This window comes from Dreissena polymorpha, chromosome 13, assembly GCF_020536995.1.
Source record: "Dreissena polymorpha isolate Duluth1 chromosome 13, UMN_Dpol_1.0, whole genome shotgun sequence".
Lineage (NCBI taxonomy): Eukaryota > Metazoa > Mollusca > Bivalvia > Myida > Dreissenidae > Dreissena > Dreissena polymorpha.
Window position 1 is genome coordinate 59,039,467 of NC_068367.1, and position 125,148 is coordinate 59,164,614.

The 125,148-nt window shown below is 35.4% G+C and overlaps 5 protein-coding genes across 6 annotated transcripts; 3 read left to right on the plus strand and 2 right to left on the minus strand.

Annotated features, from left to right (window-relative positions):
• Window positions 1-1,204: 1,204 nt before the first annotated feature.
• Window positions 1,205-48,644, minus strand: LOC127854822 (phosphatidylinositol 5-phosphate 4-kinase type-2 alpha-like). 2 transcript variants are annotated; one of them, XM_052389888.1, is made up of 10 exons: window positions 48,326-48,644; window positions 42,696-42,793; window positions 36,501-36,518; window positions 33,793-33,889; window positions 15,879-16,028; window positions 8,386-8,532; window positions 5,763-5,801; window positions 4,711-4,824; window positions 2,754-3,033; window positions 1,205-1,785 (listed from the first exon to the last, which is right to left on the minus strand). In XM_052389888.1, the coding sequence occupies exons 1-10, from the start codon at window positions 48,446-48,448 to the stop codon at window positions 1,601-1,603; spliced, it is 1,251 nt and encodes a 416-aa protein (XP_052245848.1). In that variant the 5' UTR covers window positions 48,449-48,644; the 3' UTR covers window positions 1,205-1,600. The 2 variants fall into 2 exon arrangements, with proteins under 2 accessions (XP_052245848.1, XP_052245849.1); XM_052389889.1 differs by lacking the exon at window positions 36,501-36,518 and having other exon boundaries at window positions 48,326-48,643.
• A 7-nt stretch (window positions 48,645-48,651) lies between these two features.
• LOC127854819 (polypeptide N-acetylgalactosaminyltransferase 11-like) lies at window positions 48,652-67,211 on the plus strand. Its single transcript, XM_052389884.1, has 10 exons — window positions 48,652-49,435; window positions 50,104-50,185; window positions 51,088-51,260; window positions 51,882-52,009; window positions 52,502-52,721; window positions 54,548-54,693; window positions 54,999-55,151; window positions 58,594-58,905; window positions 61,441-61,587; window positions 63,572-67,211. Exons 1-10 carry the CDS (start codon window positions 49,129-49,131, stop codon window positions 63,704-63,706), a joined length of 1,803 nt encoding a protein of 600 aa, XP_052245844.1. The 5' UTR covers window positions 48,652-49,128; the 3' UTR covers window positions 63,707-67,211.
• A 1,172-nt stretch (window positions 67,212-68,383) lies between these two features.
• Window positions 68,384-75,821, minus strand: LOC127854832 (EKC/KEOPS complex subunit Lage3-like). The gene is made up of 3 exons (XM_052389898.1): window positions 75,657-75,821; window positions 71,464-71,592; window positions 68,384-69,107 (listed from the first exon to the last, which is right to left on the minus strand). Exons 1-3 carry the CDS (start codon window positions 75,674-75,676, stop codon window positions 68,981-68,983), a joined length of 276 nt encoding a protein of 91 aa, XP_052245858.1. The 5' UTR covers window positions 75,677-75,821; the 3' UTR covers window positions 68,384-68,980.
• Window positions 75,822-75,855: 34 nt separating this feature from the next.
• Window positions 75,856-101,828, plus strand: LOC127854827 (ADP-ribosylation factor-like protein 5B). The gene is made up of 6 exons (XM_052389894.1): window positions 75,856-76,130; window positions 81,047-81,107; window positions 94,850-94,997; window positions 95,611-95,694; window positions 99,563-99,714; window positions 100,537-101,828. Exons 1-6 carry the CDS (start codon window positions 76,085-76,087, stop codon window positions 100,583-100,585), a joined length of 540 nt encoding a protein of 179 aa, XP_052245854.1. The 5' UTR covers window positions 75,856-76,084; the 3' UTR covers window positions 100,586-101,828.
• Window positions 101,829-105,684: 3,856 nt separating this feature from the next.
• Window positions 105,685-121,238, plus strand: LOC127854696 (uncharacterized). Its single transcript, XM_052389754.1, has 7 exons — window positions 105,685-109,121; window positions 113,517-113,553; window positions 116,708-116,857; window positions 117,489-117,576; window positions 118,902-119,130; window positions 120,327-120,474; window positions 121,009-121,238. Exons 2-7 carry the CDS (start codon window positions 113,550-113,552, stop codon window positions 121,236-121,238), a joined length of 849 nt encoding a protein of 282 aa, XP_052245714.1. The 5' UTR covers window positions 105,685-109,121; window positions 113,517-113,549.
• The last annotated feature ends 3,910 nt before the right edge of the window (window positions 121,239-125,148 follow it).

Below are 125,148 nucleotides of genomic sequence, written 5' to 3' on the forward strand. Positions count from 1 at the left end.
CAGGAAACAAATCTTCTGACCAAATTTCATGAAGATTGGGCAAACAATGTGTCTTCTAGACTGTTCACATGTTTTCACTATATACATATAGAGAAAACTTCCCCTACCCCTGGCAGTCATGTTTTTCCACCGATCATGACCATTTTCGAACTCGTCCAAGATATCTATAAAATCAATGTTTAGACAAAATTTCAAGATGATTAGGCAAAAAATATGGCTTCTAGAGTGTTCACAAACTTTTTTTACTATATAAATATAACGAATATGACCCCCCCCCATGGCAGCCATGTTTTTTTACCGATCTGAACCATTTTCGATCTCAACCGTCGTATCCAGGAAACAAATGTTTTGAACAAATTTCATGAAGATTGGACAAAAAATGTGTCTTCTAGAGTGTTCACATGTTTTTCACTATATACTTATAGAGAAAACTGCCCCGCCCCCTGGCTGCCATGTTTTTTCACCAATCTGGACCATTTTCGAATTTGTCCCAGATATCAATGAAACCAATGTTTTGACTTAAATTTCATGAAGATTCACATAAGGAATACTGCCCCGCCCCCTGGCGGCCATGTTTTTCAATTGACCGAAACCATTTTTGAACTCAATCAACATATCATTAAGACAAACATTTTGACAAATTACATGAAGATTGGGCATCAAATGTGACTTCTACATTGTTCACAAGGTTTTTTTTTTAACTAGTGACCTAGTTTTTGACCTAGCATGACCCAGTTTCAAACTCGGTCGAGTTATCATTGGGACAAATGTTCTGACCAAGTTTCATGAAGATCAGACAAAAAAATGTGGCCTCTATAGTGTTCACAAGGCAAAATATTGACGACGCACGACGGACGACAGGCGATCCCAAAAGCTCACCATGAGCACGTTGTGCTCAGGTGAGCTAAAAAAACTTGAACTTGAGGCCTAGGCAAGTTCATTTCAAAAGTTGTTTGTGCGACAGGGCAACCAGCTTTCCCTTAAAGCTTGAACCATTTCCTCCACTGCTGATAACTTTATGTGTTTTAAAGAATGAACATCTAGGCTCATGAAAGAGCATTATAAATTGAGTCGTGGCAGAAATATTATATTGTTGTTTGATTTTATTTTCTTCAATTTAAGCATAAGATAATTACGACATGTACTTGGTCCTTGGCTCCTTTTTCTTTGCCCGGTCAACCAATGTACTAAGGATAGTTACTCGTCTGGGCTCCTTTTTCTCTGCCCGGTCAACCAATGTAAGGATAGTTACCGGTCTGGGCTCCTTTTTTTTTGCCCAGTCAACCAATGTACTAAGGATAGTTACCCGTCTCGGCAACCTACCGTACACAACTTAGTTTCTGTCCCTCTGGTAAACAAACTTCTAACATCAGTGTTGTGATTTAAGAACCACCTCAACGGAGAAAAATTCCCTACCACTCTTACAGGTTTTAACTAAACTCTTCATTTGTATTTAGATCCAGCATTGTTAATACCTATTTGTAAAATCATTTTTACATTGTTATGGAGCTGACAGCTTAAAGGAGGACAAATCTCACCCCTGTAACATGTAAAAACGTTAACACTTAACAAACAAATATCACTTTGACTGCTTCGACTGTCACGCTATACACTTGTCGATAAATTCAAGGAACCGTTTTGCATATTGATCGGGATGAACGGTGGATATCTCCGCCCCAACGCCATGTTTCATCGTCTTTGCGGCAAGAGCGGTGCGCTTTTTCATTCCATACCGTGTAAGAATGTCTATAAGTGCAAGGAAGTAAATCTCCTTCTTTGGTCCTCCTTTAAAAGTAAAAATAGTTGCCGTTCAAAATAGTATTTCAATGGAAAAGGCATGCATTCCTTATTTTAAGAGAAAAGAAGATAAAATAATAGTTACCGTTCCAAATATTATTTAAATGGATTTTTTTCAAGAGAAGTGAAGGCAAGAGAATGGTAACAATTACAAATATTATTTCATTTGAAAATGGGTTAAAACTTGTATGTTCATGAGTTAATACAAATATCAAACAAGAGATGTGTTCGTCAGAAACACAATGCCCCCGTCTGAGCCGCTTTGAAATAAAATTTATATTTATCATTTGGCAGGTATAGAAATCATCTCCCTTTAAAGCTTATTACTTCCCTTGGATTTTGTCCAATACAACCGGAGGGGGAGAGGGGGGGGGGGGGTCTGTGGACAATCAAAAATGACCAAGTCAGACATCACTGACAACCAAGGCCTGTGGTTTATCAAAGAGATCAATGCCAGAGTTCATCATGTATCTATGGACACAGGTATGTTATAAACATAGCATTAACGTTGGCATTGAGCTAAGCGTTTCGTTCATTCTAAATTAAGTTGTTGTTTTTTTACTCTTGTTAAAGCTGAAATAGTGTCAATGCTGTTTAATAAAACGCTTCAACACAGTGCACATTCAGTGGTGTGTAGCCCAAAATGGTCCATATACATATAAATAGTGACCGGTCCATATACTCTTAGGTTCCTCTATCGCATTTTACAGACTGAAACCGGTCATATAGATATAGAAGGACCAATATCTCTGAGGTGAAATTTAAGAGTTTATACTGTTTAACTTATACAGCTGAACGGGAGATGAACTCAATGCTAAAATTAATTGATTATTGTTGTTGTTGAAACCTTCAATAAGAAATGTTTAGGTCCAATTGCAAAAAATACATACTTATTTTCCTTCGGAACAAGTTCTATAATGGCCCAAAATTCTAACGAAAAACAATCGCTGACCTACCTTCCAAACTCTTCACTCCGAACTTCTCAATGTTCGGATCTATGTCCCCGTTGAATGCTGGCACAGGCCCGTACGGTTGCGGGCTGTCGGGCGGTGTGGGTGCGAACCCGCCGATGTCTGGCACCTGTTCCTCGAGCCCGTTCTCGTCTTCCCCACTCACAGGCTCCCCGTCAGACTCGCTATTCTGGGCATTGATGTCCGAGCCCTCGGGCTCGATCCTGTCGCAGTCGTGGATGCCCACGATCAGACTGTAGTCCATTAGGTGCAGACTGGCCAAGAACTGTAACAGAAAATATAGTGCATTCAGTAGAAAAGATGCTATCCATTAATTTATGGCTGACCATCAACTTAAATAGAAAAGATAAAATCCATTAAAGTGCAGGCTGGCCAAGAACAACAAAAGAAAAGAGTACACTCATTCCAGTTCCCATAGAGTCCCAATATAAAATTGCCAACTTTCCAAGCATTTTTTTAAAACATTAAGTAAAATGTTATCAAAGCAAAAATTAAGTGCAGGCTGGTCAAAAACTTGAACACAAAATATGTGGCCTGTTAAGTGCAGGATGTAGTCAGTTAATTACAGGATTGCCAAGAAAACAGAACAAGAGATGTGTTCGTCAGAAACACAATGCCCCCAACTGCACCGCTTTGAAATAAAAATTTCTATTTATCATTGGGCAGGTATAGAAATAAGCGTCTACGGAGTTGGATTAGAATGTGTAGTTTGCAGTTCCTGTTAATTTTTGCAGTCATGCGGAACATTTCGCACTTTATCGCTCTCAATGTTGGTAGAATAATTCTCAAACTAAACGTGCTTACATCTGAGTCGTTAAGGGCATGCTATATAACGTAATGCATAAAGGGAAGTCACTCTAAATGTCATTTGTGTTTGTTAACGTTTTTTAATGATTTTGACAGAAAACTTCTTTATTGTAATTTTGAAAAATTTCATCAAAATTTGATTGGGAATGGTGGCCGTTTTTTTGCTTTGGGAATGCCTCCATTTTCCGGAGACGCAGACAGTGGTGAAAAACCCCTGAAATCAGAGTAGATGATTTATAGACATTGATTAAAACAGTTTTTATTTTTTCCCCAAATATGTCTCTTTCGCCCTCTATTTTCCCCTTTAACCCAGTGTCTTCCCCTTTGTCTAAAAAAAAACACCTTCAAATCAATCATTTGAGTTATAAATAATCAAAATAAAAAATCTGTACAGTAACTGTGAAAAGAACTTACGTTCTTGGTAAGGAAATATATAATCTGAGATTTATAATTATATAAATTACTCCCCTTGAAAATAATTGTCTCTAACAAATCTCTATTTTTAGTAGCAAATAATTAAAAGCCACTACCGTGACTGTAGATTCACCACTCGAAATATGCAGCTCCATGAGATACACATGCATGCCAAATATCAAGTTGCTATATTCAATACTGAATAATTATCTCCCTTTAAAGCTTATTACTTCCCTTGGATTTGTATTTTTGACCTTAGACCTAAAAGGATGACCTTGTAATAAAGAAAGATCATTTCTTTTGAAGCTCCCATCATCAAAAGATTAAATACTTTATTGTCAAGAAAGATTCTTCACTATATCACATACACTATTTATTCGCTTATTAAAATTTTAAAAAGACATTGTTTTGCTTTTTTATCCCCTGCCAAAGGCAAAGGGATAAAGAATTGACTTTGTTTTTGGTGGAGGATATCAATTCAACGAATTTGCTTGTTTTTCTCTATTTTTTCATACCATTTTATTACATTTACATTTGGGTTGACAGCTGAATCACTTTCTGAAAGCAGTATCCCATTCAAAGGGAGGTAATACTTCTGCAAGTGCACAAATCAAGCCCCCATAGTAAGCTCCATTAGAAAGTATCTAACATTAAAAGGGAGCAAATATTTTTCAAAATTTAAAAATTCCGGCCTCCACAGTTAGGTCCCCTAGAAATTTACGTTCACATCGCGGGTCAGTTTGTTCATCAGTTCTGCCTTCTCCTCTGCCCCGATGTTAACTTTAGCCTCATCTTCCAAGAAGTCATTGTCCTTGAAGGTGGGCAACTCCTTTGCCTATAGAAGAAAGAGGTTTATGAGCCAGGCTCTGGGAAAACTGGGCTCAATGCAGTGCACATAGGCTAATCATGGACCAGTGCTATGGCTAGGCCTAAATTGAAGGACGCCCCGCCCTGCCCTTTGGAACCTCTGCCCTTCCCTTCCCAGGGCCCCCTACCCTTTTTTTTTGTGCATATGATAATTAATAAATCTCTTATTAGATTGGGATTAATTTATTCCTCATTATAGACATTATATTTAAATGGTTTAAAAATAATGGGAATAATATATTCTAAAAATTATTAAAAACATGTAAATTAACATGCAACAGGAAGCATTTCAGAAACACCCACGCGCTCAAAAAATGCTAGTCGAAGGTGCCCTTTTGACAAAAAAAGTCCCCCATGCCCTTTCCAAATCCTAGCTGGAGCAATGATGGACTATAATTTCCACCTAAAACAGATTTTTAATAACAATAGTCTTCTTGCAGACAAAAAATACCCCCAAAAAAAGCGGAAATTGTCGTCCTTGCTTAGCCTGTCGCAACTGCTATCAACTATTGGCAAAACTATCTTCACCCAAATTCTTGACTTTTACATGGATCTTGAAATGTAAAAACAATTTGCAAACCTACCTTGGTGTTAACAAGAAGAAAATCAACTACAAAATCACATCACTGATAAGAGTAACACTTGTGACTTATATGGTTGAGTATTTTTCCCAATACTTTTGCCAAGCATTTTATACAAAAAAGTCATATCCCTTGCGCTTAAAAAATATATTATTTTTCTAAGGAGAATAAATCAGACCATTCTTATTGCTCATTTAATGAATGTTTTCCTGAATAAGTATTTGTAAAAGTGGTATAGAAAAATGTTTGGGTATAAGAGATCAAAGGTTTCACATTATGGCAAACATCAGGAAAACAAATATTGCGATTTTTTCTCTAATAATACCTTTTCCTTGTCACTGGCACATCGGTCAACAGTCGAGCCCTGTAACAAAAACATAAAGAATTCAATGTTTGTGTCAATAATATGTTGTAGATACATGTACACAGAAGACACTCAGATAGCAGGGTCTTCCCCAGGCCATATAAGCGCCCCTTGCCGGGGCTCTTGAATTTCGAAACCAGAGTCCCCGGGGCGCTTGAAATTTTCCGATCAGTGTATTCTTCAGTAAAAGAAAGTGGAGATTGTCCAAAAAATCAAGGTTTCCTTATCAGTGTATCAATATTCCCTGTTTTAAAAGAGCACTCGGTACCTACTTTCACAAGTAATCGCGATAAACACCACATGGGGTAATGGATAATCCACTGATAAAAGAATAGCATGACGCGCGTATCGATTATTCTAGCCACATTACACGGTCATTTAAATGCTGACAAGGATGTATCTGGTAACTTTCCAGTCGTCAAACTGTGAAGTTCATCGTCCAATCGGTTACGCGAATGCTTATGAGGGCGGGGTTAACTATCGACCATTATTTTTTATTGACGTCGGGCATGAAGTAAGAGTTTATCGCAGCTTGATTAGCAAGAAGTTGTACCATTTGAGTAATATAAAACCGGTAATTAGTACAGTACAGAACATTAAAGACGGTTTTGGGCATCATCATCACACCTTTTTACTGTAAACAAGTGTTACCTATGACTCATAATTAATACGAGAAATTAATTGCAAGTGGTAAACAATTAATTATTATAGCGAGTAAGTTGTGCAAATGACTCCCGGTTACAATTATGTGATAACAATTTATTTAATTCCAGTAAATGTATATTTAAACATGTCCATTTATGGAACTGATTCACCATGTTTTTCTGACATTTATTCAACACGTAATGCGCTTTAACAAATTTTCGTTGAATTAATTACGCACACTTGTAAATGTTTCGTCCGATAATCGATAGTTAGAAGACTGATGATGGCAACCGGCCATGATCCTCGTGGACAACGTGAATTTCATGCAGAATTCCGTCAAAACATTTATTCGACATGTAAAGTGTGTAAACAAATTATCGTTGAATTTATAACGCAACGGCTAATATTTGTTGAAATCTCAAATGGGAATAATTAAATTTGTAATCCGAAACCCATTACCGTAAGTCGATGTTAACGCGTTTTTAATCCGAAACACACTTCCGAATGTAAATGTTACCGCAACGTTAAATATTTTTTCTTCAAATTAGCAGTGCAAATTTATTCTGTGTCGAATCTTTTTCTCAATTAAAAAGAGCGCGAAAATTATGCAGCATGTACAACGTATTCAGAGGCAATATTTCATCAAATCTATAAATAGTCATTAAAAAATGGCAAGGTTTGTGTTAAAGAAATAACTGAAAGCTCTTATCGTAAATATTTACCAGAAAGAGATTGATAAAAACGGAATAAACGGGATTATCGGGTAATAAAAAGAAACTTGAAAAATAGTAAGTATACAGTAATAGTGTCGGGTTGAAACGGATGTATTGGGGAATTGTTCGAGTCGGGATTTTACTATCTGTGCGGAAAAGTTTTAAAACAATTAAACAATATAAAAAAATATATATTTTTTGCGGAAAAGTTTTAAAACAATTAAACAATATAAAAAAATATATATTTTTTAATGACTGGGGGATTTTTTGGAAGAGTCATAGCGCACCAAATGACTTCTTTTGACGCTGTTTTTCTTTGAGTTATAACGCACCACAGAACGTGAATTGACACGTTAAATAAAAAAAAATCAACGTCGGGAGGGGTGAACCCACCCCCGGTCGGCCCCGGAGCGCCTGAACAAATTCCTGGGGAAGGCACTGGATAGATATATATTGCAAGCACATTTTCACATAATGTACAAAAGATGTACAAACTATGAACAAGCCCCTTTAAATATACATTTGTAAAACTAAAGAGGTAATTGGTGTGTAAAATTCAATTCATAATTTCACCCCTGGACATTGTCTTTAAGGATTTTCTGCAAATTGAAAAGTTTAAACAGACACATAAGTTCACATCTCTGAGAGTCCGCCAGATTTCATTATTTTCTGTTAATTTTTCATTTTGACGTTTATCTTGTAGAAAGAGTTGAACTTTCTTTAAATGTCTGCTAGTCAAAGGGTCAAGCTGAGAGTAAAAGGAAAGCCCTGGGCCAGTACTCACCAAACAATTCTTAGACTTAGACTTTTTTTCAAGAATAAAAAATATTATTTAAATTGAAATATTCAAAAGTTGCTTAAATATTGATTCAATTAACATTAACTGCCTGTATATACATCATTTTTCATGTAGAACATTCTGGTAAAGACATAATGACCAGTAGAAGCCCATATATATTCAAACGCTGGATGTATTTTTCTTGGTGTTAAATCTATTCTTCATCCTTCTTAAGTATGAAAATAAGTTGGTAAATACAGGCTTGTCTCCTAAACATATAATTCTTAACAAAGAATTATTCAATTTAAGGTTCTAACTAAGACCTTATTTCAAAGGAGTTTAAATTTATAACAGTTTTAAGAATATTCTGTATTTTTTGAAATTGAGAAGTCGTAAGAATCAGTTGGTGAATAGGAGCCCTGGAAAAACATCGTGACACGCCACACACCTTCAGATCATATTTCTTGTGTATGGGCAGTCGTGGGCTGAACACGTTTCTCATCACGCATAGGTATGTCTCCACGTCATTCACCGTGATCCGGTACATCCCCAGGTAGTGGGGCAACATCGTGTTAGCGTGACACTCCACGATGTGCTGCGAGAATCAAACACAATAGTATTTAGCTGCATTTCATGTTATTCAAAGAAATTCCCTAAAATATCATTTGTTATGATTTAATGCTTTGAGCTTTTATGAGTACATAACAAGAGGGCCAAGATGGCCCTAGTTCGCTCACCTGAGAGGAGTCGGTTCATTCAATCTTTACCAAACGTCAAACTTGACATAGAGATATTTTCCAGACAAACATCCTGGTCAAGTTTCATCATTATTGAACCAAAACTCTGGCATATGGAGTGTTTTTGTTTTTGTAAGATTTGACCTGGTGACCTATATTTTGAGTTGACCCCCCTTACCAAACATCAAACTTTGCTTACAAAAATAAATATTATGACCAAGATTCATAAAATCTGAAACAAAATTGTGACCGCTAGAGTGTTTACAAGGATTTTGTATAATATAATGAAAATTTGGACAATCTAAGGGTAAAAATTATGGCATTAATTACCGAGTATGTGATATATATAAATCCAATCTTTTCACCAAGTTTCATGATGATTGGGCAAAAAATGTGACTTCTAGAGTGTTCACAAGCTTTTTTTACTTTGTATTAATTTAAGACAACAACCCCCCCTCCCCGGCAGCCATGTTATTCAACTGACCGGAACCATTTTTGAACTCAACTTTCATTATAATAAAGGAAACAAATGTTCTGACCAAATTTCATCAAAATTGGGCCAAAAATGTAACTTCTAGAGTGTTCACATGTTTTCACTATATAGATATAGAGAAAAATGCCCCACCACTGGCGGCCATGTTTTTCACCGATATGGACCATTTTCGAACTGGTCCGAGATATCAATCAAACCAATATTTTGACCAACTTTCATGATGATTGGGCAAAACTTGTGACTTCTAGAGTGTTAACAAGGTTTCTCTATAGCCAAATAAGGAAAACTGCCCCGCCCACTGGCGGCCATGCTTTTCAACGGACCGGAACCACTTTTGAACGCAACCAACATATCATTAAGACAAACATTTTGACAAAGTTACATGAATATTGGGCAAGAAATGTGACTTCTACAGTGTTTACAAATTTTTTCATTTTTTTGACCAAGTGACCTAGTTTTTGACCCGGCACGACCCATTTTCAAACTCGACCGAGATTTCATTGGGACAAAGCTTCTGACCAAGTTTCATGAAGATCGGAAAATAAATGTGGCCTCTAGAATGTTTACGAACAAATGTGGACGGACGGACAGACAGACGACGGACATAGACCAGTCACAAAAGCTCACCTGAGCAATCAGGTGAGCTAAAAATGCCGCCTGGAGTACAGGTGGCGAGTTTTCATGGGAAAAAACAATGTTATCTGTTGCATTTCCCAGCCATCCGGAGGGTCAATAAATGGGAATATTGCATATATAGTGAACTTACAAAAGAATTTTCATAACTCTGTGCCAAGGCCTAAATGTAACAGACAACATCATGCTGATGTTGCAAGAGTGAAACCAGTTGCAAATAGTTAAAAAAAATGTACACAAGTAGATATGGAAAAGCCATTCCTGGTATTGCAATTCAATTGCTTTAACAGAAAGGTTACATACAACCATCTTGTATAAAACTGAAGTGTAACCACTTCAACTAGTCTTCTTACTCTTGAACACTTCTAATGTCCTCATATATTTTGCTCCAATCAAGAAACATCTTTTGAAAATGAAATAATTCAGCATTTATTTTCTTCAAAATTAAATGTTTATCATAAAATGCCAAAATCACCTATGATGATGATTGTACAGACGTGAATTGTAAAACAGTTAAAAATGGTAGAACTAGTTGGGTTAAAAGTTGCATAATTGATTCATCTTCAATAAACAATACTGGTATATTGACCAGTGTTTTTTCACCATTTTGGGAATGGGCCAGGGTCTCTTAGGATTGTGAAAATAGTTATGTTGTTGTTTTGCTAACAAATGCTTCAAAATTGAGAATCAAATATATTTAATAATATATAACTTGTAGAGCTGGATGAGAGATGAACTAAATGTTGAGATCTAAAAAAAAAATTGATTTGTTCTGTTTTAAACCTTCACCCTTTGCATGCTGGGAAATTTGTCATCTGCTAATATGTTGTCTGCTTAATTTCTAAAATTAGCATATTTTTTATTTTTTTTCAAAATACTATCAGAATAGCAAACAGTTTGGATCCTGAAGAGACGCCACGTTCTGTGGCATCTCATCTGGATCCAAACTGTTTGCACAGGCCTTCAAAATTCGGTTCCAGCACTCAAAGGGTTAAATGTTGAGATCTAAAAAAAATAATTTTTTTGTTCTGTTTTAAACCTTCAATCAGTAATTTTGAGGTCCCATTTGGGAAAAATATATACATTTTTCCTTTGGGAATGGGGCCAAATTCCGGACCAGATTTTGTTCAAACAAAAAAACACTGTTGACTTCACCATAAAGGATCAATAACACATAACATATTTATATCAAGACAGACTTTAGAAATTGTTTATCAACAATGAATACCGTTACATGTGTACTCAGAAAGGCACAATACAGGTAATACTAGCTAACGTCTTCCCAGCATACTGACAAAATGAAGAAACTAATGGTACAACTGGTGTTAACAGCTTCCCATTTGTTATCCAAATTGATTCAGCATTCATCAATAATTGATCACAAGACTTGCCTGAGGTTTTTTGCAACAGAGCAGCAAACACGATTACACGTAATAACCCGCAATTACCAGCAATAACACGCTTTGCTGGCTGTTGTAGTCTCAGAATGTGCCAAGTAATGAGCATCATTGTGAACGAGGCACGATTAACCCATTTATGCCTGGTAGACTCTCCCATCCTTCTAAATTGGATCAATTTATTACCAAAATTAGGGATGTCTGGTATATTTTTTTCCATATTTAGAATATTTCTTACAGAAATTCCTTTAAGCAAACAGCGCAGACCCTGATGAGACACCGCATTATGCGGCATCTCATCTGGGTCTACGCTGTTTGCCAAGGCCTTTTTTCTAGACCCTAGGAATAAATGGATAACATCTAAAATATGTGCAAACTGATACATTTTTGTTGTGTTATCCCTTAACCACTTAGATACATATTTTGACGCTTGTATGGTCCCTTATAAAGTTAAATATAATTAAAGACCTTTTTTTTAATATAACGTCTTAATGCCGGGCTTAGCCTTTATTTGCTGAAACATGACTGGCATGTATGTGCCCCGGCCCGGGATCGAACCCGGGACCTCTGGATTTTAACGCAAGCGCCTTATCCACTGAGCTACGGAGGCACATTAAAGACCTTTTTTTACTAGATTCAAGCTTTAAAGGATTTATTTCCAACCCTAAGATACTGATGAGCAGCAAACAGCATAAAACCTGAACAAACTGCGAGTAATCTGCGAGTTTGCACATATCCATTTTCACTCTGCTTATGAGAGGGAACGCGTTTATGTTTGAGACTATTTCAAGTCAATGTCTTTTAATTTGCTTGGTGCATTATACTCTTCAATCACAACACATTTATGGTTCTCATCATTAACTGAATCCTGATCTAATTCAGGGTTTAAATTTTGTGAGAGAATTTGTTGTTAATGTTTATGGAACTTCATATTGCGACTTTAAAAATTGTTTGTAAAAAGATACCAATAGTAGTTTCAAAAGATAAGAGAAATACAATTATAAAGTACTTTTAGCAGATCATTGTTGAATCATAATATTGACACAATGGATCACTGCAAAATCTTGCAGACTACAAGTTTATTGTTGTCCTATATTTGTCCAAAGATTAAATATTGTTTAAACAAATTTTTTTTTTTATTAATTGCAATTTTTAGTTCATTTCCAAATTTTAGTCAAATCAATGTGATTTTTTCCAGTTCAAAGTGCTCTGGCCCCATTCCTAGTGGTGAAAAAAACACTGAATACCTAAAACTGATGTATGAAGTGAGGAAGTCAGACAGAACTGGGTCAATATTTAAGGTATTCTCTTCCAATTCCTCAAATAGGCATCTTTATATCTGATTATATCCGTTGTGCAGACTGCATTTTAAGAGAACAACGACAAGTTGCGAGCCAATTAGCCAGCTTTGGTTAACGTTTATGACATATGATTGACACCACACTGGGTGATGTATCACATAAAGGGATTTACATCACAACTCAAATGGTTAAGTTCTTGGTACATGCATACATATCAATTCTGTGGATGGATAAACAATTTCTGGGTTCTAGCAAGACTTTTTTTAAGAGTCAGATTTTGAAATTAAACACAAGCCAAGAAAATACTTCTTTAAATCAGTGAAACATAGAGCAACTCAGATGTTAACTCAATATTGGATGAGATTTTTACATTTTACACTGCAAAGAACACTGAAGACGGGAAAGTGGAGCCTGGCACAACAACAACAACTAGAGCTTTGTCACAGACGTGACGAATACCCCCACATGTCGCATTGACACAGAAAAGTTTGCATGTTGTCTTCACCAAAAACAGCGCACACCATGCTCAATGTTTAAAACGCACTAAGTGACCCAGTGACCTGGTTTTTGACCTGCCATGACCCATGTTCGAACTTGGCCTAGACATCATCTAGATACAACTTCTGATCAAGTTTGGTGAAGCTGTGATGTAAACTACTTGAATTAAAGAGCGGACACCATGCTCAATGTTTAAAAAGCACTCAGTGACCATGTGACTTAGTTTTTGACCCAGCATGACCCGTATTCGAACTTGACCTAGACATCATCTAGATACATCATCTGACCAAGTTTGGTGAAGATCGAATGAAAACAACTTGAATTAGAGAGCAGACACTAAATACGGACCGACAGACAGACTGACTGACCGAAAAGCTCACTCCTATATACCCCCCTAAACTTTGTTTGTGGGGGTATACAAACACAGTGGGGATGAATAAACACCAACTCCGCACAGCAGTAATAACAATTGTACCAATGAAAAATTGTATCATGGTGCATGGCCATTGCTTTACCCCTGGGACATGTTTTGAATAAGTTTGTTGAGAACAGCAATAGAATGCTACATACCAAATTGTAATATAAACCTTTAGGTCTTGTGGTTTTAGCCGAATGATTTCTTTGAGGTTATGTTACCATGTAAGTCTATATAAATAATTTGATCACAACGGCTTTTTGGCCAGTTATAACCCAGGGGTAATGATTGGATGAAACTAAGTACAGGGGCAATATAAAAATTTTAATACCAAAAGTTACACATCTGGATGCTGTAGTTTGAGATATGTATATTTCTGCTTACAGTCTACTGTCATTAGAAAAAATAACCTAGTCAAAAAAAATCTTAAGTTGAAAAGAGGGTCTAACTTGTGTAACTTTTAATGTAGGACGTTAAAATCGCACATGCACAGCTTCATATCATAGGGCACATTGCCTGCACATAAATGTTAACCCTTTACCACTAAGATATGTATTTTGATGCATTTGTAGTCCCTTAGAAAGTTACATTTAATTAAATACCTTTCTTATTAAATTCAAGTTTCAAGTTCATTTCCAACCCTTAGATACTGATGAGCAGCAAACAGCATTAAACCTGAACAGGCTGCAAGGCTGTTCTGACTTTATGCTGTTTGCACTTAGCCAATTTCACTTTGCTTCTGAGTGGGAAAGGGTTAAATGATATACATTGAAAATTGTATGAGAATGCCTGACACCAACTTTATGCCTAGTATGAACGGACGGACTGAACTCCAGACAAACTGACATATGATTATAAAGATGATATTACATAGATTCCTATATACCACTTTATGTTTAAGGGTGTGTATAACAATAACTAAATTCTATAACAAAAGCACCGCATAACGGGTGCCACGCTCGGCTGCAAGTGCGGTTTTTAATAAATGAAAGCTTGTCAGAATTTTTTTTATTTTTTTTAGAGGTCACAGTGACCTTGACCTTTGACCTATTGACCCAAAAATGGGTGTGGCATGTAGAACTCATCAAGGTGCAGCTACATGGGAAGTTTCAAAGTTGTAGGTTGAAGCACTTTGATTTAAGAGCCAATGTTCCAAACCTTAACAAAATGTAAAGGTTTAAGCAAGACGCGGACGTCGGACGACGAGCTGGCTATGACAATACCTCGGGTTTTCTCCGAAAACAGACGAGCTAATAAAATTACAGCCTTTATATCATACCTACTGATATTTCTTAATTAATAAAAAACTTCGCACATTTCACACAAGGACCGGTAACTGACCACAACAGCTTACCATCTATTTCTTTGTGCACAGGAAAGCTTACCTGTTTATTCAAATACGTTCAGAAACTTGATAAATTTATAAGATATTAAATACGCTACACAAAAAACTTGCCCATAATAAGAGCTCTGCGGTCAGAGATAGATGACCCCCCCCCCCCCACTAGGGCCTTGACAGCCATTACTCAATCCTTTGATGACCAATTAAACACTTTATGTCACAGTAACCTTAACGTTTAAACTAGTGACCCCAATTTCAACAGGGGTCATCTACTGTCCAAGGCCAATGCACATTTGAAGTATCTAGCCAAACTGTCAATTTGTTGACAAATTATTGATCGGAAACGATTGTCACGCTTATTGTGACAGTGACCTTTGACCTAATGACCCTATTTTCAATATGGTTATCTACTGTCCAAGGCCAATGCACATGCAAAGTATCAAGCCAATCGTTTAAATCGTTGACGAGTTATTGATCGGAAACTATTTTCACACTTATTATGACAGTGACCTTGACCTTTGACCTAGTGAGCCTAATTTCAATAGGGGTCATCTACTGTCTTAGGCCAATGCACATGTGAAGTATCAAACCAATCGGTCAATTCATTGACAAGATATTGATCGGAAAAAATGTTTACACTTATTGTGACAGTGACCTTGACCTTGGACCTAGTGACAACAATTTCATTTTTTTTTACAAAACTTCATGAAATTTCGTTATTGCAGTCAGAAATTATTTGTTTTCCATTACAACCTTTCGCATATAAAAGAATCAATACGAATGTTAAGCATATTCTTCAACTAGAAAAGAATCCTTTTTCTACCAGCTACTACAAATTATTTGATGCAAAAGCTGGGAACATGCTTAACACTTCGTCACTCAGAAGCAAAGTGAAAGTTGCTTTATAAAACCAGCATAAAACCAGAACAGCCTGCGAGAACATGTATCTCCCAGGTTGTTCATGTTTTATGCTGTTTGCTGCTTATCAGTTTCTTGTGGCTGCAAATGAAGCTTTTAAAACTAAAATTTATTAAGAAAAGTCTTTCATAAATTTGATTTTCTAATGCACTTAAAATAGGTTTAAATGAGCATCTGAGGAGTTAATGCCAAGTAACTGTTTCTCACCTGATGATATTGCTTGAGAAGGTGGTGCATCTGTTCCACTTCCTCACTGACTAGAGTTTTGATGAAGTACCGTTTGTCATGAGACAGTAGCATGCGGGCCCCACTGCGCCCTGGTGAGTCCATACCCTGTGGCTGCTTGGTTAATGAGTTCTAAAAATAGAACACAGAGGCTTTTTGGGTAATGAGTTCTTAAAATAGAACATGGAGGCTGCTTGGATGAGTTCTTAAAATACATGTAGAACATTCTTGGAAAATAAGTTCTAAAAATAAGAACATGGTGACTGCTTGTGTAAAGAGTTCTTAAAATATTACACATAGGCTTCTTGGATAACGAGTTCTTAAAATAAAACATGGTGGCTGCTTGGGTAAAGAGTTCTAAAAATAGTACACTAAAGCTTGTTAGGTAATCAGTTCTTAAAATAAACAATGGTCTCTGCTTGGGTAATGAGTTCTAAAAATAGAACATGTAATGAGTTCTTAAAATAGAACATAGAGGCTGCTTGGGTAATGAGTTCTAAAAATAGAACATGGAGGCTACTTGGGCAAGTAAGGTTCATAAGGTTTCACATAGACATATGACAAAAACTAGCCTAACAGTAAAGCTGGCAGCATATACAAAAGTGACAGCTAGAGTTTTTAAATAGTTATACTTATAATTTACAAATAAAAGCTGCGCCATGAGCGCATGATACGCCCGTCGTTCGCCAATGAAGTAGTAAGGTAATAAATAACCCTTTGAATCATTTTTTTACTTCAGTTTATTTGTATTTGAATACATGGTTTATTTTATAAGTACATGAGCATGGAAATAACGAAATTTTGACGAACAAAGTCCCATAACTCTGGAACGACAATTCAGAATTCCGTCAAAAACGAAAGGGGATCAGGGTTTATCAATATTAAGATTGTGTTGAAATTTGAAAAAAATCCATCGAAGGATATTTGAGCTACAGTAGGACATTCAATGAAATCACGAAATTTTGACGAACAAAGTCCCATAACTCTGGAACGACAATTCAGAATTCCGTCAAAAACGAAAGGGGATCAGGGTTTATCAATATTAAGATTGTGTTAAAATTTGAAGAAAATCTGTCAAAGGATATTTGACGTAGCGTACGACATTAACAGACGGACGGACGGACGGACGGACGGACAGACGGACGCGGGGTATACCATAATACGTCCCGTCATAGACGGGCGTATAAAAAATCCATCGGGGGATATTTGAGCTACGGTAGGATACATGAACAACAATAACATTTAAGGTCACAGTGACCTTGACCTTAGAATGAATGACCTTGAAATGACCAGTGGTCATCTAAGTGTGCTTGCAAACCTTCATGTCAAGTTTGAAGACTCTATGTCCAAGCATACCAAAGTTATAACAATTTTAACATTTTAACATTTAAGGTCACAGTGACCTTGTGTGACCTTGACCTTAGAATGAATGACCTTGAAATGACCAGTGGTCATCTAAGTGTGCTTGCAAACCTTCATGTCAAGTTTGAAGACTCTATGTCCAAGCATACCAAAGTTATAACAATTTTAACATTTTAACATTTAAGGTCACAGTGACCTTGACCTTCAAATGAATGACATTGAAATGACCAGTGGTCATCTTCTAGTACTGGCCAATCTTTATTTCAAGTTTGAAGACTCTAGGTACAAGCATACCAAAGTTATAACATGAAATAAGAACTTTAACATTTTTACATTCAAGGTCACAGTGACCTTGACCTTCAAATGAATGACCTTGAAATGTCCAGGGGTTACTTACTAGTTCTGGCCAACCTTCATGTAAAGTTTCAAGACTCTAGGTCCAAGCATACCAAAGTTATAACAACTTTAACATTTTTACATTCAAGGTCACAGTGACCTTGACCTTCAAATGAATGACCTTGAAATGTCCAGTGGTTACTTACTAGTTCTGGCCAACCTTCATGTCAAGTTTCAAGACTCTAGGTCCAAGCATACCAAAGTTATAACAACTTTAACATTTTTATATAGCTACAGTAGGACATTCAATGAAATAACGAAATTTTGACGAACAAAGTCCCATAACTCTGGAACGACAATTCAGAATTCCGTCAAAAACGAAAGGGGATCAGGGTTTATCAATATTAAGATTGTGTTGAAATTTGAAAAAAATCCATCGAAGGATATTTGACGTAGCGTACGACATTAACAGACATACGGACGGACAGACGGACGGACGGACAGACGGACGCGGGGTATACCATAATACGTCCCGTCATAGACGGGCGTATAAAAAAGGAACACTGACATTATGATGGCCATGTTTCAATTGAGAGAAACCATATCTGACTTGTCACAGAAATCATTAAAATGTTCGGAGCCAGTTCATGAAGCTTGCTCAAACAGAATTGAACTCTAAAGAGTTGATAAGCTTGACCAAGTGACCTATCTCAAGTAGATTTTTTTTCTTTAAAAACTCTTTAAATAATAATCTCCACTTACTAGGCCATTAAATTCATACATATCACAGTTCTTAAGGTCTAAATCACAACTATTCATAATAATTGCCGGGACAATATTACAGGGTTCATACAGATTTTCTCCAATGAAATTCAAGCACTTTTTAAGCACTTTTCAAGAGAAAAAATCCAAATTCAAGCACTTTTTTAGTCCGACCTACTGAAAACTGTATATTATTCTGTGGCCAATACTGACAATATTTTCGCTAAATTGGGCTCTTCTTGCCTAACATTATATGTGAATTTCAACAGTCTGCACTACCCTGCTACAGTAACAACTGTTTAATCAAAAGTAAGATATTTCATTATGATATAGTTATTGACCAAGGCATTACACATACCAAAAAAAAACTGTTATTTGTATTGAATATTATTGTGTAATCTAAATGTTCATAACAGATATTCCAGTGGTATATTATAGCTGCTACAAAATGTTAAAGACAATTATGCATCTGATACAAATTAATTCTGAAGTAAAAATAGAAAACTACAAATGTACAGAATCTCGCAACGGCAATATAAAATGCCATGTATTAATTGAGGCTTGTAAAAATTAAACTTATTAAGTAATTTTCTACAGCAGGTAAACATGTACATGTAAAATCTGTTATAGATGCAATAGTGTACTGTATATGTTCAGACTGAGAGTCTGCACTCATGTAAACAGATTGCAGTTTCCTCACATTATCATCTAATTTATTTGACAATCAGTCAAGTGCAACGTTTTTGTCTTTAGTCTTTTGCAGTACGTCTGAATTAATTGGGTTAACCGAATGAATTTGCTTCACAGACAAACTGCATTTTAGGTGGCTTTTCTACGCTGATTCCCCCATACTGTCGATCTCTATACCTGTTCTGAGTTCTTTGCAAGATAAAAAGACTTTAGAATCTGCATTGTCAACAACCCAAGGGTACTTCAAAAGCCACCCTTTCTGAAAAATGCTTTTATTCGCTGGCATATTTCAACTTGTCAGCACCGTAATGGCATAACGCGTACAACAAAAACCGAAGTAGACCAATTTGCGGAAGATTAGTAGTAGTTGCCTCCCTTACGTTCTAAAACCCGTACCAACCCGTATGGATCCAGTACCTGCCCGTATGAACAGATCGGAACCGTCATAAATCTTGAAAAAAACTACGACTTTGACTCACGGAAATTAAATATTTGTATCCGTTTTTCAAGCACTTTTCCAGCCAAATTCAAGCACTTTTTAAGCACTTTTCAAGGCTATGGTTGAAAATAAGTTTCATGAAGATCGGACAATAAATGTGGCCTCTAGAGTGTTAACAAGATTTTGCTATAGCCATATATAGCCATATAAGGAAAAATGCCACGCCCCTAGGCAGCCATGTTTTTCAAGCAAACGTCACCATTTTCGAACTCATCCATGATATCATTGAAACCAATCTTCTGACCAAATTTCATGAAGATTGGAAAATAAATGTTGCCTCTAGAGAGTGAACAAGGCAAATGTTGACGGCGCACTACGGACGATGGACACCGGACAAAAGACGATCACAAAAGCTCACCATGAGCACGTTGTGCTCAGGTGAGCTAAAAATATATCATAGAATTATAATATATACTTTCCAACACTTTTCATTGAATAAGGATAAAACCTTAATTACCATGATCTGAGACTGTTCTTATCTAATTTATAATTTTGATGTCGATTTTTTACTTTTTAGATCAATGGTGTGCAAATTAAACACAGAAATGGATGCCAATATCAAATTATTCTATAAACCTATTAGCTTTTATAAACCAGACATATACAGCCATTAAAATGGATCTCAATCTCAGTTGGCCCACTGTTTTATGGCACCTAATTACAACAGTATTGATTTCCAAGAGCAACAAATTGCCAAGAAATAAGGCCTAAAGCAATAATTGTGTTACTGGTCTGCTTCAAACAATTGTTTTTCACTTTGATTTTGCTTCTAACACTTTATACACCATGGGTGAATCTACAGATTTTTTTTTCACTTTGAATTTGTTTTTATTATCAAACACTTTGCAAACCATGGGTAAATCTACAGAATAATTTTTTCACTTTGAATTTGTTTCTATTTAGTATTATCAAACACTTTATACACCATGGGTGAATCTACAGCATTAATTTTGTTTTATTTTTCACTTTGAATTTGTTTTTATTATTTAACACTTCATAAACTATGGGTGACTTTACAGAATTATTATTTTTTTGGCCCATAACTTGAGCAACTCACAGTCTGTTCAGGTTTTATGCTGCTTGCTGCTAATCAGTATCCAAGGGTTGGAAATGAAGCCTTAAAAACTTGAATCTAGTAAGAAAGGTCTTAAATTACATATTACTTTCTAAGGGTCTACAAATGCATGAAAATACGCATCTAAGTGGCAAAGGCTTAACTCTTTCAGTGCTGAAACCGAATTTTAAACTTTGAAAACAGTTTTAATCCAGATGAGACACCACAGAACATGGTGTCTCATCAGGATCCAAACTGTTTGCTATTCTGATAGTATTCTTTGAAAAAAATCGAAGAAAATGCTAATTTTAGAAATTCAGCAGACGACATTTTAGCAGACGACAAATTTCCCAGCATGCAAAGGGTTAATTCAAGACCTTTCTTACTAGATTCAATTTTTAAAGGCTGTATTCCAACCCTTAGATATTGATGAGCAGCAAACAGCATAAAACCTGAACAGGCTGCGAGTAACTCACAGGCTGTTCTGGTTTTATGCTGTTTGCACATAGCCATTTTTACTTTGCTTCTGAGTGAGAAAGGGTTAATTAAGAAACTACTGAATATCTGCAAACAGGATTCAGTTGTCTTTCAGGAAACAGATGGCTTTAAAACCATCAGAAACACAACTTTTCTTTGGCCTAAAGACTTAAACCTGCTTCATTATCCAGTCTCTAAAGCCACTGATTCTGCTTTCAATAAATTGTGGAGTATTGCCTATATGAATGTACACTGCCTTGCAAACAAAATTAATGCTTTATGGGCCAAACATTGAGAGGCAAATCATGTTACCATCATTACAAAATTGTATCAGAAAATCAAACAAACCAGGAGTATAATTTTTAAGTGCCCAATAATTCACCAAAATAATGTTTTCAAAGAGAAATGTTGGTTTGTTTGGGCTTTTCGCTGTTTACAATAGTATTTCAATACTTAAACGGCGACCTGTTGACTGATGTACCCTTTTTTTAAGTAGGGGGAGAATGGCCATATAAAGGATTTTGTGACCAATGCCCATGTAAGTTACATGTACTTGGTTGAAACCAGGATCTCTAATTATCTCTGCTAGTTATTTATCTTTAAACATTTTTTTTTACACAAAACGATGAATACGTATTCCTCATATAAATTATGACAACACATGGTATGAAACATCAAAATATTATTTATTATTATATTAATTATAATTGTTATTATATCACTATGTCTATTAACAACCTAATAAGCTATAGGGCTGGAGCTGGCATGAAAACGTTTGCGTGTACATTTGCTTTCCAAATCACTCGTTTAACATGTACAAGCACATTTGTATCATACCAATGTTGATTTAAAATAGTGCAGATCCCAACAAAAGCTAACCCTGGTCAAGGACAAGGGTTGTATAAGCATTTATTTTTTCTGTGAAAATGCACACAGAAATGAACTTAGCATTAGTGTACATCAAAACGCAATGTATCTGAATAGATAGCCAGGATAGTGAGTTGCTTAATTTTTAAAGATAAGGATGTCTGACTTCCTGTTAAATGTAACAGAATTTCAGACACAATTACTAGTAACAGCAGCACTTCTGTGCAAATTAGCCAATATCCAATAACCCTGTAGGCTAAGTTAACTTTTGTCTGCTCAGCAGTCACATATGATATATCACAACATATTGACATGTATATAAATAAATATAAATGACCAATTAAAATGAATACATTTCAATGAATGCATACATCATTTTCATTAATACTAATAAACAATTCATTATTATTATCATTTAATTACAAAATTATTTTCAAATTTAATGATGCTGCAACAGTGTCATAGTCTAGGTGTCTGTTCTGTAATGTAAAGACCTCGGGTTTAATTTCTAGGCCAACTAGAGCTTTGTCACAGACGTGACGTATACCCCCACGTGCCGCATTGACACAGACTATTTTGCATGCTGTCTTCACAAAACAAGAGAATCTAATTTATGGCAATTTTTAAGAATTATTAAGCCATTATCATTTAAAGCCATTTTGACATTTGAACTCTTGAATTCTTCCACATGACACGCCATTCTAAGACTGTGAACAAAATAAATGTACAGAATCATTTAAAAATCTCGCAATGAATGACATATTTATGGTCCAGACAAGATCATTTATTGCCATTTTTGACCTTTGAACTCAAAGCGTGACCTTGACCTAGGAGATATCGACATAATTCTTTCGCGCGACACACCGTCCAATGATGGTGAACACATGTGCCAAATCATTTTCAAATCTCACAATGAACGACATAGTTATGGCCCGGACAAGTTCATTTATGGCCATTTTTGACCTTTGAACTTGTGACCTTGACCTTGGAGATATCGACGTAATTCTTTCACGTGACACACCGTCCAATAATGGTGAACAAAAGTGCCAAATGATTTTTAATTCTCACAATGAACAGCATAGTTATGGCCCGGTCAAGCTCATTTATGGCCATTTTTGACCTTTGAACTTTAGGTGTGACCTTGACCTTGAAGATATGGACGTAATTCTTTCGCGCAACACACCGTCCAATGATGGTGAACAAATGTGCCAATTGATTTTAAAATCTTACAATGAATGACATAGTTATGGGACGGACGAGCTAATTTATGATCTTTGAACTCAAAATGTGACCTTGACCTTGGAGATATCGACGTAATTCTTGCGCGGGACACACCGTCTAATGACGGTGAACAAATTTTACAAATGATTTTAAAATCTCACCATAAAAGACAAAGTTATGGCCCGGACAAGCATTTGACCTTTAAACTCCAAGTGTGACCTTGACAGTGGAGATATCAAAAAACTTTTTTCACACGACACACCGTCCCATGTTGGTGAACAAATGTACGAAGTCATTTTAAAATCTAACTATAAATGACATAGTTATAGTCCAGACAAACTTTCGGTTTAAAACGCACTAAGTGACCTAGTTTTTGACCTGGCATGACCCATATTCAAACTTGACCTAGACATCATCTAGATACAACTTGTGACCAAGTTTGGTGAAAATCGGATGAAATTTCGGGACAGACCGACCGACCGACAGACCGACAAAGTGACTTCTATATAGCCCCCATTAATGTCAAAACTGGCTTTTCTTTTCAGAGACACCAAGTACTGGTTCTACCCAGGAGAAAGACTCTTAAAATATCTCAGTATATCTCAGTATAGGTTATTAAAAAAGTTCAAGCCCAAAATCCTCCATTTTCATTTTGTGTAAGGTTGAAACAATTGTTCCTTTCTTGAAAAACTGCATAAGAATTCCACAGATTTGCTAAGCACAACTGATGACTTAAATAACTTAATAAGTCCATGGCTTTTTTGGCTATACTTGAAAAGAGAGAACATAAACAGGTTTAAACTAAAAGTTATAAGATAATTAATCCCAGTAACAGAGCGTGAATTATTCTAGATTTAATACAATTCCTACTGTTTAATAGATGAAATGAGCACAATTTAATGCTTCATGAAAATCAGACAGGAACCTGCAGAAATATTACAAGAAAGATCTGTGATCTGCAAAAGTTCAGGAAATGTTTTCAAGAATAAAATAATTGAATTAAAATCCCATTACACGCCCGATGAACAGTTTAAACATAAAAGATCCAGTGAAAAATACCAGAATAAAAAAGATACATTTTTCACTTATTGTTTTAACCCTTTACCAGTGCTCCAGATAACATGCGTAAAGGCTTAAAAACGAATTAAATGTCTTAAATAACGTTTTAGATTTAAAATCTTTGCGTAAAGTTATGCATTGAAAAAATAAAAACACGAATTCGAAATTTTAGAACGTGTGTTAAACTTCCGGTAGCAAATTATATACGGTAAACATTTCATCCCGGTTCTGACTCGTCTAGGCGCTCAATTAAAACTACCACTTCAAGTCAACGTCACTCAAGCATTTGCTCAATCTCCACGCAGAGTTGTCGTTCCTTGCTCTCACATACACCTCTGCGTAAGGCTCAGCCTGCCATTTTGCCTATCAAATAGGTAAAATTGAACAAACGCGTTCAATGTATATTTGAGTGGATATTTAAGATCGCGTGCATTTTATTAAGAAATATGACATTACATTAACGATAAATCGTGCAAAAACTTGAGAGTTTTAATGCAACTCTTTGGAACTATTTTATTGCCCATTTACGCAGATCGAATCATTCCACACACTTCACAAATGTAAACAATTGAACATAATTTTTATTGAGTGACGTTAGGAATTGCTTCGACGTGTGTATGTATGTTGGTTTCTTAACATCAAAAAACCATATCAATTTTATAATAATGAATTAAGACTGATATAAGATATCATGGTATGAGATGGTTTTCTTTAATGCAGTAAATGCAATGTAACCGTCGTGCAAGACATTGTTTAGTATACTGTAACCTCAATGATGAACGCTTGGAATGATCATGACATGAATGAGACGCTTTCATAACAATAGTCCGTTCTGAGCCCAACACATAGGTGAATGTAATGTAACCGTCGTGCAAGAGATTGACATTTGCTGTGAGGAAAAGCCACACCTAAGAACGGTCGAAAGGCCAAACAGTCTCGATTTTGTTCTCCTAGTATTGCAGGCGAGTCATTATTGTTTATTGTACCTTTTTAATTACACTTATCGTAATTTTTATACACAATACCTATTCAAAATGTCATTAAAATTAAATGTTAAATATAGTTTTTGATATGACTTTAACGGCGACCAAAAGGCCATTATCACCTAAGCCGAAGTGTCAGTGACCGTTTTACATAAGAAATCAAAATGGTCAACCGAAGCGGTGTATCGAAGCGTGGAAGGCAAAAAAAGCCATTTCAGTGTCAAAAGTCCACGCTGCATGCATTCTTTCAATTAGATTCAAATACCCAAAGCATGGTTTCGTCAATAATTGATGAACTTATAAGCTGTCTGATTATGGGAAAGCAAGAAACGGAGAAGGAAAGCCAGGCTTTTCCAAGACTATAAACCAAAATGTTGAATTATTGATGTGTCAAAAACAATGAATAAAACATTATTTGGTAATATATTGTTAAGAATTGATTTTATAAATAGGGGGTTAAATAAGAATTAATTTTTAAAATAGGGAGTAAATAAGAATTTGACCAAATTTTTATCTGGAGCTCTGCCCTTTACCACTTAGAAACGTATTTTTTCACAATTTAAGACCCTAAGTTAAATTTAATTACAGGCTTCAATTCCAATCCTTAGATACTGATGAGCATCAAACAGCATAAAACCTGAACAGACTAAGACTTAGAGTTACTCGCAGGCTGTTCTGGTTTTATGCTGTATGGTTTTAGTGCTAAAACATGTGAGCACATCATGAATTGAATACAGTATACACCCATCAAACCAAGACCCCTCCCTGACCACTTAGCCTTAATCGTTAAACAGGAAAATATTATAAGTACAGCTTGCTTGTTGATCATACGCTACTTATCAACAATCTTATAACCATGTCACGGACGTAATTTCTTAATGTACATGTACATGATTGTAAACATTGAATTCATTATAACTTCCCTTTTAGATTTATCTGGAAAGTTAATGATCAGCATTAATAAGGAAACTGATAGTCATATACTAGTATACGTGTATTTACAAACAATTATGTCCTTCTATAGAATCCTGTAATATTACAACACTGGTACAATGCTGGGCTAAACATTAACAGAAATACGTATGCGCACAAGTTTGGTAGTAGCTCTTTTATCAACTCATAAAAATGGAAAAGAATTATCCAATAAAATAATGTTCTTTTCAAATACAAACAAATTTATAACCAATCTTGATTATCCCTTTACCACTTACATACATATTTTTACGCGTTTCTAGTCCCTTAGAAAGTTACATTTAATTAAAGACCTTTCTTACTATATTCAAGTTTTAAAGGCTTCATTTTCAACACTAAGATTCTCAGTTGAGACAGAACAAGAGATTGCCAAGCAATATGGTCCCTTACCAGTAAAACTCCACCATTGTCAGTATTTTATATATATATATATTTTATGCCATAGCAACCAGAATTCTTGACATAGGAACACAATGAATTGACGTGCATAATCTCCATATTGCCATCTGTCCATGTTTCAAGTTTCATGAAAAAAATATGAAGAACTTTTAAAGTTATCGCAGGATCCAGAAAAGTGTGACGGACTGACAGACTGACAAACAGACTGAACGACGCACAGAGCGCAAACCATAAGGTAAGGGAAATCAAACCTGAACAGACTTTTTTTTTTTTTTTTTTTTTTTTTTTTTTTTTTTTTTTTTTTTTACCTGCAAAATTTTATTCACTCCGTAGAATATTACATACATTATGAATTTCATATAACAAAGTAGTTCATGTATAGCAATTTGGTAATTAAATTCAAACATACATTCATATACAATTATAATTGAGTTATAGTACAAGTATGTAACAACAACAACATACACTAGTTTGTTCAATACAAACTAAATTAGTGTTGAATATAAGTATGTACATATCATTTAACATAAAAAATTGCACATTAGAAAAAAAAAAAAAAAAAAATTAGTATGGGTGCTGAATTGCATTATATACGCAAGCTGATAATGCAGAGTTTACAAGAACAACAAAACAAATTCATATGTATTAGTTGAATTATGTGTTATGGTTAGTTATGTCATTATATGTGATGTCAGTAAATATTTTCACAAGGGACCATATTTTTAATTCTTCATTTGATTTAATTGTGCTTTTGTAAATTTCAAAAGTTTGTTTCATTCTGTTTACAAGTCCGTACTTTGAGGGGATTCTGTTTTTTCTTTGACAATGAAAGATATACCGTTTAAGCTCTAGGCAAACTATATTTAAATCATTCATTTTTGGATTAATAATTCCAAGTACTAGATCCTGACATGTAATGGGAATATGTATGCTTGGTCTACTTCTACGAACAATATCGACAACAAATTTAATAATTTCTTGGGTATATGGACAGTTCCAGAACAAGTGAATTATATTTTCAACTTCCAAATTACAGAATGTACATAGATTATTTGTAGCAATTTTCATTTTGAACATTAGGGATTTTGTTCCCAATATTCTGTGGACTATTCTGTACTGGAGCCATCTGATATATGTTTCCTTAGTTAGATTGAAAACAAGTCCATGCACTTTTTTCCAATCAATATTTAAAAATTCTGAGTTCCATTTAGTGTTACAAGCTGGAATGTCATTGTTTTGAATTAATGTTTTATAAATATGTTTCTCTTCTTTCGGACTGGTTAATATTTTTTTTATGTAAGTTGGTAATATGGGTCCTTTAGTGTTTTTGTCAAAATTTGGCAGGTCTTCAAATTTGTCAATGTATTTCTTTATTACGTTTATTAATCCTTGGTACAATAGGAAGTTTACATTTGTTCCAAGTTGTGTATCCAAAGATTCTTTGGAAATGAAGCAGTTTCTTTCTATCATTATGTCTCTCACAAACCGAATGCCTCTTTCATATAGACATTTAATATAGATAAAGCTATTGCTAATTTTAAAATTATGATTATAAAAAAGAGGCATATCTAAAATATCATCACAATTTAATATTGGCAGCTTTTCAATATACAATATATAGTTTTTCAAAACATCAAGCCAAAATTTATTTCTCAAGTGTAAACATATTTTTTCGGCATACATTTTACCAGTATTGAATAATATTTTAAAATCTATTAACGATTTAGCCAGTGCATAACAATTTCCTTCTCCTGACACTATTCTTTTAAGCCATGTTATTTTCATGTAATTTTCAAAAGAACATATATCTATCATATTTAATCCACCTTCATTATAATCTTTAACAATTACTGTTTTTTTAATTTTGCTCGGTCCTGCCCAAATGAAGTCATAAAAGTATTGATTTATTGTTTTCATAGTGTCTACGCTTGGAGTTGGTAGTGATACAAATAGATGAATAAGTAAAGGTAGAAATAATGATTTAACAATGGTTATCTTTCCTAGAGGAGTAATATTTCTGCGATTCCAATGACTTATTGATCTTTTAATACTTTCGATTTTGTTTTCAAAATTTGTCATTACCATTTTGTCTAAATTAATATCAAACATTATTCCAAGAACCTTAAAGGTAGTAGCTCCCCATGTCAGTTTGTATTTAGTTTTTATTGATCTAGTACTATATTTCATAGAGCCTATCCAAATTAAATTAGTTTTTTCATAGTTTATGTTAAGTCCAGAGTATAATGAAAATTCATGAAGCATATCTAATGTAGAATTAAGAGATGATTCTGATCCGTCCAGAAATAAAGATGTATCATCCGCAAATTGTGATATTTTATATTGTAGGTCATTTATAGTTATACCTTTAATTTCTTTGCTTTCCCTTATTTTAATAGCAAGAATTTCTGCACAAATAATAAAAATGTAAGCGCTGATTGGGTCTCCTTGACGACATCCCCTTTCTATACAAAAAGTATCTGACAAGAATCCATTTATTTGTATGGAGGCCATGGTATTATACAAGAACATAAATATCCATTTTTGAAACATTGGTCCGAAATTAAAAAATCTAATAGTTGTTTCTATAAACTGGAAGGACAAAGTATCGAACGCTTTTTCAAAGTCGATTGTCATAAGTAACCCAGGTAAATTATTATCTTCAGCATATTTCAATATATCGTAAAGTAATCTGGTGTTTTCACCAATAAATCGACCTTTAATGAAACCTGTCTGATCTTTGGAAATTAAAATATCAAGTACTGTCTTTAATCTATTTGAAATGGAACCCGATGCTAGTTTGTAAACTACATTTAATAATGTCAATGGTCGTAAGTTTTTCAGGTAACATCTCGGTTTGTTTTCTTTTGGAACACAAGTAATAATTCCATGTTTTTGTGTTATGGACAAGGAATTTGTAATAAAAGCATAATTTAGACTTCTCACTATGAAGTGGCCTAACTTACTCCAAAAAACCTTAAAGAATTCCGCAGTGAATCCATCAGAACCTGGACTTTTATCATGTTTCATATTTTTAAGTGTTATTGATACTTCTTCAATATTCAGCAGTCCTTCTAATGAGTCAGATTGCACTTTATTTAATTTAGGTATATTAATATTACATAGATCAGCATTAATATCGTATTTTATTTCGTTGTCATTTTTATTGTATAATGTTTTATAAAATGAAACAGCTTCTTTTAAAATATCGTTTTGCTCTGTTAACTTAGCCCCGTTTTCTAATTCAATAAAAGGTATAGACTTATTTGTATAATGATTAGATTCGAGCGAGCAAAAGTATTTTGTGGGTTTTTCTCCATCTTCCATCCATTTAGCTCTAGAACGAATAAGAGATCCTTTAAGTTTACTTTCCCTCACATTTTCTAATTCATTTTGTAGCTCACGGAGTTGGTCAGAATTAGTTTCAGTTAATGATTTTTGAAGTATATCAATTTTCTTAATTAGATTTGATTCATGGTTTTTGTTCTGTTTAGCTTTATATGATGAAAAAGAAATAGTTTTTCCTCTTATTTCCATAAGTAATGTTTCAAGAAATAATTGGTCATTGATGACAAACTGTATGGTGCTATTGTGAATATTTTCTATGTTTTCTATGTTGTAGATAGGTATACAGTACTGTAGTTTAATATTTTCTATCAAAGTATTAATGCAGTTTAAATAGTCAATGTCCTTTAAGAGTGAATTGTTGAATTTCCATAGCCCTTTTCCATGTGCTACATCCTCAAAAATTATTTCTAGGTCAATGATGGAATGATCTGACTTATAACATGAATCAATAGTAGATTTTCTAATTTTGGATGACAGATTATTTGAAGTAAGGAAAAAATCAAGTCTAGCCTGTTGTAATGGTGTTAACCGTCTCCATGTATATTGTTGGATAGTGCCATTTAGATATCTGAAAGTATCAATTATATTGTTATCTCTTATAATAGATTGCAGTGTATTTCTTGCATTTTTATTATTGTTAATGGATGCATAATTTTGATAATCCAAGTTTACATCTAATACACAATTAAAGTCTCCACATATTATATATTTATCAGTATTAAAATCTGTTATTTTTTTAAAGAGGTCTGTAAAAAAAGTGGGCGTATCTTTATTGGGCCCGTATAATGTACATAAGGTAAAACTGTTTGTCATATATGTCAAATCTAAAAGTAAGTAGTTTCCAAGAGAGTCATTTTCAATTTTATTCACTGTGATTGGTAAGTTTTTTTTAAACAAAACGCAAATTCCTCTTGAATTTGATTGCCCAAAACTAAAAAAACAGTCTCCATCCCATTCTGAATATATTCTATTTTTCATATCAGGAGTAAAATGACAGTCTTGGAGACAATAAATGTGTGCTTGTTTTGTTTTTAAAAAATCAAAGACATCTCTACGTTTTTTAGTGTTATTTAGGCCCCTACAGTTGTATGAGATTAATTTTAGATTATCCATGGTTATACCAATGACAAAAGTGCTTTAACATATGAATCATAAAACAGGTATCTTTGCATAATGTATAAAATACAATAATCATAACTTTTAAATTCTGCATTTTGGAGCACAAACAATTCAGCAAATTCAACACAAACATATAATATATGAGCAAAAGAACAAAATGTACAAAAGGAGGCTTAATGTATAATGAATGATTGTGGTTACAATCAAACATATGGACTTATTTACATCAAAAATACATAATTTTACAACATATGTAGATTTGTTTACATGATATTATTTTGGTGGTGTATTCCTTATGGTGAACATTAAAAGGGAAGAGTAACAAAAAAATCTTCATGATTCACACAAACAAACCTGAATGCAATAGATTTTGATGGTCATTTAATTCTGCATGCTTTTCAGAATTTTTTTATTTTAATATTTAAAACATTATGCAATAAAATAAAAATAAGAGCTAAGTTTATCTAGACATATTTTTTTTTTATAGAATCTACATCTACACATGCTTACTACAACAAAAAAACATATGTGTTTAACATGTTAATAAACCTGAACAGACTTAGTTACTCGCAGACTGTTCTGGTTTTATGCTGTTTGCACATAGCCATTTTCACTTTGCCTCTGAGTGGAAAAGGGTTATACTTGTATATCAACGTATGAAAATATTGAAAGAAGAACGCAATTGAGCAAAAGATAGATCTCAAGTTGAAAGTTAAAATGCCTAACCATCCACTGACTTGGCAATTGCCACAGTAAGACAAGTAAACCCTAACCCTTTGCATGCTGGGAAATTTGTCGTCTGCTAAAATGTTGTCTGCTGAATTTCTAAAATTAGCATTTTCTTCATTTTTTTTCTTCAAAGAACACTATCAGAATAGCAAACAGTTTAGATCCTGATGAGACGCCCTGTTCTGTGGCGTCTCATCTGGATCCAAACTGTTTGCAAAGGCCTTCGAAATTCGGTTCCAGCACTGAAAGAGTTAACCCTGGTGTCAATATGACTAGACAGAGACCTGTATGAAATACAAATTAAGCAGGTCCCAAGAGACAGGCATCTGCTAAACAACATGCGAAATTTGCCCATAGACTATCATTTTGTTCAATCAATATGCTGGATATGTATGGAAGATGTGTGTATTTTTACAATTTAGCTGAGGTCATAAATAACTGTTTGTATAATACATTTTACGATCCTTCTAACATAATTAATTTCTGTTTTCGGACACTTTAATATTCAGACACCCTCTGTTTAAGCCAAAAATAATTATTCTGTATGACAACATTGAATCAGACACCCACATTTTTCGCAATAATAAATGAGTCTAAATTTTCGGACACTTAGATTTAAAAAAAAAGAGAAATCAACCTGCTTTTCTTTATTCCTTGACGCAACCTGATAACGGTCTTAAAACCTGGCAGATGCAAGTGAGAAGGCACTGGACTGTAACATCCAAGTTATTTGGGTAAATAGGTATTACTACCCCTGATTTTGTTCAATCCCCATTTTGAAAATGGGCCCTGGTCCCTTTAGACTGGGAAAAATTGCGTTTTCATTTGTTCACTTGCAGGTAAATAACTTTTGGAACTAAATTGACAAAATTGTTCCTCTTTCGGGGAATTTTTTAGATGGCAATTGGGAATTTTGTAGTTGTTCGTCAATTTGGAAAGTACCTTTTATGTACATGTAACCTTACTTACACAAACACATGTTTCCGCCAAATTTAGCTGAATGTTACATTTGTTTTTACTTTACCCAATTACCTGGAATTATTTTGCCAGAGAAAATCCTTTTTATCAGTCAGGCCTTCAGTTATTACATACTTACTTGAAAATATTAATTTGCACCTTAAGGACATTTGTCCCATTTTTAAAATCGTAAAAAAGAAAATAACAATATCCATTGTTTGTTTTTTTGAAACATGCCTTTTTCTTAAAAGCTTTTAACAATTTGAATGCATATATGTTTTTGTCAGGATGACTTCTGAAAATTTCAAGTCATTTTTAATTCAAGGATCTTTATACACTTGTTTCATGGGAACTTTGGATTCATATTGGATTCAACAATCAATTAATGTCTTGTGATAATTCTTAAACGCGGGAATGTGAAACTTGACTAAAGGCTCCCAAAAACACTTGATCAACGTACATACAATAATAACATACACAGAAATAAACACTTAACAGGATATATTGGCTCTAAGAAACACTTATTCAACTTATATACAAGATTTATATACACAGAAATATACAACATATATAGGCTCTTGAAAACATTTGTTAAACTTCAGCGAATTTTTCCTTCTTTATAAAGTACCTGAAAACGGCACATTCCCAAAATGGAGAAATTCCCAAGTGAAGGTTTCCAAAAAAGATTTTTTTTTTTTAATTTATAAATGAAATGCAAGATTTCGTTAGTTTCCCTATGCAGCCCTATGGCTTGAACCTAAGTAAGTAAATATAATATTGACAATTTGACAACATTGAGTTATTAATTTTAAAGTATTTGGGAGAAAAAAAAATGAATGAACCAATTTCCGAATGTGAAGAGTTAACGATATGATTTCCAATTTCTTGTTATTTTTTACCAATTGGGCTGGTACCATTTTTTTTCCCAATTGGGAAAAAAAAATCACTGAACCTACATACAATAATAACATACAGAGAAATATACAGAATATATTGGCTCTCAAAAACACTTGTTAAACTTATATTCAATAATAAAATACACAGTAATATTCAGCATATGCTCACCATATAGTCTTGATCATCGATTCCGAAGCGCTCCCGTAGATTTCTGAACACAATTGGGCAGTACTCCTTTATTTTGAAATGACTTGGCATGTTCTCCCTAAAATTAAGGATTAAAGCAATTACAATAAGTATTGTACATTAATTTACATTTCAGTGAGCCTCGCTTTGTGAAAAGGGGGGTGAATGCATATGCTTAAAGTGTTGTCCCACATTAGATTAAGCAATTAGCACAGGCTAATCAGTGAGGGCACTTTCCACTTAACCCTTTGCATTCTGGGAAATTTGTTGTCTGCTCAAATGTTGTCTGCTGAATTTCTAAAATTAGCATTTTCTTCGATTTTTTTCAAAGAATACTATAAGAATAGCAAACAGTTTGGATCCTGATGAGACAGCACGTTTTGTGGCGTCTAATCAGGATCCAAACTGTTTGCAAAAGCCTTTAAAATTCGGTTCCAGCACTGAAAGGGTTTATGAAAATTTTGGTTTAAAGGAAGACTTTAATTTTTGACGAGAATCCAGTTAAGGCGGAAAGTGTCTTCCCTGATTTGATTGTGCAGAACTGCACAGGCTGATCTGGGACGACAGTTTACAAATATGCATAAAACCTCCTTTCCACAGAGCTAGTCTCATAAAAACTAAAAACATGACAAAATTAAACTTAAAAAGGAAGACCAACCTAAACAAATGAAAACCTAGTTAATCTTACAAAATCATCTTGAAAACCTACTGACACTTACTTATATTAAATATTTTAAACTTTAAATGAAGGCATTTAAAACTGAAGTATGACATGACAATTGAACAGAGAACAAGTATAAGCAAGAGATGTGTTTGTCAGAAACACAACGCCCCCTAGAGCGCCGCTTTGATAAAAAAAAAATGTCATTATATCCCTTTAAAAAATATTACTTCCATTGTAAAATTGACCTGCCAAATGATAAATAGCAATTATCTCCCTTTAGTTTAAAGCTTGTTACTTCTCTTGGATTTGTTTGTTTTTACCTTGAAGGATGACCTTGACCTTTCACCACCCAAAATGTCGACTCTATGAGATACACATGCATGCCAAATATCAAGCTGCTAATATTCAATATTGCAAAAGTTATGGCCAATGTTAAAGTTTTCGGACAGACAGACTGACTGTCTGACTGACTGACAGACAGTTTAACTGCTATATGCCACCCTACCGGGGACATAAAAAACAAGTATGTTTTTGAATGATTCAAGGAAAATCAAACTTAATAAAACACAGTGAACACTTACTGGTAAGCAGGGATCATATTTTTTTCGGTTTTGTCGGTCCTAGACCGATTGAGGTCATGAAAGACCGATTGAAAATCCCAAACAGTCGGTCCGATTCTGTTTGCTATTAATATTCCCATGTCATGAAATCGATTACACAGTGTACATGCTAACACACCCCAATGATATTCTTATATCGATTAGGTGCGATAAACCATTCGCTGCAGTCACTAAACCGGTCAGGACCGGTTTATTGCACGTCAGACCAAGAATCCGAAAAGACGCGTCTGAATGCACGCTCTGTAACTAAACAAAACATGTCGATACATTTTCCACCAGCGTAATAATCCGTTAATATAATTATGAATGAAAGTCGCGGATCTGATCGACAGAACAGCCGAAAGTTATTTTTATGGGCGGAACTTCATATAAAACAGTACACAAGAAAAATAATATACATTGAATAAATCTTTAGTAAAACCGTGTTAGAATCGAAATAATTCGTGTACTTTGTACTTTGTTGTTGAATAACTCACGACCGGAAAATTAGATGGGTGGTTTCAAATGCTTCGCTCTCGTGAATAAATCCCTACGCATCTAAACTATCGGCCGTGGGTTATTTGACAACAAATTATTTCTTAATTATTTGGTTTGTTGTTGTCAGTAGCCAACCTACGCACAGACATTTGTTCGGTTCAATGCATGTTTTTAAGCTATTATCGAGTCGACAACAATTTAAAACATCGGTATAGACTTACACAGATTAATAATATTGACAACGATGAAAAAAGTCTGATAAAACAGCACACGAAACAACAATGAAATACCAAATGATAAAACCAGTTGAGAAATTTCGTTCCGTTTAAAAAAAATGCCTTAGGGAATTTTACTTGTACATGTATTATACCACCTTGAATGGCAAAACCAATGGTATATATTTTAACGTAATTTGTCATGTTTTCGGATATACATTTTCGGATACTTTTCCCCATTTATATCCGGACCGATTGATGTTGCGGGAAAATATGATCCCTGCTGGTAAGATAACAAACATTTATTATTATTTTCTTCAATTTTTCTGCTGTCATAACAGACATATAGCGCTTTAAGGGCATATTTGAAAAAAAGGGCTTTTTGTGCAGATTTTGCACTTCTTATTTGTTAACATTCCCAAAAGCAAAAAAATATCTTTTCCCCACATCAAGTCCCAAATTTCTAATGTTGTAATGGTTTGACTTTCAGATGTTTGGCAATATAGTTGTTAAGTACAGAAGTAAAGAGTCTGACAATGTAAAATCCATTTAATTGATACATATAATTATATACATGCATATATATAGGTATAGGTAATATTACCAGAGAAAAGCCCTGGAAGAAAAAAATAATCTAAAATCAAAAATAATCCAAAACAGCAAACAGACAAGAACAACTAAAATACAAATTCAAGAGTTGCAGTATAACTATACCCTGTTTCCAAGTCTACACTGAAAAGCATTATAACAAATTAAGAAAATGTAAGACACATACCGTAATTACTCTATGTTTTCGGACACTAAGTTTTCGGACACCCCTTTTTTTAGCAAAAATAATTATTTTTCGTGACTCTTAATTTTCGGACACACGATTAATTTTTCGTTCATAATTAATGTCTCTAAGTTTTTGGACAGTATATTTTACTGCGCTCATTTACCAAATTTCGGTCCTGTTTCCCATATTTTATGACACTTCGATCATGGGGTTTTACAACCAGATTAACATTAACAACGACCATTATATTTTCGTTATTGGGTAAATAACCTTTTAAACCGGTATTAAACAATGGTTTTGCCCAATAGCATACTCGTTATGCCAATAACCAGGGGTAGTGCCAATTAACAGTTCAATTATCTACCGCAATGGTACTAACCCTTCTCAGTAAAATAACTGTGCCAAATACTAAACTCTTCAAAGTGTGATGCACCCTATTGCAAGTTTTACGAACAATGGAAGGTGTTAGACAACAACAATCGGAAATGAACAAACAAATAATTCATAGTTTGCTTTTTTTATTGCGTTAATTACAGGTTCATACTAGCGAGTATCGGTACATCACATGCTCATCTTAGAACTCGTTGTTCAAAGTACAACCTTGTTTTAACTTTCTGTCAAATAAATTAAGCATTTAAAATTATTTAAAATGCAGTGCAAACATATATTACTGTTATTAATACTATACGGCATGGTATTTTACAAGCGCATGCTATTACCGGTAGTCATTGATACAATTGACGCTATTTTTGGACACTTCAATTTTCGACTCTAAGTTTTCAGACACCTGTATTTTGTGAATTTTTTTCATATCTAAGTTTTCGGACACAATTTTTTTAAATTTTTTTTTAAGTGTCCGAAAACATAAGAGTGATTACGGTAATCATATGATATTATATTATTAGCATATTTAAGATGTTTAACTTGTGCTTTAGGAAGGCTGATCTACATTTATTTTATTGATAAGTACACTGTCTTACATACATGTAGGCCTGTGTTTTCATTTCATTCAAATTTCGGTCCAGTAGGGGGACACATTCCCACTAGAAAAGTTTTTTAAAAACCCAAATTGGACCTAAAAATTCCCAAAAAATTATTTTTTAATAAGTCTCAACATGTAATTCATCTCAAATCCAGCTCTATAAGTTGAATCTTTGTAAAAATAATATTGACTTTTCTTTATTCTCAATTCTAAAGTATTTGTAAGCAAAATCACTAATCACTAATTTCTCAATTTAGACGAAACAACACGATTTTTCGAATTGCAAAGGGACCCAGCAAATTTGACTAAATTTATTCACACTGGTTTGTACAGATATTACGCCTTATACAAGTACAACCTTATTTTAGTCATATCTTTGCAGTCAGTTAAACTGCTCTCATTTTCTTAACTACATGCCGGCACTGCGGATACTTTGATAACGGATGGCACTTTGATAACAGTGAACAAAAAAGCCAAACGCGGGATGTGATTTCTTCAGCTTTTTTGCATTTACTCCCTGTTCATTGGGTTTCCAGACATAAACCTTTTTGGGAGATTAATGTTACACCACTTTTTATCTAGAAGAAAGAAAATCGCGGGAAACAGTTCATTTTATAAAAAAAGAACTTTAAATTCCATAAAAAATCTGCATGAACTCCACCATGTACAATGTCCCACAAACTAATATTAAGGATGTATTTTATTGTTTTTAACTAAGAACCTTATATTTCCCGCGTGGCTCATGTTTTTATCCCCACAGTTTTCGGAGAAAAAGTGGGGATATTGTATTGATGTGCGTCTGTCCATCCGTCCGTCCTGGCCACCTGCTCCTCCTACACTATTAGCACTAGAACCTTGAAACTTACATACATGGTAGCTATGAGCATATGTGCGACGGTGACAGTGACGGAAACTTGATCTGACCCCTGGGTCAAAAGTTATGGGGGTTGGGGCGGTGCTGGGTCAGAGATTTTCACTTATTTTTATGCCCCCCGGTATGGTGCATTAGCCATTACTTTGGCAATATTGATGATAGCAACTTGATATTTGGCATGCATGTGTATCTCATGGAGCTGCACATTTTGATTGGTTAAAGGTTAAGGTCAAGGTCATCCTTCAAGGTCAAAGGTCAAAACAACAAATCCAAGGGAAGTAATAATCTTTAAAGGGAGGTAAGTAAATAACCTGCCAAATGATATAAAACAATTAAATAAATCAAAGTGGCGCATAGAGTTACACAGTAGTGGCGCAGAGATGTATTTAGTATTCAATTGTTTGTGTTAACTCATCTGTGAAATGGTTTAGCTCAATCTAATGTTTATACAAGGGATGATAAAATATTGGCACAAAGGGACACCTGTATATGAGAGAAGAGATAGAATGCAGTCAAGCATAAAAAGCATGAGAAATTCATGGAATATAGCCTCAAGAATCTATAAAAGGGCTGAAACTTTCAATTTGTGCAATTACAATTTTAGACACATTACTGAAAATCTGTCAAAGTGTGTGGGAAAAATGTGAGAAACAATTTAAAGCAAGATGGACTTTGAACAGGCACATCAAAGACAGACATGAAATTCAACATATTCAAGATTGCGATAGAAAATTTCTGAGAAGCTACTATTAAGTCAACCATTTAACCTCAAAACATAACTTTTCCAAAACAGTAGCAAGAAGATTGGCTATAAGAGAGCATGTTCAGTCATCTCATAAGTCATTCCAATTAGGATGACATGTACATAATTGACTACAGTGAAGTTGATTCATTATTAGATTTGTTAGGAGAGCAGGATGAGAAGGAGAAATTAGGGTATAGATTTTCACTCATTTTTTAGGTTATTTTACATTAACTTCTTAATTTGTACATTGAATTACTTCAAATTTATACTGGACATCTCTTATGACAATACGGTCAATCTCAACTATGCATGACCCCATTACCAACCCTGGGGGGCCCCTGTGTCAAACATGCAGCGTGGGGATACATGTCGGCCTCTGCTGCGCCATTTCTAGATAACTCTGTTATCAAATTGCCAACTGTCTCCAAGTATCCGTATTACCAGCATGTGTGTAGTTGGCAACAAGAACTAAGTGCACTTACTTATAACCAGTAACTGACAACTGACCTACTTGAACCAGTTAACCAGTAACTGACAACTGACCTACTTGAACCAGTTAACCAGTATCTGACAACTGCCCTATTTGAAAAAGTTAACCAGTAACTGATAACTGACCTACTTGAACCAGTTAACCTGTAACTGACAACTGACCTACTTGAACCAGTTAACCAGTAACTGACAACTGCCCTACTTGAACCAGTTAACAAGTAACTGACAACTTCCCTACTTGAACCAGTTAACCAGTCACTGATAAATGCCCTACTTGAACCAGTTAACCAGTAACTGACAACTGCCCTATTTGAACAAGTTAACCAGTAACTGAAAACTGACCTACTTGAAACAGTTAACTAGTAGCTGACAACTGCCCTACTTCAACCACTTAACCAGTAACTGATAACTGCCCTTCTTAAATCAGTTAACCAGTAACTGACAACTGCCCTACTTGAACCACTTAACCAGTAACTGACGACTGCCCTACTTATACCACTTAACCAGTAACTGATAACTGCCCTACTTGAACTAGTTAACAAGTAACTGACAACTGCCCTACTTGAACAACCAGTAACTGACAACTGCCCTACTTGAACCAGTTAACAAGTAACTGCAGGGCTCAACATTAACCTAAAAACCAAATTGCCCTTCCGGGCAAGTACTTAGAAAATCTACTTGCCCAGAACATAAAGCCACTTGTCCAAACATCACATTAACTGTAAAGCTCTAATTTTTTCATAAAAATCAAAATGATACACCACAAAACCTTTTTTATATTTGCACATTTAACAAAATGATTACAGCAATTTAAGTCTGATTAAAGTCTAAATTAAATGCTCTTTGTTCTTTTTTGCACTTGCCCGGGCGGACAACTAGATTATGAAATAACTTGCCCGGACCCAACTTTAACTTGCCAGGGGCAATAGGACAACCATTAATGTTGAGCCCTGAACTGACAACTGACCTACTTGAACCAGTTAACCAGCAACTGACAACTGACCCACTTGAACCAGTTAACCTGTAACCTACAACTGTCCTACTTGAACCAGTTAACCAGTAACTGATAACTGTCCTACTTGAACCAGTTAACCAGTAACTGATAACTGCCCTACTTGAACCAGTAAACAAGTAACTGACAACTGCCCCACTTTAGCCAGTTAACAAGTAACTGACAACTGACCTACTTGAACCAGTTAACCAGTAACTGACAACTGCCCTACTTGAACCAGTTAACCAGTAACTGACAACTGCCCTACTTGAACAAGTTAACCAATAACTGACAACTGCCCTACTTAAACCAATTAACAAGCAACTGACAACTGCCCTACTTAAACAGGTTAACAAGTAACTGACAACTTCCTTACTTGAACCAGTAACTGACAACTGACCTACTTGAACCAGTTAACCAGTAACTGACAACTGCCCTACTTGAACCAATTAACAAGTAACTGACAACTGCCCTACTTGAACCAGTTAACCAGTAACTGACAACTGCCCTACTTGAACCAGTTAACCGGTAACTGACAACTGCCCTACTTGAACCAGTTAACCAGTAGCTGACAACTGCCCTACTTGAACCAATTAACCAGTAACTGACAACTGCCCTACTTGAACCAATTAACCAGTCACTGATAACTGCCCTACTTAAACCAGTTAAACAATAACTGACAACTGCCCTTCTTGAACCAGTCACTGACAACTGCCCTACTTAAACAGGTTAACAAGTAACTGACAACTTCCCTACTTGAACCAGTAACTGACAACTGACCTACTTGAACCAGTTAACCAGTAACTGACAACTGCCCTACTTGAACCAATTAACAAGTAACTGACAACTGCCCTACTTGAACCAGTTAACCAGTAACTGACAACTGCCCTACTTGAACCAGTTAGCCAGTAACTGACAACTGCCCTACTTGAACCAGTTAACCAGTAACTGACAACTGCCCTACTTGAACCAGTTAGCCAGTAACTGACAACTGCCCTACTTGAACCAATTAACCAGTCACTGATAACTGCCCTACTTAAACCAGTTAAACAATAACTGACAACTGCCCTTCTTGAACCAGTCACTGACAACTGCCCTACTCAAACCAGGTAACCAGTAACTGACACTGATAACTGCCCTACTTAAACCAGTTAAACAATAACTGACAACTGCCCTTCTTGAACCAGTCACTGACAACTGCCCTACTTAAACCAGGTAACCAGTAACTGACAACTGCCCTACTTGAACCAGTTAACCTGTAACTGACAACTGCCCTACTTGAACCATTTAACCAGTAACTGACAACTGCCCTACTTGAACCAGTTAACCAGTAGCTGACAACTGCCCTACTTGAACCTGTCATCGGGAAGAATAGGGGCAGAAGTAATTTCATGTCCATATGCCACACTACAGTAAACACTGTACCTATGTCGGTGGACTTAAATTTAAACCCATAATGCCCCAGCACTCTAACAACTGAGCTGGACTGAACACAGTGCTCCAACTAGGATCTCAAAAAGGAGGATGTTCATTTGAGAAAAGGGCACTTAAGCATGCGCATAATTATTATCCCTTTGGCATATTTTCCACACAGCATGTTTTACATCACTATGTATATATTTTCGTTTCCTATTACAAGTATTTCATTCAAAACTTTGTTTTTCTTATTAATAAGACTTGCTTCACTGTAAAATTTCAGTTTATTTATTTATAAAAAGGGCCTGGTGGAAGTCTATGGGTGACAGTGGGACCTTGCGGTGCCAGGCGCTGCACCCTTCCAGGAGGGCTGAGCTGGAGGACTGGAAATAAGATGTGGAAAGTGGAAACCAGTGCTTTTTTCCTGCTTTTGTGAAGCAGCATTGGCCCCCTCCCCCATTTTGTGAAAAAATGAGTCCCAAACGGTTAAAAAATTGTCAAAAATTGGTCGCAAACTTTCTAAAATTTTGAAAATGTGTTGCGAACTTCTTGAAATTGAGAAAATTTGAGTCGCGAATTTCCCAAATTTGTGAAAAACGACCATTCTCACAGAAGGAAAAAAGCCCTGAATACTTACTTATTGTACAGATGATTGTCCACCCGAACTTTTGTGTAGGCTTTGAAATCATCTGGCATCAACATGACAGGAATCGTTACATGATTCAGCTCCATAACCTGAAAATAGACATCATGTTGACTGGTTGTTAGACCGAATACTTCTATATGTCTTAAAGTCCATCCTTCAAAGTTCACTTTCGGTTCATGATTTTATGATTTATCCTGAATGAAGCCTGTTTGTCCATGAACATGGTATGTGTATATCATTATATATTATTAGAACTCAGCAGATATTATAATCATTAGAACAAGTCTTCTGACAAAGTTTCATGAAGATTGGACTATAAATCTGACTTTTAAAATGTTAAGAATGATTTACTATAGCCATAATTATAAGGAAAACTGTCCCGCCCGCTGGTGGCCATGATTTCAACAAATCAAAAACACTTTTGAACTCACCTGAGATAGCATTAGAACAAGTTTTCTGACACAGTTTCATGAACATTCAATAATAAATGTGACTTTAGAATGTTAACAAGCTTTTTCTTCACTTTGAACTAGCGACCTAGATTTTGAAATCACATGACCCAGTTTCAAACTCGTTCAAGATACTATGTATCATTTGAAAAAATGTTCTGACATGAAGATTGGATAGTAGATGTGATCTCAAAAGCTCACCATCAGGATGTCATGCAGTTGAGCCAAAAACAAATGTCCTTATGACCAAGTTTCATGAAGATTGGACATTAAATGGGTCTTCTAGAGTGTTTAAAAGATTTTTAATTAATTTTACCTAGTGCCATCTTTTTTAACTCATATGACCCAGTTTAGAAATCAGCAATGATATCATTGGGACAAATGTTTTGAACATGTTTCACGAGGATTTTACAATACATGTGGCCTCTAAGAGTTTTAACGAGGTAAATGTTGACAACATACAGTACAGCAAACGCGGAACAAACATAATCCACAGCTATGCCATGGCCAGAAATTTAGTATGCGGCGGCCATGTCGAGTGTTCACGCGGCGTATCGCCGAGGCACTCTGCATCGATCCGCGCAACGACGCCGAGTCTGTTTAAACCTCACATACTTTCGCGGAATAAATCCGCTGCATACGTACGCGGTGGATTGAGTGAAAAGATAAACACCTACATGTACATTTGTGTAGCATAGAAACCTAGATTTACGCTACTTTCATATTTATTATTTTCACGTTTTAATAAGCGATATGGCATGTAATGCGCTTTAACAAATTATCGTTGAATAAATTACATACAATGTTAAGGTTTCCTTCAATTCTGAAATCAGCTTTATTAAATTTGTAATCCGAAACACACTTCTGAATTTTAATGCTAATGCGACATTAACAAATTCTAGCGTCAAAAAATATCCTTTGTCTCAATAAAAAGCGCACGAAAATTATGCAGACATGTACAACATCACATGGAAAGTTTGAGTACATATTTTGTATTGTATAAAAACATGTACATCACGTCAGGCGATTTATGCATGTTCAGTGGGAAAAAAACCGCCCCTATTTGACGTTATTTCATCACATCTTTAAATAGTAACAAATGCCAAAATGTATTTGATACTTAAGAATAATTGCGAATGTGTGTGTGTCTTGAGCACTTTTATCGTAAATATTTACCGAAATTTGCTATAAAACTGGATTATATGGGATTATCGGGTAATTATAAGCGATATCAACTGAATAATATAAACAAAATGAAACTACTTTATATAAGCATAAGTCAAACAATAGTTATAACAAGACTATTGCCAAGCAATATAGTCCCCTACCGAATCCACCATTGTCAGAAATTCCACCATTGTCAGATTTTTTAAAATTATTTGTTGCCATATATAGCAACCAGAATTTTTTACGTAGGAACAAAATGAAATGATGTGCATAATGTCCATATTGCCATCTATCCATGTTTCAAGTTTCATGAAAAAATATTAAGAACTTTTATAGTTATCGCAGGATCCAGAAAACCACCATTTTCAGCTGTATTTCTTGTCCATTTATTGCCATAGCAACCATAATTGTTCACGTAGGAACAAAATGAAATGACGTGCATAATGTCCATATTGCCATCTATCCATGTTTCAAAATGAAATGACGTGCATAATGTCCATATTGCCATCTATCCATGTTTCAAGTTTTATGAAATAATATTAAGAACTTTGAAAGTTATCGCAGGATCCAGAAAAGTGTGACGGACGGACTGACGGACGGAAGACGGACAAAGACCGGTCACAAAAGCTCACCTGAGCAATCAGTTGAGCTAAAAAGTCTGGAAAACTGTTATTTTAGAGACATATGTCTTAGTCCAAGGCCCTTAATTTCCCCCAAAATTGATGGACCACAACAAAACTTAAATCTGTGACTCATGTAGAATAGACTCACACAACAAAAATCAAGTATATATCTGAAAGCATTTTGGAAAAAAATCCAGAAACGTATAGACAGACTTCTACTGAGGGCATAAACAAATGCATTTTGTTTTAACATTTTGGCTTTAAAAATCGGATGCTAGTCGTACAAGTTTGCCCATTATACATTATTAAGTACTGAAATTGGGCAGCTGTAAGTTACTATGCTGTTGTGGTCTGGGCTGTCATAACTTTGGACTGGCATACTTCTGCACACAACTGTTAATTATCCTCGAGTATCCTAACATCGTGGTAATAACGAAAATTGGCCTCGCGCGACAAAAAATGTCAAGAGATCTTGGCGGTTCAACACTTAAATATTACATTGATTATCGGTTAATGTTACTACGGTATAGATAAAACAAAAAACATGCAGCAAAATATTATATAATTTACCTTTTCATTGCATACCCATTGCTCAGCGTCTCGGTCCCTATGTATCCTAAGTTCGCGGTAAACCTTCCAGGTTAAAATTGATCAACTTCCGGTTTCAAAATGTTATTTTTTGCATAAGGCCAATCAAAACAATTGTTTACTGAAACTAATCAACTTTCATTTAGCTGAGAATTTTTTATGTGGGATTAACAAATTCTAACTCCTGGTGATGCACCCTTCATGAGATCTGGAATACATCGTTTACCAGCAAAGACAAAAAAGGGTTGAACAGCTACACCACTTGCAGAACCACATCTAATAATTGTAGTTACCTGTCCCTTTTAAAGTGACATTTCTACTCAAAATCAATGAAAATGTTGTACAATATTTCGTAAAATAAAGCTAAAGAATTAAAAATCATTGTTCATTATGGCCATTGTCGAAATTTCAACGCCAGATGTGGTCTGGTAGACTAGATGTTTGTGGATACAAAATGCTCGTTTTTATTATGGTTTTAACATGGTACCATTTTAGTGTTCCTGTGTCGTATCAATAGATATATAAATCGCAATAAATTAACATGGAATTTTTGTGGTCACAAATAAATAAAAACGATCATTTTGTATCTACAAAAATCTATGTAATCGTACCACATCTAGCGTTGAAATTGTGGCTATTGCTATAAGGAACACTGATTGTTTAGATGTTAACTTTATTTTAGGAAATACTTACGAAAGTTTCGTTGATTTTGAGCGTTATAGAGACTTTAACCCATTTAACTCAGTGCTATTTTATTGCACCATTGATAAAATGTAGAAAACAGCTAAAATATCAAGTCACTTTAATCGAAAAATAAAAATTGCTCGGCCTAAAATTTAAATACTCATTTGCATACGCGCCCCTGGAAAGGTCATGTCGTCTGCTCTGTAAACGAAAAAAAAATGGGGGCAACACTTTGGGGCGTTATATCGGTCATTTTTCACATGCTATGAACATGAAATAGTAAAATATCATTTTTCAGAAAGGTGGTAATACACTACGCGGCCCGCGATTTTTGCCTAAATCACCAATCACCGCGTTTGGGCCAACATGGCAAAGCGCGGTGATTCGCCGCAAATCGCGGTTATTCACCGTGATAACACGCTACGGGTGATTCGCGGTGATTCTGCCGTGATTTCACTGCGACCATCTCGCGATAAAGATCAGCTGTTGAATCATCGCAAAACACCGCGAATCGCAGTGATTGGCGTTGACTACTATATTTAAATTTCAACTTATTAACTAATGTCATTATTATTGACGATCACATTAATGATTATATCGCTAAAATGTATTCCAATTTGAAAGTAAACACCGTACTTGCGGAATGTCGAATCCTGATTTCCAAACAATATCTTTATTGGTTGAAATAACAATTGTACAGTATGGCTCACGCAAAACCAACAAAGTTCGCGGCTACAGTTTCTTTTGTTCTCGAAGTTTCTCCGCAGCCACAATGAGTATTCACTCCGAATCATGCCAAGGCACTCAGCGATAATTCGCGGATATAAGAAACAGGTACAGATTATAACCTGATATTTTTACTTCTACGCGCTTGTTTTAACATTTCATCAGCTTCTCTGCATACTTCATACAATTACCATCGGATGTCATCTGTCAATGATTTTGTAGGTCAGTAACCATATCAAAGAAATTTACATAGTTTAATCTCGGAAACGAGACTTGCTTTAAATGTTGAAATAAACTATATATAATTGCATAAAACTTGCTAAAATACACAGACGACACAAATATAAAAAATGTCGACCATTTGAATAAAATTCAAATGGTTTATTTGTAAAATGAATACTTTCACTTCGTCCCAATTTTCAGAAAATGACTTTTACATGTGCATCTAAATTTAAATGTGCACATTGCTTCAGATGATGTACGCGTCTCCAATCCGGATTGGGCAGCTAGATCTTTTTAATAAAATAGTAGCGTGTAAAATTCAATTGATGGAACAATAGTAAACGTTTGTCTTTACTATTTCTCGAGCAATGTTGAACTGTCAGGGACATGGGTGTGAAATACATGTTGATATTTTAAAAAGGATACTCAATTATATCTGCCAACAATGCTAATAATCCCATATTGCTATAATCTCTGTGAAGATTATATATGTACATGTAACGTAGGAAAATCGTTCTTCACCACGTTGACCGGGAACGCGGTGAATCGCAGTGAATCACCGCGGAGATTATATTTATCGCATTCACGGTGATCATGCTCGACCTAGCGTGATGAAACGTGCGAGATAGCGGTGATTTTTCACCCAAAATAAATAATGACCACCGTGTGTCTGTGATTTAGGCAAAAATCGCGGCCCGCATCGTGTACATTTATCCTTATTTACCTGTTTGAATCGCATTTTCGTTGATTTTGTTCTCGGACGCTGTGTAAACAAACTGCTGTCTCTTTTGACATAAGTCGCACGAGAAAAAATAACGCACGCGACGAGAGGTCACGAGAATAATGGATACCACGATGTTAGAACTCCCACAATGTTGGGATATTCGATGATAATAATGTTTACCCCGACAAGATAAATATTTCCTCGAAAAGCAAGTCTAAGCGCCATGTGTGATGGGTCTAAAGGAGAAATGTGTCACCCAGTAAAAAAAAATGCTTTGACATTTTGACAATAATGAAGACTGAGAGAGTGAACATGAATGGCATCTGACTTATCCCAAAAATCTGGTCATTGATGCTTAATAACAACAGACTTAATCTGTTTACAAATAACTTTCTAGTTAATTACTAAGTAATAATTATAAGTTAAGAACATATATACCGAGTGATTAATTCCCCACATGAATACACTCAACAATGGTTCATTGGCCCTAAACAGTTTTCTCTTTGCTTTTTTCACTTTCAGTGATTTTTGTTTCTCTTGCACAGTTTGATGGCTCGTCATTCTGCTCCTTATTGCACTTATAATCAATAAAATGCGTGTTGTTTAATTCAAGAAATGCACTAAAATGATTGCAAATCACTTATTGCGTTCAAGCTTCAGTCGTTCCATAATGATGACGAAAATCGATTTCTCGCGATTAACACCCTTTTCCTGATTGATGGCGAATTCCATCCCAGAATGCCAAATTTAAGGGAGACAAATCTTATTTAATGTGCTCTATTTCCCGTCCTACAAACTATTTCATCCATATCACGAAATTGTGTGATTTAAATAAATTAAGTGGAGATTTTTATATACACGAAGAACAACAAATTGTAAATGTTTAAATACATGCGATTCGTTGTATATTCTGTCTATTGAGCCATCAATAATACATGTAATTTCATGGCAAACGTGTTCGGGATTTAGGAAAACTTAGAATGTTGTGTACTTGCACCCGGAAAAGACTCTTTAGTTGCTGTGTTTGATTTCTTGTTGCTACAAATGCAATTAAATAAAACAGATACATTCAGAAACAAATTGATTAAACGGTGTTCATCAGACTCAGAGTCTAGATTGCCATGTGCTATTGATAAAAATATATATGTTTGCAATACATTTTCGTGACCATAAACATGCCATTGTCTTAAACAGATACAATTGGTACGATTAAGTTCAGGTCTGTTTTGAGAACATGACACATGTTTGATATACTGAAGATGCAGTTTTCTCGTTTGAAACGCTACCAAAAAGCTGGTGTGCTTGGTGTACCAGTTATTTTCTTCATAACAATCGTGGTTTTAAATTCAAAGCTCTTGTCATCGTCAACTGGTGGTGGAGACCAGAGAAAATTGCGACTTGTACATGCTCATTCTGAGCGATCAGCTGAAAGGTTTAAACCAGAACGTTTGAGAATGTCTCATCCTTCAGATCTGGTGTATGATGCTGAAAAACTTATGATGCTTGGCAGGATAAATGACGACAAAGATCAAAAGCAAAAGGAGGAAGGTACATATCAATAAGCATCATCACCATTTTATTTTCTATCAACCTCCATTCTATTAATCCTCTCACATGTGACATTGTATTTAAGTAAACTGTTGCATTGATATCAGAAATAATCTAAGGTTAAAAATTAATTCATTTTTCAGATTTAGCTATTATGTAGACCAGGGTTTTTTATCTGATTTTGGGGAAAGGGCCTGGCCTTTTTTGAGGGGAAAAAAAATTGCGCGAAATACAGATTTGGGGGGAAAAAATCACGTGAAGCGCCGTATCTTGGGGAAAATAAGGAAAGTCTTAAATAATCAATTCAACATATTTTGCTGTTAAAAACAAATACAAGGCAACAGATAATTTAATTTTGCAATATGTTATATTTTTTACACTGGATCAGGTTAACTTATGTATTTAAAGTTTAAAAAAAAAAAAAAAAAAAAAAAAAATTTTTAAGGGGAAAAAATTGAAGTCTGGGGAAAGTTTTCCTGCTGAGGGGAAAAAAATCTGAGGGGAAAGGGCCGATTTTCGGCAGGTCCCAAAGAAGGAAAAAAAGCCCTGTAGACTGAATAACTCTGTATAAACAATTCACTGAACATGCAAAAGTTAGGAATATCGGACACAAACTTATTTTTGTGCCTTATTCCTGAAGTGATTACTTTTATTTCTGTTGATAATAGGTTCAAGTCTGTATGCGTTCAATGAGCTACTAAGTAGCCGTTTGAGTCTGAACAGAGCCATTCCTGACACGAGACATCAACTGTAAGTAAACATTTTTATGCCCCCTTATTCGAAGAAGAGGGGGTATATTGTTTTAGTCCTGTCTGTCTGTCTGTCATTGTATGTGTGTGTCCCAAAACTTTAACCTTGGTTAAAGTGTTGCAATAACTTTTGCATTATTGAAGATAGCAACTTGATATTTGGCATGCATGTGTATCTCATGGAGCTGCACATTTTGAGTGGTGAAAGATCAAGGTCAAGGTCATCCTTCAAGGTAAAAGGTCAAATATATGGCTTCAAAGTGGCGCAATAGGGGGCATTGTGTTTCTGACAAACACATCTCTTGTTTTAACATGTTTGTTTTTTTAATTTAAGTTTGAACTCGGCATGTTATCAAATCAATTTGTTTTGATAAAAATATTGCATGTAGAATGGTATTTTATTCTTTGATGCTATAGTATATTACATGACCTAATTTTGACTCCATCACATTATATAACATTTATATCATAAATTGCTTAGTGTAACCCTAATAAAGTGTATCAGTTAGTTTAAACCTATTTATTTTAGCTTGATTGCATAGAAAGCCTAAGGCTTATTTGAAACACTCTAGTCCGTTTCTTGGGACTATAACTTGAACTTAGTGTCTCTTGGGGAGATCTTAAGAACGCTCCCACAGTGACCTCCCAGCTGCTAGGTGGACACGATATCCATTACGCCACTGTGAACTATACTTGAAGTAGCTGGTTTAAAGGTTTCTTTATGATGATAAGCATAATCATGTAATAAATGTTCCCCTCTTCTTAAAAAATATGCCAAATATTTTTGCATAAATAGCAAAATGGGAAAGGTTTTTTTTCTCAGCCAGATTAGAACAAATACAGGTTAAGAAACAGGTCCAAACAAACAAAGATAAAATACTAGCATTCTTGAATTGATTCCAGCTGTCACACCCAGACTTACAGATCTGACCTCCCAAAGACCAGCGTGATCATTTGTTTCTACAACGAAGCCTGGTCAATTCTTCTGCGGACCGTGCACTCTGTTATCAACAGGACACCTACCAGTCTCTTACATGAAATAGTGCTGGTTGATGATGCAAGTGATCTCAACCTGTGTATGTATCAACTGTTTTAAAGTGGGTGTATTCAATTTCTCCAGATATATCTACGGTTCGTGAAACAGATCCATTATCAATGCAAATTGGTAAAAAATCCCAATTTCGAAAAAAATATATCTTTTCAAATAAGTGTCTGATGATTATTAATTATAAATTTTATGTCAGTTGCAATTTACAAATTTTATAGCAATAAGTTATATAATTTTGTTGTTATAGGTTAAATTATTATTAGGATTTATATTAATTCAGTTTTCAAATTCAGCGGACTTTTTATGCGAAAAATCCTGAAATCTCATTTTTCAAAATGATCAGGAAAAGGCCTGGATTTAATGTCAACATTATTTAAGAGAACAAATATGAACAAAAGTATGATGATACTAACTTCAAATATTTAATGAACTTAAGAATTACAGATTAATCCCTTTCTCCAAACTGATACCAATGCATTTAATAATTGCGAATTAAAAACATATCTGCACAAAACATATTGAGATATTTCAAATATTCTACATTTCTTATGTACTGATACATGGAATTTCTGACAGAAATGCAAAACATATTTTAACGTTGTAACATTCTACTTAGAACAAATTTAACACAGAAAGCTTTTTTGCACAGCCCATCTGCAGGAAAAACTAGCCATATACATCTGGGAGCTTCACCCAAACGTGACTTTGGTTCGAACTCCAACACGACAAGGCTTGATACGCGCAAGAATGTATGGTGCCCACGTTGCCACTGGAGAGGTAGTGAGATATTCACAAACAAGGATCTTATTAAAGTCTTAAGTGGGTAGCATATTAATACATACTAAGATTATGACATTGGGGGGGGGGGGGTATCTCTTAATTCCAGTGATTTGATTCAATGTTTCTTGTGGATTTATAAGTCTAGACCTCGTGTTTTGTGGAATATGAAAAATCCTTAAATGTAATGGTTATGGGCTACTTAAAATTTATTGGTTAAGGCAGGTCATGCAAAAAATGCATGCTTTTAAAGGATTTATTAATTCAGAAAATTGGATATATCAGTTAAAATAGCAGTTTTCGATATCAAAGGGGAGTAACTCGTGTTACCTGGTATTGTTGATCAATTGAATTGTCTCCCTTTGTTATTTAAAAAAATACTTTTATTCAGAAAATTTAAATAAATGAATCAAGTAACACTGTACTTGGTAAAGTTAAGTATGATATCTTCCACATATTTGGTATTGTATTACTTCCTGTAGTTTTTTTCAGGTACTAGTGTTCTTAGATAGTCACTGTGAAGTAAATGCGCAATGGTTAGAGCCACTTCTAACGTCTCTAGCGAGCACCAAAAAGCCAACAATCGCTGTACCTGTGATTGATGCGATCAACTCGGGAACGTTCGAGTACAAAGAATCCCCTCTGGTCAAAGGTGGTTTTAACTGGGGCCTGCACTTCCAATGGGAGCAATTGCCAGCAGATTATTTTAAAAGTAAGCAAGTGTTTCAGAGGACATAGATTGCAGCATATATTTGTTTGACGACTGTAATCTCTACATCCAACAGTTTTCATCTCATTTTTACACAACTTTATGAGCTTTTGCGGTTATGATATTAGGCTAAGTTCTCTGATTGAAATGCTATATGAAGTGTAAGCTATGGCCCTTGTTTTTAATAAATGCCGTTTTAACAGTTTGTGCCATATGTTCTAATATAAGTCTCATTATCACTGATGAAAGTGCATGATATACACTTCAACACTTTTATTTCGAACACCGATAATCCGAAGTTACTGTTATTTCGAAGTATTCGGGTCCCAATTTTGGTTCTTCTTTGTTTAATGTAAAATTTCATTGGTAATCCGAACTTCGTTAAACCGAAGAAATCGTTAATTCGAAGTGATTCTGTCGGTCCCAACACTTTAATTCGCACCTAATTAACTATCTTTAATCCGAAGTCAAAACTGCAAAACAGTGAGCGTAATTTCACACCTTTGTCGTCTGAGCGTGGCCTGTCAAAAGCCGATAATTACATTTTTGTCGTATGCGCGTAGTGTGTGAATTTGCTGATTTGTGCTATTCATTATATTTTATATCTTTGGTAATAAGAGAAAAATAAAAAGCAGAAAAAGAATCGTTTTATTCCTCCGTTTGTAACAAGTAAAAATCTATTGCTATATGACTAGTTTACGTTTTTAAGTACAACAATTATTAATAGTATCTTGTAACCGAACCATACGGATTCCACAACGTTTTATTTTTACAGAATCAATCAAATCTAAGTCTGTCAAATGTTTATTTCAAATTATCGTTAATCCGAAGTTTTTTTAACGGTCCCGACGACTTCGAAATAACAGTGTTGAAGTGTATCTTAAAAAGAAGATCTTATTACCAGGTACATTAACTTTAAAATCCATGGAAAAGGCCCTGGTCAACAGCTTTTTTTAGTTGGCGTATAATACTTCTTTATCCTATAACTGCAGGCAGTCTTGAGTTGATGAACAATGGTATCTTTGAAACCTTTTGTATTTCATGCTGACGATGAAAATGTCATTTACTGATTAGTCTATGAAGAATTACTATGGCTTCAATAACATACGGATTGGTTTTACTCAATTAAAATCTATTACAAGTGTTTGTGTATTCCTCAACATGATGGAAATATTAATTCTATCAAGATCCATTATTATTCATATAGATTGCTGTTGCGTTCTTGGCAGGATTTAAAAACTTAATTCAGCATATCAAGATGGCTTAAATAGAAGTCGACTTGTTTCAAGTCAAGGACATAATTACCTACTGAGCCACACTCCAAAAACAATTGGGCATAACCCATACGCATAGAGCTTTGTCCCAGATTAGCCTGTGCAGTCCACATAGGCTAACCAGGGACATCATTTTTTGCGTGTACTGGATTTTATTTAAGAAGAGAATTCATTTCAATTTTTTATAAAAACGCAAATTGTTGTCCCTGATAAGCCTGTGAAGACTGCACAAACTAATCTGGGTGCCGTTTCATCAAAGATCGTACGACAATCTTAATTTACGACCTTATTTTGGAGACTGAAAATACAAAAGCTGTTCATCAATATGCATTCAAAATATAAACCATATGTGAGAAAACTATGAAATGAATAGATATACAGAAAAATAATAGTATTATTATTTGGTGTTTAGTTAAAAAGCGTCTTTGAAATATGTGTCGTATTCCAATTTTGTCGTACGATCGTTGATGAAACGGACCCCAGGGATGCCACTTTATGCACATCCATGAAGTCACGCTTTCCCAGAACGAGGCTGATATATAAGAGTTATTGCAGACAATGAAAGCTATATTCAGCCCATCGAGACGCCCACAATGGCTGGGGGGCTGTTTGCCGTGTACAGACAAGTCTTCAGGGATATGGGCGAGTACGATGCAGGCCTGGACACGTGGGGAGGGGAAAACCTGGAGATATCATTTCGAGTAATTACCTAGACTGTATTCATCAACCCATGTATTGAATTACAACATAATTATGATAATGTAAAATATGTCCTTCAATGTTTTCTAACATGAGCCCCTGGCAGGTATGTCATTAATAACCAATTGCCAATCAAATTCATAGCATCAAAGAATAAAAAAATTGGTTGAATTTTCAGGAATCTTGATTCGTTATGTTAAGTTGGAGTCTGCTACTGGTAGATCCCTTGTCAAAGCATTTAAATTTATGTGAAAATCACTGGTTTTAAATAATCATGACATCCCTGCTCTGTACTTTTCCATGTCAGTTTTGGCAGTGCGGGGGAAAGCTGGAGATTGTTCCATGTTCCCGCGTTGGTCACATTTTCCGCCAGCGTCGCCCATACGAATCGCCGAGTGGTGAAGATACCATGCTGAGGAACTCAGTTCGGGTGGCAAAAGTCTGGATGGATGAGTACATTGTACGTGCATCTGTATTCATAATATGAGACCAGTTCTGGGAATTCTTAATGCATGTGTGTAAAGTGTCGTCCCTGATTAACCTGTGCAGTCCGTACAGGCTAATTAGGGATGACACTTTCAGCTTTATGGACTTTTCTGCTTAAAGAAAGTCACTTCTAGGCGAAGAATTCTATTCAGGTTTGTGCTAATTGCACAGGCTAACCAGGGACGATACCTTCACAGGCTTTTTCCGCCCTATGCCACGGGTCCGAAATTCGGCCCCATTCCCGGTGCAAATCTGGTTGTTTTTTTTTCCAATTGAAAAAAAAAATTCCCAATTCCAAAAAAAAAAAAAAAAAAAAATCTTTTTTTTTTTTTTAACCTTAAAATATATAAGTTAACCTGATCCGGTGTAGAAAATAGAAAAAAGTCTTGCATAATTAAATTATTTGTTGCCTTGAATTTGTTTTAAAAACTGTAAAATATGTTAATGATTATTTAAGACTTCCCTTATTTTCCTCAAAATCCGATTTTTTACAACTCAAAAAAGGCCAGGCCTTTTGTTGTGAATGTACGTAACGTTATTTGCCGCGCCGCGCTTAAGTGTATTACGTCCCTGACGTCACGCCATATTTGTTGTTGTTTATATACGTCATGTTTATATTTGTTTTGAATCTGAAGTAAAAGGAAGAACCTGAACACACAACGCTTTGTAACTTTATTATCCACACGATCGCGATACCTTTTCCCCAAATTCAGATTAAAAAACCTGCACTTATCACACATGTTCATAATATTTTGTAAAATTTTAAAAGTCGTTTTTTACCAGTTAACGGCTTCTTTGAAATATAAGAAACACTATTTACATGCGATAATTTTTCCCAATTGAGCCAATTTTGCGATTATCTTTTTTCCCAAAATTGGGGTTTTCACGACGCGAAATTCCCAAAATTCCAGTGTGGCGTTTTCCCAAAATGGAGCGGAAAAAGCCTGCTTCAGCTTATACGGATTTTATATTTAAATTGAGTGTCTTAAAAACAAAATCAAAGTCTAAGAGGAAAGTGTCGTCCCTGATTTGCCTGCGCAGTCTGTAGAGGCTTGTCTGGGACGACACTTTACCCTTAACGCGGCTAATATGATTATTGAAATATAATCTCCATGACTTGAGGATGTTATTCACACCTCTGTGAAGGGGCGAATCATTCGCAACATATGAGATATACGGCCCAAGGAGCAATGTCCACAAATGTCATTAGATCAAAGATCATTTTTATGGTGAATTTTTTAAAAACTAGAGCTTTGTCACAGACGTGACGAATACTCCCACATGCCGCATGGACACAGAATATTTTGCATGTTGTCTTCACAAAAAACAGCAGACACAATGCTCAATGTTTAAAACACACTAAGTGACCTTGTGACCTAGTTTTTGACCCGGCATGGCCCATATTCAAACTTGACCTAGAAATCATCTAGATACAACTTCATACCAAGTTTGGTGAAGATCGGATGAAAACAACTTGAATTAGAGAGCGGACACTTAATACGGACCGACAGACCGACCGACCGACAGACAAGCTCACTCCTATATACCCCCCTAAACTTCGTTTGTGGAGGTATATAAAATCACTTTCAATATTTTATTATTTCATGATTGCTTTGAACAAGTTTGCATTAAATCCAGTCTGGTCGTCGTGGCATAGTGGACATGGTGTCTGCCTAGCGACACCAGATCACCGCTGTGGGAGCAGTCTTTAGATCTCCGCCCCCAGAGACACCAAGTTCTGGTTCTTGTTCCAGGAAACAGACTGAAGAGTGTTTATAATAAGCTTTGAGCTAAAATAAAAAGGTTTAACCCATTTATGCCTAGTGTCTAGAAAAAAAGCCTTGGCAAACAGCGTAGACCCAGATGACCTCATCAGGGTCTGCACTCTTTGCTTAAAGGAATCTCTGTAAGAATTATTCTAAATATAGAAATAAATATACTAGACATCCCTAATTTTGGAAATAAATTGATCAAAGTTAGAAAGATGGGAGAGTCCACTTGGCATAAATGGGTTAAACTCAATCCAGTCTGCCAGCAACTCACCTCATTCAGGGTTCGACACTAAGGCACGTCCGACAGACATTGTCTAGTAAGATCGGTGGTCGGGCTAGTAAAACTGTGGGCTAGCTTGTCCGACTGGTCGTACATACAAAATCTATATTGATTCATATAACTATAACTAACCGAAAACCTTTTTCTCTTAATGTGTAAAATAACTATTGTATCCATTATTTACATCAGAACAAAACTAGCGTATATAAATAAACGCGGAGCATTCACATGATTCTTCGCTATTTTTAGACGCGAAGGAGAGCTTCCAGCAGAAATAGCTTGTTTCCATTGGTAAAGTTGTCATGAATATTAACCCTTTGCATGCTGGGAAATTTGTAGTCTGCTAAAATGTTGTCTGCTGAATTTCTAAAATTAGCATTTTCTTCAATTTTTTTCAAAGAATACTATCAGAATAGCAAACAGTTTGGATCCAGATGAGACGCCACGTTCTGTGGCGTCTCATCTGGATCCAAACTGTTTGCAAAGACCTTCAAAATTCGGTTCCAGCACTGAAAGAGTTAATGATTTTCTGCAGTGTTGTAGAACTTTGTTCTATCGAAAATCGGTATCGTCAATGTAAACATTTTGGCATAGCAGACGAGAGAATGTAATTTAAAGAATGGCTTTGTTCAAGATTGGATTTTCGTACGACAAATAAGTTAATAAAGAAGAATCCGAAGGTAAAACTGACACAGATTATGATTGAAATGGGCCTTGGAGTTGTGGTAGCATGGAGCACAGCGGTCAAGGAGGCCAGAATTTGATAACGTTTAATAAATGTCACCTGCTGTACAGACATCATTTGTTTAACTGGTGATAAACAGTGAAATTACAACAAACAATTTATATTGTTAAATAGTTTTATTTTATTTTTTACTCTGTGCATCAAAATAACTTTCTTGTGTTCACAAATTATTTTCTGATAAAACCTGATTAAACAGTCACACGACACAATTCTGTTTATTTGCTATGTCATTTATGGTCTAGTAGACATCAGATTCGGGCTAGTACATTTTAAGAGGAGCTGGTCCGATGGTCTGGCTGTAAAAAAAGTTAATGTCGAACCCTGCTCATATTGGCCCAGTTTCAAGAACAAAAGCAATTTTTGAGCTCAACTTTAAAGATTAAATTTGAGCTTCCAATCAGCTGAGAATTAAGAATGTCTGTCAGCTCTAATCTTGGCTATAAGAATATGCACAAATTCCTCCTTAAACTTAGGGTTGAGTCAGGCTCAAAACTAAAAAAACAAAACAATCTTATGTGAACACAAAAGTGAGCTTGAGGATCTAACTCAGATAAAAAATAAAAGTTTAGTTAGAATATAGACTTATTTTCATTATACTAGGTCATTGTGTTTCTTTCAGCAACATTTCTTTTCTACGAAAAGCTACGCAACAAGCGTGCAGTATGGCGACATTTTTGACAGAGTGGCTCTCAGGCAAAAGTTGAATTGCAAACCCTTCAAGTGGTATTTGAAACACATATACCCCGAGTTACAGGTACCAGGGGAATCGAGCAATGTCAAACTTACGGTTCCCAAGACGGGTAATCAGCCGGTCTATGTTAAACACGGTCAGATTGAGCACAAATCCACTCAGCTTTGCCTGCAGCCAGAAGGAGGCAACATTACGAGGGATGTGAAAATATTACTTGGACAATGCGCCAGTAGCAGAATGGTAGGTACCCTGCTTGTGTTGTGATTCCCCTTACTACGGAGCCAACTGAAAGAAAGAACATTGACATTTCAGGCCCAATTAATATGAAAGAGTCCGAAATTATTTTTAAGAGTATTTGAACTGGTTATTACAGCCTTGAATTGCATTGGCTCATGTTTTGCATATTTTACTCAGTCACTCTCAACAGTTTGTCAGAGCTTTTTTTCCTGCTTTGAGAAGTGGCCTTGGCCCTCCCCCCTCCATTTGTGAAAAAATGAGTCATGAACAGTTCAAAATGAATCACGAACTTAATAAAATTGTGAAACTTTGAGTCGCGCACTTTCTTTAATTGTGAACATTTGAGTCCCGAACTTCCCAAAATTGTGAAAAACAGCCATTCTCACTGAAGGAAAAAAAGCCCTGTTTGTGGATTGGTATGTCTTCCGAAATGTTATAATTATGGAGCAAACTTCTTTCACATTTCACAAGTGAATTGCAAGTGAAAACGTCATCACCATGAAGTAAATATGTGCAAGACATTTAATAAACCCTTAGTGTCCTATACCAGTGCTCCAGCTAGGCCTAAATCGAAGGGCGCCGCGCCCTGCCCTCCCGAACCTCCGCCCTGCCCCCCGAACCTCCTTTTTTTTTTTTTACATATGATTATTCATAAATCTCTTATTACATTGTAATTAGTTTAATCCTCATTGTAGACATTATATTTGAATGGTTTAATAATAATGGGAATAATACAATTATTTATAACATATAAATTAACATGAAATAGAAAGCATTCCAGAAACACCAGCGCGCTCGAATGTGCCCTTTTCACAAAATACTGTGCGTCGAAAGTGCCCTTTTCACAAAATACTGCGCATCGAAAGTGCCCTTTTGACAAAATAGCCCCCCTGCCCTTTTCAAATCCTAGCTGGATCACTGTATACATTCCTGAGGTATTTGCCCTGGAACATGATACGCCCCATTGGTGCAAAAAAATACCATGTGCCATCTAATTTCAATGTCACATGGTACCTTTTTGAACCAAAGGGTGATATCTGTCAAATCCATGCTGGGGAATTAGTCCTGTTTGTGACAAAGCTCTGTTTCAAGTAGTTATTTTACAATTGTAAGTACATTTGTCATTTTAAATGAGTTGAATGTGTGGAAATATGGATACTCCTGATTGTATTTAGAGAATACTTGTTTCAGTAATTGTGATATGCCATCATCCATGTGTGAGAAAATGATAATTTGTAAATTGTCTCCTTGTAGTCATATGTAGTATAAGTGCGCCATCTATGCCTAATTGGTATTGCACAGCACCTTTCCGCCTCTACTTTCCCTTGAAGCTCCCGCTTTGCCTTTTCTATTCTCTTTTTTATGCCCCCGGATTGATAGATTGGGGGTATATTGTTTTTGTCCTGTCTGTCTGCCTGCCTGCCTGCCTGTCCCAAAATTTTAACCTTTGTTAAAGTTTGATAACTTTTGCAATATTGAACATAGCAACTTGATATTTACCATGCATGTGTATCTCATGGAGCTGCTCATTTTGAGTGGTGAAAAGTCAAGGTCAAGGTCATTTATCAAGGTCAAAGGTCAAATATCATTGTATTTTTCTTTACTAACACTTTAACCTTCGTTAAAGTTTGATCATAACTTTTTTAATATTGAACACATGAACTTCATATTTGGCATGCATGTGTATCTCGTGGAGCTGCTCATTTTGAGTGGTGAAAGGTCAAGGTCATCCTTCAAGGTCAAAGGTCAAAATAATATAATAATTTTCATTTCTGCATTTAATCTCTTACTTACTTCTCGTTGAGCTGCACCTCAAAGGTCAAAGGTCAAATGTATGGCTTCAAAGCGGCGCAGAAGGGGGCATTGTGTTTCTGACAAACACATCTCTTGTTTTCTTATCTGATCACATTTTTATAGCTAATTTTCTAAGTAGTTACAATAAAATTTATGATTTTACAAAGTGATATTCGTATTTTAGCTTTAAACGAAAGCACATGTTGTATGATTTATTTTACATGTTATATTGAAAATATGCCACAGGGTTAAGACCAATGTGTGCTAAATGGCACCTCTGACAAGAGTCCATTCTGCCCTTTTCAAATCCTAGTTGGAGCACTGAAGCATAATCACAATAAAACAAAAAAAGAACCAAAAAATGCAGTAAAATATCAATTATATCTCACTTTGTCTATATATTACACTATTTAGATAAAAATATGATTGAAAATTAACTTTCAGGACAAGGCTTCTTATATGGCCTTCGTTCTGGATAAACTGGGCTTATTAAACCTGTGCAGTTCGCACATGCTAATCAGGCACGACACTTTCCGCCTTAATTGTATTTTTTTTCTTTTAGAAGAGACTTCATTACAACATAAAATTCCATAAAAGCCGAATGTGTGGTACTTGATAAGCCTGTACAGACTCCACAGGCTAATCTGGGACGACACTTTACGCACATGCATAAAGCCAAGTTTTCCCGAAACATGGCTGATATCATGTTATTTTCAACATGGAATCGTCTTCTGGTCATTCAAGGAATGGTACGAGACCTCGGATCAGGAGCTCATGCTGTCACAGAAGTTCTGTCTGGAAGCGGCAGACAAAGTGGGGGAGTCAGGGTACGCTAGGCTCGGCAAATGCGACGGCATGAAAGTGAAGCAGGCTTGGATATGGTCTATAAGGGTAATAATGATGTGTTACTTTGATTACTTATTGAACAACCCATTAAGCTTGAATCTGTGTATTAGAGGCGAGGCAAATGTGACAGTTTCAAAGCAGTTCTGAATATTATCAATAGGGGTAACATTGTCATGTGATTTTGCAACAAAAAATTGGCTTGCCGGTTTGAAGCAGACCTGGATATTGTCAATAGGGGTAACATTGTCATGTGAATTATGCTACAAATCATAGGCTCGCGGTTTTGAAGCAGGACTGAATATTGTCAATGGGGCTAACATAGTCATGTACATTTTGCTACAAACCATAGGCTCTTGGTTTTGAAGCAGACCTGAATATAGTCAATAGGGGTAACATTGTCATGTGAATTTTGCTACAAATCATAGGATTCTGGGTTTGAAGCAGACCTGCATATTGTCAATTGGGGTAACATTGTTATATGAATTTTGCTACAAACCATAGGCTCTTGGTTTTGAAGCAGACCTGAATATAGTCAATTGGGGTAACATTGTCATATGAATTTTGCTACAAATCATAGGATCGCAGGTTTGAAGCAGACCTGAATATTGTCAATAGGGGTTACATGGTCATGTGAATTTTGCTACAAATCATAGGATCACAGGTTTTAAGCAGGTCTGAATATGGTTAATAGGGGTAACATTGTCATGTAAAGTTTGCTACAAATCATAGGCTTGCAGGTTTTAAGCAGGCCTGAATATTGTCAATAGGGTTAACATTGTCATTTTAATATTGCTACAAATCATAAGAGTCCTGGGTTTGATCCCGGCCCAGCCACATGACTTGTGTGAATGGTCATTAAATGCTTTCTATGGCCATTCTCTAACTCTGTTTCAAGTATGGTAGTTGAGGGTTACTGGTGTACATGTGTGCTGTTAGTGCTGGTGAACCAACTATTGCTGGGAAAGTGTGAGTTGGGAAAGTGATATGAATTAAATACTGTTGACAACGATGAAGATCTAACAAAACAAATTATTAATTTAATATCATTTTTTGACAATCTTGTGTTGAAACAAGGAAAGAAACTGCTTGTATTTTTCTGACTTAAGTGTATTGACTTTAAAATCTGACAAATGATAATTTCACAATTTAGTATTGTACTATTCCCTCAATCAAGAAGAGGGGCTATACTGATAAAACAATGGATGTCTGTTTGTCTAACGGACAGTCTATTGACATTGGCGTACTCTTACTATTTTCAACATAAGGAAAATCAAATTGAATGGATTGCTCTTTTAGATATCAAATTATGCATTAGCAATATTCAATATCCTTCTTCAAATATATTTTTTACATTTTTTTCAACTTGTCTTATAACAACAGGTTACAACATACACCGTTGTAGGATAGTGTGGATTGATTTTATTTTGTTGACATAAAATGGAATCGTAAAATCCAAAATTTCCTATGGAGCTTTAATTTGTGGCTTTGTTCATTATGTCTAGTATGAGACTTTGGACGGAAACATTTGTTGAACATTTGAATTTGTTGTTGAAAGGACTCCCTAAAAATCCACAAAATTAATATCTGAAGAGCATTACCGGTGTTGGTCTCACCATATTCATCACTACTGTGGAAAGCATTTGTTTTGTCTTGGTCTCACTTGACATTAGAGGACTAATGGATTGTTATGGGACAATAGAAAATAACTGTGTCTGCTTTTCAGAAAATGGTTGATGTGTTGTTGAAGTGAAGAAAAATGAGCCTCATTGTGGGAAAACTGGGCTTAATGCTCGCTCGTAAAGTGTCATCACAGATTAGCCTGTGCAGTCTGAACAGGCTGATCAGAGTTGACATTTTCCAACAATAATTGATTGTCATATAGAATGGACCTCCTTTAAACGAAAAATTCCATGAAAGCAGAAAGTTTTGTCCCTGATTAGGCTGTTTATACTAGTATGACAACATATGCACATGCATTAAGCCCTGTTTTCCTAGAACGGGGCTCAAATAAACTGCATCTTTATTTCAGAATATGGTGTATCAACTTTACAATCCGACCAGTGGAAAGTGCTTGGTGCCAGCAAATATTAATGAGAAGAAGTACCTTGTACTCGAGATATGTTCAGCAGAAAAACAGTCACAGTTCGAAATGAAAGTCACCTAGCAAACATGGCTTAGAAGGTCTCTTGAGTGTTCATGCCAGGACTAAATATATATATATATATATATATATATATATATATATATATATATATATATATATATATATATATATATATATATATATATATATATATGCTTGTATAGTACATGGCAGACATGAGATAGAAGTGATTGAATATCTCGGGAAATATGTACCGGGAAATCAGTATGAGGAAAAAATACTCGCATTTTCTAACATTCCTACAATTCCTCATTATCAGGCTATTTGTCTGTCCGCCAGTTTGTCCGTGACACGTTCATGTCTGCTCCATATCTCCAATATCCTCAGATAGATTTTCATCAAACTTTCCTCAAATGTAGAGGACATGTTGACCATGACCAGAAGGAATGAGTCAGTCATCCCAGCTGAAGATCATGGTCAAACGTCAAGGTCAAAGGTTTGAGCATCCATCGTCTATACCCTTTGAAAGAATTCCAATAAATGTTGCTCAAATGTTATGGTCATTCAGACAATGTGCATAAGGCATTTGTCAGTGATGCCGGCTCATGGTTAAGGTCGTACTTGAAGTAAATAAAAAATGAGCCTTTACCTTCTTGTACAATCCATATCTCCTACATAGATTGAATGATTTCATGAAAGTTTACTTCAATATAAGTAATTGTGATGATGTCAATGTGGCATGAGTCAGTTAAGGTGGGTCAAGGTCATACTTCACTTTCAATGGTTAGAGCCTTAATTTGTCATGTCTGCTCCATATTTCTTATACCCTTTAAAGGATTGTATAACATTATTAAATGCTTAGGTCATTGAGACAATGTACATAAGGCACGAGTCTGTCTTGCTGGCCTTAGGTCAAGGTCATTCGTCATGGTCAAAAGTTAGAGCCTCTACTTTTGTGTCTGATACATATCATCTATACCTTTTAAAGGAGTTTAATAAAACTTGGTGACAATGATTAGAATCTCATAATACTTATTGTGGATTTCTCTTAAATTTTTCCCTTAGGATATCTCTAAAGAATTTTCCGTAAGCTTACTATTACCATTTCTCTTTTGTTTTTATGCCCCCAGTAGGGTGGCATATAGCAGTTGAACTGTCAGTCAGTCAGTATGTCAGTCAGTCTGTCCGTCCGTCAAAAAAAAAAACTTTAACATTGGCCATAACTTTTTCAATATTCAAGATAGCAACTTGATATTTGGCATGCATGTGTATGTCATGAAGCTGCACATTTTGAGTGGTGGAAGTTCAAGGTCATCCTTCAAGGTCAAAGGTAAAAAAATAATTCAAAGCGGGGTTCTCATGAAGCTGCACATTTTGAGTGGTGGAAGTTCAGGGTCAAGGTCATCCTTCAAGGTCAAAGGTCAAAAAAAGTACTTTTTTTTTTCAAAGCGGCCCAATAGGGGGCATTGTGTTTCTGACGAACACATCTCTTGTTTCCTTAAGATTTCCCATCAAAGCTTTGTGAAGACGAGCTGATGTTTAAAAGCAGGTGAAATTAATTTGACAGGCTGAGTAAATAAGTTTATGCCTGTATTGTGTTTATGCAGCTGTTTGCAATAAATTTCATGATCGTGATAATGTGTCCCTAAATAATAACTATGAATGTCAACAGGTACCAGTAAGCCTAGCTGTATGGTGCTTTGTCAACAATGTGATATTTGGCAACAAAAGCTAAGGCAGTGATTATTATGGTCAATTGTATTAGAAACTTTGACGACATTCAACTTTGGATTGCGCAATTATATTATCTTAATGTGGGCCTTACTTGGAAGCAAGAAGATGCTGTAGTCCAATAGTGACATTGAATTGATTTTTATATTAATTAATTAATCTCTATAGTTAATTCCGAGATTGTGTGTGTTTTTGTTTGTGAAATATTTTGTACAAATGTGTACAATTCAAGGTTATGTTACATGCTCATTGTCAATTATATGTATTACATGCACTGTCACTCAATAAGAAGATAAATTTAAGAACTAAATACATTTTATTTAATGTGTGGGTAGTGTTATACATCTTGTTATTGAAACATATCAGATAACATTATTAAGTACTTATTTTAGTATGCAAGTACTGACATTAACCAGATTTACATTCTTTGTACAGTTGATTATATATACATGTGGGAAAGATGGGGGCTAGGCCAACAATCTTTAGTTTGTACGAATAAAGAAACCAATGGTCAATGTACACAAGGACAATTTATGAATATTTTAAATAGTCTTTTCTGTGATACATTGTTTAAATACCCCACTTTGAAGATGGCGGCATATAGCTGTCACACTATACATGTCCTTTTGATATGTCTTTGGAATATTGCATAGTAAAAATTGTTGAATATTTTAGTATATACAAATTAGGTTTTTATTATATGTAATTTTTATGTTCCCGGATCAAATGATCGGGGGCATATTGTCTTTAGCCTGTCTGTCTGTCATTCTGTCCCAAAACCTTGGTTAAAGTTTTGCCATAACTTTTGCAATATTGAAGATAGCAACTTCATTTGGCATGCATGTGTATCTCATGAAGCCGCTCATATTGAGTGGTGAAAGGTCAAGGTCATCCTTTAAGGTCAAAAGTAAAGAATACAATCCAAGGGAAGTAATAAGCTTTAAAGGGAGATAATTTCTAAACCTGCCAAATGATATAATGAAATTTTATTTCAAAGCGGCGCAATAGGGGGCATTGTGTTTCTGACCAACACATCTCTTGTTTATGACGTAAAAAACATGCTTAAATATCCTGTAACAACTGTTCATCATGTCAAAACAGCACTTTTCGTATACATTACAGATTGTTTCTGTATTATTGGTTTATTGTCTTTGAAAAAGTTGTTAAGGAAAAAAATTATATTTACATTACTATACCATTTTCCTAAATATCTGTCTTCAAATATGTATACAATAAACTAATTCTTTGACTTAAATATATAAAAATCAAGTTTTCCAATGAAATGTTAAACCTTTTTAGAAAATTATCGATTCTTGTCGAAATTCTTTCAGATACAAGTAATTATTCCATTTTCTTGAAGAGTTTGGTAAAAATCAGTTTATACCTCAACTTTTTCTGAATGCTTATTAAAACATTTGTTGAACATGTTTCTGCAATTTTCAGAGATTCTTTTGTGTACGGCTATGTCTACAAGGGTCAAGTGATATTTGATTATCATAAAATCTGTTGAAACAACATTTAGCAAATAGCATATGGCAGGGTGTTAAATAATCATCAATTTTGTTGGAACATTAAATATCACTGAATGCATCAAATATTGCTATTTGTTGCCCTAGACAGGTGCTGCATGCTAGTGCCATGCCAACAGGTTTTATATTCTTGTTCTGTATATAAGAATTCCAATAATCGTGCAATAAACAATTATCATCCAATAATGTTGAAACTACAGCAGTGATAAAAAGCAACCTTGGCTCAAGCCTTGTGTGAATTTGATCTGGCAACATGTAATATGTGAAAATCCAAAGTCAATGACACAATAAAAGCTATAAATCAGCGATTTTCCTTGTCCAATTGGGAAAAGTACCTGTACCGGTCCAATTGGGAAAAATTGAGTCGTGAAAACCTCAAAATTGGGAAAAATCGAGTCGTGAAATCCTTAAATTGGGAAAATCGCGTCGTGAAGTTTGGGTCTTATTGAATACATCATACAGTTCAAACTTAATTGAACATACCCATTAAAATAATCATTTGCAGGCATGCCTTAATGACCATTACTTAAAGTAATAAAGTTGATATAAATAACAAAATATTATAAAGAAGACACAAAATCAATTACCAGTTGTTTTAATCTCTTATAAAGCAATGTCTCTCTCTTTCATTTTTTTGAAAATTTCAACAATCTTTGATGTTTGATCATCTATCAGTTGCTGGCATCCCTCTCTGCACAGCATCATTAGAGCTGTCAATGTGTCCTGTGATAGACGGTTCCGATTGGTTGCAAATGTTGTTCATTAGACTGAACAACCTTTCCACAGAGGCAGTGCTGGAGGGCATTTCAAACTACGATAGGGTTTCAAACCGATGTAAAACAGTACGCTGGCTGCCTGACAAAAGAACCAGAAACAGTAACGACTCTATTGATTGAACGTGCTGAATAATAAAACCCGATATTAATTGAGCGCGTGGTTACACACAACTATACGATTTTCTTTGTTCGCTCGCCGAAAGTTGGGTTTTGTTATGAAACTTTCGATCGTTTTGAGAAAAAATTCGGACGCCGATTGGGATTTTTTCAGATGCCGATTGGGTATTTGGGAATTTTCGATAGATTGGGAAAGTACCGTTTACCGGTACTTTATAAAGAAGGAGGAAAATCGCTGTAAATGTTCACCTCTGTTGTGTAGTATATTTAGCCATGACTTTTCTTTGAGAACTTTGTTTCTCATTTCAATGATGAAACCATGCTATTCTAAATTGTTTCAACTTAAATTTATCAGTATTTTGATTAACTGACATTGCCTTCACAAGACGAGTTCCCGATTTAATTACAAAATTAAAATGAATAGCCTAAGTCACAATTTTTGCATTAATTGGAGCCAAAACAGATAAGAATATTTTAATGACATTAACGTGTATTTGCGTTATTTGGTGATTTCATGTTGTCAGATTGGCTAAAACATGTTTATTTTACAGTTGTATTATAAAATGAGAAAACAAAACATTAACTGGGATCAAATAGGTATTTATTTCAGATAAAAAAGCATCTCCATGTATACACTGACAGAAAAATTGTTTCTCAAAACAATTCATAATATTTCATGACACTGAAAGTGAACCATGTGGCCCATGTTGTTAAACTCTTAAAACTTTTCCTATGCATCCAAAAGCAGGAATTAAATTGCAATCTTAAAATAATGAGTCTAAAATGAAGTATGGGACTGAAGCTTATAACAGGAGGAAAAGTCAGGCCAAAACATTCACATGGACGAGGTTTCTAACTGGCAATCCTGATGATGATGGCGGTGATGATTATGAAGACATATGAGTCGCGTTCTGAGAAAGCTTGGCTTAATGCATGTGCGTTAAGTGTCGTCCCAGATTAGCCTGTGAAGTCTGCACAGGCTAATCAGGGACGACACTTTCCGCTTAAACGGTATTTTTCGTTGAAAGGAAGTCCTTTTTTACCGAAAATCTAGTTTAAGCAGAAAGTCTCGTCCCTGATTAGCCTGTGCATACTGCACAGGCTAATATAGGACGACACTTAACGCACATGCATTATGCCCAGTTTTCTCAGAACAAGACACGTAGCCTTTCCCAGGTTGATCAAGTCTCTGCAATAACTGGCTTTGGTGGTCCAAATGTCTCTATTGTTTTTATGACCAAGGTTAAATGGTCAAAAAATGAATTCACTGCTACTCGTAGTGATCTTGCTTCTTCCGCTTCAAAATGCCTGAAAACACAAATTGAGCTTCAAAATGCCTGGAAAAAAGAGCTTTAAATTGCCTGAAAAAACAAAAAGAGCTACATAATGCCTGAAAAAAAGAGCTACATAATGCCTGAAAAAAAGAGCTACATAATGCCTGAAAAAAAGCAAAATGAGCTTTAAAATGACTGAAGAAACAAAATGAGCTTCAAAATGCCTGAAAAAACCCAAATCAGCTTCAAAATGCCTGAAAAATTGTACGCTAAAAACACTGAAATTTGGAAATTCATGTCGATGAAGTCTTCATATATAAATTGGTGTATATGATTTTTTGCTCCCAAAATCTTTTAAATGGATTACTAAATGTTGTCAAGTTGCTAATATATTATTTACTTATGTTCAAGCCAAAGAGCTGCATAGAGAAACAAAAAAAAATGTTGCACTTTATTAATTTTTTTAAAAACTTATATTGGGAATTTTTTGACAGCAATTGGGGAAATTAGAAGTTTTCAGGTACTTCATAAAGAATGAAAAAAAATACTGAAAAAGAGCTTCAAAATGCATAAAAAAAAAATGCCTGAAAAAACAAAATGAGCTTTATCATGTCTGAACAAGATGCGTTTGTGAAACACAATGTCCCCCTATATGATATTTGACCTTGAAGGATGACCTTGACCTTGTGAAGGATGACCTTGACCTTTCACCACTCAAAATGTGCAGCTCCATGAGATACACATGCATGCCAAATATCAAGTTGCTATCTTCAATATTGCAAAAGAATTCATAAAATAAGCGATTTGGGCCATATATATTTGACCTCTGACCTTGAAGGATGACCTTGACCTTTCACCACTCAAAATGTGCAGCTCCATGAGATGCACGTGCATGCCAAATATCAAGTTGCTATCTTCAATATTGCAAAAGTATTTATAAAATAAGTGATTTGGGCCACTTATATTTGACCTCTGACCTTGAAGGATGACCTTGACCTTGACCTTTCACCACTCAAAATGTGCAGCTCCATGAGATACACATGCATGCCAAATATCAAGTTGCTATCTTCAATATTGCAAAAGTATTCATAAAATGAGCGATTTTGGCCACATATATTTGACCTCTGACCTTGAAGGATGACCTTGACCTTGACCTTTCACCACTCTAAATGTGCAGCTTCATAAGATACATATGCATGCCAAATATGAAGTTGCTATCTTCAATATAGCAAAAGTTATTGCAAAATGTTAAAGTTGGCGCAAACAGACCAACAGACCAACGGACCAACAGACCAACAGACAGACAGGGCAAAAACAATATGTCCCCCACTACTATAGTGGGGGACATAAAAATGAAGCTTCAAAATGCCTGAAAGTATAAAATTATATTTTATATATATTAGTAATCATATACAGATATAGGTGGGTTACAAACTTGTTACTAAAAGCTGGAAAAAGTATTTTATTATCAGTTTGTGTTTCACCTATTTGGGGTAGGTTAAGCTATTACATTTGCTCAAAATTTGAACTATATTTGTTAAATCATGCTTTGTATAGGTAAATATTAATATCCTTAAAAACAAGAGCTGTGTTTGTGAAACACAATGGCCCCTACTGCGCCGCTTTGAAGCCATATATCTGACCTTTGACCTTGAAGGAGGACCTTGACCTTCACCTTTCACCACTCAAAATGTGCAGCTCCACGAGATACACATTCATGCCAAATATCAAGTTGCTTTCTTCAATATTGCAAAAGCTATGACCAAGGTTAAGTTTTTGGACAGACAAGAGCTGTGTTTGTGAAACACAATGCCCCCTACTGCGCCATATATTTGAATATATTTGAATATATGAAGCCATATATTTGACCTCTGACCTTGAAGGATGACTTTGACCTTTCACCACTCAAAATGCAGCTCCATGAGATACACATGCATGCCAAATATCAAGTTGCTATCTTCAATATTGCAAAAGTTATGACCAAGGTTAAGTTTTTAGGACAGACACACACAATGACAGACAGACAGGCCAAAAACAATATACCCCCGATCATTCCATCTGGGGGCATAAAAAGACTAGAACAATTTCACTGGAATTTCTTTTCTGCAGATAATGTTTCTGGCGTATCATTATTGATTAATTTTCAAATTGTTTGTTTTCTTCCCTAAATAAAAAAATATCATAAATATGCAACTCTTTTCAATTCATGATAAATCATGATAAATTATTAAGGACAAACTTGGATACTGAAACTTTTAGACAGGATAAATATTTATTATCAGTACTGGTAATCTTGTTTTCTTTTTTGCATTGATCTTTGAGCTAGTATAATGTGTCAATGCAATAATTTTGGCTCAAATATTAAACAGTAATAGTATTATATGACATACACTTTCAAAGTGCACTGCTCCACATCCATCTTTTTCCTTGTGCCCCCACGTTTTGGCTCAGCATCAACACTCAGTGTTCCAAAAGCGATCTCTGCCTCGCGCTGACTTTGAAAAGGCACTTGCACATCTCTGGTTGCTAGTTAAGGAAAGAATGTAACCCTTTACCACTTAGATACCGGTACTTATTTTGACACATTTGTAGTCCTATAGAAAGTTACATTAAATTAAAAACCTTTCTTACTATATTCAAGTTTTAAAGGCTTTATTTCCAACCCTTAGATACTGATGAGCAGCAAACAGCATAAGACCTGAACAGACTGCGAGTTACTCACAGGCTGTTCTGGTTTTGTACATACCTATTTCACTTTGCTTAGCTGTATTCAAGGGCAGTATTGTTTTTGTCCATTTGCTTTGAGGGGCCTCTTCTCAAGTTAAGTGCTTATTTTAAAAATGCATGTAAGCCTTGGGTGTATTGTTCATTTCAAACTAAGCAAAATGTTAAATGATCAAATTGTTTTTTTTGTTGTTGTTTTCTCAAAGAAAATCCATTCTACCAATTTAGTTTTAATCAACAGTGGTCTAGGATTATTTAATCCATCTTGCAAATAAGAGCCCAAATGAGGTCGCAGTGGTGTAGTGGATATGATGTCAAATCAACAATCAATAGTTCTAGGGTTCAATCCACACACTGGGAGCTTTCTCAAAATTTCATTAATTAAAACCAATTACTGATTCTTCCCAGGAAACTGACTTGAGTGTCTTAATAAGCCTAGTGCTCTATGCACAAACGAGCTTAAATAAATAGATTTTCACTCTATTAACTTAATATGGATCAATATACAAGGTATTAAACTTTAAAAAAAATTAAGTTGCTCATTGAATTATGTTTATATATTTGGTAGTAATGTAAAGGAAATAGCCAAGACTATCTGTTGAACAACAATTTACAATATTTGATACGTTGAAATTAATGAGTTTAAAGTTCAATCAGTTAAGAACTGTGTTGCTATTTTTTAATAAAAAATATTTAACAACTAACAAAGCAGTACTACTTGTACACTAATCTATGCATAATGCAAGGCTATATAGTACACTAGAGACCTGAAAGTCAATAGGGGTCATCTGCGAGCCATGATCAATGCACCTATGAAGTTTCATGATCCTAGGCGTAAGCTTTCTTAAGTTATCATCCGGAACCAATTTTCTAAGTTGAGTCACCTTGACCTTGACCTTTGACCTAGTGACCTGAAAATCAATAGGGGTCATCTGCGAGTCATGATCAATGTACCTATGAAGTTTCATGATCCTAGGCATAAGCGTTCTTGAATTATCATCCGGAAACCATTTTACTATTTCGGGTCACCGTGACCTTGACCTAGTGACCTCAAAATCAATAGCGGTCATCTGCGAGTCATGATCTATGTACCTATGAAGTTTCATGATCCTAGGCCTAAGTGTTCTTGAGTTATCATCCATAAACAAGCTGGTGGACGGACGGACCGACCTACCGACATGTGCAAAACAATATACCCCCTCTTCTTTGAAGGGGGGCATAAAAAACAGCAGTTTATGATATTTAAAGGCGACAATGACTGTCTGAATTGTGGCCAATATCATTGAAAAAATAATGGTAACATATTTTTTTGAGCCAACAGGAACACTGTGTTCCATGTTTAGAATGCACATTAATATATTGGTAAGTCAGCTCTGTGTATAAACAATTAATTACTTTTATTGGCATTGTATTATTAAAAAATACCATGGTAAATGACATAATATTGTTACAACAACATTTGCGTATGGAGTCAACAAGAAACACATTTTATGGTAATAAAAGTGACAATCCCATACAGCTGATATACCCGCAATTTAACTGTGATTACTTAAATCGGAATTACCTGGGATAGTTCAGTGTCTAATGATCTACATTGTACTGCTACAGTCGACTGAATATTATCTGAAAATGATGAAGCTGGTGAGAACAACTAATTCTTGATTTCTGCTACCTTGTACATAAGAAAAGCAGCAGAAATTTGACATTAGACGGGTGAAATATTCCTTGTCTGTGGATTTCTTTCACAGCCATTTCACAACCACAGCCAAGTGACATACCGGTTAGATAGTATGTTGTGCTGAACCACGCTTTGCTTTGTTCAATTTTCAAACTTATCAATACAGTGCTAGCCATTCCTATCGTAATTTGTATGTTTTCTATCAATAAGATCTAATATTAGTCCATCCTTTTGTTGCATATCAAATAATTTGAGTACCGGGGTATATCTCGACGCTAATTATAAGTTGATTGCATCTGTTGAAAATTATTGATTGATATAACTTGTTCAATCACTAAGATGGTATCACCAAGGGAAATTTATATAGCTATTTTGACCCATGTTCATACTTAACGTGCACTGCACTACCTGCATGTTAAACAATAACAAATCCCAGCTTTTCAATATATTTCTTTTTAATTTAAGCAGTGAAAAGAAGCTCATAATCATGTCAAAACTTCATAAACCATATCACATTTAAGGTGTGATCATCTTTCAAAACTGCACCAATCATAAATGCTGTGTACTTCCGATTATGAGGATATTAACCCTGAAGCACATTAGTAAAGTGTAGGGGTGTGTAAAGTTTGCCACTCCCTTCAGCCATTTTTTCCTTCTTTATAAAGTACCTGGAAACAGCACTTTCCCAATGGGGGGAAAAACTTCTCAATTGCTGTCCAAAACAATCCATATTTAAGGCCCTCCCCCCCCACAATTGTTTGTTTGTATGTAAAAAAATGCATCATTTACTTAATTTCCCAATGCAGCTCTATGGCTTGAACCATAGTAAATACAATGTATAATATTGACAACACTTTTTTTTATCAATTTCAAAGTTTTCGTAAGCAACAAATCAAAAACACCAATTTTCCAATCTTAAGAATTTACAACACAAATTTCCCCCATTTTCAGGTTTTTTAGCGGTAATTATACCCACATTACCATTGGTTATTGGGGCTAGATAGGAGTCACTTTTTCACTCAGTCAGTCTGTCTGTCACGAAAATTTCATCCGATCTTCACCAAACTTGGTAAGATGTTGTATCTAGATGATGTCTAGGTCAAGTTTGAATATGGGTCATGCCAGGTCAAAAACTAGGTCACAGGGTAACTTAGTGCGTTTTAAACAGAAAGTTTTTCCGGACCAAAAATTTGTCATTTATTGTGAGACTTTAAAATCATTTGGCACATTTGTTCACCATCATTGGACAGTAGTGTGTCATGGGAAAGAATTATGTCGATATCTCCAAGGTCAAGGTCACACTTGGAGTTAAAAAATGGCCATAAATGAGCTTGTCAGGGCCATAACTATGTCATTCATTGCAGGGACCTATACAAACAAATTTGTTTGTATAGGTCCCTGTTCATTGTGAGCTTTTAAAATGACTCTGTATGTTTATTTTGTTCACAGTCATTGGACAGCATGTCATGCGAAAGAATTCATGAGTTCAGAGGTCAAAATGGCCATAATAATTCTTACAAATCGCCATAAATTAGCTTCTCTTGTTTTGTGAAGACAGCATGCAAAATAGTCTGTGTCAATGCAGCATGTGGGGGTATATGTCACGTCTGTGAAAAACTCTAGTTTTTCCTAATTGGGAAAAAAAATGGCTACATAATTACCATTACAAATAAACATTATTGATTCAGCAGGACACAAACCTCATTATAAAATGCGGTCCTTTATTTATGGCAAGGAACCAAGTGTGAAACAATGAGGCAAAAAAAGTAATGTTATGGGCAGCTTTTTTGAAAACATATTTTAAATGAATTTAAGTTCATACAATACCAGAATGGATAATAATAGACAACTAACTTATAAATAATTCTGTCAATAACACTCCCATAGCAGACTGATATAATCATAAATATTTTTTTATCTTTAGAGTGTGATAAATTTGTTTGGTTCTATGACAATTTTTTTGAAAATTCTATTGAATAGTGTTGTTTTTTTATTTATGTCAATCTGCAAATAAAGTGGAGCCAGCAGTTTTAAACGTAAATTAATTAAAGCGAAATTATCTTGTATATGTGCACAAGTATGCTATAAATTGTCAAATTAACATCACATTCATTCATAATACTTATGAACAATACAATGTGTTTCAAAATTCTTAAAATACGACTTATACAAAAAGGATACAATGACAACTGTTTGGCCATATTTATCGCTGATAATGTAACATATATTGAAAGGGAAAACTATATGAAAATATCAAATAAGTGTACTTTCGGGCATAAAATAAGCAACTTCACTACTGTTTACATTTTACAGGAAATGCTGCTTGCCGGTTGAGTGCGCATGCGCACGACTCACCGTGATCACTTCCGCCATATCGTGTCAACAAAATATTTTTAGTGCATGTTATAAAATTGGGGATTCCTATCTTAGTCAGAGATGACCTAATATTTAGATGTGCTCTTTTGTTATATTTTACAACATATCATGTGTCAATACTGAAAACTACTTCAGTTTCTTAGTACTTGACGATAAAGTGAACTAATTTTATGTGACAGTCCAGTGGAACAAAAGACATTTAATTTGAACCCTGAACTGAAGTAGGCCTAAAGATGGGGTTGCTGTTTTCACGTTTATGGAGTTTATTCACCAATGAAGGTAAGCTGTTTTTTGTAATGGTTTTATTGTATAAACAGCTTTTCTGTTAATACATTTAATGTAAATTAATATTGGCAACAATAATTGTTTTAACGAAATAAATCATGTGGCAATCGTTTCCCGCACCAAGGCGTTTCCTCCCTAGACCTTTCACTCCCATTTTTGGGGTGGACAAAGAACGTCTACATAATATGAAAAATCACTATGTATATTAGAAGTAGTTATTTGTAATAATGGATATGTGAAAAAAACCACTATCGATTAGTATTAAAAGTGAGTGTTTTAGAAACCTTCAATTGGGAAATTTTTTCAACGGAAATTGTTTTTGATGCGACGAAATTTAAAATGATTCGTTTTTGATGCAACCTTTTTCTGCCATTTTCTGCTAGAAGGAAAACCATGGCTGTGTTATAATGTCAAGTCAACTGTTACACTGTTAATCTGATTATATCATTTGAGTACTAGTACTACTACTTACAGTACAGGCACCGTGTACTTAAAACAAAAACAGGGGGGGTTAACACCTGTCTAAGAGAGTCATTCACGCGTTTTAAATGTAAATGTACAAAAGAAAATCATATACTACATGTAGATATTAAACGTATGTGCACATGTATGCGTACTTAAAAATGGACAGTACGTAAAGTCGAAAACTTAAATAAAGCGGTTATGAGATCAATAGTATTAACTCTTATGGTGTAAATCAATGCAATCGCCCTTTTTAACAACAAATATTGAGTTTCAAAGAAATCAAGAGAGTATTAAATCATTTATTTACTTGTGTCCGAATTAAGTACTGTCCGAATTTACGTATTGCATCAGTATGTTACGACACTTGTGTGCAGTCAGTATATAATACAATAATTGTTTCAATAATGAATACAGCATAACGGTAACGTTGCGGTATTATATTTTATTGAGAGATACTGTCAATACCAAATGATTCGCGAGATATCCCGGTACTTTCGTTGAAATTCACAAGGAAACTTTTCATGGAAATTAAATGATCTCAATGTTTAACCCGCTATGAAATTTTTATTTACAAATGAATACACCCACGCCAGTTTTTGCGCGCTTTTTCTGGACAAAGAAATTCTTAAATAGCTGTACATGACGCGTGCAAACCGTGTCAGATGATGTACGCATGTTGCAATACAACTGTCCTGATTGGGCGCTTATTTCATCAAATCTTTAAATAGAATCACATGCCGAAATTCGTTTGATACTTTCAAAAATTGCAAACGCTGGTGTTTATGACTCTTATCCTGTATATTACCCACCCATAATTTGATTTTAAACATGGAAATCGGGCATATATGGGATTATCGAGTAATGGATAAAGATGGGAGAAGTTGCATGTATGCAATTGAGACAGTTGACACGTATGTATCGGGGAATCCAAGGACTCGGGATAATACAATTACTACAATCAGTTATGAGTTCTCCATGGCTTCAAACTGTTCATTGAATAATCAAACACTCAATTAACACTCCTCCATGGCAGGTGCGGTATCCTACAGCTAGGTGCGAACGCGGTTTTCTTTTATATGCGGCGTTTAAAAAGACAGAAAACACTGTCATGGGCATGGGTGTGAAATACATTATTAATTATCACTTTTAAATTAAAGGGATCAATTCATTATGTTCTTGTTCAATTATTTTATTTAAAGCGAACACAATGAACACCGTGGTAGATATTATGGGTCCGCGTTGTTCGCCTTATCGCTAACGGCCCCCGCGACATTTGATCTGAACACCCATCGCGGTGTTTAATTGGTAAGCGAACACAGTGAAATGAACACCGCGGGGAGTGGCGTTTGTTTAAGTACACGGTGCCTGTACTGTTCATGCATGTACAGTGCTCCAGCAAGGCCTAAATTGAAGGGCGCCCCGCCCTGCCCTCCCGAAACTGCCCTACCCTCCTTAGGGCCCCCCCACTGCCTTATATTTTTTTTAGGATATAATAATAAATAAATCTCTTGTTAAGATCTTTTATTACATTGTATTAAATGTATCCCTAATTGTAGACATTATATTTGAATGGTTTAATAATAATGGGAATCATATATTCTAACAATTATTAATAACATATAAATTAATATGCAACAGGAAGCATTCCAGAAACGCCAGCACGCTCCAAAGTGCCCTTTTGACAAAATACTGGGCAACGAAATTGCCCTTTTCACAAAAAAGCCCCCGTGCCCTTTTCAAATCCCAGCTGGAGCACTGCATGTACATGTACTGAAATGTGACACACATCACAAAATGAAAAATGAATATACAGTCAAACCTGAATTCAGCGGTCATTCAAGGGAAATGATCTAAGTGACCGTTGTCAACAGGTGACCGTTGAATTCGGATCACAATTTTAAGATGGTTTGTCAGTTGTTAGTATTGCTACGTCGTTATCTCACCCAGTCGTTTGCATACAGTGTTAAACAAAGGCTCATTGCCGTTAACTTAGCATAATAAGAATTAACTTACGTGTGTATATTGACTTATACAGAATAATATCTTATATATTAATTTAGTTTTATATTGTTTAATTAAAGCAATGTTGTTTTCAACCCTCGAGTAAATAATTCACTCATGCATTTCGCTCATTTAGTAAATAAAGCTTGTCACGTGCTGTTGACGTCACGTCCGTACAAGTCTAAAAAGCGGATTCGCTGTCATAAACCGATAGTACGGTGTAATTGTACCGTTCTAAAAAGACGCAAAAAGTTTTTAAAATTTATTCGTACGCAAACATCACACAAAAGCATTTTTATTCAACAACCTCATATAAAACACAAACATTCACTCATTCTTCATCCAAAAAAACATAGCACATAATGCACAAAAAAGAAGATGACTTATCACGCAAAAAACTTAAAAACACACACAACCATTATCACTCGCAACAAACAAGACAATTCACTCCATTCATTCTTTATCCAAAAAAACAAAGCACATCATGCACCAAAAAGAAGATAACTTATCACGCAAACAAACTTAAAAACACACACAACCATTATCGCTCGCAACAAACAAAACAATTCACTTGGAATTTCATAATGGAGTCATGAAAATTTAAAAAAACGTTTTCAATTTCAGCTTGTTTTACATGAACAAATAGTCTTTCATAAATGCCTAAAGCTTGTTATAAATGTTGCAAATCATTCCATGTTTTGCCATTAAAGCTGATCACTAATCCTCTTATCGCCTTCTTATCAAAACACTCGCCAGCTTAATGTTGTTTTTAACACTTAATCAGCGATACGGATCAATTGACTTTGTCAGGCGCTAATGCGTTATGCATGCAGACGATAATTGCTATTAATACACGTTGTTATTGTTAATGTCACCTGTTTAAAGTGATATTATGGGCATCTAACAGTTTATAAAAATGCATTTGAATATCAACCGTCTTTTCGTTAACCAACTGCATGTACGATGTGAACCTAAATTTAGATGTAGTGCAGATTCGTTCATACGACACAAAGACACAATTTTGTTTTACGGATCATTTCGGCTTAGAGGAGTGGGTTAGTCATGTAAAATACCGAATATAAAATATATTTTTAATAAACAACTGGTAGCAAAATGAGTTGCATATTTGCTTTTGAAGATACCTCCACAATTATCCCCGGAAAAGAAACCTTCTCAACACCTTATTGTTTGTTTACTCGCAGCGGGCCGCTTTTATAATATCAAAGACAATTACTGCTATCAGACGCTTTGACCGCAAAATAGACGGACACGTGATGTGCTGTGTTTTTAATTTTTGCGACTCAAGACGACTCGAGACGAATGACGCGTGACCGTTGATTTCAGGTCAAACATGAATTTCGGAGTGGAATGTAGTGGCCGTTGGCCGTTATGGACAGGTGGCCGTTGAATTCAAGTGTAATATAGAGTGTTTTTCATCGGGGGGATTCCAGTCTGACCGTTGTCTGCAGGTGACCGGTAAATTCAGGTGGCCGTTAGGTCAGTTTCGACTGTATCTGATTTGTCATGGCAAAAAATCCCAGTCTTTGACATTGAAATGAGGTTTGACTAAATGGAGAATAGACAATCAGATGAAAATAATTATGTACATGTCAGCATTACTTTACTATTGAAAAGTTCAAAATAATTTTATTCAATTGTATTTACTGTGAGAAAAATATGGTAATATTATGCTAATTTGATTATATTTGTATATTTGTATTTTATAATATATTATATATTTTTTGATTATACATAAATATAAACAACGGTTAATTGCAAATAATTTGTTTTATTAGATTATGAGGTCAGAGTACTAATTATGTTGTCTCAAAAATACTGCACCTTGTACCCTCAGGGAGGTAGTAATGTCAAGTTGAGTCATTTTGTTAGGTCTTAAGTACACTGGCCCATAATAGGCATATGTGTTGACACATTTCTTCAATTAGATGTCATAATTGATAAGTCATTGAAGTGCATTTTTGGCATATTTTACCTTTGCACACTTAGGTATATTTGACTAATTTACATGTTGCTAGTTTGCACCTGTTCAAGAAAATCAACAGGTTGTATTTAACATAATCAGAGTTAAATGTTCTGTTTTTGAGGGCAATCCATAATTGCCATTGTTAATAAATTTCCTGTCATTATCTTAACTAAATACGCAACAAATCTAACAAACAATTTTGCAATAATCAGCACTTACCCATGCTGACTTTATTCCCCATCCCAGCTTTACATACATGTAACTACAATTTTTCTGTCATATTTCAATTTATATATTCATTTTTTTTTTTAACTAAGAGTATATTTGTAGCAATAAAAATTATCGTCATTGGCCAACGTTGTAGCCATTAGCACATGGTAATATCATAAAATGGTATGGTACTTGTAGACTTATAAAATGGTTTTAATATTTATTTTTATGTTTCCTTATTATATTTCAGAGCACAAGGTGATCATAGTTGGGCTTGACAATGCAGGGAAAACTACTATACTCTACCAGTTGTAAGTATCAGTTATGAAACAAGAACTTAAAAACCCTTCAAAAGCTATACAAAAAGTACTCATTCCAACAGCGTTTTTTTTTTGTCCTATTGGGAAAAGTACCCGTACAGGTCCAATTGGGAAAATTGAGTCGTGAAAACCTAAAAATTTGAAAAAATTGAGTCATAAAAACCTTGAAATAGGGAAAAATGCGTCATGAAATCTTCAAATTGGGAAATAAGTGTATTTGATTTTTTGCAAATTCAGGGGTCTAGCTACAGTACACTCCACGCGTTTTCCCCAAAAAACGCGCTCCCTCCGCGTTTTTTTTCTGCTAGAGAGTGTTCACGCAGCGTTGAGAGAGCGAGGTGAACTCGATAAAACGCTCGGCGTTACGCCGCATTCGCTAATTCCTGCGGCGTGTATTACTTTAGCCTAGTCAGTAAATGCAGACAATTTCCGTTCTTAGCAGTGACCGCCGCGCAACGCCGCGTTAGCAGTGTGCTACTGGGCATGCCAAAAAATAAAAACATTGCTATAATAAATTGTGTAAATACTGTAGTACATGTATAAAAAAGATCATTGTATAGAAAATTAATACGTATAAAAATTATGTTTTTTAATTCACAGGTACATCTACAATATGAATGAATATAAGACATTTGACAAATTAATATTTAAATCATAACACATATAAGACAAGAATAAATGTTCCGTAAAATTTCCAAATAAAAATAATAATTAGTAATCCGAAACACACTACGATTTTTAATGTTAACACGACGTTTACAAATGCTTCCAATATACAGTCATCATGTATATTTCCAGACAAAAGCGCGCGAAAATTATGCTGCAATGTACAAGGTAAATGTACTGTAAACTGATTAAAGAAGACATCTGGGCGGAACTGGATTTTAAGTGTTTGACGTTATGAAAACACGCAAAGCTTGTCTACTGACCTATTGTGTAGACTGCTGTCTGCGGTGTTTTGACAAAAGGGATTATCATGTGTGAATGTCACTCTGTCGATTTGGTCCATAATTACTGGTAAACATTGTTTTGAATTTCGACGCAACAAGAATACAACTGTGAATATTAAATGCAACTATCAACTCAATAGTTACCACCTTCTTTTAGCAATCAATGGAATAACCTAACTTCAAAGAGAAAATAAATGCATTAGCGAGCAGAAAATTGACTTTGTTCCGACAATTCAAACCATTCCTTATGCATTCGTTGAACGCGTTTACTTGAGTAAGTTATGCCTTTAGACAGGAAGCGGCTTTTCTTTGATTACGTCAAACTGTCAATTCACACAGATTTGCGAGATTTTTAGGGTCCTTGGTAATTTGTTTACATGTTCAGTATAGAAAATCACCTGCTAACATGAAAACTTTGGATTAAATTATCAAAATAAAAACAATGTTGCAAAAAGTGTTTATATTAGTTAAAAGACGACGTTTTGTTTGTCGTAAATCAACGAGTTTTCTATACAACAACAACTACTTCTACAACCACGTCGGGATCGATCTATCTTTGTTGTTTTTTTTTTATTGTAAATATTATACTACATGTACATGTACTTGTAATAAATGTAATTTTATTTGAAAATCAGGAAGTCAAACAAAATTAAATTGATCGTTATCTCGTAAAACGCGGAGTTTCCCCCGCGTTACCAACGCCGAGGGCCGCCGCGTCGGCTTATCAGTTTTTCCGATCGTTAACCGCCGCGTCGAAAATCATGCAAACGCCGCGTCTGGCGGGATTTTCTTAATCTCCCTCCAGGTCAATCACCGCGGAGTATGGAGGGAAATTGGGGAAAACGCGTGGAGTGTACTGTAGGCTCAAAATTTAGGGAGAAATCACTTCTCCCTAAAGCAAAAATAGGGTGAATTGGTAACAAATTTGGAAGAAATGGTACATTTGCGTCATAGATCTTAGTTTTATGTATTTTTTGCAGCAACTTAACTTAGTGGTTTTTGTTCAGCTTTCAATCAACTCTTCACTTGTTTTATACAGTAAGACATGTTAAGTGTATAAAACCAACATTTTCCTTATTTCTCATTGATTGTTGATTATGATTGTACTTTTAATTACTTTTTTTCGCTGTACAGGTGTATCAAATAAACTTCAATTGTAACAAGCCAGTAATGTTCAGAATCTTTTTACTTCCTTGTTAATTTTAAGCAATTCAACATTAAATCAAATTCATATTTTGTTACAAATATTTGTTTTAAATTAAAAATTCATTTAAAATCTCATTTTATAGCAGAGATTCCAAATCTGACCTGTAAATGAGCCCCATATTTATTGCCAGTGCTAGGTTACATCTTCCCATTTGATCATTCCTTAGTATTGTTTTAATGGGCCATTTAACATTGCTAAATCATAGTTATTGGTAGCCAGCAGAAGGCATCATCTATTAACAATTTCAAGAAGTGTAATAGCTCCAGACTGTTCTTTTGAATGTTCAACTTTGCATGACCTGTACATGGGGCACTAATGGCTGAGAATCCTCCTGTGTCAAATTCTCCACATCAAATTGATTTTAATGGTCAATGTCTGGCACAAAGTAAATCATTAAAAGGAGGAGAAGTCATCGCCTATTTCGCCCACTCGCAGACACTTGCTGAAATACCTTAAATTTGAGAATAACTGATGTCAAGTTGTTAATATTATATTTACTAAGGTTCTAGCCATAGAGCTGCATAAGTAAATTAAGTTCATTAAAAAAAAAAATTAACCTTCATTTAAGAAATATGTAATTTTTCCCAGATTGGGAAAGTGCGGTTTTCCAGTACTTTACAAAGAAGGAAAAAAATCGCTGATTCAAATGGTACGAAAATATGCTCAAACCCTTCAAAAGCTATGCAAATTTACTAATAAGAATAAATATATGTACTGAAGTTCAACCCATAGAGTTGGATATGGAAATTGACTTAATGTTACATTTTATTTACAAAAAAATCAATTTACTCACCAAAATAAGGCAGTCATTTGGAAAAGATATACTTTTTTACATTGTGAATTTTCTAATACTGGTCTCAAATTTGACCCAAAAAAACACTGTAATTATTGTATACTTCATGGTTGTTGGCCTGTTACTGTATGTGATGGATAAGAACAAGAATTTCCCACCTGATCAAGTTTCTGGCGTTGAATTCTTTGCTGTATTCATTCGGTCAACAGTTCAATTTGTGCTGTGTAGATTTCGTACATTGTAGAATGTGTCCACATCCATTATCTGCAATGTTGATCATATTTTAGCCTTCAGCTAATTTTTGTTGTGTGAATAAAACATCTTTGTAACCTTTCATACACTAATTTTTTGTCAATTTTTCTAACGATACATCGCTTACTTGATATTTCAATATCTTTTGTAGATGGACCATTTTGTATTTGTGTTCTAAAAACTTAAAAACCCATCCTCTAGTCTAATCGTTTTAATAGATTTCCAACACTACTAACAACATTAGTACAACCAAATTATGTAGTATAAGTTTCTTGCATCACATTTTGGAATTTTGTTTTTCATTTTCTGTCTGCAAAGGTATACATTTGATTTAGATAATGATTGTTTGGTTTGTAATTAATTCTGGGCTAAGTGTGAGGTTTGGCCACCCCTCTGACCTGTTTAAACCCCCAATGATTTGCCATTACGGTTCCAGTTTTAATAATTTTCTGTTTATAGTTGTTCAAGTAATTAGGGCTGGATAAGCACAATATTTTTTTTCCTGAAATAATTTCTTGATTTTCATTGTTTGCTGTATTAAAAATTTAATTCAGGAAAGGTCATTATTTTGTGTGCCGTGTACATGTACATGTGTAAATAACTTGGAAGTATTTTCAGCCATTTACAACTATGAGCAATATTGTTTTTATAATTGTTAATTGTTTTCTAATTTGTTTGTTTTTTAACATTATTCACCCAGTTTTTATTCCATTCTATTTGGTTTTAAAATTAAAACTGCTAGACAAACTGCACAGTGTTCTTGTCCATCAGTGACAATTGCAAAACCTTAACTATTCTATACACAGATGGTGTTTTTAAACCTCACAGTCTTATTGATCCCAAAGAAATAGACATAAACAATACTCAATTGTCCATGTTACATTTGCAAAACATGCCTATGGTGAGGGACTATGGTGTACGAACTGGTCCAAAACTATTCTAAACTGTCCGGGACAGTTTAGAAACCGTCCGGGACGGTTTGTAAACTGTCCCGGACAGTTTACTAAACTGTGCCGGACAGTTTACAAACTGTCCGGGACGGTTTAGGAAAGTTTTGGACCGTTCGTGCGCATAAACCGTCCGGGACGGTTTAAACTGTCCGGGACAGTTTAGTAAACTGTCCGGGACGGTTTAAACTGTCCGACTATGATCTTAAGAACCTATGCCGTACTAAAGTTTATGCCTGCAAACCGTCCGGGACAGTTAAGGAAACCGTCCCGGACAGTTTCCAGGAAACCGTCCCGGACAGTTTCCTAAACTGTCCCGGACGGTTTGTAATCCACAAAATAAATCGCCCGGTACAGTTTACAGACGCACGAGCGGTTCAAAAGTAAGAAACTGTCCGGGACAGTTTAGTAAACTGTCCGGGACAGTTTACAAACCGTCCCGGACGGTTTATAAACCGTCCCGGACAGTTTAGAATAGTTTTGGACCAGTTCGTACACCTTAAGGGACAAGTGATAATTCTTTGTTTCCATTTCTCTCATCACTACATCAATACATCAATACAACTGTACGATAACTTTAAGTTACAATCTTTTGTACCTTTTGAAAGCAAATAACTAAGATTTTCAAATGAACTATTCTTACTTGTGCTTTGAGTGAGTAGACTTTTTCAAACAAAATACGTCTCTTAGATGGCACAGGCAAACAATAATTTTCTGGTTTGCACTTTACATGTGCAAACAGCATAAAACCAGCACAGCCTGCAAGTTACTTGCAGTCTGTTCAGGTTTTATGCTGTTTGCTGCTCATCAGTATCTAAGGGTTGGACATGAAGCTTTTAAAACTTGAATCTAGTAGGAAAGGTCTCAAATTAAATGTAGCTTTGTAAGGGACTACAAATGGGTCAAAATCTATGTGGTAAAGGGTTAATGGTCCATTTAATACATTGTTTAAAGATTTGCTTATAATTATAGCGGCTACTGTAACAGACAGCTTGAACCTTAACATTTGTGTAAAGCTGCATTAATTATAAATATTAGATGCATCAGTGCTTTTGCTGGGTTTTGTTAATTCAAACTCTTGATGATAATTATACCTTTGTTGCATTTTCCATTCCCTCAAGTCGTGCAGTGTTCAGTTACTGTTTCATGGTTAAGATAAAGAAGAAAATTAATGCTGGCAGTGTTTAGAAAGAATTGCATTGTTAGGGATTTGCAATGATTATTAGTCCGCTACCGGTTTCACCGGTTTTGTCTCCGTCCGTCCGTCACACTTTTATGGATCCTGCGAAAGTTTCAAAGTTCTTAACATTTTTTCATGAAACTTGACATATTGATAGATGGCAATATGGACATTATGCACGTCATTTCATTTTGTTCCTACGTCAAAAATTCTGGTTGCTATGGCAACAAATAAACTAGAAATACTGCTGAAAATGGTGTTTTTTTCTGGATCCTCGATTAACTTTAAAAGTTCTTAATATTTTTTCATGAAACTTGACACATGGACAGATATCAATATGGACATTATGCACGTCATTTCATTTTGTTCATACGTCAAAAATTCTGGTTGCTATGCACACAAAAAGACTAGAAATACTGCTGAAAATGGTGTTTTTTTCTGGTTCCTGCGATAACTTCATAAGTTCTTTATATTTTTTCATGAAACTTGAAATATGGATAGATGGCAATATAGACATTATGCACGTCATTTCATTTTGTTCCTACATCAAGAATTCTGGTTGCTATGGCAACAAATAGACTAGAAATACTGCTGAAAATGGCGGTTTTCTGGATCCTGCGATAACTTTCAAAGTTCTTCATATTTTTTCATGCAACTTCAAACATAGACAGATGGCAATATGAACATTATGCACGTCATTTCATTTTGTTCCTGCGTCAAGAATTATGATTGCTATGGCAATAAATAGACTAGAAATACTGCTGAAAATGGTGGTTTTCTGGATCCTGCGATAACTTTCAAAGTTCTTCATATTTGTTCATGCAACTGGAAATATGGACAGATGGCAATATGAACATTATGCACGTCATTTCATTTTGTTCCTACGTCAAGAATTCTGGTTGCTATGGCAACAAATAGACTAGAAATACTGCTGAAAATGGTGGTGTTCAGGATCCTGCGATAACTTTGAAAGTTATTAATATTTTTTTGTGAAACTTGAAACATGGATAGATAGCAATATGGACATTATGCATGTCATTTCATTTTGTTCATACGTCAAAAATTATGGTTGCTATGGCAAGGAATAGACTAGAAATACTGCTGAAATTTGTGTTTTTTCTGGATCTTGCGATAACTTTAAAAGTTCTTAATATTTTTTCATGTAACTTGAAATATGGATAGATTGCAATATGAACATTATGCACGTCATTTCATTTTGTTCCTATGTCAAGAATTCTGGTTGCTTTGGCAACAAATAGACTAGAAATACTGCTGTAAATGGCGGTTTTCTGGATCCTGCGATAACTTTCAGAGTTCTTCATATTTATTCATGCAACTTGAAACATGGACAGATTGCAATATGGACATTATGCACATCATTTCATTTTGTTCCTACGTCAAGAATTATGGTTGCTATGGCAACAAATAGACTAGAAATACTGCTGAAAATGGCGGTTTTCTGGATCCTGCGATAACTTTGAAAGTTCTTAATATTTTTTCATGTAACTTGAAATATTGACAGATGGCAATATAGACATTATGCAGGTCATTTCATTTTGTTCATACATCAAGAATTCTGGTTGCTATGGCAACAAATAGACTAGAAATACTGCTGAAAATGGCGGTTTTCTGGATCCTGCGATAACTTTCAAAGTTTTTAATATTTTTTCATGCAACTTGAAATATGGACAGATGGCAATATGGACAAAATGCAGGTCATTTCATTTTGTTACTACGTCAAGAATTCTGGTTGCTATGGAAACAAATAGAAAAAATGAATAATTAACAGGTAAACTACATTCTTTCAATTAAATTTAACAAAGGCAATCTCTCCAAAATAGATACCGGTAGGAGACTTTTATTGCTTGGCAATAGTCTTGTTTTTACAGAATGAATTGCTTTTCCTATTTCCCAATGGGGAGTATTTTTCATTCAATTTGTAAAACATAAATTCAATGATGTCTTAGAATTTTGTTAGGCATTTCAAGCAGAAATCTCTCTGTTCTTCCTTGTTATTATTGCTAATTCTCTGCTACTATCAGTTAAGTTTGTTGTGTTGATATTGCGTATTCCTGTTATTTGTTAATTTGTAGAGCTTCTTTATAATATTCTGGCAAAAGGTCACTGGCCTAAAATTATATTTAACCACCACTTTGGATGCTATTTTATCCAATTTGTGAAAAATTGCACTCTTTTTAACAGTGGTCATTAAGAGTTCATTGTGGTGTTTAATCTACAGTATCCATACCAGGAAACATCAGATTTCTGTTTTGAGATGAAAACTTGTAATAAAGAAGTAAGGATGTCAACACATTTTCTGATATGATAATATTCATAATTGAGAGAAAGGGTTAGTATTGGATATAAATTCAATATCCAAATATAGGCATAGAAAACCAAACCACAATATTCCTCATTAATTAGGCACAGGAATACTTTGTTGTTCATGTTTATTGATTATATCTCCACAGGCTGTAAGGCTTCTGCAGGCAGTCTTCACACATACCATAGGATGTCATAAACATGCTCTATTGAAATGTAATAAAGGGATTAACTACAGATGGTGCTTTCATGCACTAGTTACGTTGACAGGGTTGTAAAACAGACAAAAACTCACCATCTGTCAGCCAGTAAGATGCGCATACTTAGTGATAATAGCTGATTGATTAAAGTTTTAGAGGCTTCATTTCCAACCCTTAGTTACCGATGAGCAGCAAACAGCATAAAACCTGAACAGACTGCGAGTTTCTTGCAGGTTGTCCTGGTTTTATGCTGGTTGCAAAAGCCATTTTCACTTTGCTTCTTATGGGGGAAAGGGTTAATTATGTTTCAAGAAATCAAGTGTATTCATCATGTGTGCATGTTGAACATATGAGACCAATACTGAAAATAAAAAAACATGATCAAAAAATGTAATATATAATAACCATGACCATCCTTGGTTTAAGCTCACCTGATTGCTCAGGTGAGCTTTTGTGACCGGTCTTTGTTTGTCGTATGTCCGTCCGTCCGTTAACATTTGCTCGTAAACACTCTAGAGGCCACATTTCTTGTCCCATCGTCATGAAACTTGGTCAGAAGCTTTGTCCCAATGAAATCTCGGCCAAGTTCGAAACTGGGTTGTGCCGGGTCAAAAACTAGGTCAACAAAAAGAGAAAAACCTTTTAAACACTGTAGAAGTCACATTTCATGCCCAATCTTCATGTAACTTTGTCAAAATGTTTGTCTTAATGTTATCTTGGTTGAGTTCAAAAGTGGTTTCGATCCGTTGAAAAACATGGCCGCCAGTGGGCGGGGCAGTTTTTCTTATTAGGCTATAAAGAAACCTTGTTAACACTCTAGAAGTCACAATTTTTGCCCAATCATCATGAAAGTTGGTCAAAACATTGCTTCAATTGATGTCTCGGACGAGTTCGAAAATGGTCGAGATGGTGAAAAAACATGGCCGCCAGTGGGCGGGGCATTTTTCTCTATATGCAGGGCTTTCCTTTGACCCGAGCTCCCGGGTTTTGACGCTTGAAAATTACAGAAGACCCCTTTTTGACTCTTGAGAAAATTGCGTCATGCGTCACATTTGACCCGGGGGAATATAGCGACTTGCGTCAACGAGATCAAAAGTTGTTAAGACTAAGCGATAATTGGCTCGGGGCGGAGTATCTCATTTAGTACACGCTAATCGTTAACGCTTGTTTCCAATCATCGAAGCACAAGTCCACCCAGTAGGCGGAGTTTGGTTAATTAAGAAATCTAGTATTGACCAATTAAAACACTGCTGGTTCGATGACGCGTGTATTAACTTTCCATTATTTATCATAGCGTTTGTTATCAGCTGTTTGCGGAAAAGACGTGTATTAAACCCACATAGTTGCAATAATCCAACTCCCAGCTATTGACCCTCTGAGCTGTACGTATGTACTCATAAAAGCTCAGAGCATTTAAGAAGAACTATAAACCCACCAAAACAGAATGGACTCATCCGCGTCCGTTTTAATAATATTCAATATAAAATAATAACATCCATATCCACAGAACACCGTAAAGCATATTTTGAGATATTTCCAGAGTATGGCAGAATGTATTTCCAAGGCTGAATGCACCCATCACTGTTTTACTTCATGACTGCTCAGTTCAAAGGCGCGCGAAAGTTATGCTGGCATATGTACTGTCTACAACATCAAATTACACGCTTTGCATCAAAGTTGCTAAAAATAACTATAGAACCGATATAACTGACCTTGTGGCAAAGTGACAATTTTTGCATGAGCTAATTGATTACAAAATACATGTAGGCGTAATAATTGACCGTTTGAGAAGGCATAGAAAACGGCGTGTTTGTCGCACGTCTTCAGTGAAGATGGCACATGAAATAATTAAAGGGCGTCGGAATTTTTGATGGGATTAAATACGGAGGCACCTTTATCGGCGAGTAGAAATAATTTCCTTTTACAGTTTACCAATTTATATAGGCTATTGTGTTTAGGTACCACCCGTATGTTGTTGTTTTTTTTGTGATAGCCAGCGGAAATTTTTTTTTCTTCACATTTTGGATTTCATTCTTAATTTAATAGCCACGCGAAACGGTCAAATAAAGTTATTGGATAAAGTGTAATTGTGCAAAGTGTAATTGTGCTTGTGCATTCGGAAAATGTCGCAGAGAAACCTTTTCGAATTCGGAATCGGTAGTAACTCTGAAAGTGTGTGTAAGACGCCAACGACAAAGCGTACTTTAGATCTAAATGACAGTGCTCCAAACACCCCCAAACGTGCGAAAGAAAAACATATGACATATTACTCTGCTGTATACATGAAGTTAATGTTGTATTAGAATACATGTTTTGTATTTATTAATCATTGAAATATTGTGTTTAAATGCATAGTGTTGTAGTGACAGTAAAATGTAAGAAATAAATGTTAACATACATGTATCTTTTAATTTGTTGCTTTTTATTAGGGATGGCAACGAATACCGATTTCGGTATTCGAATATTCGGTCACCCTTCCGAACGAATATTCGGATATTCGGTCAACATCTGTTGGAAAAAAGTCAACTTTGTTTACCGTACCATTACTCCATGAATTCTACTTTCGTTTTTACCGGCAGTTCACCGGAAGTGACTAAATATTGACACAGCGTTGCCGTCGCTAATTCGAAGCTGATTTTGTTGATTACTTTTTAAGTTTTTATTGTTAAAATTGAATGACAAAAACTGTTTTTAAACTATTAATATCGTACATCAACAATAGAACGAGAAACATAATATTACATGACGACAAAATAATTACATGACAAAACAGTTATATCTACATATAATTAAAGCTGAACTTAAACGAATTATGTACATAGCCACAACACACTTTGAACCTGTTAAACAGACTAAACAGTCAGTCTTTTAAAGTTGCCACGTTTAAAAGACACTTGGATCGGCGACTTCTTATCGGATGATGTCGTGAAATACTTCCAAGCAGCGGAAGGCGTATGTGGCATTTTGCTTGGACAGATATTTACTTTATGCGTGTAACAATTATAATATTTTCAATTAAATGAGGGTGCAATACCAAAAACATTTCTTTAAGTATAATACCTGATTGAATATTGAGTAATTAATTAATGTTTGAACCATACGATACGCAAATACTCATTAGAGGTTGAGTAAATTATTTTCTAAAAGCTTTTTTGATTGGACAACATGATTATAACCATACGATCTGTTTTGTTTTTCACACCAAGTCGGCTCTTTCTTTACTCATTTAATCTTTGATCATTTTAAATGTAATTCGAGTTATTAGATCAAGACGGGTCGGTGTTTTAATTGCCATACGGTCTTATTTGTTTTTTACACAAAGTTGGCTTTTCCTTTACTCATTTAATCTTTGATAATTTTAAATGTAATTCGAGTCATTGGATCAAGTGCAGGTCGGTGTTTTGATTGCAGACGCGATTTGCACCTATCATAATTTTGACACAAAGTGTCTGGCTTTGTTAGCGGGATTTATGACCGGTATACTGTCATCACCATAGCGACGCATTATCGCGCCAACCGGAATAAACATTATGACACTGGGAACAACTTTTTTGACAATGTTTGAAGCAAATTTTACGAATACAAAGTCTTTGAAATTACTCGATTTTTTATTTTTTCTTCCGAATATTCGATTCGGAAAACAGTATCCGAATATTCGGCCCGGGACCGAATATTCGGATATTCGGATATTCGTTGACATCCCTACTTTTTATATATTATAGCTCAGTAATTTGCTTAAATTGCAAAAAATCATCTACTCTCCTGCGTTATTATTAGGACTCTCAGAAGTTTGATTTTGACTCTTGAAAATATGGTCCCAAGAGTCCTTGACTCATGAGATTTGAGGTCTAAGGAAAGCCCTGTATATGTATATATAAAGTGGCAGTTTTCCCTATTAGGCTATAGAGAAACCTTGTAAACACTCTAGAAGTCACAATTTATGCCCAATCATCATGAAAGATGGTCAAAACATTGGTTTTATTGATATCTCGGACGAGTAAAAAAATGGTTGGGGTCGGTGAAAAAACATGGCCGCCAGTGGGCGGGGCATTTTTCTCTATATGTATATAGTGAAAACATGTGAGCACAGTAGAAGTCACATTTTTGGCCCAATTTTCATGAAATTTGCTCAGAACATTTGTTTCCTTGATACAAGAGTTGAGTTAAAAATGGTTCCGGTCAGTTGAATAACATGGCTGCTGGGAGGGGGGCAGTTTTCTCATTATCCCACCCCCCCTTTCGAAGAAGAGGGGGTATATTGTTTTGCTCATGTCGGTCAGTCCGTCCACCAGATGGTTTCTGGACGATAACTCAAGAGCGCTTATGCCAAGGATCATGAAACTTCATAGGTACATTGATCATGACTCGCAGATGACCCCTATTGATTTTCAGGTCACTAGGTCAAAGGTCAAAGTCACGATGACCCGAAATAGTAAAATGGTTTCCGGATGATATCTAGGATCATGAAACTTCATAGATACATGTACATTGATCATGACTTGCAGATGACCCCTATTGATTTTCAGGTCACAAGGTCAAAGGTCAAGGTCACGGTGGCCCAAAGCAGTAAAATGGTTTCCGGATGATAACTCAAGAACGCTTATGCCTAGGATCATGAAACTTTATAGATACATTGATCATAACTCGTAGATGACCCCTATTGATTTTCAGGTCACTATGTCAAATGTCAAGGTCACAATGACCTGAAATAGTAAAATGGTTTCCGGATGATAACTTAAGAAGGCTTAGGCCTAGGATCATGAAACTTCATAGGTATATTGTTCACGACTCGTAGATGACCCCTATTGATTTTCAGGTCACTAGGTCAAAGGTCAAGGTCAAGGTGACCTGAAATAGTAAAATGGTTTCTGGATGATAACTCGAGAATGCTAATGCCTAGGTTCATGAAACTTCATAGGTATATTGATCATGACTCGCAGATGACCCCTATTGATTATCAGGTCACTAGGTCAAAGGTCAAGGTCGCAGTGCCAAAAAACGTATTCTCACAATGGCTGTCAAGGTCACGGTGACTCAACTTAGAAAAATGGTTTCCGGATGATAACTCAAGAATGCTTACGCCTAGGATCATAAAACTTCATAGGTACATTGATCATGACTCGCAGATGAAAAAATGATGAAACTTGACCAGGATGTTTGTCTGGACAATATCTTGGTCAAGTTTGACATTTGGTAAAGATTGAATGAACCGACTCCTCTCAGGTGAGCAAACTAGGGCCATCTTGGCCCTCTTGTTATTTTTACCCAGGGCTTTTTTTATTTGGGAAAAGGGCCTGGCAGTCCATTTTGGGGGGAAAATCGCTCAATTGGTGTAAAAAAGTGCCATGTGCCCTCTAATTTCAATGTCACACGGTACCTTTTTGCACCAAGGGGGTAAAATAATTGACAAAACTGTAAAAGGGAAAGACTTATCCCAAAATAAGCTTGACATTTGGGGAAAATTGCATAATTTTACAGAAATTCTCTAAGAGGAAGGGGTCACTCTCTCGGGGGAAGGGGCTATATCCCTTGCTAAAGAAGAGAAAAAGCCCTGGTCTACATGTATCTCTAAAATAAACAATGCAGTATACCAGGCAACCACAACCAATTTCATACAGGCTTAATTGAAATTAATTTGGATGCTACATGTATATGTATGTATTGCATAGTCAGCCATAATGACATTATAAGCAATAACAATTCTCAATTGCAATGAATGTGGAGACATTTATCTGATAAAATCTATTTCTATTTTACTAAAAGGAATTTTATTACAAGTTCGAAAGTGCCTGGTATGAAGGCAATAAATGCTGTGATGATTATATGCATATGCTGATATCTGCCATCACTTAATGTTCATGTGACGTATTGTATAATTTCAGTTTGATGAACGAGGTAGTGCACACGTCGCCCACGATAGGCAGCAATGTGGAGGAGGTGGTGTGGAAGAATATACACTTCCTCATGTGGGATATTGGGGGACAGGAGTCCCTCAGGGCTTCCTGGAACACTTACTACACAAATACTCAGGTACATATGAGCCTTGTTCTGAGAAAACAGGGCATAATGCATGTGCGTAAAGTGTAATCCCAGATTAGTCTGTGCAGTCTGCACAGGCTAATCAGAGACGACACTTTTCGCTTTTATGACATTTTTATGACTGCACAGGCTAATCTGGGACGACACTTTGCGCACATGCATTATGCCCAATTTTCTCAGAACCTGACTCATATGTTTATCAAAATACTTGTTACACCAATACTTAGATATATGTATGTAGAATTCTTAATTCACTGACACTCACAGATACTCAGATATGCGAAATACTTATCATCCGAATGCTCAGGCATTTTACACCAATTTTCAGGTATGTGGAATACTTATTACAGCAATTCTCAGGCATATTACACCAATACTCCGATATACTTCACCAATACTAAGCGTATACAGAAAGACTTTTTACACTAAAATGTAGGTATGTGCAATACAATACTAAAGCCTTAAAAACTTAAATTATTAAGAAAAGTCTTTAATTGAATTTATTTTCTAAGGGATAACAAACTTGTCAAAATGCGTATCTTAGCAGTAAAAGGGTTAAGGAAAGGCTCTGGCTGGTGTTTAATAGTGTATATGCCTGTTTCAGTTTATCATACTAGTCATTGACAGTACGGACCGTGAACGTTTGTCCATCACCAAAGAGGAGCTTTACAAGATGATGGCCAATGAGGTAATGCTCTAGAGTGAAAACATCACCTATATTATTTTTCCAGTAATGTCATGAAATTTGGGTACGATTTCGCAAGTTTTCTTATGCTAGCTTTATGAAGATGGACCCATGCTTCCAAATACAAGAAATATAAGCAGGGGGGCATTTTCGGGCGTGCTTTTTGTGAAAACTGGGCCTAATGACTGTGTATAAAAAGTCATCCCAGATTAACCTGTGCAGTCCGCACAGACTAAGCAGGGACATAACTTTCCTGCTAAATGGCCTTTTGTTTTTTGAAAGGCAGTCAAGTTTTTAGAAAAATCCAGCTTAGGCGAAAAATATTACTCCTGGCTTAGCCTATGCATACTGCGCAGGCTATCTGGGCTGACACTTTACGCTGACAAGCATTTAGCAAAGTTTTGCCAGAAGATTGCTCATGTACAGTTTGCATTGTGATCTTTGAAAACATCAATAAAACTAATGACTGCTCATAATTGTGTTAGCAAGGCTATAAAGCACAATGCAGACATGTTCAAAACATGTGACAGCTGCTATTTTAAGACGGCTCTCATGCAATATTACAGCATAGGGTCGTAATCAGTCTGTTGTTCGTGTATAACTAAGTGCTTAAATGATCAATTGTTTAAGAAGGCAATTTAGAATGTCTTAATTAAGACATATTGTGTATAATTTGAAATTTATTGACAAATCGACAACAATCTGAATAATGTAATTGAGGATTTTTGTCCATTTATGCTCTAGTTAGCTTTAATGAACACTTTTAGCGTTCATTAATGCTCAGTGAACCTTTTTTTAATAAATGTGTTTATCTATGTAAATACATGTAGTGTGTTTCCATTTTAACAATATTTTGGAAGGTGCTATTAAACAAATATACTCATAAAACACAAATATTATAATCAAAACCTGAGTACCACTATATAAAGTGCTACCCTAGAATACTTGTTCTTTGCATTAGTTAATTAGTTTGTGTATCATAATTTACAGCAATATAATAATTTTGTTATGTTTTCATCACGTCCTTGTGGTAATAGGTTATAATACACACTTGCTACTCTTTGCCCTGGGTTATAAATCAGGGTGCAGGTTCAATGGGGTTCACAGGGGTTTACACACTGACTGGACAGAATGTAAACACACTGATTAGAACTTATTTTTGCAAATATCTCTATATAAATTTATTTAAATACATTTGCAAAAATCTTTAGAATGTAATAGACAGTTTTTCTTTCAGTTTGTTCTGATATCTTAGGATTTAAGAATAAATCATTGAATACGTCTGAAATAGTTGCCAAAATTTCATGTTGCTTATATGATGTACACATTGAATTTTTGGCCAAGAACACGTCTTATCAAATAAAGTAATTTTGATGTATTTCACATTGCCATAACCAGCATAAAAACCTGTCTTTCATGCACTTGTTGAAATTCTTAAGAAAAATTGTTTTAAACAGTTATTTAAAAAAAAAAGCACCACATACATTGGTTTATATTCATTAACGTTTAATTGTGAACCCAATATAATCACAGGATCCGGCACCCTGTAAATGAGTAGCTGAGAAGGTTAAATAATAAGCAAATGTACCTTGGCTGCAAACTGTGCTGAGTGTAAACTGGCAGCTCATGTCCCAGTGAAGGGATGGGTCACGGGGAATGTGGGAGGTGGTCTGTTCAAGATCTTCCGTCACACAACACCTTCCCTTTCATGCTTAAAATGTTTGTTTTAGTCCTATTTTCTGTGCTTAATCTCAGTTATTGCAATTTTGGCTAATAAATTGAAAAGAAAAAGGTGTAGCTAAACTGAATTGTTTCCTATTTAAACTTTTGAATTTGTACCCAAGAGCTAATTTTGAGAATACTTCAATATCGCAATTATCAAAAGCACACACAAGCCCAGCGCTGGTAACTGTTGAACAAGGCTTGCTCAGGCTTTTTGCTTGTATGGATTATTTTTTAGCTCATCTATTTTTTGAAAAAAAATTATGAGCTATTGTCATCACCTTGGCGTCGGCGTTGGCGTTGGCGTCGGCGTCCGGTTAAGTTTTGCGTTTAGGTCCACTTTTCTCAGAAACTATCAATGCTATTGCATTCAAACTTGGTACACTTACTTACTATCATGAGGGGACTGGGCAGGCAAAGTTAGGTAACTCTGGCGTGCATTTTGACAGAATTATGTGCCCTTTTTATACTTAGAGAATTGAAAATTTTGGTTAAGTTTTGCGTTTAGGTCCACTTTTCTCAGTAAGTATCAATGCTATTGCATTCAAACTTGGTACACTTACTTACTATCATGAGGGGACTGGGCAGGCAAAGTTAGATAACTCTGGCGTGCATTTTGACAGAATTATGTGCCCTTTTTATACTTAGAAAATTGAAAATTTTGGGTAAGTTTTGTGTTTAGGTCCATTTTATTCCTTAAGTATCAAAGCTATTGCTTTCATACTTGCAACACTTACTAACTATCATAAGGGGACTGTGCAGGCAAAGTAATGTAACTCTGACTGGCATTTTGACAGAATTATGTGCCCTTTTATACTTAGAAAATTTAAAATTTGATTAAGTTTTGTGTTTAGGTCCACTTTATTCCCACAGTATCAAAGCTATTGCTTTCATACTTGCAACAATTATTAACTATCATAAGGAGACCGTGCAGGCAAAGTTATGTAACTCTGACTGGCATTTGGACGGAATTATGGGCCCTTTATACTTACAAAATTGAAAATTTGGTTAAGATTTATGTTTTGGTCCACTTTACCCCTAAAGTATCATAGATATTGCTTTCATACTTGAAACACTCACAAACTATCATAAGGGTACAGTAAAAGGACAAGTTGCATAACTCTGGTTGTCATTGTTACGGAATTATGGCCCTTTTTTGACTTAGTAACTTTGAATATATGGTTAAATTTTGTGTTTTGATCCACTTTACTTCTTAAGTATCAAGGCTATTGCTTTCAAACTTCAAACACTTTCATGCTATCATGAGGTTACTGTACCTGGCAAGTTGAATTTTACCTTGACCTTTGAATGACCTTGACTCTCAAGGTCAAATTATTAAATTTTGCTAAAACTGCCATAACTTCTTTATTTATGATTACATTTGATTGATACTTTGACGAAACTACTCTTACCTGGCATACCACAATAGACTCCGCCCAAACCATCCCCCGTGCCCTCCCCCCCTCCCCCCTCCCCCCCCCCTCCCTCCCCCTAATTTTTTTTTTTTTTTTTTTTTAACATCATCTCACAAATGACCACCACACCCTCACACTATACCCACACCCCCCCACCCCACCCCCACCCCCCCAATTTTTTTTTTTTAGTATTTTTTTTTTTAAACATCATCTCACAAATTACCACCACACCCTCAAAAAATCCCCCCCCATCACCCCCCCCTTTTTATTTATTTTTTATTTCTTTATTTTTTCGCTTTTTTGGAAGATAATGTAATAATTGTCCACAACCCCACACTATACACCCCTCTTCACTCCACCCCTCCCTCCTTTGTGATTGAAAATGAGAGTCCCTTCACCTTTAAAAAGAAAATAGATGAGCGGTCTGCACCCGCAAGGCGGTGCTCTTGTTTTAAGGAGGTATCGCTTGAACAAAATCCCATGTAGACGGAAAGTGTCTTCCCGGATCAGCCTGCTAATCTGGGACGCAACTTAACGCACATGCATTAAGCCCATTTTTCACATAACGAGGCTGTGTGTTTGCAGGACCTTAGCAGTGCTCATCCTTGCTTTCCAGTTTAGGCAGAAAGTGTTGTCCCTGATTAGCATGTGCACACCTCACAGGCTAATCTGGGACGCAACTTTACGCTCAAGCATTAAGCTCAGTTTCCCATAACAAGGCTCCGTGTTTGCAGGACCTTAGGAAGGCTGCGGTGCTCATACTGGCCAACAAGCAGGACATCAAGGGCTCCATGTCGGCAGCAGAGATCAGTCAACACCTCAACCTCACCTCGGTCAAGGACCACCCCTGGCACATACAGGCCTGCTGTGCACTCACCGGCGAAGGGTATGAAGGGTTCGAGTATTTTATGTATTTATTGTATTTTATGTTTATTTTAATTCGTATATTTATTTTGAAATGTATGTAATTGATTTTATGGACACATATTATTTTTGAGCCTTGCTCTGCCAAAAGGGGGCTTAATGTATATGTGTTAAATGTCATTGCAGTTAGCGTGCGCAGACTGCACAGGCGAATAAGGGACACCATTTTCGCTTTTTTATAGAATGTTTCGTTTTTTTCCGATATGAAAGTTCTGTCTAGGTGAAAAGTGTCGTCCCTGTTAAAAAGCTGAATATGATTATCGAGAAGACGAACAAGTGGCATAAATATTTGCACTTTATATGTGAGGTTTTTACTAAACCAAATTATTGATTAACCCTTTCCCACTCAGAGGCAAAGTGAAAATGGCTATGTGCAAACAGTATTAAACCAGAACAGCCTGCGAGTAACTGGCAGTCTGTTCAGGCTTTATGCTTTTTGCTGCTCATCAGTATCTAAGGGTTGGAAATGAAGCCTTTAAAATTTGAATCTAGTAAGAATGGTCTTAAATTTAACTTTCTAAGGGACCACAAATGCGTCAAAATACGTATCTATTTGGTAAAAAGGGTTAAATATTGTGTTAAGTGCTTGTACAAGCGCAGGAGGGAATCCCGTATATTTTAATTTTTTATGCTCTATTATAGCATATATATAAAAAAAAATAAAAAAAATACGGAAATCCCTCCTGTGTGTACAAGGGATCAATTTATTTTTCTGATGAGATGCATTAATCATGTACATTGCTTTTGATGTAATAATTATTCTCTGTCATTTTCTTTATTTCAGTTTATATCAGGGACTCGAATGGATTACCAATAACTTGAAGAGACGATGATTTGAGGAAATTAGTATTATAATTGACTTACAGTAGTGGTTGTCGTACATGTTGGATGTGAAATCTTGTGCATCCAGATTTTGTTGAGCCTGTGGCACAGACTCAGGAATTTTTCATCACTGTGGCAGCAAAGGTCAGCTGATGGGACTCGGTGAAAAGGCAAGCATAAACAAGTTGCTGTTGGAAAGTTAATTTAGTTGCATGCTGCCTTTGAATCAAGGCTGCATTACACTCTTTGAGGTACCAAAACGAAAATCATTGTGATTTTCTTTTTTTATAAGAATTGAAATGTCAGCTATGTTTTGATTGATGGCTATTTATAGTAAAAGTGTCATGAAAGATGCATGGCCTTGTAGATGAAGAATGGATCTGTACCAATGAGATATTTTAATAAAATATTTTATTTACCAGTATATGAAAAAATTGAGACCAGAGTTATACTAAGTTTTGCTTTTCAAACCTTTAAGTTCTGAAGTAGTCTAAATAAAGCCATTTGAAGAATATTTTATTTTTTGTTTTTATTGACAGATTAAATATAATTAAAATAGGATTTCTTGAAAATGTTTATTTATTAAAGTGGAAAGTGTTGTTTAAATGATGTTTAAACAGGGTGTTACATTTTTAGCTCTAAATACCAAATAGTGGAATGTCTGTTGGATGAAGCAATACAAATGTATTTTAAATTGTATTGTAGTATTTTTATGTTGAAGTTGTAAGTCTCATTGTCATTAAAATCACACCAATAATACATGTTACACAATTCTTGTGTCTGGAAGGTCCTGCAGTTATTGGGGGCTTTTTTAGTTTAAGCAGTATTGTTTTGTGTAAAAATGTATTGTTTTGAAGTCTTAAGTAAAGTATATGGTAAAGCAATAACATAGTGTTGTGAAGACTTATTTTCCTATCAAATTTAAATCTAAGTTGACTATATGCTTAAAAATATTCATATTTATTTAGATACACATGCGTACATGTGGTAGGCATTTTCTAGAAGGGACACAACTCAAAATTGTATTGTTATGAAGTACAAGAGTTACCCCCCATTGTTGTTACATTTTATTGATGAAAATATATATTAATATTTTCCATGATATAATGTAATTTTATATGTCATTCTATGTCTTCGCCAATGGTGCTTTACTTTTCCATTTACAACATGAAATGAAATACATAATGTGTGATTAATGCATATTCAATTAATGTGGTTGCTAGTTACAGACAAAAGTAAATTAAATGACTAGTCGTTTTTAGCTCATCTATTTTTTGAAAAAAAATTATGAGCTATTGTCATCACCTTGGCGTCGGCGTCCGGTTAAGTTTTGCGTTTAGGTCCACTTTTCTCAGAAAGTATCAATGCTATTGCATTCAAACTTGGTACACTTACTTACTATCATGAGGGGACTGGGCAGGCAAAGTAAGATAACTCTGGCGTGCATTTTGACTGAATTATGTGCCCTTTTTATACGCCCGTATAAAATACGGGACGTATTATGTGAAACCCCTTGGCGGCGGGCGGCGGGCGGAAGGAATTACTTTGTCCGGACTCTAATTCAAATTGTATTCATCCGATCTTCACCAAACTTGGTCAGCAGTTGCATCTAGTTGATATCTAGGCCAAGTTCGAATATGGGTCATGCCGGGTCAAAAACTAGGTCATAGGGTCAATAAGTGCATTTTCAAAGGGGCCACTTTGTCCGGACTCTATTTCAAATTGTATTCATCCGATCTTCACCAAACTTGGTCAGCAGTTGCATCTAGTTGATATATAGGCCAAGTTCGAATATGGGTCATGCCGGGTCAAAAACTAGGTCATAGGGTCAATTAGTGCATTTTCAACGGCGCCACTTTGTCCGGACTCTAATTCAAATTGTATTCATCCGATCTTCACCAAACTTGGTCAGTAGTTGCATCTAGTTGATATCTAGGTCAAGTTCGAATATGGGTCATGCCGGGTCAAAAACTAGGTCACAAGGTTACTTAGTGCATTTCAAGCATTTAGCATGGTGTCCGCTCTCTAATTGAAGTAGTTTGCATCTGATCATCACCTAATTTGGTCAGAAGTTGAGTCTAGATGATATGTAGATCAAATTCGAATATGGGTCATGCCGGGTCAAAAACGAGGTCACGATCGGACACATAATGAATTTCAAGCATTTAGCATGGTGCCCGCTCTCTAATTGAAGTAGTTTTCATTTGATCTTCACCAAATTTAGTCAGATGTTACATCTAAATGATATCTAGGTCAAGTTCAAATATGGGTCATGCCGGGTCAATAACTAGGTCTCGAGGTCACTTAGTGCATTTCAAGCATTAAGCATGGTGTCCAAAACCTCCGAACGGGCGTATCTTGTGACAGTTTGGCACTCTTGTTATACTTAGAAAATTAAAAATTTTGGTTAAGTTTTGCGTTTAGGTCCACTTTTTTCAGAAAGTATCAATGCTATTGCATTCAAACTTGGTACACTTACTTACTATCATTAGGGGACTGGGCAGGCAAAGTTAGATAACTCTGGCGTGCATTTTGACAGAATTATGTGCCCTTTTTATACTTAGACTAGAAATGGCGCGGCAGAGGCCGACGCGTATCCCCACGCCGAATGTTTGACCTAGGTGTGCCCCAGGGTTGGTAATGGGGCCATGCATAGCTGAGATTGACCGTATTGTCATAAGAGAAGTTAATCATCAATTAGAAGTGAATTGGTGTAGAAATGAAGAAGTTATAGTAAAAGGCAATTTTGGGTGGGTGTGACATATGTGGGCAGGGCGCCCCAGGGTTGGTAATTGTGCCATGCATAGTTGAGATTGACCGTATTTTCATAAGAGAGGTTCAGTATCAATTTGAAGTGAATCGGTGTAGAAATGAAGAAATTATAGTAAAAGGCAATTTTGGGTGGGTGTGGTCTATGTGGGCGGGGCGCCCCAGGGTTGGTAATGGGGCCATGCATAGTTGAGATTGACTGTATTGTCATAAGAGAAGTTCAATATCAATTTGAAGTGAATCGGTGTAGAAATGAAGAAATTATAGTAAAGGCAATTTTGGGTGGGTGTGGTCTATGTGGGCGGGGCCCCAGGGTTGGTTATGGGGCCATGCATAGTTGAGATTGACCCTAATGTCATAAGAGAAGTTCAGTATCAATTTGAAGTGAATCCGTGTAGAAATGAAAAAATTATAGTAAATGGAATTTTTTGGTGGGTGTGGCCTATGTGGGCGGGCGCCCCAGGGTTGGGATTGGGGCCATGCATAGTTGAGATTGACCCTAATGTCATAACAAAAGTTCAGTATCAATTTGAAGTGAATCCGTGTAGAAATGAAAAAATTATAGTAAATGGAAATTTTTGGTGGGTGTGGCGTATGTGGGCGGGGCGCCCCAGGGTTGGGAATGGGGCCATGCATGGTTGAGATTGACCGTATTGTCATAGGTGAGGTCCAGTATCAATTTGAAGTGAATCGGTGTAGAAATAAAGAAGTAAATGTAAAATAACCTAAAAAAATGAGTGATAATTTCTGACGCGGCCCCACCCCAACCCCTATAACTTTTGACCCAGGGGTCAGATCAAAATTCCAAATAGTGCAGGGTCGCACATATGCTCATAGCTACCATGTGTGTAAATTTCAAGGTTCTAGTGCTTTTAGTGTAGGAGGAGATAGTGGCCAGGACGGACGGACGGACGGACGGACGGCGGAGATCACCACAATATCCCCACCTTTTTTTCAAAAAGTGTGGGGATAAAAATTGAAAATTTTGGTTAAGTTTTGTGTTAAGGTCCATTTTATTCCTTAAGTATCAAAGCTATTGCTTTCATACTTGCAACACTTACTAACTACCGTAAGGGGACTGTGCAGGCAAAGTTATGTAACTCTGACTGGCATTTGGACGGAATTATGGGCCCTTTATTCTTAGAAAATTGAAAGTTTGGTTAAGTTTTGTGTTTTGGTCCATTTTACCCCTAAAGTATCATAGATATTGCTTTCATACTTGGAACACTCGCAAACTATCATAAGGGTACAGTAAAAGGACAAGTTGCATAACTCTGGATGTCATTTTTACGGAATTATTGCCCTTTTTTGACTTAGTAACTTTGAATATATGGTTAAATTTTGTGTTTCGATCCACTTTACTTCTTAAGTATCAAGGCTATTGCTTTCAAACTTCAAATACTTTCATGCTATCATGAGGTTACTGTACCTGGCAAGTTGAATTTTACCTTGACCTTTGAATGACCTTGACTCTCAAGGTCAAATTATTAAATTTCTCATAAATTGCCATAACTTCTTTATTTATGATTAGATTTGATTGATACTTTGACAAAACTACTCTTACCTGACAAACCACAATAGACTCCACCCAAACCATCGCCCATGCCCCCCCCCAACCCCCCCCCCCCCCCCGCCTATTTTTTTTTTTTTTTTTTTTTTTTTTTTTTTAAGATCATCTCACAAATGACCACCACACCCTCACACTATACCCCCCCCCCCCCCACCCCACCCCCTCCCCAATTTTTTTTTAAACGGTTAAAAAACAAAACTATTTATTTTGATTATTTTATGTTTGAAATACCGTCCAACCATCGCACCCAAGAATCCCCCCCCACCCGAATCCCCCCCCCCGAATCCCCCCCCCCTATTTTTTTTTTTTAAGATCATCTCACAAATTACCACCACACCCTCACACTATACCCCCCCACCTCACCCCCCACAATTTTTTTTTATGAAACGGTTAAAAAACACAACTATTTATTTTTATTATTTTATGTTTGAAATACCGTCCAACCATCACACCCAAGAATCCCCCCCCCCCCACCCCCCCCCACCCACCCCCCCACCCCCCCCGATTTTTTTTTTCCTTTTTTTCGCATTTTTGGAAGAAAAAGTAATAAATGTCCACACCCCCACACAATGCACCGCTCTTCACTCCACCCCTCCCTCCTTTGTGATTGAAAATGAGAGTCCCTTCACCTTTAAAAAGAAAATAGATGAGCGGTCTGCACCCGCAAGGCGGTGCTCTTGTTTTGTTTAAAATTTGGTGCCAGAAAAAAGGAAAAAGTATATACTGGGTCCCGAATGGGACCTTAAAATTCTCAATTGATGGTTCCCCAAAAAAAAGTTTTGGTCATCTCCCATTCAGCTCCATAAGTTGAACCTGAGTAAATGTAATATTGAAAACACTTATACTCAATTATTTTTTTTAGCAAAACAACAAGAACACTTATTTCCCAATTTAAGTCAAAACGCAACGATTTATCCCAATCCAAAGGGACCCGACCCCTTTCCCAAAATGGTGAAAAAAACACACTGATGACCTAAATGAGAAGTTAATCTTTAAGAAAGAAATTATCTTGTGAGACAAGTTTTGAAGAATTATTGCCCTTTGTGGGTTTTACCACTATAAAATATATTGTCCCAAAATGTGTATCTCCTCTTAAATTTTTGAGTAGATTTTATTAAAACTTTAATAGCTGAATGACCTTATTGTGTAGATGATTGGAAGTTAATGATTGTTCATGGTGACAAGTTTTGGCAGAATAATGGCTCTTTTTAGTCTGTTTTTCCACACATGAATTGTAATCTTAGAATACTGTATTTTTAACTTCTCTTTAACTGCTTGACATGTTAAGCTCAAATTTGGCCAGATTTTTAGCTCGTCTGTTTTCGAATAAAACCCGAGGTATTGTCATAGCCAGCTCGTCGTCTGCCGTCCGCGTCTTGCTAAAATCTTGACATTTGGCACTAAAATCAAAGTGCTTCCACCTACAACTTTGAAACTTCATATATTAGATGCACCTTGATGAGTTCTACATGCCACACCCATTTTGGGTCACTAGGTCAAAGGTCAAGATCACTGTGACCTCTTAAAAAAAATCTGACAAACTTTCATTTATTGAAAACTGCACCCGCAGCCGAGCGTTGGCACCCGTTTTGCGGTGCTCTTGTTTAAAATATATTTTACTCATTTTTCCAATGTGTTACAGTCCGTTTACACAAATTTATTTGTTGTTTGTGCCCACTTTTGTGTGACTTAATATAAAAATCTGAATGTATAGAAGGTGATATTGCTGAAAGTGTTATAACTGCGTACATTTTAAGTACATGTTGACATCTGTGTTGTAGCCCTGTGAAAATGTGGAAAATGTTGGTGAATGAAACCTTAAACTTAAAAGCTTAAACGTTTTATTGCTAGGTTAGATTTATTTTACTAGTTATATTTGACTAAGTCACTTTTGAGTTGAGTGTTTTGACTTCGACTTTAAATCTTTTTCACATACATGTATAAACTGTTTATTATAAAGAGAATATGAATTTAAAACATCAAACTGTCAAAGTGGTCTGTCTCTACATTTCAACCGAAACTTTATCTTAATCTTCATGGAACAGCCAATGAAAATACTCCTGTTTCACCATTATTTTTTTATGGGAAATGAAAGTGTTGTTTTTTTTCCTTTTTCAAGATTTTACTCACTGGCTGAGATTTTCAATAATTTATGGTAATAAATTCAGACACGGACATTAAAAATGGAATCATTTTATTAGTTTCTGTGTTAAAGGCTAATGTAATGTGGAGTCTTGCTATAAAAATATACTTAAATTTATCATATGTATTCAATTTGAATGTGTGATGAAATACAATAAATATACTGAAAGAGGTTAATATAAAACCTTGAATTATATTTTTCCATTGAAAAACAACCACAACATAATTTACTCACTAATTAAAATTCTTATTGGATTGATCATTAACAAAACTGTAACTGGGTTTGTAGTTTTTGTAGAACTTTTAGTTGTGCACACACTATGTAAAATCAATTTATGCCAGAGGTGTTTTGGCACGAAGCAAGTGCTATTCTGTCTTTAAATATTGCCAATATGAAAAGTAATGGACAGTTCTGTTTCAGTTTTCCTGCCACCTGTGATCAATATTTCTTTGCCATGTTCACCAAATAATCTTCTTCATTATTCAGTTCAGTACTTCTTTATAAATTCATTCTTTCAGTATATTATATTGATATTTTTTATTTATAAAAATCTTAAATTGAAAACATTCTTATTTGTTTCACCAAAGGACCAGGTGTTCTTTTTCTGAATGACTGTTTCTTTGTGATATCTAAATTACGTACATTTATTGTGTTTGGACCAGAATGTGTGGTGAAAATCCTGTAAAAAAGTAGTAAAAATTTTACTTTAAATTCTCAATGATTTTGGCCAGTATGTTAATGTGCTTTTGTTATTATTATTCAGCCTTGTCCATTGTTTTGAACAAAATGACTCACATGGGAACATAATGATGAACGATAATAACTGTTTTTCTGTAATGTTTTTTTTTCTCATATAACAAGTATGTTTAAAAATATTTTTCCCTCAGTAAATAACTAACTGCGCATTTTAAGTGTAAGCTTCTTTTCCACTCATGTCAAAATATATGAGGATGCTTTTTCAGAGTTTTTATTTATACATGCCTTTTTCTTCCAGAATCATATACATGAGCTGCACTCTTGGAAAACCAGTCTTAATGCATGCACTCTGTGAAAACAAGTCTTAATTCATGCACTCTGGGAAAACCAGTCTAATTGCATGTGGGTGAAGTGTTGCCCCAGATTAGCTGGTGCAGTCCCCATAAGCTAATCAGAGACAATGCTTTCCACCTAGACAGGATTTTTGTTTACAAGAGACTTCCTTTAAATGAAAAATTCCATAAAAGTGTTTAAGTTTTGTCCCTTATTAGCCTGTGCGAAGTGCACAGTCATATCTGAGATACTGGGCACTACACTATGAAGCCCTGTTTTCCCAGAGCCTGGTTTATAGGCTGTTTTCGGAGAAAACCCGAGCTTTTGTCATAGCCAGCTCGTCTGCCGCCGACGTCCGCCGCGTCGTGCTAAAACCTTAACATTGGCTCTAAAATCAAAGTGCTTCCATCTACAACTTTGAAACTTCATATGTAGATGCACCTTGATGAGTTCTACACGCCACACCCATTTTTGGGTAACTAGGTCAAAGGTCAAGGTCACTGTGACCTCTAATATCAAACTTTAACATAGGCTCTAAAATCAAAGTGATTCAACCTACAACTTTGAAACTTCATATGTAGTTGCATCTTGATGAGTTCTACATGCCACACCCATGTTTGGGTCACTAGGTCAAAGGTCAAGGTCACTGACCTCTTATATAAAACTTATACAAAAACCTTAACATTGCCTCTAAATTCAAAGTGCTGCCACCGACAACTTTGAAACTTTATATGTAGATGCACCTTGATGAGTTCTACACGCCACACCCATTTTGGGTCACTAGGTCAAAGGTCAAGGTCACTGTGACCTCTAAAAAAATAAAAAATATTCTGACAAGCTTTCGCAGCCGAGCGTGGCACCCGTTATGCGGTGCTCTTGTTTTTAATTGCTTCAATTGATTTGAAGATTTGTGCTAGTTAAAATGCACTTTTATCACGGCATTCAAAGCAGGCGTTTCTAATTTAAAGTGCTTCATTGTATGCCCAGGATTTTGTGACTTAATGCTTTTACAATGTGTCTCATGTACAACAAACAGGTATGTGTTACAGAAAAATATGTGAAAGTTTTTTTAAATGTAATTTCTTTGTATTTAGCAAATATTTTAATTTATTGATATATATTTATGAAAACATTTATTCTGGTGGTTCACTTAACTTTTTGCCTAGGATTGTGTTCACCAATTTTTAGGATTGATGTTTTTATTTGTAATTATGATTGGATGGCAAGACAATGTAAATAGAAAGTTGATTTTAAGAGTGTTGTGTTGTCAAAAATGTGAAGAGACATGAGTATTGTTAAACATGTGCTTATGATGATGTTTTGTTGACATGTTTTATAAAAAAGAAATGAACTAAATGTATATTTGTGAATAAAGTCAATAAACAAAGGAAATTTATTGTTGACAGTTTTTTATTTGACTATATTTAGTGGGTTATATTATAGCTTTGAAAACTTCTTGTATGACAGCAAACAATTTGGGTGAATATTACTACATATTGTTAAAATTGTCTTACATTCATGATATTGATTAGTTAGGATATATATCTGCCGCCCTCTGTGAAATAGGGGCTTAATGCATGTGCGTTTAGTGTTGTCCCAGATTAGCCTAATCAGGGACGGCTCTTTCTGCTTTTATGGTATTTTTCGTTTTAAGATATTTTCGTCTTAGCAAAAATCAAAGTTAGGCGGAAAGTGTTTTCTTTGATTAGCCCATGTGGACTGCACAGGCTTATTAGGGACGACACTACGCACATGCATTAAACCCCCTTTTCACAGAGGGCTGCCCATACACTTAAAATGGTTCTTTTGACTTAGCGTGTAGAACTTCAAACATTTGGTCGGAACTGGCATTGTTTTTTAGCTCATCTATTTTTTGAAAAAAAATTATGAGCTATTGTCATCACCTTGGCGTCGGCGTCCGGTTAAGTTTTGCGTTTAGGTCCACTTTTCTCATAAAGTATCAATGCTATTGCATTCAAACTTGGTACACTTACTAACTATCATGAGGGGAGGCAAAGTTAGATAACTCTGGCTTGCATTTTGACAGAATTATGTGCCCTTTTTATGCTTAGAAAATTGAAAATTTTGGTTAAGTTTTGTGTTTAGGTCCATTTTATTCCTTCACTATCAAAGCTATTGCTTTCATACTTGCAACACTTACTCACTATCATAAGGGGACTGTGCAGGTAAAGTTATGTAACTCTGACTGGCATTTTGACAGAATTATGTGCCCTTTTTATACTTAGAAAATTGAAAATTTGGTTTAGTTTTGTGTTTAGGTCCACTTTTTTCCTAAAGTATCAAAGCTATTGCTTTCATACTTGCAACACTTACTTACTATCATATGGGGACTGTGCAGGCAAAGTTATGTAACTCTGACTGGCATTTTGACGGAATTATGGGCCCTTTATACTTGAAAATTTGGTTAGTTTTGTATTTTGGTCCACTTTACCCCTAAAGTATCATAGATATTGCTTTCATACTTGGAACACTCGCAAACTATCATAAGGGGACAGTAAAGGACAATTTGCATAACTCTGGTTGTCATTTTTACGGAATTATGGCCTTTTTTTTACTTAGTAACTTTGAATATATGGTTACATTTTGTGTTTAGAACCACTTTACTTCTAAAGTATCAAGGCTTGTACTTTTAAACTTCAAATACTTTCATGCTATCATGAGGGTACTGTACCTGGCAAGTTGAATTTTACCTTGACCTTTGAATGACCTTGACTCTCAAGGTCAAATTATTACATTTTGATAAAATTGCCATAACTTCTTTATTTATGATTAGATTTGATTGATCCTTTGACAAAACAACTCTTACCTGACATACCACAATAGACTCCATCTAAACCATTTTAATTAATGATCATCTAATAAATGACCACCACACCCTCAAACTATACCCCCCCACCCCCCAAAAAAATAAATTTTATGCCCCCGGTAGGGTGGCATAAAGCAGTTGAACTGTCCGTCAGTATGTCAGTCAGTCTGTCCGTCCGTCAAAAAAAACCTTTAACATTGGCCATAACTTTTTCACTTTTGAAGATGGCAACTTGATATTTGGCATGCATGTGTATCTCATGAAGCTGCACATTTTGAGTGGTGGAAGTTCAAGTTCAACGTCATCCTTCAAGGTAAAAAAATAAATAAAAAATTTCAAAGCGGCGTTCTCATGTAGCTGCACATTTTGAGTGGTGGAAGGTCAAGGTCCTCCTTCAAGGTCAAGGTCATATTTCAAGGTCAAAGGTAAAAAAAAATCAAAGCGGCATTCTGATGAAGCTGCACATTTTGAGTGGTGGAAGTTCAAGGTCATTCTTCAAGGTCAAGGTCATCCTTCAAGGTCAAAGATAAAAAAATATTCAAAGCAGCGTTATCATGAAGCTGCACATTTTGAGTGGTGGAAGTTCAAGGTCATCTTTCAAGGTCAAGGTCATCCTTCAAGGTCAAAGGTCAAAAATCATATCTAAAAATTCAAAGCAGCGTTATCATGAAGCTGCACATTTTGAGTGGTGGAAGTTCAAGGTCAAGGTCATCTTTCAAGGTAAAAAATAAATAATAATAATTTCAAAGTGGCGTTCTCATGAAGCTGCACATTTTGAGTGGTGGAAGTTCAAGGTCAAGGTCATCCTTCAAGGTCAAGGTCATCCTTCAAGGTCAAAGGTCAATTATTATATTTATTTTTTTCAAAGCGGTGTTATCATAAAGCTGCACATTTTGAGTGGTGAAATTTCAAGGTCAAGGTCATCCTTCAAGGTCAAGGTCAAAGGTCAAAAAATATATTTCAAAGCGGCGTTCACATAAAGCTGCACATTTTTAGTGGTGGAAGTTCAAGGTCAAGATCATCCTTCAAGGTCAAAGGTAAAAAAAAACAAAAAAACATTTTTTTCAAAGCGGCGCAATAGGGGGCATTGTGTTTCTGACAAACACATCTCTTGTTTTTTTTAAATATGGTTAAAAAACACAAATATTTATTTTTATTATTTTATTTTTGAAATACAGTCCAACCATTCCACCCTAGAATCCCCCCCTCCAAAAAAAAAAAACTTTTTTTTTGCCCTTTTTTTTGCATTTTTGGAAGATAATGTAATAAATGACCACATCCCCACACTATACACCCCTCTTCACTCCACCTCTCCCTCCTTTGTGATTGAAATTGAGATAGGTCCCTACACCTTTAAAAAGAAAAATAGATGAGCGGTTTGAACCCGCAACGCTGTGCTCTTGTTTTACATGATATATTGATATAGAAGTTCCTTATTGACCTCAAGAATAGACTTAAACATGAAGATGAAAATCCAAATGAATGCAACTGCTAAGTAACAACTGTTTTATTTGTCTTAGCAAGTGTAAAGAATAGTTGAGCCTCGTTCTGGGAAAACTGGGCTTAATGCATGTTCGTCTGCACAGGCTAGTCAGGGACAACACTTTTTTCCTAAACTGGATTACATCTATAGTTTAGAGGAGACTTCCTATAAATGGAAAATTCCATAAAAGCGTGAAGTGTTGTCCCTGATTAGCCTTCAAAATTGCACAAGCTAATCTTGGACAACAATACGCACATGCATTTAGCCCAGTTTTCCCAGTGCAAGGCTTATAAACAAAGCCTGATACTCCGCCAAGTAATAAACAAACTGAACCTGTATAATGCAAAGCTTTTAAGGGAAATCTTATGGTAGTCTCTCAAATTTATTATTATTTATATACCTGTAAATCTGCTTATTTTTCTTTTTAACATTCAAATAAATGCCGTTAACGTTTACATATTACTAATATGATGGTAAGTGTTGCTCAAATTGATAATATTATAGAATTTTGCAAATGGAAAGCACGAGTTTATTTCAAGATTTCACTGGAAAGCATTATTTTATATCACGATTTCACTGGAAAACATTTATTTATTTTATTTCAAAATTTCACTGGAAAGCATTATTTTATTTCGCAATTTCACTGAAGGGCAACTTGAGTACAGAATTCACTCAAGGGCTGGGGAATACCGGACCATGGGCCCAACAACATTGACATTTAAAGGTTAAATGCTAAAAGGTGATCCTAAAGACATAAATAGTGATATTCAATGCTGTTATTTAATAATCACGTTGGTCAATAATTGGAGTCTGGAGAATTAGATTGAGAACTTGTGCAGCTATAGGGCCATAATATTCTACTTGGTAAATAAAAACTCCATAATTTGCCGCTTGCTCAAGCATAATGCTTCTAATTGCAGATCCATGATCGGGGCTAAAATGTCATCAAAGTAATTGTTTGAAATCCTATCCTGTTTGAAAACAATCTGCGAATCGCACCTCCATATTGACGACGCCTGTGTCCATTGTGTCACGAAATAAAGGCTTATTGAAAGATTCATAACAGAACATGGGCTGTTGACTTGATGATTATGTTTGATACTGCATCCATGTGGTTTCAGATTTCAGTCTAACCTGTGCTGTATGGCAGTCCTATGGGTTAGTATTGTACAGCGTCTCAAGTTTGAGTGGCTTTTTTTCCCTTGGCTGAAGAAATTACACCTTTTAAAATGTGATCAATATACTTAATTAATTCATTATATTGTGGTCCTAAGTGCTACTACTGTGCAGCGATTCAAGTTTGAGTGGCTTTTTTCCACTTAGGTAATGAAATTATACCTGTTAAAATGTGATAAATTAATTTAAAAAATTAATAACATTTATTATTTTATATTTATAATGATTACAGTCAATATCTTATGGCAAAATGTGATCAATTTTATTGTTATTCATTCTTCAATAACTTTGTTGTGGAATCTGGCCACACAACTTTAAAGTTTTGAATTCTATTTGCTTATTGTCCCCTACCGGTGAAACCGGAGGGGACTTCTGGTTTGCGCTCTGTCTGTCTGTCACACTTTTCTGGATCCTGCGATAACTTAAAAAGTTCTTAATATTTTTTCACGAAACCTGAAACATGGATAGATGGCAATATGAAGATTATGCACGTCAATTCATTTTGTTCCTATGTCAAAAATTCTGGTTGCTAGGCAACAAATAAAAAATTCTGACAATGGTGGAGTTTCACCGGTAGGGGACCATATTGCATGACAATATTCTTGTTCTTTTTATTATTAAGTTTTATAATGTTTAACTCTATGTTTTTATAATGCATATAATGCATCATGTTGTCAAAAACTGCTGGAGTACTTTGATAGGCCTGGCACTAAGATTGCATTCTGTAAATGTTAACTATTAGAGGTTGTAAATTATTACGTATCAGTTTTTATTCATTTTCAATATTTGTTTATATTCTCCAATATAGCTTAGTCAGTCTTCTAACCAATTGGCCTTATTTATGTGTATGGATTAAGGTTTATGTAGAATAAATTATTGTATTTCTTAGATTGAAAAACTGTTATTCCGCATTAATTCAATCTTAATATGATAAAATAAACAGGCAATGACAAATATTTATTATTCATACACAAACTTGAAAGCGCTCCACCGTTGATTATACCAAACATTGATTGTTATTTTAATGAATCATTGATTCTGCTAATATTTAATTTTAAGTCTTAAATCTTTTCTGTCTCATGTGACTTATACTTTTTTGGTTTGAAAATCAATAGTAATATTCTAATTATCAGTAAATATTTCTTTTAGTGTTATATGTAACCTATGCATCCTAAAAAAAAACACAAACCAAATATACTGACTTTACAGTAAATAATGAAATATACTTTTAAAGGGATCTTTTTAATCAAACCCACTTAAAAATATATAATGTTTATTAAATTTTAAATAATGTTGGTAGATTTTATGATGGAGTCAAAATATAATGTACATAAAAGGCAGTGTATATTGGAATAAATTATAAATCTTAAATGACTTGACTAGTGTATCTGTAAGTAAATCTTGTGTATTTGTCATAATTTTAAGGAGATCTCTTGATATCATGTTATTATGAAACTTAATTTTGAAGTTTAACCATTTCAGAAAGAATAAAATTGTATCTGTCAGTGTGTATGTAATGGTCGTTTGTTACATATAATCATATAAAATCAAAATCAGTCAACTAAAACCTTATGATAACTTTCAAATTCATTTAAATTTGAGCCACGTTCTGTGAAAAGGGGGTTTAATGCATGTGCATAAAGTGTCATCCCAGATTAGCCTGTGCAGTCAGCACAGGCTAATCAGGGACAACTCTTTCCACCTAAACTGGATTTTTGATAGGAATAGACTTTCTTAAAATGAAAAATATTGTAAAAGCGGAAACTGTTGTCCCTGATTAGCCTGTGTCGTCTGCACAGGCTAATCTGGGACAACACTATGCACATGCATGAAACCCCCTTTTCTCAGAGCACGGCAAATTTATTTAGATACAAACTTAAGTTTCTACAAGTAATTTTGCTAAGACAAATCAACAACACTTTTGACTTTGATGAACATTAGGAATTTAACCATTAAAGAGTGACTTGGGGGAATAATATTCAGGCAAAAGATGCATCAAAGATTAGTTGATTTTCCTAATAACAATTGTAAATTGCAAAACACATTTTTATTCTAATGGAGGTATATATTTTTCAGCCAGTTGCCAACAGAACCCATGAAATTATTCCTTCTCCACAGGTTGATTGGTTTAAAATCAAACTGTTTTTTAAGGATTTTTTTGTCATTTACCTTTAGGTTAATGAATAAAATGTATCATCAAAAAACCAACCTAAAATTGGTCATGAAGAAACAATATTGCAAATATTCCTTTCAAAATTGTCAAACACGGACGTGCAAATATGTTTGCAAAAAATAATTGCCTATCCGCTTATTACAAGCAATCAATTATTAAAGCTTGGTCCAAAAGTTACTGTTATAATCATGTAAGCATTTTGCATCATTTAATAAATGTACAGCTTATAAAACATCTATGCAGCAAAATAACATTGGAGCTTTATTATATCTTGTAATAATTAGAACAATTTTGAAAATGTGCAAATATAATGTGTTGGACATTTTATATTTTATTGATGTGATATGCTTGTTCAAATCCACTTTCTCTTTCATTTCCAACAGACCAAAAACTCAAAATGTGGTTTGATCATTATTTTATGCATTCATTCTGAATGTTTGTACTGATTTTGCATGTTTACATCTTGCACTGTACAATTAAGAAACAGAATATGAAACACCCATCCTGCAAAATAATTTGAGTTATATCAACTAATAATTTATATTCTAAATAGTTTTGCAAGAGTACTTCACATGTTATACAATATGGTTGCAAATGTTTGTTCAAATATCATTTCATTTCCAACAGAACAAATTGAAACTCAAATGTCATCTGATTATTATAACGAATCATACTGATGTTTAACCGTTAACCACTTAGATACATATTTTTACGTATTTGTAGTCCCTTAGAAAGTTAAATTCATTAAATTAAAGACCTTTCTTTCAAGATTTAAGTTTTCAAGGCTTCATTTTCTACCCTTAGATACTGATGAGCAGCAAACAGCATAAAACCTGAACAGACTGCAAGTTACTGGCAGGCTGTTCTAGTTTTCTGCTGTTTGCACCTAGCCATTTTCACTTTGCTTCTGACTGCAGGAAAGGGATGGTAACTGTTGCTTGTTTTTTTGTTTGTTGTTCACAGAACAACAAATTAAAATGCGACTAAAGAAGATCCACAGTCATTTTGTGCGGATCTTCGACGCCCCTCCAGGTGAAAGGTCAGAACGGGACATCCGCTCCGTGCTGCCTGTTGTGATGATGAAAACAACATGTTTCCGAAACCTGGATGCCGGTAAATTAATAGACACTTTCACAGATTTCAATAACATTTAAAACAAGTCTGCAAATTATTACCCTAATTAGCATACTTTGACATAGTGCGTTTAATTTTAACCTATGTATGTTAGCTTTATTGCACCGAAAGCCTAAGGCATATTGAAACGCTCTCGAGTAAGTGTTCAGTGTGAATGATCACCATTGATCATGATTTGCTCTTTATAACCACTCAGAAATGTATTTTTGACATATTTGTAGTCCCTTAGAAAGTTACATTTAATTTAAGACCTTTCTTACTAATTTAAATTTTTAAAGGCTTTATTTCCCTTGGATACTGATAAGGAGCAAGCAGCATAAAACCTGAACAGACGGCGAGTTACTTGCAGGCTGTTCTGGTTTAATGCTGTTTGCACTTAGCCATTTTCACTTTGCTTCTGAGTGGGAAAGGGTTTAGTGTAGTAGGCAGTGTAGCTAGAAATGGAAATGGTGTTAAATCTCCCAAAAGCAAACTTGTGAATGAATTGAATTTAATACAATTTAGTTAAATAGATCTATCAAAGTCGCTAGGAATTAAATTCATGTTCATAAATGTTGATATTTTGCCTATTCTTATTGTGTATATACATTTCTGCTGCTTCATTTCTCAGATGCAGTGACATATATCCTTCAGAGAGCAACCCTCGAGAGATACAAACTGGATGAAGTCATTGTACGACAAGGAGAGGTTGGCGACAAGTAAGATTCAATTGGATAAAAATTCTCTATGGTTTTAGCATAATAATTCTCTATGGTTTTAGCATAATAAGTAAATTCTCTATGGTTTTAGCATAATAATTCTTTATGGTTTAAACATAATGGTTCTCTGTGGTTTAAGGATAACGATGCTCTATAGTTTAAGGATAATGGTTTTCTCTGATTGAAGGATAATGGTTCTCTATGGTTTAAGGATAATTATTCTCTTTAGTTGAAAGATAATGGTTCTCTATGATTGAAGGATAATAGTTCTCTATGGTGTAAGGAAAATGGTTCTCTATGATTTAAGAATAATGAATCTCTATAGTTTAAAGATAATGATTGACTCTGGTTTAAGGATAATGATTCTTTATAGTTTAAGGGTATTCATTTGCTATTGTTTCAGGATAGTGGTTATTTAACTTATTTATGGTTAAAGATAATGATTTTCTATAGTTGAATGATAATGATTCTCTATATATTAAGGATAATGATTCTCTATAGTTTAAGGATAATGATTCTCGATCAGAACCCTAATGGCATATAGATGACTGAAAATTGACAACAATATCTACATGTTAACCCTTAAAGCGCTGGAGCTGAATTTTAAAGGCCTTTTCATACAGTTTGGATCCAGATGAGACGCCACAAAACGTGGCGTCTCATCAGGATCCAAACTGTTTGCTATTCTGATAGTATTCTTTGAAAAAAATCGAAGAAAATGCTAATTTTAGAAATTCTGCAGACAACATTTTAGCAGACGACAAATTTCCCAGCATGCAAAGGGTTAAAAACATCAACTGCATAGTATCACCAACATTCTTTTGCTCATATCCTGACTCAACTTTGAGATTTGTTCTCCATTTGTTAAGTGAGTTTTATCATCATGCTCGATTTGGTGTTCACAGAAGTTTGTTTGAGTTTTGAGTCTGACTCGACCTCGAGTTTAAGGAGGAATACGTGCAAAATTATCATTATAGCTTGGATTGAGATTGGTTTTGAGTTTATAGACATTCTTTATACTCAGCTGGGTGGACACTTAGATTTCATCTTTTGGGTTCAGCTGACAAATTGAGTATGGTTACATTATTTGGCCCATATCACGGCCCTTAATCAAGGGTGCCACCTCTCACACTACATTACCCGAGTTATTAAATAATGCCAAATATGTTGGAAAAAACCCACTCACCCTGAAGAATTATCTGTGATATTTCAAAACATCCAGTCCTTAGCGCCACCTCGGAAGTAGCATGATTGGCTGATTTATTAATGCATAGCAAAAAAGAGGTGACGCGCGTGATTAACGGCCGTGCATATATACACTATAGATTCTATATCATACTGGACGGGACTGTTTCCATCTACGTCGATGCAAAGAAAGATGAGAAGGTCCTGCGTACGATGACCGAGGACAACGTCATGTTTCCACTCCCGCCACCACGACGCATGTCTGTTGCCACGGCCATCTCAGACAGGGACGGGGGTGAGGACTTGACTGTCGAGAGACACGAGATACGAGGCCCTCACAGCACCAGCAGTCGGAAATCTAGGCGCGAGGTAGCACAAGCTGTTGGTTATTTAACCCTTTGCATGCTGGGAAATTTGTCGTCTGCTAAATTGTCATCTGCTGAATTTCTAAAATTAGCATTCTCTTCGATGTTTTTCAAAGAATACTATCAAAATAGCAAACAGTTTTGATCCTGATGAGACGCCATGTTCTGTGGCGTCTCATCTGGATCCAAACTGTTTGCAAAGGCCTTCAAATTTCGGTTCCAGCACTGAAAGAGTTAAGAAAATCATATACTTTATAGCCTGGTAATACAGCGTAGCAATTTATGGTGCCTTTGTCTTCCAAAAAATTAAAATCAATTTAGATGTAATCAATCAAAGAAAACACATAAGTTTGTTATTATCGTACCTTTTTGTGAAAAAAATTGAGTAAGATAATGTAAATTTACTCATGACTTTTAGCGTAATTTTGTAATTGTGATTATCCCATCCCTGCCTAACCATATATCCCAAAACTTGTCGTCATTGTTTTCTTCGTTTTACTAATGATTCTATCTATATATAGTTGCTAATAAAAAATACTTAAAAAATTAAAGGAATCTATTACATGTATCACCTTTAAAATAGATCTAAATTTTATTTAGGATTCATTTCTTTCAATTGTGTGCAAGCTTTCCCTAATTAAACATCAATCATCATATTGATTTGTTTGAGTCCTTGAAGTTTAGCATGCAACCCTGAAACATGTGTTATTGTTTTTTTTTCAACTTTTGATTCTATCTAGATATACCGATTATTTGCTAGTAAAAAATATACCAAAAATAGTAATTTATTTTTACGTTTAAATTTTAAACATAAATCTTTGTTACATTTCAAAAACACTTCCTTTACTTTTGTACAAGCTTTTGATTTTTGGATTTCCCTAATAGAAATTTAAAGCCGCGTTCTTAGAAAATTCCACACAGGCTAATCAGATTGACACTTAACACTTTTATAATATTTTTCATGAACAGAAAGTCGCTTCTTAGCAAAAAACTGTTTACGCAAAAAGTGTCTTCCCTGGTTAGCCTATGCCGACTGCACAGGCTTATCTGGGACAACTGACAGACTTTACCCACATGCCTCATGCCTATTTTCCTAAAGTAAGCCTCATTTCTACTTTTTGTTTGGAATACATTGCTTCAATTCGGTACATGCTTTGGATTTTCAAATAAAATTTTAATCATGATATAAATTTTGTTCAGTCGGCACAGTTTGGCCTTCGTCCCCAGTCTAGACGTCACAGCTCTCACGGGTCCCACGGCTCACATGAAAGGGTCGACCACGATAAGAAGGACGAGGATAAGGATAAGAGGCATAGGAAGAAATACGGAATGGCCGTCAATACACTTGGTATGCGAGTTACGCAAATAATGCACCCATCATTAGCCTCCTTCTGTGGAAACATGTGCATAGAGTGTTGTCTGCACAGGCACTTTCTGCTTTTATGGAAGTTTTCCTTTAAAGGAAGTTTATTATAAACCAAAATCAATGTTAAGGAAGAAAGTGTCGTCCTTTATTTACATCTTTCTGGACTGCAAAGGCCTATTCTGAATGACACTAAGCAAATGAATAAAGTCAAGGAGAGAAACATTAATGATCCACATTCTGTTTTGTTTTAATATTCATAAAAAGCATGATTGCAGAAAACATGTGAAAAGGTTAAGAGGTATGGCAGATATACTTTTGTTTGTCAAAATATTGCTTTATTTCTATCACTTATGTAAGAATAATGTAAAATAATTGTCCCAAGTTGTAAAATATACTTACAAATATACATACAGTGATTAGTTTTTATGTACAAACAAAACACATTAAACTGTTTAATATACTAAGAGCGCAGAGTTTTTATTTGCAAAAAAAACTAAGTTCCAATTTCCTCAAAAGGGCGATATCAGAACTTTGGGGAACTGGCGTTGATTTACCCAAATCGTCAACGCAATGCTTCAGTGATTGCAGAGGAAAGGACAGAAGTACTGGTTATTTCATATGAGATATTTGAAGCCACTCTTCAGGTAAGAATGTTCTTTTTAAATTGTATGGTTCATGGTTGTTTCTGTTTGTTTTTATATGTAAACATTGTACATGTAATGGTTATTGTTTATTCATGGTTGTGAAAAGGATATAGATTTCTGTTTATTTTAATAACTAAAATATGTAAATGTTAATGTTTATTCCCTAGATATTTATTTAAAAAACATCTACCAGAATTTGTTAAAAAATATCAGTGCCATAAAATTGGTATATTTCACAGTTATGTAGATCCTGATTTTGTCATGTAAATGAAATTGTAAATGATGGCAGACTGAAAATTCTGGAATTATATCATCATTTTGACATTATGTCATTATGATTCATATGATATTTTCCAAATTTTACATTTTAAAATTAACGAAAAACGCTAAAAGGGCATTAGATAAAATGACAGTATATTTGTTTTCAGTACATCACTTAAATGATTAATGTAAAAAGGGAGACAAATTGTCATTCACACAAACCCACGCAAACATTAATTATCTCTCTTGTTATTGATAAATTGTGAGTTATCAAACAAAATAGATATGAGCTGCACTTTGGGAACATGGGGATTTTAGTATATTGTCGTCCCATAATTAGCCTTTGCAGTCCTCACACACAGGCTAATCAGGGACAACACTCGTCACCTAGACTGGATTGTTGTGTAGAAGAGTCTTCCTTTAAATGATAAATTCCATTAACGTTTAAAGTGTCGTCCCTGATTTACCCGTGCATACTGTGACAGATAATTTGGGACAACACTTTATGCACATGAATTTATCCCAGTTTTCCCATATTCAAACTTAACAAAATTGACATTCTCTGTATAGCTTAGCTAAAGAAACTTCAGCGTACAGTTTATATAGTATTGACAGACCTATAAAGTCGCGCCAGTCAAAAATCATAAAAAGCGACATTTAAAGTTATGGAAGCCAAAACTATGTATAGCTTAGCAACACTAACCTGGCCCTGACCTTTAAGCATAAACTATTACAACACCTTGACACTGAAGTTATCAAACTGAAATAAAGTATCGCAATAAATTGCCTGTACATCATAAAACTCATCATACATGAGCACAATTACAAGAAAGAGATTACAAATTAAGCACATGATTTATGCTAATAGAGTTCACAAGTATCACATAAACATTGTTAAGCTTATATAATGACTCTAACGATGATGCATTGCTCCAGGATTCTGCCAGGGAAAGTCAATATGAGCCATGCTCTGTGAAAAAGGGGTTTAATACATGTGCTTAAAGTGTTGTCCCAGACTAGCCTGTGCAGTCCGCACAGGCTAATCATGGACAACACTTTCCACTTTTATGATATTTTTCGTTTTGAAAAAATTCTCTTCTTAGCAAAAACAAGTTAAGTCGGAAAGTGTCGTCACTGATCAACCTGTGCGGACTGCACAGGCTAGTCTGGGACGATACTGTAATATGTAATAGTTATGATATTATCAATTAGATCTACTTACATGTTTTATTAACTCCAGATACTTGCTAACAATCCATTGTTTATCACAATTCAGTAATTCCAATCCAAAAATACGCTCCATGTTTGTTTACTATGACGCTGTCAGCCAGCTATGTAGGAATACGACATACATTTTCAATTGCACAATATAATTTGTTGTTCATAACTATTGTTCTCCAAAATTAATGGCTTTCACTTGTATTATTAATCTAAGGATGCATTTGTGTATTGCATTTTGGTAAAGTTATATTCCAGTTGCAAATGCTTTGGAACTATTTTGTTACGCCTAAGTTTCGGAATCCTAAAGCATCTTCACTATAAATAGCCATTCGGTACCCCTCGCAGATTATCATAATACTTATCCGATGTTTGACGGAAAGGGCCGAGAATGTGCGATTGTATAAATAGCGCGCAGCATCACGGATTCTTCAACCTCGGTCAAGACTCAAATCCAGTCATTTAAAAGTCGGAAACCTACCAGCTTAAGCTAAAAGCCATCATAATGGTAGGAATAGTTCTGTAAACTCTTAAGTATTCTTTTAAGTTATTTAAAATATTAATCAAGTAACAGTTGATGCTGCGCACAATCTCATCATAATTACAGTATTTATTCGTTAAACCAAACTCTCTTAAGTACGCGTTCTACGATTATGACATTAGATTTCTTAACCTTAACTCGGTCGTTGTTCTACTCCTGACAACTTAGAAGTGTCTAAGTATTACAATTGGTGTCAGAAGCGCGGTTTATTTTAAATAATTTTCCGAAGTGATACGAAACCCAGCCTAACGTTAGAAAGAAAAACAAAACACATTGATATTAAAGCAGTTTAAATTTATTCAATCACACAAATCAGTAACCGAGGTCACACTAAACTATTACTACGTGAGCAAACTACAAGACTACTAACATTATCTACACCACTAGAAAGATGGCATCCCCAGACCATGATATCTCATTTAATCTTCGTTCAATAATGCCACTTTAGAAACATAAACACAGAAAATCAGCAAGATGCAGATGACGCAAAGTATACTCAAAACCATCGCCCTTCAGTTGATCGACAAATGCCCGATGACGATCGTTTTGTCAATGTGACAGGCGATGCAGAACACTATTTCTCTTCAAACAATAGCAGTTCACACACACATCGTGAAACCACAACTTAGTAGACCACGATTCGAACCTCGAAGTAACTTTGCACCCCCTGCAATTTCAGTAGTTCATCCTTCATTGATAAGGCCAGATAATTATGAGGGCTCATGTGACTTTGAAGCATACATGTCACACTTTGAGGACCGGGCAGAGCTCTCTGGATGGGATAATAAATCCAAATGTCTTGTCTTGGCCAGCTGCCTACGTGGCTCTGCAAGGTCATTCTACATGAGCTTGCCCAATCTGAAAAAAGGGATTATTTTCTGCTCTGTAGAAGACTTGCTTCACGCTTCAGTAACAGCAAGCATCAAAACCTTTGCTTTTGAAGTTCGAAAGCCGGCGCAGGCAAAGGGGTGAATCAATTGCAGCTCTAGCGGATGACCTACACCAGTTGGCCCAAGAGCCTACCAAGACCTGGACATACATTCCCCAAGCGCCTTGCACTCAACCAACTTTATAAACAGGTTTTCATCCGATATCAGTGTCGGTGCATTGATAATGGATGTCGCACAATCATAGATGCTGTTAATGTTATTGAGCGCTACGAGGCAGTTCTTGGTACGCATTCCACATTTGTAAAGGCACTCAGTGAAGAGAGCTTTACAAACTCTGACACTGATATGCGCAAGTGTCTTCAGCGTATCGAGTCACGTCTGGACAGGTTAGAAAAGGTCTGTCCCAGAGGCCCATCATTTCAGAACTCTCGCCACAAAAAGCCCCAATCACCTGGTTGCTTTGGATGGAAAGCCACTTATCACTACTGGTGCGATTGCCCGAACAACACTGAGAGAAACAGGTTCACAAACACCAACAATATGCTACACCACAATCAACAACCGCCCAATCGCATGTTTGAGCAGAAACACAATGTTCTTGATGGCTCTTCATCTCGCCCGCCAATGAACGACAATAGGTCGGAAAACTAGTTTCAACCGCTCTGAGGTCAAGAGTCGGTGCAGATTATTAACAGACCCACACCTTGTTATGATAACGTTGTTCCAATGCATTCTGCACGAGCCGGTGCGGATACACACACTTATGACAATGGTTTCTATGTTACTGGCACGGTTGCTTCTAAGCCTGTCAGATTTCTTGTTGATTGCGGCGCGACAACTTCTTTTCTGATTTCCACTCAACATTTGCAAATATCCAACAATATTGCAATTTCTATGACCCCAGTTACTCTTCTTTTCACACGGTGAGTGGGCAACAAATGAACATCCTTGGCAAAGTCGACCTTGTGGTTCAGCTTGGTAAGGAGTGCTACGATGTTACTTTTGTGGTTGGTGACATTGATTCAGATGGAATCCTAGGTCGGGATTTTTTTCGACAAAATGTGGACCACATCAATTACGGAAAGTCCTGTTTGGTGATGGG

Excerpts from the sequence above, each read along its gene's own strand:
- LOC127854822 (XM_052389888.1), bottom strand. The coding sequence starts at position 48,448 with ATGACGAGCCATCAAACTGTGCAAGAGAAACAAAAATCACTGAAAGTG. Across the intron at positions 42,794-48,325 it reads TGTGGGGAATTAATCACTCG|GTTATGGAGCTGAATCATGT; the intron begins GTATATATGTTC and ends GTCTATTTTCAG. Across the intron at positions 5,802-8,385 it reads ACAAGAAATATGATCTGAAG|GGCTCGACTGTTGACCGATG; the intron begins GTGTGTGGCGTG and ends TTTTTGTTACAG.
- LOC127854819 (XM_052389884.1), top strand. The coding sequence starts at position 49,129 with ATGTTTGATATACTGAAGATGCAGTTTTCTCGTTTGAAACGCTACCAA. Across the intron at positions 49,436-50,103 it reads TCAAAAGCAAAAGGAGGAAG|GTTCAAGTCTGTATGCGTTC; the intron begins GTACATATCAAT and ends TGTTGATAATAG. Across the intron at positions 50,186-51,087 it reads CCTGACACGAGACATCAACT|CTGTCACACCCAGACTTACA; the intron begins GTAAGTAAACAT and ends AATTGATTCCAG.
- LOC127854827 (XM_052389894.1), top strand. The coding sequence starts at position 76,085 with ATGGGGTTGCTGTTTTCACGTTTATGGAGTTTATTCACCAATGAAG. Across the intron at positions 76,131-81,046 it reads GAGTTTATTCACCAATGAAG|AGCACAAGGTGATCATAGTT; the intron begins GTAAGCTGTTTT and ends ATTATATTTCAG. Across the intron at positions 81,108-94,849 it reads ACTACTATACTCTACCAGTT|TTTGATGAACGAGGTAGTGC; the intron begins GTAAGTATCAGT and ends GTATAATTTCAG.
- LOC127854696 (XM_052389754.1), top strand. Across the intron at positions 117,577-118,901 it reads CAAGGAGAGGTTGGCGACAA|ATTCTATATCATACTGGACG; the intron begins GTAAGATTCAAT and ends TATACACTATAG. Across the intron at positions 119,131-120,326 it reads GTCGGAAATCTAGGCGCGAG|TCGGCACAGTTTGGCCTTCG; the intron begins GTAGCACAAGCT and ends AATTTTGTTCAG.
- LOC127854832 (XM_052389898.1), bottom strand. The coding sequence starts at position 75,676 with ATGGCCAAACAGTTGTCATT. Across the intron at positions 71,593-75,656 it reads ATGGCCAAACAGTTGTCATT|AGATGTGCAAGTGCCTTTTC; the intron begins GTATCCTTTTTG and ends ACTAGCAACCAG. Across the intron at positions 69,108-71,463 it reads GAGCAGTGCACTTTGAAAGT|GCATTTTGAAGCGGAAGAAG; the intron begins GTATGTCATATA and ends TTGTGTTTTCAG.